The following is a 136,648-nucleotide window of genomic DNA, read 5'->3' on the forward strand; positions in this document are numbered from 1 at the left end:
GAGGCACAGAATTCAAAGCAGGCTCCAGGCTCTGAGCTGTCAGCACAGATCCTGACGTGGGGCTCGAACCCACAAACCGTGAGATCATGACCTGAGCCAAAGTTGGACGCTTAACCACCTGAGCCACCCAGGTGCCCTTATATTATAGAAATTATTAAAATCCATATTAAAACAAATTTGGTAAATCTGCATTGGGATTTAAAAACGAGTGTGATGGCTTTGCTGCGTGGGCGTTGGTGAGCTGAGGAGGTGGAACGCAGGCAGTGGTGGGGGACTCCTCCTTGGGCCCGGCTTACTGTCCCAGATCTGGTCGATGGCTGAGGTCCCATGGAAAGCTCAGATACTTTAGATGCTCCGTGTTCCTTCTTACCCTGTAACTCCTTAGATCCCTTAGAGACTGGGAAGAGTCCAGATTTCTCCATCCTCCAGTCTCTTCCCACCTTTGTTTCCAGCAGGAGGTGCTGATGGAGTTGGTAGGTCCGCGTGTGTGCGTCTGCAGGTAAGTCGGTCCCTGCCCTTCCAGAAGGAGTTGAGAGCACATTAAGTCATTTTAGAAACTGTTCTGTTTCTTTTGCTTGAAAGCACTGCCAGGCCCAGTGCTGTGTTCTTTAAACAATTAGGATGCGGTCCCGGGCTGTTCTGCTCCCCATCCTTGTCTCCCTAGTACCTGGGAATGGAAGTGTATTTCTAGGTGGGGCCTTTAAAGAGGTAATGATGGCAAAGGGAGGTCCGGTGAGCCCAAGTGTAGGAGGATTGGTGTCTTCACAAGAGATCTGAATGCAGACACACCCAGAGATAGCAGAGGAACGTGGCCATCAGCAGTCGCGGCGAGAAGCCTCCGAAGAAACCAGATCTTGTAGCCTGTTGACTCCAGAAACGGTGAGAAAGTAAGTTTCTGTTTAAGTCACTCAGTCTGGCGCTCTGTTACGGTGGCCCTCGAAGACAAAGCAATGCGAGAAGCGCATTAGCCCGATTCCTGCCGACAGCCATAAAGGAAAACTTGAACATGGGTCTGCCTGGCTCCTTAGCCTGTGCTTTTTGGACAAATGATTCTAGTAAGTTGCGTTAATATTTTTAAAAATTGCACGGACTGTGATCCAGCACAAGAACCAAGTGTTTAAATTTGAATTCTGTGTATTTGAAAGTTGATCTGTCTTGGCTTTGTCCAGCTAGTCCGTTTTAATGTGTAAGAACGTCTTTCTCGCGTTCGGTAAAAATATTGCATGAAGTGTAAGGAAGTGGTAACGTGATTCACATTTTATCTACCTGCTGAGTCCTGTCTGCCTAGATCAGGGTGAGTCGGTTTTAGTCGCTTCCTTTTTGCTCTCCTAACAATGATAATCATGACAGGTGTACCTGAACCAAGAGGCAAATGTCAGATGCTTTGTTAATTGCTTTATTTAATGCTTAAAACCCTAGGAGACTTGCAAACGGTGCAAATTTAGGCTCAGTGAAGTGTAGATTGTTGGAGGCCTGGGTGGCGGTCTACACATGGTCCGGATGAGCCTTGAACAGCACACATATGCTGTGTGAGACCAGTATATGCGGATTTTTTTTTTTTTTTTTTTTTTTTTTTAATGTTTGAGTGCACGCGAGTTGGGGAGGGGCAGAGAGAGAGGGACACACACAATCTGAAGCAGGCTCCAGGCTGTCAGCACAGAGCCTGATGCTGGGCTCTAACTCACGAACTAACTGTGAAATCATGACCTGAGCCGAAGTCTGATGCTTAAGCACGTGAGCCACCCAGGGGCCCCGATGCAGATTTTTAAAGTATGTCACTTGAGGGGTGCCTGGGAGGTTGTTGGTTGAGCGTCGGACTCTTGATTTCAGCTCAGGTCATGATCTCACAGTTCATGGACTCGAGCCCCACATGTCAGGATCTGTGCTGACAGCGTGGCTCCTGCTTGGGATTCTCTGTCTCCCTCAAGATAAATACACTTAAAAAAAAAAAATATATATATATATATATACACACACACATATATATATGTGTGTGTGTGTATAAGTATATATAAATATATATATGTAAGTATATATATAAAATATGTAAGTATATATATATATAGGACACTTTTTTTGAGATGTGTGACATCTGTTAGCCATCTGGATATCTTCTTTGGAAAAAGGTCTATTCATGTCTTCTGCCCGTTTGATTAGTTCTTTATAGAGTTTGGATACTATCCCTTTATTGGGTCTGTCTTTTGCAAACATCTTCTAACATTTAGTAGGTCGTCTTTTAGTTTTGTTGTTTCCTTCACTGGGCAGAAGGTCTTTGTCTTGATGAGGTCCCAATAGTTCATGTTTGCTTTTGTTTCCCTGCCTTTGGAGACTCGTCTAGTAAGCAGTTGCCACAGCCGATGTCAAAGAGGTTGCTGCCTGTGTTCTCTAGGATTTTGGTGGTTTCTTGTCTCATATTTAGGCCTTTCAACCATTTTGAATTTATTTTTGTATATGGTGTAAGGAAGTGGTACAGGGGGTGCCTGGGTGGCTCAGTTAAGTGTCCGCCTTTGGTTAATGTCATGTTCTCACAGCTCGTTGGTTCCAGCCTGGAGCCTGCTTCGAATTCTGTGTCTTCCTCTCTCTGCCCCTCCCCCACTCACGTGTTCTGTCTCTCTCAGAAACAAACATTAAAAAAAAAAAAGAGGCGGTACGGTTTCATTCTCCTGCATGTCAACGATCCAGTTTTCCCGTCACTTTTTGTTGAAGAGACTTTTTTCCATTGTGTATTCTTTTCTGCTTTGCCAAAGATGAGCTGACCATATAGGTGTGGGTCCATTTCTGGGTTTTGTAGTCTGTCAAGGTCATTGATTTTTGTCTACTGTTGGCTATCAAGGATTAAGTAGGATTAGAGTATGCTGAATTGGAGAACAGAGGTATTTTCCAGGCAGAGGGAGAAATAGGAAGAAAGACAAAAATGGATGAGGCATTTTTGGAAAAAGAACGTGAATAGTGAGACGAGAAACAAGGCTGGACAGGCAGGATGGGTACCAGGTTTAAGAGGACTACAGATTATGGGTTTTGCCAGCATTAATTCTGCCAATCCATGAACACAGGATACCTTTCTGTTTGTTTTCAGTGTCTTTCCCCGGTGTCTTGTCGTCTTCAGTGTAGAAATCTCTGTGTTTTTTTATTAAATTTAATCGCAGATACTTTGTTTTTGGTGTTATAAATATGGGATCATCTTTATTTTTCAGACGCTTTGTTGTTAGTATGTAGAAGTACTGCTTTTTGAGCACTGGTTTCTTATCTCGCAACTGTGTCCATTAGCTCTAACCGGTTTTGGTGGATCTTTAGGGTTTTCTTTCTGTTTATGAGAACACGTGTGCAAATAAAGACTATTGTACTTACTCTTTTCCAATTCTGATGCCTTTTCTTTCTTTTTAACTGCTCTGGCTCCAACTTCTCATCTTGTGTGCAAATAGTGATTACCCCGTCTTCTTTTTCTTTTTTGTTTACTTATTTTTGAGAGAGAGGGTGAGCAGGGAAAGGGCAGGGAGAGAGGGAGACACAGATTCCGAAACAGGCTCCAGGCTCTGAGCTGTCAGCACAGAGTCTGACACGGGGGCTCGACCTCATGAACTGCGAGATCATGACCCGAGCTGAAGTCTGACGCTTAACTGGCTAAGCCGCCCAGGTGCCCCACCCCCGTCTTCCTTGTGACCCTGATGATAGCCTGTACGCTGTCCACGTATGATAGCGGAAGGACATTCCTTCCAGATCTAATTTAAGGTTTCATCGTGAACAGATGTTGAATTTTGTCAGATGCTCTTGTCTAAGAAAACCAAACCTGTATGATCGCAGTCCGTCATTGTGGTGTATCACGTGTGTTACGTGCGTGTGTCAGAAAAGCCTTGCATCCCAGGGATAAATCACAGGTGTCCCGGCAAATGATCCTGTAAACGGGCCGAGTTCTCTTTGCTAGTTTTAAAGATTTTCGTGTCTGTATTCATCAGGGACTCTGCCTTTGGGATCAGGGTAATGTTGGCTTTTTAAAATGTGTCTGTGGGGGGCACCCGGCTTGCTCAGGCAGAACACGTGACTCTTGATCTCGGGGTTGTGAGTTCGCGCCCCATGTTGGGCATGGAGATTACTTTAAAAAATGAGTTTGTGGGGGCCTGGGTGGCTCAGTCGGTGAAGCATCCAACTTCGGCTCAGGTCATGATCTCACAGTTTGTGGGTTCGAGCCCCGCGTCGGGCTCTGTGCTGACAGATCAGAGCCTGGAGCCTGCTTGGGATTCTGTTTCCCTCTCTGCCCCTCGCCCTTGCATGCTTTCTCAAAAATAAAGGTAAAAAAAATTAAATAAAACGAGTTTGTGAGTGTTCCCTCCTCTATTTTTTTGGAAGAGTTTGGGAAGGATTAGCATTATTTCTTCTTTGGTAAAATTTACCAGTGAAGCCACCTGGTCCCAGCTGTTGTTCATGGGGAGATTTTCGCCTGGTGATTCAGTCTTTTTTTTTTTTTTAATTTTTTTTTTCAACGTTTATTTATTTTTGGGACAGAGAGAGACAGAGCATGAACGGGGGAGGGGCAGAGAGAGAGGGAGACACAGAATCGGAAACAGGCTCCAGGCTCTGAGCCATCAGCCCAGAGCCCGACGCGGGGCTCGAACTCACGGACCGCGAGATCGTGACCTGGCTGAAGTCGGACGCTTAACCGACTACACCACCCAGGCGCCCCTGGTGACTCAGTCTTGGTAGGATGTGTGTTTCTTATGTTTTTCTTGCTTTTAGAGCTCAGCTCCTCTGTCTGGGCAGGGACAGACCAGGCTTCCCGGACTGCTGACGGTCTTCTGTTGAGGATCCGAGTCGGGCAGAACTGCACCAGTCTGCTGCTTCTGCACGCGAGCAGGGATGCCTGTGAACTTGGGCATTGCAGGTAGGATGCCGTCCGACCTCTACAGACCGAAGCGCTACCCGCCACAAGACCTCCCTTCTTTTTTTCTTTAGTGTTTATTTTTGAGAGAGAATCCCAAGCAGGCTCTGCACCAAGAGCCCAACACGGGGCTCAATCTCACAAACCGTGAGATCGTGACCCAAACTGAAAATCGAGAGTCGGATGCTCAAGTGACTGAACCACGCAGGCCCCCCCCAAGCTCTCCTGTGACAGGTTCCAAGTGGTCGAGACCACAATGGGGGTCTCGTAGGTGCAGGGGAGACCCCTCAGTGTATTGCTGGACTGTATACTGGGGGCAGTCATTTTTTTATTTCTAACACAAATATACCTGTTTTTATAATTCTACCCAACTGCATAAAGCAGGGGCATGAAAGGAGAATCCGGAGCAGTCCTTCGCAGAGGTTGGTGGTCCTACGAATTCCCCAGGTGGGATCGTTAACACATTGAATCAGGATGTCTGGGTGTGGGTAAGAATTTGCGCTTGTAACAGCTTTCTCAGCCAAACACATATAAATAGTGTCTTTATTTGGGGCTTTCATTTCTCTTGAGTTTGTGGAAATGAAAGAAAACCACACACACAAACCTCTTAGATGAAGACAAAGTTTTATTCTAAAAATAGATCTCAGTAACAATGAAATACCAAAAGCTGGTCATTATAAGAAAAAGAAAAAGGTAAAAAATTTGCTTAAAATTTTCCTCCTCAAAAATACAAAATTCTCACTGTACTATATTGCGAACTCTCATTTATCTGTATGCAAATTAACTTTATCCAAAGACATTTAAAGTCACAGATTGGATTCTAATGTATCTTCAAGTAAATACATTCTCTGAGAATGCAATGAAATATTTAAACATAATTGGGATATAAATTTATACTTAGGGAAACAGTGGTTCATGTTTACCACTTCCCTCTATTTTTGCAGATAACCAAAAAAAGTGACTGCACCCCACTACTGATATTTGAAGGTAGCAGAGAGAAAACATTAACTACATTATTTCTATCTTTAAAGGCATATAATGACCTGTAGAACTTAAAAAAAGTGGTTTCACATCTTCAAAGTGCTAGAGAAGCAAGTATCAGGGAAGACAAGGTTCGACCTCAAGTACTGAAGAATGCAGAAGACAAAAGGACGAAAAGGTAAAAGGCCCCCATCACTGTATCCATCAAAGTGGTTTAAAGACCAGGTAGGCAAGTTACACAGTCAGCCCACCTCTCTGTCCTCACCACACTACCCATGGTCACCACCTCAGTTGGCTGCACAGTGACTAGGAAGGATTGTCCCGTATCAAAATTCTTGACATTCTCTGAAGGCCAAAAGCTGGTCCCAGAAGGGCCATCCTCTTCAGTGTAGACGCACTGTCATCAGGACAGCTTAGCTTGTTGGCAGAAAGTGGTGGTACTTTACTTTGCGTAGTCATTTAGTATGACTGAAACAGCCTTTTTTCTTGTCAAAACTTGACCGTGAGTTTTGACTGCTGTAACGTAAACTCGAAAACTGAACACCCAAACATAAGTTGACTGATACTGGTGTCCCGACAATACTGTGCTTTTTCTGTTAACCTAATGCAGCCTAAAGTGCCCCTCTACAGGAGAGGAGGGGCCTAAAGAATAAGAAAAGTTTCTGGTCTCAAAAATTGCTTAAGGATTTGTATTTGGAATAAAGGTTTTTTAGTATATCCCCAAATCAGATAAAATCAACAGTGCACAAAAATACAGCATCTTCCTGTAGGTCAGTAGCCTGAGGGGTGCCCTCCTATCCCTGGGTCGATCCACACAGCCTTCTAGAACTCTAGAGAAATCCCACAGGGGCTTATGTTAGTATGTTTACACTACATTAAACCATCCTACGACTCAGCCTACAGTTAACCGGTGCGTATGAAACAGCGCAGTTTCCAGCAGTGGCAACACTCACGGTAGGAAGGTAAGCGGACGAGATCGTGAACACGCTGCTACGACGTGCAGAAATGAGAGAGGGAAAAGACAGACTAAGTGCCACAGAAGCTGTAACGATGACACAAGCTCTGACAGGGCTCAGCCACACGTTCTCGTGCTGGGGGCGGGGTGGTGCATTTTGTTTCTCACCCAAGCATGAAGCTTTGAAACTAAAGTTATGTCGGAGACCTGATTTACTCGGAATTTCTGCGGTGTGGCTTTAGAGCAGAGCCGGCTCTGGGGAGCAGTGAAGGTCTGTGTCGTCGTGAGTACGTGCCGTCCCAGTGAGTTACTCCCCCGGCGTGACCAAGACCACAAGAAGGAGAACGGCACTGGTCTGTGTGTTTTTAGAAGTGACTGTAACCACTGCACATGCTCATTTAAAAACCGAAACCAAACTCTTCAGTAATCCTGAGGAATCTTTACATGCGTACAACGTACTATATAAACATGATCTGCGTATACTGTTTCCAAGGAGAGTCATCCAAATTCATCGATAGGGCTGTACTGATCTTCCCATTGGTGCCTGGAGTCCCTTAAATGATGGCATCGTGTTCATCGCTGTAATCAAAAGGTAAAATTGTTTTGTATTCGTGCCAAAGCGGTTTCGGTTTATATTTTTACATAACTTCAAAGCCGCAGAATGAAAATTGTCATTTACGTGAAATTTGTTCATGGGGCGTGAGGGTTCCCATAGTGACCCTCGAATGTCTGCTCTGCCCCTTGTGGCTTCTCGGCCGATAGCCACAGAAATCCAAAACAGGCACCCTCCTTCCTGGACCATCCCCTGTGTGTCGGGTGTCACATACCTCATTTTCATCCTCCCGGAAACCCTATTTACGTACTGACTTCCTTTATTCGTTTTTGCAGAGGACCTGAAGCCAAGCAAGCACGTGGGAAGGTGCCCAGAAGTGCCGCTCCTGCACCAAACCCCACCCCTGCACGCTTCTGTCACCGCGGGTAACCTTTTCATGCTCACCGCTACAACTGCTACGTGGGGAACGTCTCCAGTTTTGAGCGGGACAGACAAATCCAGCGTTCTGTAAGAACTCGAACTTCAGAGCAGCTCTCGGCTTCTAAATGTGCCGTCCCGTAGCACTAAGAAAAAGGCGCTGTGGTCCGTGGACGGTAAGGTGCACCCTAACTTCGGAGACGTGCCGTAGAGGGGGAACAAAACGAAAGCAGCGCGGACTTTCACTCGAGTCCGTGAGGTACTTTCTCTGGGGCTCTGTCAACAGACTCCAGGCACAGCCCCTCCCAGGCAGCGGAGCACGGCTGTGTATGTGAAGACTGGCTCCGACTAGCTACAGCACATGCTGTGTGCTTAAGGCAACTTAAAACGAAAACACGGTTTGCTTCACTACTTGTAGCCTCATTTACATCAATAAACACTGATGCCATAACAGAGTGAGTGGCATTTCATGTCCTATGATCAAGACGTACCTTCTGTTTAACTGGTGAAATTTATCAAGCACACGTGATAAATATTTCTAGAAACACAGAATCTGGCAAAACACCTCGATGCTCTGAAAGCAAGTTTGCTAAACCAGTTTGAACTGGTTAAATCAGCTCCCGACGTGAAAGTTGGTGTGGGACACACGTGTATGACGAGTTAAAAAATTGGGAAAAGTAGCCCTTCGGTGGTGTTTACAGTACATTAAGAATCAAAAGACCGAATTGGCTCTTGTATTCTATAAGAGCGAAAAAACCCCAAAAGGGACTTAAACCCTCCAAACAACGTAAGACCCACACAGTTATGGAAAGGGTGAACGTGGTAAGAGCTCTTAACTCACTTGATGCAATGACTTAGAAAATGAGACCGTGAAGAATTTCTTGAAAACCAGGTTTCTACCAAGGATGTTCCCTTAGTGCTACTGACGAGCACCAGCCACACCCTCCTGGTACGGTTACAGGGGTGAGTGAAGAGGGAGAACGTCAGGAAGCGGGACATTTGTACCGGCACGTGCATCCATTTTTTGTTCGCAAGTACAGTTCATAAATCTGTGGCCCCCTTTCGGTATTTTGTCACGATCGTGAAAGAAATACAGAAATCCTATCCAAACTCACATGGTTCTGTACCGAATGCCTCTTCGTGAATAGTACGTTTTGCATCCGAAGTACAGAATCGACAGAACTCCCAGGGTTAATACGATGCCACCGAGGAAGCTGCCGATATCAAATTTCGATCCTGGGTTTTCTTTAGAATTGATAGTTGCTGTGACTAGGAGAAAAGAAAAGTAGGCTTTAGTGGTTTTTAAAAAACATTACAAAAAGCTGCCACTCGAATCTCTATCCAAGGAAGCAGAGCCGGGGGAGGAGCTCCCCAGCGGGCCTCCTGCCTGGTGGCCCGGGGGCCCCTCCCCCACCTGAGGGTGTTTGTGCTGGGGGACCACAGCCTCGGGCAGCACCCTCTGGGACTGTTTCCTTATTCCCTTGTCCCGCGAAGAATCGGTGCCTTAACCAGGGTGTCTGGACCGCCCGTCCGAACGAGGGCGTCTAACGGAAGTTCTCCGTTCGATAAATAGACTGTTGTATCACATCGAGGGCCCTGGTGACATTACAGCGGATTTCAGAACACAAACTGCAGGACTAAGGCTTTAGGGTAGAAAATACAGAAATCTGCGGCAGACACGACGAAGCCTGCCGTTTGTGCTGGCCTTCAAGCGGACCTGAACTTGGAAAACCTTGAAGGGACGATGCCAGGGCTCTGAGCTCGTGGTTTCACGTTCCATCTTAAGTCCAAGCACGAAGCGTGCTGGCGGACACCATATGCGTGGCCGCGCCCGTGACACCCAGGAGCCAACACCACCGTGAGCACGCTGTGGGGGTGGAGGCCCCGCCCAGGCGCGCACGAGGGGCCCGGACAACCACGCGAAGGACCATCCGGGTAGGACTTCCTCCTCCAGTCACATGGCCTGGTTCAGGGGAAACCCGCTTCCTACGGGGACAAGGTTGGCGGCACCCGCACCGGTGATTTCTGTACACGACACGGTCGTCCGCACTCCCGCCGGAACGGAGCCACGCGAGTGCGGCATCTGACACCGGCTTTCAGCACGGAAGGGGCTCAGCTCCCATACGTACTTGTCACGGGTGAAGGCACAGAGGTGGCCGAACGGTTGTGGGCCGTGCTGGCGGTGGACAGCATCTGGGACGCGCTATGGGAGACGTGGGTGGCGGAGGTCGTGTTCGGGGAGGCCCCCCGTGTCGTGAATCCGGGTGCTGCTGTGGGCGTCGAGGTGCTGACAGCGTGTGTCCTGAGGACTTGGGACAGGGCGGGCGCGAGGGCTTTCGTCGTGTTGGGGGGCGCACCCGTGTGGCTGGAGGTCACCGTGGTGGCGTTGCCTGCGAGAATGAGACACATGAACATGACACAGGGCCCTCATCTCTGGGAAGGGAGTTGACGGGAGGACGGAGACGGCGCGGGTGGTGGGTGGCCGGGAGTGCGCACCCCGTGCGACGTGGCCGGCCGGTGAGCCTGTCAGGGGTGACGCCCCCCCCCCCGCCCCCCGGGGCGTGGCCGTCGGGACGACCTCCCACGGCTGGAGGCTCCAGACACACCTCAATCCCGGAGACCCCCGTTCGCGCCTGGGGCGGAGGCCTTCACGGGGACGATTCGGACCCGTGCGCACCGAGCACGTGCCCCGGGTCCCCGCCCCGGCGACGGCAGCGCCAGCTCACCCCAGGCGCACGCTGCCGGGGACAGAGACATTCCGTCCTCTCTCCGCCCCTTCGCACGGCCGTGCTGATCTCCGCCTGTTCCCTGTCCTCGGGCTCACCCGCGGCGCTGCCGTCCCACGGGGCCTGTCTCCACCTCTCAGCCGGCACTCGCACGCTCCTCCCCGGGGAGAGCGACTCAGGCCGGGGGTGTCGCGCTCCGTCACTGCCGGAGGGGACTGCCGCCGACAGAAACACCCTTGCCTCCAGTCCGCTGGACTTTTTCTTCCAAGACTTCCGGACACGCCAGGCTCGCGTGTCTACCGGCTTCCCGGTACCTCCCCCGGGCGCGGGTCCCTACGGTGCGCTCTCGTCCGCGCCGTGTGACCCCATTTTTTTAGCAAGGCCCAAGGAACACTGCTGTGCTATGGAGACCGGTGAACCAGTAAATTCTCATGATTCCGAGCGGAGGACACAAGTGGCAAGAACCTGAGCTACTGTGGGTGCTGTGCCCAGACGACACGCTTCAGGACGGACACGCTCCCTTTTGTTCTAAACCGGTGCGTGCTATCGCGGTGGATTCGACACGGGGAAGAGCTCGCGTTTCTATCGCATTTTCAGCCCAGCACGATCTGTGCGCAGTCCACCAGGAGGCGCGGCGCGACCCGCGCGCCTGCCCCGCCCCTGCCCCGAGACCTGGCCCCTCGCTGCGCCAGGTCACCCGAGCAAAGACGGAGCCGCGACGGCTTAGTCTTTCCAAGCGAGAAAATCCAACCGTGTTCAAGAAACGAGCAGCTGAACATTTCTACAAATGGACACGACAGGCCCCTAGGCTTTTTAACTGTCCCGATGCCCACGAGCGTCACCGAGATCCCAGGAGGCCGGCGAGGAGCTCCCGCCCAGTGACACTACGCCCTCGTGCGCCCATGTGCACTCGCGGGTCTTCCGGCCCCCGAGGGACAGAAGCTGTGCGGGTGCGGCTGGCACCCGGGGCAGGACAGGGGCTCGCAAGGCCCAGGGCTCCGGGCACGGAGCAAGTCCCGGGACGCAGCACACTGCGCGGAGCACGCACTCTTACTGCGTTTCCAAGTTGCCGAAAACAAATCTGCGAGGTCGTCATCACAAGGCAAAACCCCGTGACCGCGCTCGGTGCCCAAAGCTCGGACTTCCTGTGGGGACGGCTCTGCAAAAACGCACAGCTGTCGGCGCACAGCCGGGACCGGATCTCAATAAAAGTGCCGAAACGAGACGCCGTCGAGGCACAAACGGTCGTCACGGGAGGGTGCGTGTGTCCGTCCGCTCGTCCCTCTGCTCAGGACGGAGCAGACGAGAACGCCACCCCAGCTTCGGACCAAGCAGGAGAGCCTTCGGGGGAGCAGCCCCTGGACTTGTGGGGCACAGAGACCGAGTGACTCTGGCCTGACGAGGGCCCGGTCCCGGCGGTGAAGCTTAGAAAGCGGAGCTGGGTGTAGACTGTTCACACTGACAGCAAAGGCGGTATTTCCCACGACCCCGGTCTGGCCCCCACCCCTGCCCCATGCAGCCCCCAGGCCCTGCACAGTGTACACAGCTCGCTCCCCCCACCCCCCACCCGGCTGCACCTGCCCCACTGACTGCCTTGTGGCAACACTCCGCAGAGGGAGGAGGGTGACCGGCAGGGAGGACACAGGACCTGGGCCACGGGTGTGTGGAGTCCGGGTCGGGAGGAGTCGGGCCCCAGCCGGGGGAGGCCCAGGAGTCCACCTCGGCCCGAAGCAGGCGTCCCGGCCTCCCAGCCCACCAGCGTCCAGTCCTGCGATGCGAGGACGACCGGAGCACAGCAGCCGTCGATGTCCCCTCCCCACCGCCAGCCCCGATGCTGCCGTGGCCCAGCCTGGCAGAGGGGGTTAAGCCCTAGGTTCGGATGACCACGGCTTCATCATCTTAGGATTATTCTGGAAGGCAGAGGCACCCGAGGTCCAAGTCAGCGCTCAATGGATACAGCTGTGGGGGAAGGGCGTGTTCGACTCATGCCAGCTGCTGCTCCGTGGGGCGGGCCCAACTCAAAGGGACACCCTCACCCCAGGACCGCAGGATGTCCCACACACTGGCACACAGGATCCTTACGTGGGATCGAGTCACAATGAGGTCACTGGGAGGGATCTCATAAAAGGAGATTCACCCTCCTGCCTCTAGAAAACACGGTGCCACACAAGGGTCTACGAGAGGCAACAGAGATAATTTAGGTTGAGCAAGTAGCACAGTGCCTGTGACAGAGGGAACATCAGTGAGTCATTATTCCTTTTATTTTCATTTTGATAGAGAGAGAGCAGGGGAGGGAGGGGCAGAGGGAGAGGAAGACAGAGAATCCCAAGCAGGCTCCTCGCTGACAGCACAAAGTTCCACACGGGGCTTGAACTCACAACTAGATCATGACCTGAGCCGAAATCAAGAATCAGACGCTTGACTGAGCTCCCCCTCCCCCAGTTGCACCAATTTTTACCCTTTTTTGAGCATGAGCTTCATGAGCTGTACGTATTTCCTGCACCGAGCTGCACCGTCACATCCCCTGTCCCCAGGGTCACCACCAACGCCATCTGAACATCATCATATCAAAGAGGGTGCCGGGGTTCTTCAGTTCATCGAGACAATTACCCAGGACAATAATGTGAAACCAGGCCAGTGTCCAGGACCACTGACAACAGGGACACCGCGTCCACCGTCTGGATTTACTTGGCTGTCTCCTTACGGCTCTGCTCAAGCCACTTCCCTCACTCCTGCAGCCTTGGGTCCAAGGGTATAGCTAGGTGCCATGTTTTCCCTTTAACCTAACCATTTCAAGGTTGAGGGTGACCATGTGCTTTCATCAGGGCATCAAATACACACTTAAAGTGCAGTGGAAAATACACATGAAGACTTTACAATCACATTTAGTTTTAAATGGGACACTAGTGCCTTTTCACTTCGTGTCTCTGAGTGGAGATCACCCAAAGACAAGGACTGAAAGTGAAGGGACGGGAAAAGGTATTCCGTGCAAATGGCAACTAGAAGAAAGCTGGGGTAACCACACTTAAATCAGATAAAACAGACTTTATTATTTTTTTTAAATTTTAAGTAGCCTCCATATCCAATGTGGGGCTTGAACTTACAACTCTGAGATTAAGAGTCACATGCCCTACACACTAAGCCACTCGGGTGCCCCCAAAATGGACTTTAAAACAAACAATGTAACAAGACAAAAAAGGGCACTGAATAAAGATGTCAATTCAAGAAGAGAATAAGATATTTGTGTGTATTTAATGTACCCAACATAGAGGAGTGAAGTGTATAAAGCGGCCATTAATAGACCAAAAGGGAGTAAGAAAACCAGTAAGAGCAACCCTATAGTCAGATCAACTAGGCAGGGAAATAAGAAAAATATTGACCTTAAACAATGTTAGACCAGGTGGACTTCACAGACAGACACATTCTTCTCAAGTGCACGTGGGACATTCCCCAGAATAGATACTATGTTAGGTCACAAAACAAGTCTTATTAAAAAAACAAAAACAAACATACCACCTATCAGCCACAACAGTATGCGACTAGAAATCAATTAGGAGAAAACTTGAAAATTTACGACTATGTGAAGTTTAAGCGACATGCTACTCAACAACGCTTCAAAGAAGAAATCAAAAGGGAAATCAAAGTATACCTGAAGACAAATGAAAATGCAAGTACGACACACCAAAACGAATGGGATACAGCAACAACGGCTCTACGAGGAAAATTTACAGAGATGAACGTCTACTCAAGAGACAAAGTTCCAAAAGCAACAACCTACCATTACAGCTCAAGGAACCAGAGAAAGAACAAAGGCCAAGGTTAGGTGAAGAAAGGAAGCAACGAAGATCACAGCGGAAATAAAAGTGGGAGAGAATGAAAAGCCCAGCGAAACAAAGAACTGATTCTTTGAAAGGATGAACACGATTAACAAACTTTTAGCTACAATCACCTAGACAGAAAGGACTGAAATAAAATCAGAAATCAAAGAGATACACGGATACCACAAAATCAGCAAGAACGAACCGTAAGAGACTGCCAGGAGCAATTCTCTGCCAAAAAAATCGGTCAACCTACGATAAACGGGTAAGTTCCTAAAAACACACAACTTTCTAAGACGAAAGCATGAGAAGATAAGAGAATCTGAACAGACCCGACCAGACCTATCACTACTAAGGAGATCGAGTCAGTAAAGAAAACCTCCCAACAAACCACAGTCCAGGGCCAGACGGCTTCACAGGCTGAGTTCTGCTCAACATTCAAAGAAATAACAACACTCCTTCTCAAACACTTTCGGAAATATAAGAGAAGGGGATACTTCTCAACACGTTTTACCAGGCCGGCATTACCCAGATCCCCAGACCAGATCAGGATGCCACAAGCAAAGAAATGTAATACCTTTATCTCTGATGAAAATAAATGCAAAGATCTCCAACAAAGTATTAGCGACCCATATTCATCAATATATTAAAAGGATCCTACACCATGATCAAGTGGGATTTTTTCCAAGGATGCAAGGGATGCTTCAGCATCTCTGAATCAATTATACACATGAACAAAATAAAGGTTAGAAATCTCATGATCATCTCAACAAATGCAGAAAATGTACTTGATAAAATACAACATCTGTTAATGATAAAAACTCTCAAAAAAGTGGGTATAGAGGAAACGTAACACACAATAAAGGCCATATGTAACAAACCCAGAGCAAACTTCATACTCAATGAAAACTTCTATAAGCTCAGGAACAAGACAAGGATGCCCCTCTTGCCACTTTTATTCAACTAGCCAGAGCCATTAGGCAGAAAAATAAAAGGCAAATTGGCAAAGAAAAAGTAAAACTGTCGCCATCTACAGATGGCATATTACATACAGAAAACCCTAAAGACACCACCAAAACAAGTGTTGGAACTAACAAACAAATTCAGTTAAGTTGCAGGATACAGACATCACTATGCAAAATCGGCAGCATTTCTAAACACTGACCAAGAACCTGCAAAAAGGCAAGTTAAAAACACAACTGTAGTTTCAACTGCATCAAGAAAATAAAATACCCGGGAATAAATGTAACCGGGAAGGTGAATGACAGTAAACTGTAAAACACTGATAAAAGAAACTGAAGGTGACGCCAATAAATGGGAAACTATTCCATGCTCATGCATTGGAAGAATTACTATCGCTAAAAAACCCATTCTGCCCAAAGCTGTCTATAACCCAACGCAGTCCCAATCAAAATTCCAATGCCATGTTTCACACAAAGAGGAAATCCGTAAGTTTGTATGGAATCAACAAAAGACCTCAAGTAGCCCAAGGAATCTTGACAAAAAAGAACAAAGCTGGAGACATCAATTTCAAACTACTACAAATCTGTACTGATCCAGGCAGCGTGTATTGGCATAAAAACAGACATCTAGATCAAGAGAACAGAAGAGCCCCAATAAACCCATACACCTGTGGTCAATTTCTAACAAAAGATCAAAAAATATACCATGGGGAAAACAGCGTCTTCCCCAAATGACGCTGGGTGAGCGGAAACACCAGCTTACACCACACATACAAATTAACGTGAAATGGATTAAGGACTTAAATGTTAAGACTTAAGCCACAAACTCCTAGCAGAAAACACAGGCAGTACACTCCTTGACGTCAGCCATAGCTATTGTTTTTTTTTGATCGGATACCAAAAGCAAAGGCAACAAAAAAGCAAAAAATAAACAAATGGGGCACCGAACTAAAAAGGTTCTGCACAGCAAAGCAAACCGTCAACAAAATGAAAAGGCAACCTATGGAATGAGAGAAGATATTTGCAAATCATCGCATAAGGGGTTCATAGTCAAAATACATAAAGAAGTCATTCAACTCAACAGCAAAAGAAAAACAATCCAATTAAAAAAAAACAGATAGAGGATCTGAAGAGAAATTTTTCCACAGACATGAAGATGGCCACCAGACATGAAAAAAATGCTCAACGTCACTCATCGTCAGGGAAATACAAACCAAAACCAAAATGAGATACCCCCTCACCCCTGTCAGAATGGCTCACATTAACAACATAAGAAACAACAGGTGTTAGCAAGGATGTGGCTTAAGGGGAACCGTCTTAAACCATTCGTGGGAATGCAAACTGATGTAGTTGTTCTGGAAAACAATATGGAGGTTCCTCAAAATATCAAAAATAGAAATACCAGGGGCACCTGGGGGGCTCAGTCAGTTGAGCATCCGACTTTGGCTCAGGTCACGATCTCACGGTTCACGAGTTCGAGCCCCACATCAGGTTCTCTGGTGAGAGTGCAGAGCCCGCTTCGGATCCTCTCTCCCTCTCCCCCTCTCTCAAAAATCAACAAACATAAAAAAATAAAAATAGAAATACTATATGATCCAGAAATTCCATTTCTGATTACCCTAAGATAACAAAAACACTAATGTAAAAATGTATATACACTCCGGTATTTATTGCAGCATTACCTGCAATAGTCAGGATATGGAGGCAACCTAAGTGTCGGTTGACAAGTAAAAAGATAAATATGACGTGGTGTATGTACACGATGGAATACTATTCAGTGATAAAAAAAAAATCTTGCCATTTGGGACTATGTGGATGGAGCTTAAGGGTACTTTGCTATATGAAATAATTCAGAGAAAGACAAATACTGTATGATTTTCACTTATATGTGAAATTAAAAAAATTAAGCTCACAGACAGAGAGCCCACAGAGGTGGGCTGGGGTTGGGGAGGGAAGGGGAGCAAAGTGAATCTAGAGGGTCAAAGGTACAAACTTCCAGTTATAAAGTCAGTCAGTCAAGGAACGTGAAGCACAGCAGGGTGACCATACTTAATAAGACCAAATTGCATACTTGAAACATGCTAAGAGTACGTCTTAAGAAAGTTTCTTCTTATGATGCCAACTTCTAACTATGTATGGTGGCAAAGGTTAACCAGACTCACTGCGATCATTTCGCCATGCAAATATCGAGTCATCATATGTTGTACATCTGTAATTCTTCACCGATTATACTCAAAAAACAGTGCTGAAACTATAAATAATCATATGCAATAGCGTTTAAGACAAAAGTCATAACCAGAAACGTTTTAAGAAAGGACATTTCACAGGGCGCCCAGGTGGCTCAGCTGGTTAAGTGTTCGGTTCTCGACTTCGGCTCAGGTCATGGTCTCGTGCTTCGTGGGTTCGAGCTCATGCTGGGCTTTTTACTGAGTGTGGAGCCTGCCCGGGATTTTCTCTCTCTCTGCCCCTCCCCTGCTCACGCTGTCTCTCTCTCAAAACAAATAAACATTTAAAAGGAGAGAGAGAGGGGCGCCTTGGGTGGCTCAGTCAGTTGAGCATCCGACCTCGCCTCAGGTCATGATCTCACAGTCTGTGAGTTCGAGCCCCGCGTCGGGCTCTGTGCTGACAGGTCAGAGCCTGGAGCCTGCTTCCGATTCTGTGTCTCCCTCTCTCTGTGCCCCTCCCCTGCTCATGCTCTGTCTCCGTCTCAAAAAATAAAAACATTAAAAAAAAACTAAAAAAGAAAAAGAGAGAGAGAGAGAGAGGAATGTGCCGCTTAAATCCATCTACCAGAAAGGAATCTAGGTTCGCACAGACTTCTGACGTGGTCAGCCCGGCAAACACACACCACCCCTTCCTGGGACGCAGACAGAGGTTTCCCTGGGAGGAAAGGTAAGAACTCCTGAAGGCCAGAGTCCAAAATCTACTTTCTTTTTTTTTTTTTTAATTTTTTTTTAACGTTTATTTATTATTGAAAGAGTCAAAGCCTAAGCAGGGGAGGGGCAGAGAGAGAGGGAGACACAGAATCCGAAGCAGGCTCCAGGCTCTGAGCTGTCAGCACAGAGCCTGACGTGGGGCCCGAACTCACGGACCGTGAAATCAGGACCTGAGCCGAAGTTGGACACTTAACCGACTGAGCCACCCAGGCGCCCCAAACTCTACTTTCAGAGGCTCCCTTCAAGGGACAGCTCGTGCACACGGAGAACGAACCCAGGAGCACCCAGCTCGTCCCCAGCTCTGCTGAAACCGGCATCTCGAGGTGGCTCTTCCATGTACGGGTTCCATTCTAAGTTCGTGCGTTCTGGGACTTCTTCAGCGTTCACGCTCACCGTTCTTAAAAAAGTAGACAACTCACTAAAAAACCCACTGATCATCCATTCATTGCTACATGATTCGAACCACCCCCGGATTCACTCAACATCGAGCACCCTGTGTGCCAGGCTCTGAGATACGGTACCGAGTACACCTCCCAGCCCTCAAGTACCCGTCTAGCGGGAGGAAAGCGGCGACAGATCAGCCTTGCACGGCGAGCCCTAAACACGGATGAGCAAGGTGCTGGGTGAGGCCGAATTCACTTAAACCCACCAATTATTTGAGTCTACAAATCTGGCGTAACTTACCCTGGGGTAAACGCACACACGTGCTGCCCGTTTACAGACGACGCGCTGTTACCAATGATGCGAGGAGAAAGCACGCCAAGGGCACCCAAGCTGCTGTGGCGCAGGGGACGTGCACGGCCTAGAACTCAAGTGTGGCACGGGCGACTCATGCCACAGAGGGCGGACGCGGTGAGGACGGAAGGAGACTCAAGCGTGAAGGCAGGAGGAGCGTGGCGAGGAGGGGAGCCGCCGGGGCGACGCGGCACAGGGTCACCCGCGTGCGAGGCGGCGTGAGAAGACAGCGGGTGCGCGTGGACTCACGAGGACTCCCCGGCGGTAGCACACGTGCCTCCGCGACGAGCTCTTCCCGCGCCCCCCCCTTCCAGCTTGCGGGGGGACTGGGGGGGGGGGCGGTGGGACACACAGGCCAGGAGGAGCGGGAGGCCAGGACCCACCGCAGGGACCTGAGCTACGCGAGGCAGGGACGACGCCTGGAATGAGGGGCTGGGCGACGAGGGCTGGGGAGGAGTGGCTGCAGCCCCCTGGCCGCCAGCGCTCCCCGACGGGGCGCCCTGCCGCTCGCCGCGATTTGGACGACTTGAATTCCCCGGCAAAGACCCCAGGCGCGAGGATCGGCAAGGCCCGACTCGCGGGCCTTCGCGAGTCAGGTTCTTTGGAACGTGGCCACTTGTTTACCTGCGGTCCGCGCCGCTGCCATGTGGGGGCGGAGCGGGGCTGGGAGAGAGGCCACGTGGCTCTTCGTGGCAGAAACTCTGGCGGCCTGTCGGGTGTCAGTCTGTAAAGACTAACAGAGGAGTTCAGGGTCACCACGCCGTCCCTCCGGCACCAGGCGCACACGGCTTACGGGAGCGGAACCCCAGAACCGCCCGGGACGAGCTGCTCGCACGGTGTGCGTCTGGGCCCCTCGACGTGGGGACTTCGTGCGCGGCAGGGGCTGTGCGTCCGGCCCGGGAGACGCGGGCACGGCAGCTGGTACACGGGGCGCACGCAGAAGCGATGGCTCTGCTCTCGCGACGGCTCACAGGCAGCTGCGCACCGGGGCGGAGCCGCCGCGGAAGGACAAAAGGACAAAAGGACAAAAGGCCGCCGCCGCCTCCAAGCCGCCCTCACCTGCTTACCGTAACAGGAAGGGCGCCTCCAGTCCTCCCACGAGCCCAGATGAGGCAGAAACAAGTTAAACGGAGACCAGAGGCGGGGACGGGCAAGAGGCAGGCCTGTTCCCCTCAACGGCACGCTCTGCTGGGAGCCAGGAGACGGCCGCCGAGTGCGCCTCCCGCGTTAGTGCGGAGACACTACGCCAGCCCCTCGGGTGGTTCAGCCCGGAGCGTCCCTCCTCGCCAACGTCACGCGATGCGCCAGCGGTCCGCACGGTTCCCGCCACGGGTGATGACCACGGTCGAGGAGGAACAGTGGCCGAGGTCTGTCTCCTCGTGGGGGAAAGCCTTCGTGGGAAAGGCCTCTAAGAAATGGGCCCGCATTTTATCGCCATCTTTTTAAATGTCTGTTTATTTTGGGGCGGAGGGGCAGACAGAGAGACCCAGGCTTTGAATCAGGCTCCGGGCTGAGCCGTCAGCACAGAGTCCGACGTGGGGCTCGAACTCACAAACCGTGAGATCATGAGCTGAGCCGAAGGCGGATTCTTGACTGAGCCACGCAGGCGCCCCGACACGGGCACACACTTTAGATGGACTCTACTTCGCGAAAGTAAAGGTCTATAATTTAGAGAAGTGTTGCTCTTTTAAAAGCCGGGGTGCACAGTGATCCAAGACCAGCCACACTCACCAAGACAAGGCAGCCGTGCCCCCCCCCCCCCCCGCAGTTGTGAGCGGGACACACAGGCGTTCCCTACGAAGACGAGGTTTGACATCCAGCGCCTCATGAAAGAGCCTGGGACCCAGACACGACCGTCCTGCGCTGCCGGGTGAACACGTCCACGTGTTCAGAAGCGTCCACACCACCCTGGATTAGCCCCTGGCTGTGGATGTTCCAGCAAGTTCCAGCGGAAGGGCTCAGCCAGGTTTCCAAGCCTGTGGCTCCGAGCCCCCTCTCGCTCCAGGGGCCGCCCACGTTCCTGCAGCCCCTCTGTCTTCAAAGCCAGCATCAGCATGTCCGCCACGCGCCTGCCATCTCTCCACCCCCCTGCCGCCGGCCACAGAGACCTGGTGGCTTTAGCTCAGGCCCACCTGACCAGGGGCCGAAAGGTCAACGGATGGGTAACTCTAATCGCATCTGCAAGATCCTTCTTTCCACGGGAGTGCGGGCTCACCGTCCCCGAAGAGAAGGAATTACACGGTGTGAGCGGCCCTGGGGATCATCTACAACTGTGCCCACCACAGGGTTCCGAGAAAGGCGATCCCGCTTCGTCAGTCTGGCGGGACGACATCCCGGCTGTCGGAGGCGACACGGCATCCACAGACTCTCCCCGAACGCAGCGCACAGCGGTCAGGCCGACGGAGCCCCCGCCCACGCTGGGCACTAGGCGTCTTCCGGAAGGCCTGCAACGGAGGAAGAGCGTGCTCCCTCACGTCGCGAGCAACCGCTTACTGGCTGCCAGCAGCTTAGCGTGAAACCAGGAGACCCCGCCCCTCGTGCGCATGGGCGCGGGATTAATCCAAGGGTGTAAGCACGACAGCCCCCGCCGGAGGCTGGGGTGGGGCTGGGGCTGGACACGGACCAGTCACCCACCCACACGACCGGACAGTGCCATCCACCATCGCAGCCTCGACCCACCTCCCCCTCCCCCGAAGAGCGTTGTGTCCAGTCCCCAGAGAGTGGCCGCTCCCCTCCCCTTTCTGTCCATTCCATCCCCGCACGTCAGCAGAGGGGCTCGACGGGGCTCCATTAGTAGAGGAGGGGACAGATTCAGGAGTAGAGCCGTTCATCCAAAAACAGAATTCCACTTATTTACGAACAGAAGTTAGCGGCACAGAGCAGAAGCATTTGGTATAAAGACGGGGTCGCTTTGCTGGTACTCCCACTTTAGAAGTAGGGTTCTCACCTCCGCCATTGGCTCTGTCTGCTCCGCCCGGCCCGGAGCAGCTTTTCTGGATTAGCTAGAACATCAATGGTTTCTCCCTTGTTTTAAGTCCAGAAAGAGTGATGCTGGAAGTACATTTTAAGTGGCTTTGATCATTTCTATCTTTCCTCCCAATTAAATGCTGAAACTACACCGTTCTCTGTAGTAACTTAGAAAACGTATTGGAAGAGAATGGAAAAGGATAATTTGGGTGTAGAAATAGGCGCACGAATACGTATTCCACGTGCACCGTACGTGAATGTGCACAAAGACACTGGCTTAGCACCTGTGTGTCCCTGCAAACCCCTCCCCACCCTGTCCTGCCTGCTCTCTGCCCTGACAGGGACTCTTGGGAGCTGCACAGAGGCCCCTTGCTCCGTGGCTCCGGTCTGGTCCGAGGGAAGCAAGTACCATTTGCCAACAAGTGTTAGTCCTCCTTACCGTTATTAGCCTGTGCGACTCACACGACCGGAAGGACATGGCCTTTACTACCGGGGGATGGTCGGGATGGACCCGACCCGGAATGAGCTCAGTGGACAGGCTCTACAGAGATCTGTCCACCCCTCACACACATACTGGATAAGTAAACGGTATTCACTGCAAGCTAGACCCCGTTCAAAATATTCCATAACCACCCCTGGAGGCAGATCCTATGGTCATCCCCACTTTGCAGGTACAACTGAGGCAGGCAGGGGTTCAACGTGAGCTCTAACTAGTAAGAGAAGCCAGGGTTTGAACTTGGGCAGGCGACTCAAGACCCCGTTCTCAGGCACTGTGTTCGGCCGCCAGTCACGAAAAGTAGTACAAGCAAGTGGCGAAGCTTCGTTCAGGGACAGTGACTGCGTCGTCGCCTCACTGCTGCCTTCGACAAGCAGCTGGCTGAGAAGGTGCCAGTCACCAGATTCTAGACAGAGACAACAGCTCTCGGAACTGCTCTGCGTGTGTAATAAGCCCGAGCTGGGTGTGTACCAAACAGTCCTGCTCTCCCACACGTCCTACAAGCCTACACGCAGGACACACACCAGCGCGTCTCTGTTGAGAAACACACACACGACAGTCCCAAACGCTCACGCCCTTGTATTGTCTCGTTGTCCCAGCAGGGCTAAAATGTGTGAGGAAACACGTCCTGACTGTTCTGCAACACCCCAATTAGGTGTCCGATTAGGGCTGTTATTTGCAATGTCAAAAGCCTGTGCAGGTGGTGCTGTCGTTCAGTTACGAAGATTGTTGGTCTAAACACGGACAAGAAGCAAGTGTGAGGAGCAGCTACCACAGGAGACTTCGGTCATTAAAGAGCTCAGAGCGCCACCAAAGACGCTTGCTCGGAGCGTCACCACAGAGAGATGGTCGCTCAGCAAAAAAAACTATCTGCTCAAATGTCAGCAAAAAGAAATCTTCAGAGATGACAACCATATAGTCCAGTATCCGTTAGCAAACGGTATTTCACTGTATGAAGGCGTCAGAAGGTATTTGATACTGAGCGTTTTTTTTCTTGTAAGACTAAAGAAAAACATCAACTTTGCAGTTACGAAAGACCCGTATCCCTTTAAGTGCTGGGAGTGGTATCGGAACCAGGGGGGCAGGTGCCCGTGGGAGTCCACGCCAGTCGCTGTGCATAGGTGCCTCTCAAAGTCAGGGCTGTCCCCTGCCACCCACAGGCGAAAACACAGACCCCAACGCCAGAGAAATGCCCCACGTCACTGCAGGAGGCGGTGCGCAAATCTCACCGCGTCACCAGACTCCAAGCCTGGTGACCCTTTCACGTGTTTGCTTGCTGTCTCCCGATGAAGGTTCGCTGTATATACTTTAGTTGTTTTATCACTCACCACCTTCACTGCACTAAACCACTATCAATGAACAAATACTTGGGGGTGCCTGGGTGGCTCGGTCGGTTTAGCGTCCAACTTTGACTCAGGTCGTGATCTCAGAGTTTGTGGGTCAGAGCCTGTGTCAGGCTCGGTGCTGGCTGCTGGGAGCCTGGGGCCTGCTTTGGATTCTGTGTCTCCCTCTCTCTCTGCCCCTTTCCTGCTTGCACTGTCTCTGTCTCTCTCTCAAAAAAAACAAAACAAATATTGGTAGTTAACACCAAAAGTTGTAGCTAAAATAAGAGGATCGCTGGAGTGTCTGGGGGGCTTAGCTGGTTAAGTGGCCAACTCTTCACTTTGGCTCAGGTCATGATCTCAGGTTCGTGGGTTCGAGCCCCGTGTAGGGTTCTGTGCTAACAGCTCGGAGCCTGATTGGAATTCACTCTCTCCCCTTTCTCTTTGTCTCTCCCCCCTAGTTGTTCTATCTCAAAATAAATACATCTAAAAAAAAAAAAAGATCATAGATTTTTAAAAATTTAAATATTGAAACACTCTTAATTTTTTTAAGCCAAAAAAAAAAAAAGCTAAGTAACTAAAACTGAAAGATGTACAAAAAGGTACAAAGAATTATATGACCACTGTGTTCTCACTATCCTGATTAATAAAAATTTGCTGATTAAGAAACTCCTGGAAGCTGTGGTCCCCAGAGTAAGCACAATCCTGAATTTGCCCCAGATTTCTTTGTAATTTTACTTCTAAGTGATACAGTAGTATCACATGCTCAAATTTTATGCGAGTAACTCCGCACAGGAGGTGTTTTCCGTTCCTGTTTTCTGTATTTAACGTTACGTTCATCAATTTCGTCACGCTGCCATCTGCCCCTCCACCTCCCTTCTCACAACATTTAACTACGTTATCGTGAGAGCCGTTTCACGATGCTGCTTCCATGCCGTGATGACATGTAACGGCTCACTCCAAGGCTCACAGGTGAAATGTGTTCGTACGCGTTCCGGCCCTTGAGTGTTAGGAGATCCATCCTCCTGGGCCTTCGCGCTGAAGCCAGCACCGACCAACATCCCACGTCCAGGAAAGGCGCACGGGGGAAAGGGGTGTGTGTGCGCGGCACTTGTTACAAGACGATACGCACCGATGAGGGAAGGGCTAAGAAAATCACGGTGCGTCCGTTCCGTGAAACGTAACCAAGGAGGGGACGGAGCCACACACACTGATGTGATTAATGCACATCCGTGGGTTCTCTGATCCCTTTGCAAGGTGAACCCTACCCCATCCTCCCCCGATGGAGGCCTGACACTGACCTCCTTCTAAGCAAGCAGAGGGCAGAGTGAGCGGCGCTCTGTGACTTCTCGGGCTAGGTCTTAGGAAGGACAGCTCCTGCCTGGTGCTCCAGGATTTAGTGACCGCTGGGACTGCTCGCTTCAGGGGAAGCAGGCACCCCCTCTTGTGAGGGCGCTGGAGCTACACCAGGAGAAACGGAGGCCTGGAGGCCAGCGGAGGAGTCACCTGGGAAGTGGGCCCTTGAGCCCGGCCTCCTGAAGCGAACTCGTCGGCACCGGCTGTGCTAGTGCCCAGCTCTTGACCCACGGAGCCCGGAGACGAGCCTCCCATCACCGCGTTCCGGGGCTCGGTCACACAGCAGATGCAACACTGTGCCGACGCAGAAACATCAGTGTTTCCCAGCAAGCTGCAGAACAGCACGTATGTACCCATTTGGTGCATTCACACCAGTGATATTTCTAGGGAATTACTGGGAGGGGAAGATGGGTGGGGCAGATCCTCTTTTAGATGGTCTAAGTAAGCACACCCACACTAACTTGAACGGTTTTTTCAAAGCCCATAGTGACAAAAGAAAAATAAAAAAACTTGCATCAATTGAAATTCAAAAAACCTCTCAGTCCCTATAAAAGAAAAGAAAACCGCTTTAATTTTAGACCCTGCTAACAAGTTTCTGTTACGTGCTTTTCTGGCCGACCGCTGATTCAAAGCCACAGACCGAGAGGCGCGTGGGCCCCGGGAAGGCGGCCGACACCAAGGCAAGGCTGACGGTCGGGTCTCCGCACGAGGCAGAGGCTGAAACAGGCATGTGAACCACTCGAGGGCGCGAACAAAGACCCCGTGTATCTAGAAGCCCTGAGGGCGTGACTACGAAAACAGTGAGCGGTTTATTAAGTATTCCCTAATATTTGTTCCCGCCATGTCACAGACGGGGAGACACCAGGGAGTGGAGCCGGGACCCACAGCACCCTGAATCCCAGGCTAACGACGCTGACTGGGTCACCCGGGTCGCCCTCGAGGGCGAGGGGGCCGCTCGCGGGGCTCCCTCCTGACCGGGCAGCTCTGCTCCGACCCGCGTTCACCTTCACGGGCAGGCACGTCTCAGAACGGGCTTCCGGCAAACGCCGGAGGTGGCAGAGAACCTGCGTGTTGGAAACGCAGCAGTGGGAAGGACAATTGTGACGCGTCTGACCCTCTGTCCATCGAGCACTCGAGACGTTGCGGAGGCAGCCGAGCGTCACAGGCTCGTGCGCTTAACGCCTCCGGCGCTCAAACGGCCACACGCTTTCCAACCCGCGTGCCCCGCCTCTAAAGCAGGGCCACGCTCCTCATCTCACCCGGTTACCGTGCGGAATTCGGGGACAGGGGAGATACCTGTACCAAGCCCGGCCTGAGAGCCCAGCGGTTGCCATGGTCACGGCCTCCATCCCCACAGGGGACGCGCACACAGACACGGCCGCGGCACAGACCCGCTTCCTCCCGACCGCCGTGCTCACCTCTTCCCCCGGGAGGCGTCTCTGACGGGCACGTCCGCTCGCCAGTTCAGGGGCGACCTCCTTCCAGACCCTCTACCTGGAAGCCACCTCTCCTGTTCCGAGCGCGCCCTGTGGGGCCGCACTTCGCCCACTCACCTTTCGGTAGGGCGATTTCTTTCCCGCCTTTTCACTTACATTTCAAGCAGGGTAAGGGCACTGCCTGCATCAGGTCCCAGGCTCCCGCCGTATCTCGCACCCTGCCCGGCGCACGGAGGACGCGGCGAGGGAACGTCATGGGCCTATCGGGGGCCGCAGAACCGTCGGGTGGCTCGGATCCAAGACCAGCCGGGTTCCGGAGGCAGAGTCTGAGGGTCCGCAGTGACCTCTGAGAGCTCGGACCCGCCCCCCCACCCCCACCCCGGCCCCCGACCGCCGCGTGCGTGTCAGAACAAGAGCCAGCACTTACACGAACAGTCACCCACGTAATCCGCACTACAACCCCATTGAGTGGAGGGAAACTGAGGCACACAGACGCGTCAGGTCACGTCGTAATTCTTCTGCTTTGAACTAGGGTGAGAAAAAGCAAGGCCAATGGACCAGTCAACAGGAGCCAACAGTTCAAAAACGCTGTTGTGGGGGCGCCTGGGGGTGAAGCTCTGATTTTGGCTCAGGTCACGATCTCACAGTTGGCGAGTCTGGGCTCTGCATTGGGCTCTAATGACAGCACCGAGCCTGCCAGGGACCCTCTGTGCCCCTAGCTCTCTGCCCCTCCCCTGCTTGTGCTCTCTCTCTCAAAAAATGGTTAAACATTTAAAAAATTAAGTAAAAATGCACTCGTGAACTAAGAGTTTCCCAAGCATCGCTACACTCTTGACAGTTTGCCTCCGTCAATTTTCACAGAACCCCTGCAGGTTAAAATCAGATGCCTGTTTTATTTCCCATTCCCCCATTCTTATCTTAAGGGCTACTAACACTTATGCCCTCCCCCCACCAAGGCAGAAGTTTCTACCAGCTATAATCTATTCCCACCGATCTGCCGAGTTGGTTGGTTGCCCGCCTGCCGTCAGCTGCTCTGCAGGGAACCACATTAACAAAGGGCAAATAGTCAGATTTTTTACAAACAGGAAAACCTATCTAAGTAAAACCATCGTCTTGGGTGCAAGTTTCCCTAGGATCAAGTTCTTTCCACTTTTTCCCTGAAGGGGTGACTTCAGGAGTCTTAGCTGTCTCAGGAAGTTACCGAGATGGTCTTTAACTTCATAGAAATGGAAAAAAGCAGCAGGTTCACAACCGATAATGCACGCCACGATCTGGGATCCCTTCCGTCACTGCTGTGTAACAGCAAGGGCCAATTTCCTGCAGCGTGAGAAATGAGACCCAATGAGCTTGCGGCATCGTGTCAAAGGCCGTTTGATCCCCATGTCTCGATGGGCGTCCTTCACCCGTGAAGACGGACACGGGGAGAAAACTTCTATCGGTCTGGGGACACCCTGTCCATCACGCGGTGGCAGGTGGCTCCAGCCTGGGCCAGGACATCGGGTTGTCACCACGGGAGTAGCCAACTGTGGACCAGCAGGCGTGTGTCAGGGGCCGTGCATCTGCGGTCTGATGCCACACCGGCCCGTGCGCGGGGGGGGAGCCCCAGAAAAGGTTGTGTCGTGGTCCCCTTGAGGCCTCCAGGCTGCGGTGGGAACACAGGGGCATCCTTCCATCCTCTCCACCGATGACATGGCTCCCTGCTCTCCCTGTGCAGCTCGCTGCCCGCTCCCCCTCTTCCTCGGGGCAGGATGTGTGTTCCCACTTCTTCCCGGTGAACTTGGGGGCACACTTGTCCCTGGAGACCTTGGCGGCTCCCCGGGGCGCGCATGGCATGCGCCTCTGGGACCGTCCTGCGCTTGGGGACACCGATGACAGAGTAGGCATGTCCGCTCCCCCACTTTCTTGGTCACCGTGCCCGTGGGCGGCGCGGGGCAGGACAACGTCTGGTGTCCAGTGTGGCCGTGCTCGCTGCACACACTTCAGCTGTTGTTCCCTGGCCTCTGCCGATTAGGGCGAGCGTCAGGCGGGCCCAGGCCCCCATGGCCCGGGAGCGAGGGGACAGGGTGGCTGCCGCAGGGGAGGGGCAGGGAGGGCATCGGTTTTCAGGAAACATCCTGCCGAGAGGCCGGGAACAGGACGGGACGTCCTATCTGTGAAGACTGGAGAAGGCGCACAGCTGCACCTGCGAGAAGCCGCAGGAAGAGCTCACGGGGAAGCCTCTCCAGGGTAACTGACCCCCTGGAGATGCTCCTGCTGAGCAGGACCGACACCCCGCGGGTCACGGGCGTGACCACTCACCGACTCCAGGGGACACAGCGCATCTGCCGCAGCTCACGGGTGAGCACAGAGCCGAGGGAGGGTCCCGGAGGGACCGAGGGCCAGCACCATCCGCGACCATCCGCGACAGGGGCCACCGGCTCCCCCTGTGGGGCTGAGGGACGGCGGACGGACAAGGGACCAGACCAGCCTGTCCCTCTCCCCGGATGGAACACAATCCACACAGACACCCTGGTGGCAACACTGTAAGAGATCTTCTGTTCATTCCAGCCCTAAAGTAGTAATAACTCAGGCGAGGCCACTTCCTTCTTGGTTTTATTCTGGTTCTTCATAATAGTGTTTATGGTTTCTCCTTTTCAAAAATTGTCTTTCTACAAGAATGCACTTTTTTTAAATGTTGATTTTTGACAGAGAGTCTGAGGGGGGAGGGGGAGAGAGAGAGAGAGAAAGAGAGAGAGAGAAAAGAGAGAGAATCCCAAACAGGTTCTGAGCTGTCAGCACAGAGCCCCATGTGGGGCTCAAAGCCATGAACCATGAGATCATGACCTGAGCCGAAGCTGGACCCTTAACCGACCCGGGGCACCCCCAGAATGCTCTTTTCAGCTTGTGCCTGCGGGACAGTTATAGGAAGTGTTCTGTTACACGGTAAGTTCTGGAGAATCAAGTGGAAGCTTCTACGATTAGACTTTTCTCTTGGAGACGGTCTTCAGCACCCCTCTCTGAATCTTCCACTCCAGCCTTGAGAAAAACATCTCCTAAAACGAACAAACACAGAAACAGAAACTCCTGTCCTGTTTGCCACATGTCACCATACTTAAGCCAAGCCGACTGCCGCCATCAGAGCACTGCACTAAGCACAAGTTTTACATCTTACACACAGCACGCTTCGGTGGACGCGGCCAGACTCCCTGAATTCACAGGGATTTAGCACCTGAAGCACTTAGTCTAAGAAGTTGAACCTGGAGCCTCGATTAGGAGCAGCAACCCCGGGAGACCCAGCAGGAAGGGAGGCTACGCTCTTTGCAGAGACAGTGACACACGGACCGTACGTGTGGTGCCAAGTCTCACCAACGTGATGACGCTTACACAGTGTCCTGGGTACAGAATCACTCCAGACTGCTCGACCCCGAAACAGGAGCTCTGTGGACGGAAAGGACGAAGTCACGCCGAATTTGGACCACACAGCGACACTTCCAAGGCAAGCGAATGCCTAGAATCGTCCATTTGACTGCCAACGAGCCCCACTCAACACTGTCTCCTCGTTCAGTCTGAGGGTTCAGGCAAGAGCTGTAGGGTGCTCGTGAGCTTACACAGTGACAATCACACAGATGAGCATCAGGACAGGGCTTAACACACGGAAAGATAAATCCTACGAGTAAGGCAAAGTGACGTTTCCTGCCGACATCTTTTCCTAAATCTTGTGGTCTCCCCAGAACGATACCCCGAGGAGTCCCTTGCATTTTGCCTGTTAGGACACTTGACGGGCACTGTCCAGATTAAGTCTATACCATCTGTCTCTAAGTAGCAGGGTGTAAGTGTTTACTTTCCCGGGGGTTGAGGGTGCAGATTCCACAGTGTTCTTCAGTTTCCACCCCGCCCTGTGTCATCCGCTGGAGGGGCTGTTCCGGTCTGGCAAAGGTAGTGCCTTATTCCGGGGTCTCACTGACCCTGGAGACCACACATCACATGGCACTGGCCAGTCCTCCCTGAGTTTCTCATGACCACAGGGTATGACTGTGGAAAGGTCAAGGATCCCGTCTGGCAGCTGTATCACGAGCCCATCCGATTCCTCGGACACAGGAGTCGCGTGTTCTTTTACTCAGTGAAAAAGGAGATTCTCATCAATAAAAGGAGGTAGGTCAACAAGGTCCACATTTTAAACACATTAGAAATCCACACTTTTACTTAAAAAATACTTGTACGACTCCTTTTCCTAAACTACGTAGCAGTACATGTTGATGAGGAAAAATTCCAACAGCAGGGACTGCACGTCGGCATTTGGTAAGAAATCCTCGAGAGTGAGGGCGCCGGACGGCGACACAGGACGCTTCTGTGCCCCCCACCCCGAGAACCACCACGATTCACACGCTCAACAACTACTCACACCCGACACAGCGGCGACAGAGTCCCAGACCGTGAGGCAGAGGCCGAAGACAGAGCACATCAGGAGGTAGGAGGCGGCCACGGGTGATCGCAGTGCCCCTCCCCCAGGCCAGCGCTGCACCGGGCAGATGCCCCCGTACCTGTGGTCCCTCCAGGCGGGAGAGGACCCGGGACGCATATCCAGCTCCCCCATCCTGCAGGTGCCTCTTCGGGAGCCCCCACTCAGGTTGCGCCCAACGGGGATCTTAGCAAACAGACGTCCCCCTCGCAGGGCCCAGCCGGCCGGCCCAGCAGCAACCCCGCTCATCTGCAGCGCCCAGGCAGGGGTGAGCCGAGGGAGCGTGTGCCCCGCAGCCCTGCCTCCTGCGGGTCCTCAAATGAAGACACTTGCTGGCCCTGCAGCCCGGCCTGCCCCCGCCCAGGCCGGTCAACCGTGGGGTGCAGCCTCGGGCCCCTTCCTGCCCACACAGCCTGCCGGGAAGCTCGCCCCGGCCCTGTCCCGGTGGGAAAGCAGAGCCACAGCCCGGCCCCGCCCCACCCAGGGAGGCCCGCAAAACGCTCGGAGCCTGCAGAGCAGCGCACACGGGGGTCAGCCCGCAGGACAGAGCCGGTGGCCCGCTTCAGCCAGAGTCACCCCGAATCCAGACACGAGCCCTGTGGGCCCCGGAGCTCGTTCTGCTCACGCGCCCTCGCAACCCCTTCCAGCGCTGTTCCCCCTGCAGCCCGCTCAGCCGTGGAGACAAACCGCACACGGCACGCATCACGGGCCGTCCTCAGGGCTGCTCACGGCGCACGGCGGGTGGGTCAACGGACCTGCAGAAAAGCTGGCGGCCCCCCACGGCAGAGACACTGGCTCAGAGCCCAGCCCCCGGCTGCTCAGGAGCTGGTGCGGCTGGCCCCGACAGTGTAGACGGTGCAGACAGCGTGGATGGCCCAGACAGTGTGGACAGCCCGGACGGCCAGCCCCACCCAAGTCCAGGCAGCCACAGCGCCCACCATGCTGCCTCGCCCAGGCAGGGAACCCAGCCACCAGTCCCGCCCATCTCTCTGCGGCCGACCGCACAGACCCCAAGAGCAAGCCCACCTGCCCGCGTCCACAAACCCAAACGGACACATCAGGTGAAGACCTGACCCTCTAGAAGAAGACAACGGCTTGCTTACACACGCAGACTCATGAACAACTGAGTGAGCGTCACACCAAAGGAACAAATTACTAGCTTCCAACTTCCCAAACCCCAGGAGACAGACAGACATCCAGGTTCGTGAGGCCACAAGGAGCCCCGAAAGGTCAAACACGAATAGGGCTGTGCCAAGACACCCTATGACTAAGTTGTCAAAGTCTAAGACAAAGAACGATTTTTCTTTTTTTTTTCTTAAAAAACAAAACAAAACAAAACAAAAAACAAAACGATGCCATTAAAGCAGTAAGAGAAAAGAAAATCAGACATGAGGGAATGCCCATGGGGTTACAGGCAGGCTTCTCAACAAGGGTATTCCAGGCAGGGAAGGAAGGGGAGGATACACTCAAATACCGATGGGGAAAAAAGCTGTCGGGGCACCTGGGTGGCTCAGCCGGTTGAGCATCTGACGGGCTCAGGTCATGACCTCGTGGTTCGGGAGTTCAAGCCCCACGGTACGTTCTGCTGTCATGCAGAACCTGCTTTGGATCCCCCGTCTCCCTCTTTCTCTGCCCCTCCCCTGCTCATCCTCTCTTTCTCTCTCAAAAATAAACGTTTTAAAAAAATAAAAACAAAAGTTATCACAAAAGCATACAAAGGTAGTGTAAAACTCACTGATACTGTTGTGGTAATGGTGGTACAGAATTCATTTAGAACTCTACAAGTTCGATAAGAAAATACCCATACGTTCAAAGATGTGTTACAAGTTACACGACATAAAAAAACCATAAACTACCATGAATTATCTAAAGTATAAGGGGGACCAGAGGCAGAAGTGTCAACCTTAGGAATTCTATTGAAGTTGTTATCAGCTTAAAACAGGGTGTTAAATTTTAAAATATTTTATGTAAGCTTCATAATAACCACGAGATAAAATCTACAGTTAATTACACAAAAGAACATGATTTAGAAGTCAAAGCATTCAAACACCAAAAAACATCAAACACAGAAAAGCAGGATATGAAAAAAGTAACAACGGATCTACAAAACAGCCAAAAATCAACAAAAACGCAAAAGTAAATCCTTACGTACGAACAATTACTTTTGATATAAATGCATTAAACTCTCCAATCAGAAGACATAGAATGGCCGAATAGATTAAAAACAAACACAAAAAAACAAGATCTAGGACATGCCGCCTACAAGAGACTCACTATAGCCCTGAAGACACACACCGACTGAAAGTGAACGAATGGGAGAGATTCCAAGCCAATGGTAAACAGAAGAATTCGTAGTAGCTACACTTAGTGGACACAAAAATACACTTTGAACTGAAAGTGCCAAGAATACACAGACAAGGCCATGATGTAATCATAAAGGAGCCAATCCCTCAAAACGATGTCACAACCGTTGGGGTGCCTGGGTGGCTCAGTCGGTTCAGTGTCTGACTCTTGATTTCGGCTCAGGCCATGGGATCGAGCCCCAAGTCGAGCTACTTGCTGAGAGCATGGAGCCTGCGTGGGATTCTCTCTCTCTCCTTCTGTGCCTCTCCTCTGCTCTTGCTCTCTCAAAAGCAGTAACGATTATAATTATTTATGTACCCAAACGCTGCAGAATATGTAAAGCAAAAACTAAGGGGCAAAAGGAGAAACAGTAATTACTAAGGTAGCAGCAGGTTTGAATGTCCACAGCAGATGGACCCAAGAGACATACGCAAATCAGTCTGACAACAAAATACACGTTCTTCTCAAGAGCACGGGGAACGTGTTCTAGCATAGACCATATGTTCCACAGGCCGCAAGACAAGTTGTACCAAGGCCAAGCACGGGCATCTTCGTGGGAGTTTCTCTGGGAACAGAAGGGCCAGCAGAGGACCTTTTCTCGCTCTCCTTCTGCCTAGCTGACCCAACACCAGTTGCTGACACTTCCGACACTCCCCACCCACCGTGTGAGCGTCACTCCTGTAACCCCAGTGTTCCCGCAGAGCCCCCTTGCCCAAACTGCCCACCTTGGCAGGCACCCACACCACACCCGGGGTGCAGCTTCAGCTGGGACCGGGGCCCCTCCGAAGCACCTCCCTGCCATACTCAGTGGGCCGCCTCAGACAGGACCAGCCCCCGCCCCCCTCCAAAGCAGCTCCGGCTGGGGGATGGGGAAGTCCCGCCCCACCAGTTCACCAGCAGCAGTCATGACTCAGCCACAAGAGGGTCAGTGCATGAGGCCCACAGGGGACATCCCTGGAGTGCCCAGTTGTGGTGGCCCGGGGAGACTGTGCCTCAGAGCCCTGCAGGATGCCTTCTGTAGAAGGCCACTCCCTCGAGATCAGGAGACATACCTGATCTACCTAAGAGAAGAGATAAATGCAAAGGCAAAATTAGGACACACAGGAATACATTCTAAGCAAAAGAATGAGACAAACCCTCAAGAAAAATAACTAAATGAAACAGATGAACAATTTGAGAAAGGGTTCAAAGTGAGAGTCAAAAGGTAATCCCCCAAATTAGGAGAATGGATGAACATATGGAGAACTTCAAAGAATTAGAAACTATAAGAACCAATCAGAACTAAAAACTACGATAACTGAAATGAGAAATACACTAGAGGAATCAACAGCAAAGCAGAGGAGGAAGAAAAATGATCCGAGATCTGGAAAACTGGGTGGTGGGAATCACCCAAGCTCAGCAGCAGAAAGGAATTTTATCTAATTTGTAGCAAAAAGGAATTAAAATTTTTTTCAATGTTTATTATTTATTTTTGAGAGGGAGAAAGAGAAAGAGAGAATAAGCAGGGGAGGGGCAGAGAGAGAGGGAAACACAATTGAAAGCAGGCTCCAGGCGCTGAGCTGTCAGCACAGAGCCTGACGCGGGGCTCAAACCCATGAGCCGTGAGATCATGACCTGAGCTGAAGGCGGACGCTTAGGACGCTTAACCGACTGAGCCCCCAGGTGCCCCGACAAAAAGGAATTTTTAAAATACAGAAAGTTGACGTGGTATCTGGAATGACACGAAGCACACTAACATTCACATTACAGGGGAACCAGGAGGAGAAGAGAGGAAGGGCTGAAAAGGTACGTGAAGGGATAATGTTTTCTATCCTGGGGAAGGACAGAGATGTCCAGGCCCAGGAAGCACAGAGAGTCCCAAACAAGAAAAACCCAAAGAGGTCCACAAAGACAGACAGAGCTGCAAAGTAGCACCAGTAAAGCAACCAGCCACATAAAACCGAAGCCTTCAAAGACCACCAGCTGATTTTTCAGCACCACCTTTTCAGGTCACAAGGGAGAGGCATCTATTCAAAGTGCCCTCAGAAAAAAAACCTACAGGAGCACCCGGGTGGCTGAGTAGTTTAGTGTCTGACTTCGGCTCAGGCCATGATCTTGCAGTTCGCGAGGTCGAGCCCCGCACAGGGCTCTCCACTCTCAGTGCAGAGCCTGCTCTGGATCTCTATCTCCCTCTCTCTCCGCCCCTCCCCTGCTTGTGCACTCTTTCTCTCTTTCTCTGTCAAAAACAAGTAGCTTAAAAAAAAGGCTAATATAAAAAAAAAAAGTAAAAAGAACAAAACCTACAACCAAGAACACTCTACCCAGCAATATTATCGCTTAGCACTGAGGGAAAGATCAGGAGTTTCCCATACAAGGAAAACTTCAAGGAGTTAAAGGTCCCTCTGTTAAAGGGACCTTTTAAAGGAGAAATGAACAGGCCATAACTAGAGGAACATTAAGAAAAAACACCTCACTGGCAAAAGCACACATATAATAAAGGCAGCGAATGACCCACTTCTAAAGCTGGCATGAGGGGCGCCTGGGTGGCTCAGTCGATTAAGCGTCCCACTTCGGCTCAGGTCATGGTCTCACGGTCCGTGGGTTCGAGCCCCGCGTCAGGCTCCATGCTGACAGCTCGGAGCCTGGAGCCTGCTTCGGAGTCTGTGTCCCCCCTCTCTGCCCCTCTCCCACTCACGCTCTGTCTCTAAAAAATAAATAAATATTAAAAAAAAAATAAAGCTGGCATGAAAGTTAAAAAACAAAAGGGGTAAAAATAAACTGTAATAGTCAGAAGGCATACGAAATAAAAAGACATACAATATGATGTCAAATATATAAAACGTGGAGGGGAGAGTAAAAACGTAGTGCTTTTAGGATGTGTTCTAACCTCAGGGACCACCAACTGAAGAGACTGTTAAGATACACGGTGTTCTATACGAACTCCCAAAACCTGTAAGGGAGGCAGGCTGACCTCTTCTCGTGCTTCCCTTTATTGTACCTTACAACCGCTTTATTATTTTTTTTTTTAAAACAAATTCAAGGTTCATGGCAATCCTGCATCGAACGAGCACCGTTTCCCCCACACCATCTGCTCACTTCGTGTCTGCGCCACATTTTGGTGACTGTGGCAACGTGTCCTGCTTTTACGTGATTACACTTGTTATGGCGACCAGTCATCCTTGGTGTTCCCGTTCTAATTCTTTTGGGGCGCCACAAACCGCACCCGCGTGTGTGTTCTGACTGCCGCCCTGACCCGCCGTTCTGGTCTCTCCCTCTTCCCGGAGGCACAACGGTATGGGAAGCAGACCGACAGCCTTGCAGGGGCCCAGGGCAGGCTGCACCACGGGGGGCCCCTTCGGCATGAAGACCATTTTGAGCTAAAAGCCATCAGGAAGCAGCAGGTTCAGCAGAGGCTCCTCCACCCCCGCCAGCCCTCAACTACCTCAAACCACCTCCGTGAGGGGCCGGGCCTGCCCCAGGAAGCCAGCGGTCGCCACAGAGAGCCGCCAGTACGCACGGGGGACGGAGGACAGGGAGGAGCCTAGCAAGGCCCATCGTGTGAGTGGCCCGGCAAACGCCTCCTTCTTCCCGAGGACTCACTCCTTCAAGACTCAGACCCCCACCCCCTTGGTTCAGGATGACGGACACACCTCACCGTGTGTGTTGCTGGAGGCCGTATGTTTGTGTGGCTTCCTCATACATACGTTATTAAATGTGATCTTCTGCTCACGTCTCATGTCCACTTGACTCTCAGTCCGGCTGGAACGACCTCAAGGGGACAGGATATTCTTGCTCGTGACAGCCGCTAAGCGCTCAAGTGCAAAGAAGGGTCTCAGGCGTCCACTCGCCTCGAACGCTACAAGTGACTGGGCCTAGTGAGGAAAGCCTCACTTGCGGCCTAACGGCGAGCTGTGAGCAGAGAAGTTCCACAGAGACGTGGGAGGCGCGGCTCCGGTGAGCACACGAGTAAGAGAGCGAGTGAGGCGGCCTTACTGCCAGTGTGGACGACGATCGAAAGGTCCCAATACAGGATCAGACCAGCCACGACGCTCCCTTACGCCAAAGTGTCACCCAGGGCACTTGTGAGGAAGCCGCGGAGCTCGAGACTGGCCAGGTGGGTGCGTGAGGCCGTCTCCACGACGCCCCAGCGCAGCCACCCGGTGGAGGCCGCCGAACCACTTGGATGGCCCACCTGAGGGAGCTACACTAAACGACAGATTTTCAGCGTGGACAAGACGGCCCCCGCTGAAGGGCCCGCCCAGGATGTCCTAGCCGGAGACGGGTCAGCGCCCGGCTTCCCAGGACAGGCTGACCCTCCCGCTAGGGCCAGGGCGGCGACGACCGCGCGGGGGCCGGGGCCCAGGGGCCACTCTGCAGGTGCCGCCCCGGCTACCCCACCCGGGCCCCGGTTGGAACAACAAAGCCCGATGACGGCACTGTTATTTACGGCAGCGCTCGAGCCTTTCATTTTTAATATCTTAACAGTCCAGAGGGTTTTGGTTTTTTCACACCGCCCGCGCGGGGACTCCCAGGGCCCGGGCCCCAGCAGCTCAGGCCCTCCCACGGGGTCCCCGGCCAGGCCGGCGCCCCCGCTGAGCCCCAGCACCTCGCTGCGTGGCTTCCTTCCTTCCCAGTCACGTTCCTTCCCGCGCTTCGGGAAGCCGGCGGCTCGCCACGTGCCCTAGTTCTCGGCCGACTCCTGCCCTTCACCGGCCTGCTCGCCACCGTACCAAGAGCATGCTGGGAGTCTCTGCAGACACTTCCGGTGTGGCCACGGCGGCACCTGCAGGGGGCGCTCCTTTCACCGGAGCCCGTTCCCTCCGCGTCCACAGCGTCCCCTGGGTTCAAAGGTATGTGGCTACAGGGACACGGCCACGTTTTCCAGGAGGCCAGAGAACACGCAGTGGGCGCCTCTCCTCTTTCCCTCTGTGTTGGTCATTTTGGTGAATTACTGGCCCAAAGGCCACGCTGTATTATTTTAAGCCCGAGGTTGAGAGCTTGTGCTCAGAAGAATAGTTTCCTTTAAAAATATCAGTGCTAGGGCACCTGACTGGCTCATTGCGTAGGGCGTGTGACTCTTGAACTTGGGGTTGTGAGTTCAAGCCCCACGCTGGGTATAAAGACTACTTAAAAGTGGAATCTTAAAAAAAATAAAAACATCAGGGCTCACTGACAAGATATCTGGTCATCCGAGAGCTGTGATGCACATGTCCAAGGAGGTCAATGTTCTCATGTCTGCCAACACTATACCCACCCTGCAACCCACACACCAAGGAGTAATTTCTACGTTCAAGTGTTGTTATTTAAGCAATACCTTTCATTACGTCAAGGGGATCAAGAGTACGCTCATGTTGCGCACTGAGTCATATATGGACGTGCTGAATCACTATGTTGTACACCTGAAACTAATATAACACCGTGCAGTAACTACAGTGGAATTAAAAAAGGAAAGAAATATATTTCCTAAGGCTGTAGCTGCCACAGACAGTGATTCCTCTGATGGATGGGAGCAGAGTCAATGAAGAACCTTGTGGAAAGGATTCCCCATTTGAGATGCCAGAGAGAACATGAGCGATTCACGGGAAGTGGTCAAAACATCAACATTAAAAAAAGGGTTTCACGGTGGGGCTGGGGGCGCCAGAGTGACTCAGTCAGTTAAGCACCTGACCTCGGCTCAGGTCATGATCTCGTGGTTCCTGAGTTCGAGCCTCGCGTCCAACTCTGTGCTGACAGCTACAAGCCTGGAGCCTGCTTCCGATCCTTCGTCTCCCCCTCTCTCTGCCCCTGCCCTGCTCATGCTCTGTCTCTTTCTCTCAAATATAAATAAATGTTAAAAAAAAGGGGGGGAGGCAGGGCTTCACAACAGTTGATTCCAGCCCTCAGGGAGGACTGTGGGGGGTTCAAGAGCAAAGTGGAGGAAGTTGCTGCGGATGTGGAGGAAACAGCCAGAGGGCTCAAGTCAGAAGCGGAGCCTGAAGACAGACCGGATCCATCTACAATCTCGTGATCAAACGTACACGGATGAAGAGCTGGTTGTTACGGACGAGCAAAGGAAGTGGTTTCTTGAGATGGAATCTACTCCTGGTGCAGACGCTGTGAAGACTGTTGAGATGACAACACAGGATTCAGAACAGGACACGAACTTAGTTCATAAAGCAGCAGAGGGTTTCAGACGATGGACTCCAGTTTTGAAAGAAGTTCTACTCTGGGTAAAATGTTATCTAATGGCATCGCGTGACACAGAAGGAATCGTTCACGGGAAAAAAAGGTCACACAATGTGGCAAGATTGGTCTTCTTATTTTAATAAATCCACAGCCTTCAGCAACCACACCCTGATCAGTCAGCAGCCAACAACAGAGGCAAGACCTTCCACCAGGAGAAATATTAGGACTCACTTCAAGCTGAGGTGACGATGAGCATTTTGTAAGCAATAAACTTTTTAAAATTAAGATATGTACTTTTTTAGATAGAATGCTATTGCACATTTAATAGGCTATAGTGTGAACCTAAGTTTTAAATGCACTGGGAAACCAAAAAATTCATTTAACTCTCTTTACTGTGGTGGTCTGGAACTGAAACCACTGTATCTTCAAGGTGTGCCTGTGCACAAAAACTAAAGAAAAAGAAATCCAAACACTGAAGAAATTTTTATCACATCACAAGTGAAGAACGAGAAGAAACAAAGAACTATAAAACCAGGAATCAACACAATGGCAATAAGTGCAAATGTATTAATAATTATGTTAAATGTAAATGCTCTAATTCCAAGACAGGGATTAAAGGGTTAATATTAAAAGAGACCCAGAGGCACCTGGGTGGCTCAGTCAGTTGAGCGCCCGACTTCGGCGCAGGTCATGATCTCACAGTTCGTGAGTTCGAGCCCCGCATCAGGCTCTGTGCTGATAGCTCGGATTCTGCGTCTCCCTCTCTCTCTGCCCCTTCCTCGCTCATGCTCTGTCTCTGTCTCTCAAAAATGAATAAACATTAAAAAAAAAATTTAAAAGAGACCCATCCACAGGCTGCATTTAAGAGCCTCATTCACGTTTAAAGACACACACAGAGTGAAAGCAAGGAGACGGAAACAGACATTCCCTGCATTGGAAATCAAGTCAAGAGAAACCTGGGGAAGCAATACTCACACCAGACAAAATAGACTGTGCGAGATAAATGTAACAAGAGAAAGGTGTTATATAATGATAAAGGCAGCTATTCATCAAGGGGACACCACAAGTCTAATGGCTACGTACTTGACACAGGAGCACCCAAATATAGGAGAAAATGGCAGTAACAGTCAGGGACTTTTTTTTTTTTTTTTTAATTTAAATTCTAGTTAACACACAGTACACTCTTGGTTCCTAGGCTGCCTTTTAGGTTTGTTGACTGTTTCCTTCTCTGTGCAGAAACTTCTTATCTTGATGAGGTCCCAATAGTTCATTTTTGCTTTTGTTTCCCTTGCCTCTGGCAATGTCTCTGGTAAGAAGTTGCTCTGGCCAAGATCCAAGAGGTTACTGCCTGTGTTCTCCTCTAGGATTTTGATGGTTTCGTGTCTCCCACTTAGGTCTTTCATCCATTTTGAATTTATTTTTGTGTATGGTGTAAGAAAGTTGAAAGCATCTATGCTTCAACAGGGGACGTTCAAACCTCATTTATATTAATCATCCAGACAGATCACCGTAAGGAAATAGTGGCTTTAAACGACACATTAGACCAGATGGACCCAAGAGATATATATACAACATTCCATCCAAAACCAGGATACACATTCTCTATTGGGTGTACACAGAACACTGTGCAGAAAAGAGGACATGATGGGCCATAAAACGAGTCTAAAAAATTTAAGCCTGAAATCATATCAAGCATCTTTTCCAACCACAAGTATTAAACCAAAAGTCAATTACAAGAAACAAACTGGAACAGACACACGTGGATGTTCAGCAATATGTTACTACAACCAGCGGGTCAAGGAAGACAACCAAGAGGCAATGAAAAAATGCTTTGGGCGCCTGGATGGATCAGTCTGTTAAATGTCCCACTTCGGCTGAGGTCATGATCTCACGGTTCCTGAGTTCCCCCCATCTGTGGCACAGCAAAAACCATTCTAAGAGGGAAGCTTATAGTGATACAGGCCTACCTCAAGAAACAAGAAAATTGCCCATCAACACTGATACCTAAAGAAACTGAAAAATGAAACAGACTAATAAAAACAAATCAATAAAACCAAGAGCTGATTCTTTAAAGACATAAAATTGATAAACCCTTAGCCAGATTCATCAAGGAAAAGGGAGAAGTCGGAATCAGAAACTCAGGACAAATTACAACCGACAGACAGCACAAAAACACAAGGGGTAAGAGTAACTGCTATGCATAATTACACCAACAATCTGGACAACCTGGAAGAAATGAATTCCTAGAAACATACGACCTTCCAAAAGTGAATCAGGAAAAAATGAAAAATGTGAACAGACCAATTACTAGAAAAGAAGTTGAATTGGTAATGAAAACACTCCTAACAAAAGTCCAGGACCAGATGGATTCACAAATTCCCCCAAACGTTTGAAAAAGAGTTAATACCTATCCTAGTCAAACTATTCCAAAAACTGAAGAGGAAGGAATGTTTGTAAATTCATTCCATGAGGCCAGCATTACCCTGAAACCAAAACCAGACAGAGACACTAAAAAGAAAATTATAGACCGATATCTCTGATGAACAAGGATGCAACAATCCTCAACAAAATATTAGCAAACTGCATTCAACACTACATTAAAAGGTTCATTCACCACAACAAAATGGGATATATTCCAGGGATACAAGAATGTTTTCCTATCTACAAATCAACGTGCTACACAATGTTAACAAAATGATGAATAAAAATATCATCTCCATAGACGCAGGAAAAGCAATGGACAAAAATCAACATCCATTCACGATAAAAACTCTAACAAAGTGCCACGTGGGAACATACCTCAACATAATATTGGCCATATATGACAAATCCACAGTTAACATCATACTCAATGGTAGAAAGCTGAAGATCTGGAAAAAGATAAAGACATCCACTCTCACCACATTTATTCAACACAGTACAGTCAACACAAGTTGGTCCTATAGCCAACTGTATATACAAAATCCTCAACAATCTACCCAAGAACTAGTAGAATAAATGAATTCAACAAAGTTTCAGGACACAAAATTTATATTCATCAACTGGTTGCATTTCCATCCACGAGTAACAAACACAAAAGCAAATAAAACAATCCTATTTATAAAAAAGGATAAAACATCACTTTAACCAAGTCACTATACTCTGAAAACAGTAAGGCAATGATGAAAGAAACTGAAGATGACACAAATACATGGAAAGAGACGCCATGTTCATGGAATTTATACAGGCTGACCTTGTTTTGTTGTACTTTGCTTTACTGTGCCTCACAGATAATGAGGTGTTTGTTTTGTGTGTGTGTGTGTGTGTGTGTTTGTTTTTTTTTTTTACAGAGTCAAGGTTGTAGCAGTACTACATCAAGCAATTTCACTGGTGCCATTTTTCCAACAGCATTTGCTCACCTCGTGTCTGTCACATTTTGGTTATTCTCAAGGTAGTTAAAATACTCTCATTTTATTTGTTACGGTGAGCTGCAATCAGTGATTACAACTCCTGAAAGCTCAGATAATGGTTAGCATTTTTTTGTAATAAAGTATTTTTAAGTTCAGGTATATACATTTTTAGTGACATAATCCTATTGCACACTTAGCAGACTATAGTATAAACATAACTGCACATGCACTGGGAACCCATGAGAGTCATTTGACTCACTTTATTGCAGTGGTCTGGAACCAAGCCTGTTATTTTTTTTGATGTGTGCCTGCATTGTTAGGGCATCCGTACTACCTGGAGCAGATTCAATGCAATCCCTATCAAATGCCAGTAGCATTTTCCACAGAACTAGAACAATCCGACAACTCATAGGGAACCACAAAAGACACAGAAAAGTGAAAGCAATCCTAAGAAGAGCAAATCTAGAGGTAGCACATTCAGGTGTCGATCTATACTACAAAGCTATAGTAATCAAAATAGTATGGCCCTATACAAAAGTAGACATATACATAGATCAGTGGAACCCAACACAGAGCCCAGAAAAAAAACCCATGTTCAAATGGTCAATTAATCTAAGATAAAGCAGGGAAAAGTATACAATGGAGAAAAGACATCTCTTCAGTAAATGGTCCTGGGGAAACTGGACAGCTCCATGCAGAAAAATCAAACTGGACCACGTTCTTAAACACACAAAAATAAACTCAAACTGGATGAAAGACCTAAACGTAAGACCTGAGATCATAAAACTCCCAAGAGAAAACAGAGGCGTAAACTTGTGGATAGCAGTCATAGCAGTTTTATCCTCAGGCAAAGACAAAACAAGCAAAAATAAACAAATGCGACTACCTCACACTAAAAAGCTTTTGCACAGCAAAGAAAATCATCAACAAAACAAAAAGAAACCTACAGAATGGGAGAAGACATTTGCAAATGATGTATCTCATAAGGGGTTCATGTCCAACATATACAAAGAACATATACAACTCAACACAAAAAACAATCTGATTAAAAAATGGGCAGAAGACCTGAGTACACTTTTTTCCCCAAGGAGGACATACAAATGGCCAACACACACATGAAAAGATGCTCAACATCACTAATCACCACGGAAATGCAAATCAAAACCACGATGAGCTATCGCCTCACACTTGTCAGGATGGCTATCATCAAAAAGAAATAAAAGTGTGTGGGAATGTAAATGGATGCGGCCACTATGGAAAACAGTACAGAGGTTTCTCAAAACACTAAAAATAAAACTACCATACGGGGCACCTGGGTGGCTCACTCCGTTCAGTGCCCAACTTCGCTCCAGTCACAATCTTACCATTCTGGAGTTCCGGCCCCACGTCAGGCTCTGTGCTGACAGCTCAGAGCCTGGAGCCTGTTTCAGATTCTGTGTCTCCCTCTCTTTCTCAAAAATAAATAAACATTTAAAAAAACATTAAAATTAAAATTAAACTACCAAATGATCCGGCAATTCCACTCACAGGTACTTAACTGAAGAAAATGCAAACACTAATTAAAAAACAAACAAACACACACATCTCTATTTTATCACAGTTTTACAACAGCCAAGATATGGAAGGAACCCTAGTGCCCATGAATAGATCAATGGATAAAGAACACATAGTGTGTGTGCATCGTACAACGGAATATGACTTCACCGTAAAGAATGAGATCTTGCCATTTGCAACATCACAGATGGACTTGGTGGTATTATGCTAAATGAAACGCAAGGAAAGAGAAATGAAGTACCACATGATCTCACTCACACGTGAAATCTAAAGAAAACAAATGACCAAACACAAAGAGACTCAAATACAAGAACAAACTCGTGGCTGTGAGCAGGGCGGAGGATGGGAAGATGGGTAAAACAGGAAAAGGGGATTAAAGACACCAATTTCCAGCTAGAAGCGAGTCACAGGGATTTAAAGTACAACATGGGGAGTATAGTCCGTTCTGTAATACCTCTGATGACGGACGGTAACTAGACTTACTGTGCTGAGCAATTTGTAATGTACACACACGTTGAATCACAACGTTGTAGAGCCGAAACTAAACCTGTATGTCCACTACAGTTCCAAAAAGACAACGAAAAGGACTCCTTCAACTCCACGGCAACACACCACTAATCCAATTAATATGGGCAAAGGACCTCAACAGACATTTTTCCAGAGAAGATATACAAGTGGTCAACGAGTACATTAAAAGATGCTCATTATCGCTCGGTACCAGTAAAATGCAAACCAAAGCTGTGCTGACGCATCATCTCATGCTTGTTAGCACGGGTAAGATCAAGACCACTGATAAATGCTGGCGAGGATGTGGATGAAAGGGAAACCTCGAGGGCCGTTGGTAGAACTGTCAAGTGGCACAGCCACTGGAGACACCAGCATGGAGGTCCCTCCGAAAATCAACAGCAATACCCTATGATCCAACAATTCTACTTCTGGGCATTTGCCCAAAGGAAACAAGAACACTGTGTCGAAGAGATCCCTGCACCCCCACGTTAACAGCAGCTTATCTACAACAGCCAGACAAGCATGGAAACCTATGGGTCCATGAGGGGACGGGTGGGTTAGGAAGTTCTGATACGTGATACATACACAACGGATATTATTCAACTACAAAAAAGGATGAAATCCCACCACTTTCAACACCATGAGTGACCCCCGAGGGCATCGCGTTAAGCAAAGTAAATCAGACACAGGCAAATCCTCCATGATCTCACTTACCTCCGGGATTTAAAATAAAGAGACAAACCAAGCTCACAGGAAAAGAAATCAGAGGTGTGGTCACCGGAGGCAGGGGTTGGGGAGGGGAAGCAAATGAAGGTGGTCAAAAGGAACAAGTTTCCAGCTGTAGGATAAGTACTAGGGCTGTGATGTGTAACAGGACCACAGTTAACACTGCAGTATGATATACAGGAAAACTAGGAGTAAATCCTCAAAGGCCACATACATCACAAGAACCAAAAAACCCTTTTTTCGTTTGTTTTGTTTTCTGGGTTTTTCTACCTATGAGATGATGGATGTTAACTTACTATGGTCTTCACAATCTAAATCAAATCATTACAGTTATACCTTAAACTTATACAATGCTGTATGTCAACTATCCTCATCGAAACCGTAAAAAATGTTAAGTCTAACGGTGGCATTACGATGGTTTAAAAAAAGAGTGTCCTCTTGTTTATAGGTGAAACAAGCCATCTCAATACACACACCTTCATGATAAATGCCAAACTACTCCTTAGGGGGTTTTCAAGCCAGTTTCCTGTGGAGAAAATCACAAATGATTCATGTTTTCATTATCTGTAAAGTTAACTGCTGTTTGCTCCTTCTGTTTTCTCATCACACTAAACAGACTTGATGGGATTAAGTAACTCAGGTGGACAGTTTGCTTTAACACCTTCGGGAATTTTCACCAGGCACGATTGTGAAGAACAGGTGTGTTAAGGGTGACAAACAAAAAAGTCTTATGAATGGGCTGCAACTATTCTGTGCAGCTTTTCAGGTAAATAAGTCTTTCGGTTATGAGACTTCTCTCAAGGCATTTGTCCCTACCCTTCCTTGATAACTACTGGGCTCCTATCCAATCAAAACAATGGGAATAAAAATAACGAAATCAGGGGAGCCTGGGTGGCTCAGTCAGTTGAACGTCCGACTCTTGGGTTCAGCTCAGGTCACGACCTCACAGTCGTGGGTTCAAGCCCTGCATCGGGCTCTGCGCAGACGGTGAGGAGCCTGCTTGGGATTCTCTCTGCACCTCCCCCGCGCTCTCTTGCTCTCTCAAAGTAAGTAAACTGGACAAAAAAATAACAATATCACGGTAGTACTAAGAGCACCCCGTGTACCCCTCCCCGACCTCATGGGGGTGAGCCCAAGAGGAGGACCCCTGGATTGCCTGCCTTTCTCCCCTCGTAAGATCTTATCGTTCTTTCCCAAGGCAGTCAGTTTTTTTTTTTTTTCCCAACGTTTATTTATTTTTGGGACAGAGAGAGACAGAGCATGAACGGGGGAGGGGCAGAGAGAGAGGGAGACACAGAATCGGAAACAGGCTCCAGGCTCTGAGCTGTCAGCCCAGAGCCCGACGCGGGGCTCGAACTCACGGACCGCGAGATCGTGACCTGGCTGAAGTCGGACGCTTAATCGACTGCGCCACCCAGGCGCCCCAAGGCAGTCAGTTTTAAAAGGGCACCCCCGTGGCAAACAATGCCGACTCAGCAGGGGCTCCCTGGAAAGGCTGGCGCCCACCTGCCCACGTCCCGTCGTGACCGTCACCCTCACTCCGCGCCGCAGCCCTGGCCACGTGCTCCGCTCCCCACTCAGGTCTCACGGCTCGCGGGTGCCCCCAGACCAGTATTTGTAACGTTCCAGGCAATTCTAACGTGCTGACACGCGAGGAGCCTTGCTCTAAGGCGTGCAGGTTTTCGACATGCCGATGGGATAACATAACGACAGAGGACGTCTCTGAGGTTTACCCCGCAAGAAACCGCTTCAATCTGAGGTCACCCACCCAGTTCACACTGCATACTTCCCACACCGGCCCCCCGTCTTTCTCCAAGACCAGGGGCCGCTTCACCCCCCACAGCATCTCCGGGCAGCGCCTGGTCCTGACCCCTTCCCGGCCCTCCTGGGACCCGCCCCTCCGCCCGCCAGCCCGCAGCTGTTCTCAGCCGTGACCCGTGACAACCCCCGAGATCGGCGGGCCCAGCTGTGGGGACCGGACCGGGCCAATAAGCCCCCTGAGCTCACACCCTGAGCCCGCGGCTGGCCGTCCCCTCGCCACGATCCAGCACCACCTGTCTCCAGCTCCACCGCGGCCATCCAGGCAGGGTATCCGTTTGGGCTGATTTGTTTAAAATCCCGCATGCCTCCCACCTCATGGCCGGCAAATCCGAACTCCCTGAGGGGCTTCGGCGACCCCGCCCCTCTCCTCCCAGCCCCGCCTTCACCCGCAGGAAGCTCCTTCAGATCAGGGCAGAGCTCAGAGGTTCCTGCCTGGCCACAAGGTCACTGGCCTGACTGCTGGGGGGGGGGGGCACCTGACTCAGCAGGAAGACGGCCTGGGGCACAACCCTGGTGAGCCGGGCCACGTCCCCACTGACCTCCTGGATCCTCGCATCCCCGCCCTCCTTGGAGACTTCACCTGAACGTAAGGACACACACAGCGCTGCCCCGGGACCGCCAACCCTCCCGCTAACATTTAATAACATTTAAGGCCGCTCTTCACAACCGTAAAGTGAAAGGCCCTGTATCCAGTTCAAGGAATGCCGGGCAGGGAAGGGTTCGCGTTGACAAAGGAGCTCCCAGCTCATCTCACAAGTAAGACTGGGGTAGCAAGCATTAAAGCCGGCTTCTCCTGTTTCAAGGGAAACGTACACGAGGTGTTGTGCTGAGCACTGAGGAGGAGGTGGTGAGTGACAGCACGGACTTGTGGGCTGGGGAGGCCGACTTAAACCCTCAACCAGATGCAGTCGGTCAGAGACTGTCCCCTGAGGAAGGGAAGTTTCAGCTGAGATTGGAAAGCTGAATGGGTGTTAACCAGGCAAAGGCAGGAGGGAAGAGTTCTTCAGGGAGTGAGAACAGTACATGCAAAGGCACGGTGGCAGAGAAGGCGAACACAGGAGGGACCAAAAAAGGGTCACTGTGGCCAAACAGCAAGCAGGAACACATTTAGTTTTTCATCTGTGCCAGGTGCCATTTTATTTTAATTTTATTTATTTAAAAAAAGTTTTTTTTAACGTTTATTTATTTTTAAGACAGGGAGAGACAGCATGAACGGGGGAGGGTCAGAGAGAGAGGGAAACACAGAATTTGAAACAGGCTCCAGGCTCTGAGCTGTCAGCAAAGAGCCCGACGCGGGGCTCGAACTCACAGACCGCGAGATCGTGACCTGAGCCGAAGTCGGACGCTTAACCGACTGCGCCACCCAGGCGCTCCCCAGGTGCCATTTTAAAGGCAGCTGATTCACATGTTACCTCACCTAACCCATGATTGCACCTGAACTTGACAGAAAGCACTGAGGCACCAGGACAGTACCTAACTAACCCAAGCTCACTTCAAAGCAAAGCAATTATTTCTTCTTTTTTATCTTCCCTGAAACAAGGGCATGCATACTGGCTGGGGGAGGGGGGAGACATGAAAAACTCGTGAATCAAATTCACTGTGGAGTGAAAGTAGTCAAGCCAGTTCTCACTACAGTCAGTTGAGAGACTAAAACCATCACTTTCCAACTAGGTGTTTTCATGTTGTAAGACTGTAACCACAGTGAAATGTTTTGCAGGAGACGATTAATTCCCTTTTTAAGAATCGGTGCCCATGTAGTTAAGTTCAAGTTGAAAAGAACTAAAAATACTTAGTGGAAGTCATTTGAATAATGGTTAAAAAAAAAAAAACTTTTCCCCAATTCCCACAGGAATCATATACTATTTTTATAGGTAGAAAAAAAAATAAGGCAGAGACAAGCTAATACAATGACAACCTAATCAACAAACGGGCAAAGGACTTGAGACATTTCTCCAACATGAACCAATGGCCAATAAACACAGAACAGATTCGTGCCTTCGTGAGTCAACGAAGAAATGAGACACTGTCTCATGCTAGACTGGGGCTCCCTAACCCCATTTCAATGTGAGAGGGATTCCCCCCACCCCCCTGGACCACCACGCAGTTCTTGGGACCCTAGCAGGGTATCCGGAAACTGAGTTCTGACTTACCCACCCGGACACAGCGTGGGATCCTGCAGGTGAGGGCTGCGTCCCACAAGACCACCCCCAGGCCGCTGGCTGTGCTTCTAACCACCCGCTACGGTCTGGAGGTTCCAAGGACCCCTTAGGGTCTTTAAATTTGCCAGAGCGGCTCACAGAACCCGGGGAATAAAGGACACAAGGCAGCGTCCAGACGCACAGAGACAGGGGACGAGGTCTGGCAAGAGGCACGGAGCTCTGATGCCCTTGCCAGGTGACACTCTCCCAGTATCTCTCCCTGTTCACCACCAGGAAGCTCTACAAACGCCCTCTTCTGGGTTTCCCAGGAGGCTTCATACTTGGTCACGCCTACGTCACTGGCCTAGGCCAACTGAGCCTCCTGCTCCCAACCTCCCCTCCCAGAGTTGGAGACTGAAAGCTCTAACCAACCAACCAACCACAGGGTAGGGCCGGCCCCTCCTCTGGGTGGGGTCTCAGAGTCACCTCTTTACGGTAACAAAAGACACCTTTGGCACTCGTAACACTTGGGAAATTCCTCGAGTTTAGCTGTGAGCCCGAACCATGGAGGAAGACGGAAAGCACATGAGGAATATACTTGGGTAATCCGAATGACCCGTATGTATTTCTTACAAATCTCAGGACCGCACGTACCCCTGGGGACAGGTAGAATCCGAACGTGACAGCATCCTCACGTACCGCCCGTCGGAATGTAAAGGGTGCAGATGATGTGGGAAGCAGGCTGGCAGGTCACTGAGCACGGCGTTTCCACAGGACCCAGCGATTCTCCTCGGTAGCACAGCCAAGCACACACATCCACACAAAAATGTGTAAGCGAATGTTCACAGCCGTGTGATTCCCAACAGCCAAAAGGTAGAAACGGCCTAAGCGTCCATCAACAAATGGACGCAGGAGCAGACTGTCGTCTATGCATCCAGTGGAACAGTACTCAGCCATAAAAGGGAACGAACCGCTGGCCACACCACCACTTGCGTGAACCTAGAAAACACTGCTAACGCCAAGACGCCAGTCTCCAAAGAGCACGTACTTCACGACTCCACTCCTATCAAAGTCTGGAAGGACATCCACAGAGACAAAGTGCACCGGTGCCTGCCTGGGGCTGGGGGCAGGTGGGCAGGATGGACACAGTGGGTAACAGCTCAAAGGCAAAGTGTTTTTTTTCTGAGATGATGAAAATGGTCTAAAACGGACCGCGGGGATGGTTGTACGTATCCGTGAGTACACGGAGAACCACTCCACTGTATGGCATGCGAAATTTACGTCGAGAGGGGTTTTTAAAAAAGAATCATAAATCGGGGCGCCTGGGTGGCTCAGTCGGTTAAGCGTCCGACTTCAGCTCAGGTCACGATCTCTACATCCGTGAGTTCGAGCCCCGCATCAGGCTCTGGACTGACAGCTCAGAGCCTGGAGCCTGTTTCAGATTCTGTGTCTCCCTCTCTCTGACCCTCCCCTGTTCATGCTCTGTCTCTGTCTCAAAAATAAATAAACGTTAAAAAAAAATAAATTAAAAAAAATAAAGATAAAAAAGAACCATAAAAAGCCCCCAAAACCAGTATGAAAATACTCCCCACTCAGTTGAAGGAATTTAGCTCCTAACAGACTTTATGAATCACATCTCAGATTAGCAAACAGTGGAATGTCTGTTACCTGGAGTCTGTAGGAAACAGGCCCCTTTTACTGCCAGTGGGAGGAAACAAATGTGACCTTCTTGGAAGAAAATTTAGCAAAAGTCACCAATTAAAGTAATGCACCATTTGCCTCAGCGGCTCCGCCGGCAGGAAAGAGCCCACGGGTGCCCTCGCACGGGTGTGCACCAAGATAGGCCAGGAGAGGTGCTCGCCACAGCACTGCTTAAAACCGAAGTGCAGATGACCTACGTGTGCATCACCAGGGGGTGCGTGAGTGAGTTAGGCTGCGTCTGTCCTGTGGGCCAGCACGTGCCCGTGAGGAAGGACGAGGTTTAAGTGAGACCAGCTGGGCAGCCAACAGTGTGCCTGGCGTCACCCACTCATGTTAATGGCAAACGTGTACACCATAGACAGATCACACGTACGTGATTTTTCCAAGGATACCTGCGGAAACGTAGACCTTTCCGGCTCCAGACCCTACATGAATGGCTATTCCCTAACGGGGATACACCAGGAGAAGATGTCTGGGTGGGCAAGGAGTCTAGCTCTGAGCTGGTACAGTCCATTTGGGAAAGGACGTGGCGGGGCTCGGTGCAGGAAGGAAGACCGGAGCCACGTTCGGCATATTTCCAAGCACTGCTGAAATTTCTTATCGTGCACGTGCCTCGTGTTTTGAAATTAGTTGTAAATAAGTTACACAGTAAGAAAAAAGAGATACAGAGGACCCCAACCCTGAGCACCTGAAGCCCATCAGTGCGCAACTCTGGCCACTGTAGCATGCACTGCTGCACACTGGGGTGGGTCATGAGTCCGGAGCAAGCCCGCCAGCTTTCTATGGAAAAGGAGTATTTACCAAAAAACAGATAAAGCAAGAAGTGCTGTGGATTTGGTCCCAGCTGAGTCCCAGCTCCGACTCCTCGCACTGGCCTTCAGACTCGGGGGCGGGGGCGCTCCGGCACCCCGCGTGTGCCGGACCCCAGCCCTTGGCATGCATCGCCCAACCCCACCCGAGGTCTGGGTGCTGGCTCTTCTGCCCCGGGTCTTCCCTTGGTGCCCAATTTCACCCCCACCGTGTTTGGTTCTGCCTGCCTCTGAAAGGCAAGAGTGTGTAACAACTCCCCCACTTGGACTTTTCTCATTTCCTTTTCTTGTCAGCACTGCTGGATTCCTGCACGCGGTTTCTCCCGCCGAGCCCCCCGCCCGGCCCCCGGAACCGCAGCCGACAGGCACTGCTCCCGGGTTCTCCCCCACCTTGCGGACTGGTGGGTCCCCCAGCCCTGCAGCCGCGAGCCTGGAAACGGTGGCAGAGGCCTGAGGCTGCGGCCACCTCCCTGTGGCTCACAGGACAACGTCTGTGGCAGCAGCTCGCTCCGTGAACTGGGGCCCTGACTGCAGCCCGATGCACGCTTCCAGCAGGCGCTTCGGGAAACAGAACACCAGCCAGTTCCACCGTGACGCCTGCCATCGCAGGGCCCACAGCAGCTCAGAAACGCCGCAGCTCGAAACCCCTGGACGGCTGGCTTCCCCCGCCCAGGAAAGGCCCAGAGAAGTTAGCACAGTTGCCTCAATCCACATTTCTGGTCTCTTCTTCTTACAAGCCTGCTCTACTGTATTTTTGAGGTCTCCAAGTAAAATCTCATTTCTTTTCTTTGTTAAATTTTTTTTAACGTTTATTTATTTTTGAGACAGAAAGAGACAGAGCATGAACGGGGGAGGGTCAGAGAGAGAGGGAGACACAGAATCTGAAACAGGCTCCAGGCTCTGAGCTGTCAGCACAGAGCCTGATGCAGGGCTCGAACTCACAGACCGTGAGATCATGACCTGAGCCGAAGTCCGACGCTTAACCGACCGAGCCGCCCAGGCGCCCCTAAAACCTCACTTCTTAAATACTATTTCCATGCCCTGATCTCCTACATGCGGCAATGTGACTGCAGCGTCGTCACCTCACCGTGCCAGCCAGGACCCGCCTGTGCCCCTGCCACATAAGAGGCTCAGTCCCATTCCAGGCCCCTGTGCCAACAAGTCCCTCTGGCCAGAGCGCCCCTCCCCCGGACTTACGGGGCTGTCCCCCACTGACAGGCAGGTCTCCCAGACCACACCACCTCTGGGAAGTCCTCCCTGACCGCCTAATCTGAAGCAGCCCTTCCGGGGCTCCCCCACCTCATTTCCTGGTTCACTTCTGTGTATGTTCATTCCATCCTGTTTACTCTTTAAATCACCACCCGAAAACACCTTCCTCAGCCTTTTATCTCCATGGCGTCTACACCCGCTGTGAGATCCTTCGTGCGGGCAGGGCTGTCCTGTTGACAACCCCACGCCGGAGCCGGCCACGGGCGGCTGGCACACGAGACGAACACCTGTTCACTGAGCACGAGTGGACACAGTACGCGTGACGTTCCCGCCCTACATTCCCGAAGACAGCATCTGACGATGTTAAAAATCACCATCACGGGGCGCCTGGGTGGCGCAGTCGGTTAAGCGTCCGACTTCAGCCAGGTCACGATCTCACGGTCCGTGAGTTCGAGCCCCGCGTCAGGCTCTGGGCTGATGGCTCGGAGCCTGGAGCCTGTTTCTGATTCTGTGTCTCCCTCTCTCTCTGCCCCTCCCCCGTTCATGCTCTGTCTCTCTCTGTCCCAAAAATAAATAAACGTTGAAAAAAAAAAAAAATTAAAAAAAAAAAAATCACCATCAGTTTTGAAATGCAATCTTGAAAACAGGAGTTGAACACGACAAAAAGTCTCAGAAACGGACGCGGTTCTGTAAGAGCAAGCGAGCTCCTCGGGGCAGTTTGGGAAACTCTGCCGCCCTCGTGTCCAGAAATCGGAGCCCGAGCCAGGTCCGTGTGCTCGGAATCGCTCTGGTCCTGCCACATCTGTGGACAAAACCACGCCAACTACAGACGTGGGAAGGGCCGGACCCGGGATGTGTCACCAGGCCCCAGGCAAGTCTGTGTGCACCGCACGTGAAGGGAGACGAACTCGGAGCAAATGAGGCCCAAGGAAAGAGCTTCAGCCTGGATGGTAATCCCCTGTCCTGGGGAAGCATCAGTGATAAGAGGTCACCGGTGAGAAACGCTGTCCCTTCTGAACCAAGTCCAGCTCCCTTGTATCTCTGCCCAAACCTGTTGCTAACAGGTAACCTGGGCATGTGGCATCCTTGCACCGTCAACAATAAATTCATCCAGACTCTAAAATAGAAGCCCTCTGACCGTATGTAAAATGAGAAGAACGGTTTTCTCTACAGGCTGAAAACGTGTCCCAAGATCTGATAAAATACATTTTTTTAAAAAGCGCTCTCATAATTGCCCAACAATCATTATTACATTTTAGGTAATGTATCTTTCCCCCTCCAATTAAAAATTTCTGTAGAATCACTAAAACGAAGTAAGACCCTCTAGAAAAGAGTGTCAAAAATATAGCTAGTACTCATCAGATGACGATGGGGGCGTATGAAAATACAACCCTTACATATAATTGAGTGGCACAACCCCAAAGGGACCTCAACTTCTGATTCTCTGACCTCAGGCATGGACATTATTCTACGAACAACAACAAAGCAGCTATAATAATAGAGAACACTGGAGCACGGACCAGTCACGTCTGCAAAACACATACAGTGGTTCTTTGATGAGGTCAGTCAGCAGTGACAAAACACATATTTGGTTCCACAGTTCAGTTCAACCCAGGTGTTACCTCCTATGCACCGGGCACAGAGCTGGGATGATTAAGTCATAGACACCACTCTCAACGAACTTAGATGGAGACTAAAAACAAAGCAAACAGAGAAAAAAGATTTGCCGAATCTAATGTGTGGAGTCCTCAAAAACGGACAGGCACCAATGTCTCCGGGAGTGTTGCTGGCACTGTGCACTTTTTCCAAGAACGCCATCCTGCAGTTCACAAAAGACAGCAGTGTGCTAAAGAAAAGTGTTCTTTTCCTTTTGGAATCGATGCCAAACAAACCATGCTGGACAAACAGCATCAAGTAAATTGGTGATGTTTAAAAACAACGTTTCCAATATAGAAGGGTTTGCGTTACTACAAGAAGACAAAATAGTGAGCATCATGTCCTATAAAAACACACAACCGCAACACGTCATGTGTTTCAAGACCCAAAAAGAGGCTGTAATAAGAACAAGTTAACAGTTACGGAAAGGGTTACACACTGAACAACCAAAAAATTTTTATAGCAGCTGCATTATCCGATGTCTTAAGAAAAACCTTTTGAGGCCATGCCTCTTTTTCACTCCACAAATTTCCTGGTGCCAGAGGAGAGGGCGTGTGAAATCATCCCACTGACTAGAGGCATTGATCTTTAACAACTTGTCCACAAGTGTCAGCACTGGTATTTCTTCACTGAACAGGGTTATTTTTTTTTAATATATATATATATATATTTTTTTTTTCAACGTTTATTTATTTTTGGGACAGAGAGAGACAGAGCATGAACAGGGGAGGGGCAGAGAGAGAGGGAGACACAGAATCGGAAACAGGCTCCAGGCTCCGAGCCATCAGCCCAGAGCCTGACGCGGGGCTTGAACTCACGGACCGCGAGATCGTGACCTGGCTGAAGTCGGACGCTTAACCGACTGCGCCACCCAGGCGCCCCTGAACAGGGTTTTTAAAGGTAAGACCACACCACGGTTTCAGGAAATGCCGCAAGGGCGCCCAGGTTTTGAATCCCAGGAAGTGAGTTTCAAATCTGGGCTGTGCCATGAGACCTCGGGCAAGCTTCTAAACCACCCTGGGCCTCAGTTTCCTCCTGTGTGACAGAGAACCACACCCCCCGTCTGCACTTAGATCAGCAAACGTGTGACAAGTTTCTTAGGCATTGCAGGCATTCTGTAAATGCTGGCAATTAATACGGTTGTTACTGCTACCTTTCCTCTACCTTCTGGGTTTGTGCAAAGTTGATGCTCAGCGGCACTCCATTAGATTCAGTAAAGGCCAACAGGAAAAGTCACCTAATAACCTAGTTAAGATATTTTTTAAAAAACCCTCATATAACTGTCCGGCAATAATCGTTATGACATCTGGGGGTAATCTATCTAGTCTTTTTCCCCAGACGAAGAATTGCCTACAGAATTACTAAAGCTAACATAGAAGAGTGCTCTCTATTCAGCCAGAGGCCAGTCGGGGAGGAGACACGATGAGAAGCACAGAGGTAACTGAGAACACGACATACGCAGAGCACGGAGACGCTGACGGCAGTCGGCACTCCACAAAGCCACGCAACAATGCGAACGTACGTAAAGCTGCTCAACCGTTCACTTAGAAATGGCTGACATTCCGGGTTTCACATGATGTGTATTTTTCCACAATGAGATAAAATAAAACAACCACAAGAACTCCAAGAAGTCAGGGCTTGGACAACCTTGTGTCCTGGGCACCCAGAACGCCTCCGCACATTCCAGACCCTCTGTAAATACTCGGTGGATGAAAAGTGGAGACCACGGGTCTGGTGAGGGGACCTTCGTACCTGTTCTGGTTTCGACCTCAGTGCAAGCAATGTGCCGTGACGGTTTACTGCTGACGCCCAGGACATCAGCGTGGTTCCCAGATACCTCCACGCGGGTGGGCTCTCAGTTCCAACCAAGACACCCGTGTGTCAACGGGAAGCAAGTCGGGGGGCTGCGACCTGACCCGCGTTGGAAACGTAAGCAGGGTCTCCCTGGAGTCACCCACGGCGGACGGGCCTGGAGCGGCTCGTCGCACCGGCGACACGGGCAGACTCAAGTACTCAGGTTTCCCGTCCACAGCACGGTGCCAGACCTTCACGTCTAAAAATGGGCTTCGAAGCTCATTACGAAATTCCAGTAAGACACAAAGTGTCAGCATTCATTCAGGTCCTTGCCGGCCCGAGAAAGAATATGACCTGGCGGGCTATCCGTTATTGCTGCCCACTAAGCGCAGCCCTGGAAGGAGGGTGCGGGGACCTATGAATCAGGGACTCGTGGCCCAAACAGGTCACCGTCCCAGCTCCTCGTGCTCCCCTGCCGATCTCACTTTCCGTCCCCGAGACAGATGAAAACCAATGCTTTCCAACCTGTCTAAACTCACCTGTTGAGTCAGCACTGTCGTTTCCTGGAGACACCAACTTCCTTGCGTCTGGAGGCCCTGTAAAAATAAAAACATGTCCTGTGATGAAAAACCATCTGATATTTATCTGAGGCCCCTGGCATCGGGTGGTGGTGCTGCGGGGGTAAGGCGGATGTCCACAGCAGGGTCCACTTTTGCCACTGTTGCTCTGAAACGTACCTTTCAAGTAAGTGTCAGTAAATGCGGGGCTGTGTGACTGGAGTCCTTCAAGACAGAAAACACGCAGCTTACGTAACCAACACTCACACGGTACTTGCTATGCGCCAGTACCGAGAAGTCCGTCCACCTGCCCGCGGACACGGCGAGGCGCGAGACAGAAACCAATCTTTGCTACTGACCCCTCTGCTCGGCTGAGCGCCGTGGACCGCCCGGGAGGTCCTGCACCACCAAGACCCCCGACTTTGGACAGCAGAGAGCAGACGACCTGGGCAGGATTTTCCTTTTTTCCCCCCATCTCACCTCTGGCAAACAGCAGTCTCTTCTCTCTGTTTTAGACTCTGTCGTTTTTTGCTTTGTTCATTTGTTTCTTAAACTCCACATGTGAGGGGCGCCTGGGTGGCTCAGTCGGTTAAGCGTCCGACTTCGGCTCAGGTCACGATCTCACGGTCTGTGAGTTCGAGCCCCGCGTCGGGCTCTGTGCTGACCGCTCAGAGCCTGGAGCCCATTTCAGATTCTGTGTCTCCCTCTCTCTCTGCCCCTCCCCTGTTCATGCTCTGTCTCTCTCTGTCTCAAAAATGAATAAACGTTAAAAAAAAAAAAATTAAAAAAAAAAAAAACTCCACATGTGAGTGAAATCATGTACTTTTCTGACTTACTTCACTTAACGTCATACTCTCTAGCCCCATCTACGTGGTTGCCAAGGGCAATATTTCGCTCTTTTTTACAGCTGAGGAACATTTCATCACACACGCGTGCGCACATCTTCTCTGTCACCTGCCGAGGGACACTTGGGCTGCTTCCGTATTTGGGCTACTACAAATAATGCTGCAGTAAACATAGGGGTGCATGCACCTTTTCAAGTAAGTGTCATTTTCTTCTGATAGACATTCAGAAGTGGAATTGCTGGCCATGGGGTAGTTCTATTTTTAACTTTTTGAGGAACCGCCATACTGTTTTCCACAGTGGCTGTACCAATTTGCATTCCCATCAACAGTGCATGAGGGTTCCTTTCTCTCCACATCCTCACCAGCACCTGTCTTTTTTGCCTTTTTCTAGCCATGCTGACAGGTGTGATGTGGTTTTTCCTTGTGGTTTTGATTTGCATCTCAGGAGTGACGTTGAGCATCTTTTCGTGTGTCTGCTGGCCATCTGGATGTCTTCTTTGGGGAAATATATATTCAGGTCCTCTGCCCATTTTTTAATTGTATTGTTTTGGTGTTGAGTTAACTTAAGGTCTTCATCTATTTTGGATATTAGCCCCTTAGGATTTTCATTTTTAATTGCAAGCCTTCTCACAGAAGTATGATTCTTTTAATTTCTAACTAGTACTCTAAGATTTGGAAAAAGTTTAATTCTATGCCCCAGTTAAGCAACTTTTCAGAGGGGTTTATTCAACCCGGCTCTTGGTATCATGGAGTATAAAATATGTACATCACGTAGGAAGAGAGCAAGTATATTACCCACGAAGATAGCCCTCCCCGACCCAAACACCCCTCACAGCACAAGGTACGCAGTAATGAGTCTGAAGGATCCATTGTCACTGTGTGCGCACATTTCTTTCTCTTAATGAACTATTCCATTTGGTGTGAAGGTCAATCGGATGATCAAGGCCTGCAGACCGTCCTTCTCCCGGTCTGCTAAGAGCAGCCTTGAGGGGGGCGCTAGCATTCACGGACGAGTGACTCCTGGTGAAAACGAGGCAGTGTCCCAGCGGCGTGTGTTCGCCTCACTGTACCCTCCTCACGTATCCGGCAGCTGGTATCGAATGCTGGCCGATATTGGGAAGAACCTTCTGCACGCCAGGACCGCGGGGGAGCACGTGACTGGCACTGGCTCACCCAGCCCTGCCGACAGGTCCTAGACAGGAATACCGTCGTCAGGGCCAGGAAGGGAGGTCCAGAGAAGGCCACCCCGCTAGAAAGGGGCAGAGCGTGGACGGGGACCAGGCTGCTGGACCGCAAAGCCCCTGCGTGGGAGCGCCGAAAACCAACGGCTGATTTTCTGCTATAAACCTGCTTCCTTCCCAGGCTTCTCGGCTGTTGTGTTTCCAGTTGTTCAAACCCAGACCAAGAGGTCACGCCTGGACGACTCCTCTTCCCCACTCCCTCACCCAGTCCTCTGTTAGCAAGGCGTTTCAGTTCCACCCCCAAACAGATAAGCAACACACGCACTGTCTACACTCCCAACACGCCACTGTCTTTCTCCTAGGCTACTGTTTCTGTGTCCCTGCCATTGTCACTCTTACGAGGCATCACTTCCTGGCAACCTTTTTTGCTTGAAAAAGAGACAAAAGCAGATGATCTTTGCAGCTCGAGGACCTTCCTCCTTTTTGCAGTCAATTACTTATGAAGCAGGTGCCGTGGGTAGGCAGGTTTTGTATCCTAGGAGACAAAGATACCGAGCACCTAACTACAAAGAGGCTGATGCTTTCTGTGACGGAAACCAAACATTAACATACAATAATGTGCTGAATGGTAGAAAGTTACATTCATCAAGTGGTTCAGACTCACTGGGGATTAATTTAATCCCCTAACTGGCTGCCCAGTAGGGTGGTGTTTGGTGCCTGGGGCTCACTTTAGAAAGTCCCAGTTACTAGGAGTCCCTCCCTGAGACTCGCCCGGGCTGAGAACATGTGAACTATGGCTTTCCTGAGAGTGGACACATGTCATCAAGAGAGCCGCAAGTGGCCATCTCCGGGCAACCTGTTTGAACTCTTGACTCCCGCATTTCTGGAGCCACCTGTGTTCTTGGACTTTTCTGTCCAAGACTCAACAAAGGCCCTTCTTTGCACTAAAGCTGTTCAAAATGGGTTTCTGTGACCTACCACCAAGGGTCCTGATGGACGCCGCCCCCATCTATCCTGCTTGCCGCTTCACTAACATGTTCACAGCCTTCCCCACACCTCCAACTGAAGATATTTATGAAACTACACGGCAGACTGAAGGAGATTTTAAACAAGAATTTCAATGTTTTGATCTTCTCCTGCAATATTCCAGGTAATAGCACATTGGAGACTGAAGCATTATTTACCAGCACAGCCAACACCACCTAAAGTGACCTAATGGCAAAATGGTTAATTAAGAGTTTGGATTTTAATCTCTGAAATCAAACATGTTTGAGCTGTTTTACTTTGAATATATTAAGGTCTAAGCCTCTGTTTTTTTCATCTATAAAATGGGAAGAATACTGTGAAGATTCATCAGGACGAGGATTATCCTATTAGCATAATAGGACATACACAGGAAACTGCCAACTGAAAACACTGTAAAAGCCCTAGTATGATTGTTTTTTGTTTTTTTAAGTTTATTTATTTTTGACAGAGACAGAGCGCAAGCATGAGCTGGGGGAGGGCAAAGAGAGAGGGAGACAGAATCCGAAGCAGGCTCCAGGCTCCGAGCTGTCAGCACAGAGCTCGACGTGGGGCTTGAACTCTCGAACTGTGTGACCCGGGCCAAAGTCAGACACCTAACTGACTAAGCCACCCAGGCGCCCCGTGCCCTAGTATGATTGTTAAAAATTACCGTACTTCACAAGGATACTTCATACACATTACACACTCCACAGGAAGGCCAGGAAACATTTCCTTGTTTTGAGAAGTTCTCTACAGAACCGTCTTTTAGTCTAATTTCACAGTGACATTAGCCTTGTAGACGTGGATTCCAGCTCCTGTTTGCTGTAGTGGTTCATGAAATGAAGGCTCTCCTGCAGCAGAGATTCATTCCCAGATTTCCAAACAGCGCTCACCTCTAGTGAGACGTTAAGTAATAAACAGAACAGTCCAACAGTGAGTATTAAAACAAGGCAATCTGGGGCGCCTGGGTGGCTCAGTCGGTTAAGCGTCCGACTTCAGCCAGGTCACGATCTCGCGGTCCGTGAGTTCGAGCTCCGCGTCGGGCTCTGGGCTGATGGCTCAGAGCCTGGAGCCTGCTTCCAGTTCTGTGTCTCCCTCTCTCTCTGCCCCTCCCCCGTTCATGCTCTATCTCTCTCTGTCTCAAAAAGAAATAAACGTTAAAAAAAAAAATTAAAAAAAATAATAAAACAAGGCAATCTGTTATTAAGGCAAAAAAAAAAAAAAAAGAAAGCAAGGACACTCTAACCAGTTTCTCTGACCAGAAATTCACCGCAGAAACAATAAAGTTTACTTTCACAAAATAACAAATAAAAAAAAATGGAGATCTGCCCTTATTGATATTGGTATAAAATTAGCACCAAAACAGACTGTTTCATTCCAGATTGTTCACCTTACAGTGAAACATCTCATTAATATGGAAAATAGGATGGACGTGATTCACTGATCATCAAACTCAGGGCTGCAAAGCCGGCTCGGGACATGCACAATTCAGCACAGCAAACCAACAAAACAACCAGCCAAACAAACAGAAAGTATTATTGTCTTAACTTCACCCAGATAATTCTAGCCAAAGCAGGTGTTGCGCCTGAACTGCAGCCTTCATCCCTCGCTAAACACACAGCAGGTGGACGGAATTTAAAACTACGGAGGACTTGGGTCACTGAAAAGAACTTACCCTAGCTTCCCGACCACTGCCCGGTGACCGGACCGCGACAGTGGCTGACAAAGGGAACGCGGAAAGCACGCGGCGAACCCCAGCTTCCCGGCCCTTCCCCAAAAGGACCCCCTCACCACCCCCACCCCGAGAACGACGAGGGCCCTGCGCCGGGGGCGCGCACAGCTGGCGGTGGCACGAGGGCTGCGCGGCAGGTGCGCGCCGGGACAGGTACCCACCGCGCGGGGCGGGGCGCATCCGCGGGGGCGCCCGGGGGGCAGCGCGCCCCCCCCGCGACGTCCCCCCTCGCGTCTGGGGGCCTCAGTCCGCGGCCGCGCGGCCCGGCGCTAAAGGACTCCCCACACCCGCCGGGCACGTGTGCGCAGGAACCCGACCCAGCTTCCAGAAGGGGGGGGCCGGGGGCACTTACCCCCACCCCCCCGGGACACACCAACTTCGGGGCGCGGGAGGGGGCCAGGAAACCGCGAGCCCGCGCCTGGGTCACTCAACAGGTTACGCGCCCCTCCGGGCCTGCTACGGCGGCCGGCCCGAGCCTCAGTTTCCCCGGCCACGTCCGGGGGGGCCCCCCGCGCGCACAACCTTCCCGGGGAGCCCGCGCCGCCACCTACCGTCCAGGCCCGCGCTGTCCACCGCGGCCTTCAGCAGCGCCAGCACCAGCAGCGCGCACAGGACCAGCGCGGCCCAGCCGCCGCGCGCGCCCGCTCCCATTGTTCCGAGGGCGGGACGCGCCGGCCCCGCGGCTCCCGACCGAGCGTCCGCCGCGCCGCACAGCCGCCCCGCTGCGCACGGGCGCCGGCCCCCCAGATGCCCAAATAGGGCGCGGGAGCCGGCTGGGGGCGGGACGGGCGCGCAGGGGCGGGGCTTGGCGGAGGGAGGGGCAGGGCCTGGTGGGGAGGCGGGGCGGGGGTCGGCGAGGGCGGGGTTTGGAGGAGGGGCGGGGCGGGGCCGGCGCGCGGGAGAGGGGCTGGGGCTCGAGGTGGGGCGGGGTCGGGTGGGGAGGCGGGAAGGGGCAGGCGCGCGGGGGCGGGGCTTGGCTCGGGCAGCGGGCCCAGCAGGACGCGCAGGGACGGGGCGGGGCGGGGCGGGGTCGAGGGCGGGGCCTGCGAGGCAAAGCAGAGCGCGGGGGCGGGACCTGGCGGAGGCGGAGGAGCGGGCCCAGGCCGAGTAGGAGGTGGAGTTCTGCCGGGGCGGGGCTTGTCGGGGGCGCGGCCCGGACACCCGGACGCTGAGGCGCCGCGCCCCCCTGCCTCGCGGGCGAGCCCCAGAAGCTTCAGCGGTTTCCTTTCTTCTCGGAAGTGGCGGTGTTGTTGTCGGGGAGCGGAGCGGGCGCTGGGCCTCCCGGGCCCGGAAGGAGTTGTCGGGTGGTGGTCGGTGGGGCCCGGGCCACGTGGCCCAGCGGCACCGGGGAAGCTGCAGACTGGCTGAGCTGCGCGCCCCGGGGGAGGCCTCTTGTTGGGGTCGTGACCCGCTGGACTTTCTCTTCGGGGGACCCAGTCTCAGCTGTGGTGGGGGCTCTACAAATTCCTAGTTTAAATCCACACATAAAACAGCCACGATCTCTGGACAGGTGCACCCCCCTTTACACCACTGGGCTTTCGGGAAGGATCTGCATCAGTACCCGTTGTGACAAATCCCAGGAGGAGCTTGCTTTTAGGACAGAAGCCATTATGTTCTGGGCCGCTCTTCCCCGACACCATTTCGGCATTTCGGTCTCGTAGGAACGATGCACTTTCCATGGGGGTCCTGTATCCCACGCTGTACCTCATCCTTGGCCGCCCGTGCCCTCCAGCTCTGTGCCTGCAGAGCCCAGTGGAGAGGGGAACGAAGCCAAAGCCGGGGAGTGGAGCCACCCAGGCCCTGCTCCTCCCTTCTTTCCCTCGGGGCTGCTGCCCAGTTCTCATGGAATAACCTGTTCGGAATAGTTTGGGGCCAAGTCCCTCTTAAGCCAACGGAGCCGATTCCACTCACTTGTCTTGACTTGCAGTGACTCTAAAGTCAGCTTTTTGTTCCTGCTAAGAGCCCTGAAGGGACCTGTAGGCACTGGTAGCTGATGCAGGACAACGACAAAGATTGAGTGGGACCCCTCAGCTGAGATGGAAAACAGCAGGATCCAGGACACTTAAAATGCCTATGAATCCCCAAGCTACCGCTCTCTACACGCTGCAGATCTTTGATATCTGACCCAGATTTCATGTCATAAAGGCCACATCGTTGCCTTGAAATGTGAAGTTCCCAAAAGTATGTTAGGAGGGATATACTTACTGATCTCACAAAGTCCATCGATATGGACTTGACTGATCATGGAGACTGAAGAGGGCAATCTGTCCCAGCAAGCACTCCCTGGCCTCCACCCTGCAGCCAGCTCCACTGGGGAGTCTGGGTTAGGGATAAATTGTTCTGGCAACTGCTTAGCCCACTGACCAAGCATCTCACAGCCCAGGTTCAACGTGCCTCTCCAGCCTCGGTTTGGCCACCCATGGACACGGGAGGTGTCCAGTTCCTTGGCATTGGGACACATTGTTTTCTCCTTCTGAAATGCCCCCCTCTGTTCTCTCGACCATCCTACACGTGAGTCTTCCTTTCAGGCTCGGTGTACATGTACCTGGGAATCTGGGGTAGAATGGAAGATGCCCCCAGAAGAGAAATGAGAAAGTCTGGAAGACAGAATGTGAACATGACAGTTTCTTCTGGAACTGACCTTGACCTGAATGACCTCCATCCTGTTGTCTGATTTCCGCGCCACCAGCTTTGCTTTGGTAGTCACGGCACAGAACTGTGGGTGGACCCACAGTTTCCTCCAGTGTGAGGGGGCTGGGGAAGGAAGGGACCATGTCCTTCCTGTCCTCCTGCGAAGTCCTAGGGGAGGTCTGCCCTCCCCGGGGAGATCTGCTTCTGCTCCCGCCACTGCACCATTAGACCCTGCCGATGTGAAAAGTTCAAAGGGCGCAGGAGCCCTTGGCGATCTAGCTGTCCCCCACCTCCCAGCCTCATGTCTGGATCCCTCTCCGCAACCTCATGGGACTCCTCGAAGTTCTCCAGATGTTCCGGGGCCTTCTGTGCCCTGCGTGTTTGCTCTTGCTCTTCCTTTTGCCAGGATGCCTTCTGACGTCCTCTCCTGGTCAGTTTTCAGTCACCTTTCGAGACTCCCTTCCTACCTCTTCTTCTCCCCAGTCACCCAGGCAGGTTTTGGTGCTCACATCTCCCCGCTCATACTTTGACCAGCTTGGTCACCCTGCTTCTACCCTCTTCCCACAGCAGCCAGAGTGATCCTTCTAGAATATGAGTCAGAGGATGCTATTCCCCTGCCTGCCACTTTCCAGAGTCCAAAATCATGGCCCTGCGCAACGTGGTCCTTGGCTGCTCTTCGAGCCCCATTGCCTGCCCTCTCCCCCTTCACCTACTCAGCCCCAGCCTCCTTTTAGTTGTTTAGAAATGCCACATCGGTTCCCACCCCAGAGCCTTTCTGCTTACCACCCCCTCATGTCATCTAGCTCTCTGCTCATCTCAGAAAAGCTTTTCTTGGAGACTGCACCTCAGTTTTATGTGTCTTGGTGGCACCTACCACTTTCCATCGTTACGCTCACGTGTATGCTCAGTGTTTGTCTCTCCTCCAGGGATGCAGGTCCCATGAGAACCGAAGAGTGTCTCTGGATGCAGGTTTCTGGTTCGGCTCCTATCCCGTATTGCTGCAACACAGTGGACGCTGGTCGTACTTATGGCCACTCATCATCTTTTGAATAGCTTGTCTGCTTTTCTATCTCAAATCCTCGGCCTCCTTTGCAGCCGGGCTCCAGAATGTGTCAGCGGCTGTGCCAATCCGACTCGTGCACGTGAAGCTTCAGTCCCGGTCTGAGCAGGCAGAGGCACCAGGCCGGCCTGGAGCGCCCAGCTCTGCGGATTCCAACAGCAGCAGACGCAGGGGGCTGTGAGGCCCGCACTCACAGCAACATCCCTTCCCCGGGGGACGGGGCCATAAGACCCAGTGTCTGATGCAGATGTGGTACTGGTGGGGAGCTGCAGGGGAAAGTTTCTCACGGGACCAGTTCTGCAGGGTTTGGGGCATTATTCCTGGAGGCTTAGCCTCCGCCATGATTCTCTACACCATCCACCAATCCTGAGAGCCACCCAGCATCTTCAATGTCCTCCTTTCCTGCCAGGTCAGCAAGGGGCAGCTTTCCTTCTCCCGTCTAAGAACGCTGGCTCTATCCAGTTGTACACGCCTTTCCCCCCACCCCCAGGTGGCTATAATCTCCATTAGATGCTTTGTCAATGCTGCGTGCTTACAGTATGATGGACAGTGTCCTGATGGACTTGGCAGTCTCGTGGGAGGACAGACGCACGGGCAGAGTCTAGTCACTGACACAGAGGGTGGTGGATGCCACGATGTGATACTGGACCAGCACGCACTGGAATGAGGGTCTGTGTCTTGGCATTTGTACCTGGGAGTGTAACACGCTTTCCGTCATAGACAAGGCATTCAGTGTGTGTGTATTTGTGCAACGAACGTGGGCTGGACATAAAGAAAGCAAACTACGGTACTTTTCTCCCTCAGTCATGTTTTCCCCCACCCATTCTGTATTTCCCATACATCTGTGTCTTAGACTTAAGGTCACCTGAGGATGAAGTAGAGACTGGGACCATCATTCGTTCATTCATTCATTCAATCAGTCAATATGCAAAAATTTACTGAACTCATGTCCTATACCAAGCACGGTGCTGGGTGCTGGGAAACAGCAGCAAATAGCACAGATCTACCTGCCTCCTAAAATGACAGACCCCAGTGAGTGGTTGGAAAGGGCAATGGTCTCCAGATAGGAATGACAGAAGCTGCTTGTTAAGTCTGCACAAAAGACACGGAGATTTCATTTTCCATCACGGCAATTCCTTACATCCCACGGTCAATTTTTATTCATTCAAAGAAAAAGAGGTAATAAGGGAAGAGGCTCGTCCGGTCAGGTGTGCACAGGTAATTACCTTCTAACTGCATATAAGCCAATCTGTTGATAAATCAGTATTTGCATGAGGAACGAGCCCGAGTTTTCCAGACTTTGAGACCGTGAGGGAGCAGCTAATAAGACAAGGCAGTGGGAGGACTGAACAAAAGAGTGTGGGTTGGTCTGTGGCCATCTCCCTGCCGCTGCCAATTTCCTGTCAACTTCCACGTTAGCAGATCGACAGCACGTGAGCACCCACTGCGATTAAGTCTTCACAGGGCGCGCGGATTCTCTGGGCCTCCTCCCTCTCCTGTACTCTGCTGCCTTCCCCTGTGTTCTGGAGCCCCTGCTCTACTCACACCTTCTTCCTCCCTCTGCTTTTCGTTCTTCCTTCATGCTTCTTCCCCCAGAGTACAATTAATTCAAAAGGATCTACTGGGTGTCTATTTTGTATTCAGTGCTCTGCAGGATTCGTGCATTAAGACAAGAGCAAAAGAAAGAACACAAGAAGCAAAAACCAAGTAAAGGTGAAGATCCAATGGCAGAGACCATACACTCCTACACAACTGGGTTTTGTCTCCAAACCAGGAGGTCAGAGAAGAAAGTTCCGGGCAGACGACAGTTTAGAAGGAATGACTTCTCCAAAAGGGAGGGGGGAGCTGTGTCTGAAACCACAGCACTTGTCTGGGGGAGAGGAGGGGGTGGGGAGTTTTCGGTGTGCGATCCGGGCAGGATCACGTCGTGAGGATGGGAGGAAGAGGAGATCCGAGATCAGGGGTTTCTGGCGGTGGACGCGGGGAAGCCCCCTGAGCTCTTTCACGGTTAGTCCCTGCTTGTTTGTCAGACCTTCTCTGGAGGAGGCCACAGGGACTCGGCTCACTTTCCTTTCCTCGTTCAAGTCACAGATGACCACCCCGGCTCTTCGGTGCCCTTCCTTCCTCGAGCCTGCATACGGACATGGTCGCGAGTCCCCAGGCCACCGCTGCCAGCTGCACGGATCATAAGCACTTTCTATGGCCAGAGTTTCAGGGCTAATCATGATGAAGAAATTGACAAAAGATAAAATAGCTATGATGAGGAAGTTAAAAAAAATCTGAAATAAAGTTATTACAGTTTTTTATTTAATGTTTATTTATTTTGAGAGAGAGAGGGAGGGAGAGAGGGAGGGAGCGAGAGAGAGGGAGACGGGGAGAGAGAGAATCCCAAGCGGACTCCGAGCTGTCAGCACAGGGCACAATGTGGGGCCAGAGCCCACAACCATGAGATCATGACCTGAGCCAAAATCCGGAGTCAGATGCCTCACCGACTGAGCCACCGTGCACCCCACAAAGTTCTGACAGTCTTGACCCCTGCCCAGTAGTTCCTGTCTCCCACCGGGGAGATGGAGGAATAGGCCTTAGCTTTCATCCACTCCACAAAAGTTTGAGACTGAAGGCACACACATACACACAAGGACCCGCCAGAAGTAAGCGCTGTGCTGAGGAAACAGCAGTGTGATGGATGGAACTGGGTGGTTACTTCAGGACAGGTACTCAGGGGAGTTTTCTCTAAGAAGGTAACTGTCAAGCTGAGTCCTTAAAAGGAGGCCTGTGAAAGAACCAGGGGAAGTACATTTCAACCAAGCCTGGGGTGTTGGGAGAGCAGAGAGGAAGCCACTGTGGCCGGAGCTTGGTGAGTAAGGGCAGAGAGGCACAAGTGAGGGTTGGGGTTATTCAGGCGAGAAGTGTGGATTTTAATTTACATATGATGGAGAGCCATTCGAGAATTGGCAAAGTGATATGTTATGATTTATATTTTTAAAACAGACTATGCCAGGGGCTCCCGGGTGGCTCAGTGGTGGCCACTTCAGCACAGGTCACGATCTCACCGGCGAGGAGTTCGAGTACCGTGTCAGGCTCTGGGCTGACAGCTGAGGGCCTGGAGCCTGCTTCAGATTCTGTGTCTCCCTCTCTCTCTGCCCCTCCCTGGCTCTCTTTCTTGCAAAAATAAATAAACATGTTTAAAAATTTAAAAAATACAAAAATAAAAAAGACTACACCAGCTCTCTAAAGCAACAAGAGTAGAAACGGGGAATCTTGTCCGAGGCCTACTGCGTGGTGTCTCCAACCACCATAGAAGTGGCGACAATGGAAGCCGCAGATGGGTTTGGGATGTGGACTGGGTGTGGAGTCGGTTGCACGTGGCGGGTGACAGAAAGAGAGATTAAGGCTGACCCCTCGGTTTGTGGCTTGAGCACCTGGCTGGACGATAGTTCCACATCCCATTCCTTGGAACGGGCCACTCTCAGAACTTGGCCTCAATGTCCCTCTGTCATCTCTGAGTCCTGCAAGACAGCCTCTCTCCAGAACGCGGGCAGAGCGAGCCACGGTAGAACCAAGTTTCAATGATCGTGTGTTGGTGTCTCCGTGGTCAGCGGTGCTCTGTCTGGGCAGCGCTGGGCGTTACCAAAGTCCACTGTCACCCAGGAGAGGTGCACGTGGGGTATCACCTGCAGCGACAGCAGATGGGAAGTAAGAACTATAGCTGAAGAGACGAAACTGGTTGTTGGAGGATCATTGCAATGCTGGGGAAATAGAACAGAAAGATTCCAACAAAAGCCCCCTCTGTAACAACATAGAAGAGAAAGAGAACATGATTTCAATGCTGGGTAAGCATGATCAGCGATAGCATGGGTGTAAGCTACAAGTGACTACAGAGTCTGGAGAGATTTTCACGTAAATTTATACAGAAAGTGGGGGAGAGGCAGGAGAGACGAGAGGATAGACCCTGTGATGGTCTCATCATACCAGAGGGAGACTGTGAGCTGACTCAGTAAGTGTTTACACTTTCAGGGGTCAGGAGGCCCAAGACTTTGGTTTGTGAGAACACAAGCTCAGGCCACTTTTACCAGGTCTGCTGTGTTCTCAAGGTGACATCCTGAAGAAGGGACGGTAGGGAGGCAGTGGCCTCCATCGTCAACGAAAACTCATCACTGTACCTTTTCTTTTCTTTTTTCTTTTTTTTTTTTAATGTTTATTTATTTTTGAGACAGAGAGAGACACAGCATGAGCAGGGAAGGGGCAGAGAGAGAGGGAGACACAGAATGTGAAGCAGGCTCCAGGCTCTGAGCCATCAGCCCAGAGCCCGACGCGGGGCTCGAACTCACGAACTGTGAGATCGTGACCTGAGCCGAAGTCGGACGCTTAACCGACTGAGCCACCCAGGCGCCCCATCACTGTACCTTTCCAAGTGGCCACGTAATTTTTCCCAAGACCTTTCATGTAGCCCACCCCAAATAAATAATACATGATATATGAGAATTTCATCATGTAATAAAAGCAAGGTAATACATTATAGGCATTTGTGATTTCTCCCAGGCCTTCCCCCCAGTCCTAACTCCTAAGTCCCCTTCCAGGAGAGGGGGGAGTGTGCCAGCCCCATCCTGAACCTTCGTTAGGCAGAATCAGTGGCCCAGGAGAGAGGGGCTGAGCCAAAGAAGCAAGAACGGATGCCAAGATGATGCAAAGGGCTATAATTTATTGGTCGGAAGAAGCAAAAGAAATCCAAGGAAGAGGAAAGAAAAGCAAAACGAAGAAACACAGGGATGACATTTAGAGGGAGTTTTTGGTGATGCTTTTGAGACTGGGGCTTTGAGTCACCTGTGGGCCGAAGACTCCCAGAGAGATGGATGGGGCCAAGCGGACGAAGCGCTATTACGTTACATGTGGAATTACACTCAGTATTCTTCAAGTTAGGCAAAGATTCGGATGACGTTTAAACGGCCTGTGATTACTGAACTAATTTCTTACACAGAACGGGAAGCCCTTCAGGGACTGGGTTGGGTCACCCCTTATCCGAGACTCAGGGGAGTATTAACCTCGAAGGTGATGTGAAGTCAGTAGAAATCATCCACAGGTTCTTTGAGGGGCACCTACTGTAATGACATCATGGAGGAAGGAACAGAATGGTATAAGCTGTGGCCAAACTCTTGAGGCTCTTATATTTGGATAAATGAAAGTTTTCCATAGGACACATAAGTAATAACATACCACCAAAAGGGATGTCATAAGACTATGAGGGCTGCTGAGTTGGTAGGAGGGTTTGCCTGTGGTTTGCTGGGTATGAATAGCTATTTTTCCTGTTCTATTTTTTAAGTTTGCCTCTCCCAAACTGTAATAATTTTTTTAAACTTGAAGATTCTACAATTCCACCATATATACCAAACAAAAAACACCATTCTTAGAAAAAAAAAAAAAAAGCATGGGGAAAAAGCACTCAGGGGTGATAGTTCTCCAGGTAATCTTTTTTTTTTCTCCTTTCCACTTTTGTTAATTTTCCCATTTTTCTAAAGTTAAAATTTTTACATATAACGTAATACTTTTAAGCCTTAATTTTAGAACTGTAAGTGTAATAATGATAAAAAATGTGTTGGGCACCTGGTTGGGCACTAGATGAAAGATAAGCATGATTTAATCTTCTCTTGAGTTTAGACCCGAGGAAGAAAAGACTAAAACAAAATTCTATGATGGAGAGCAAAACCCAGAACTTATTCAAATTCTTTCCCCCAGATATATTAAGGAGACTCTTTCCAACGGTCCAGTCTTTGTGCAGACATCGCTGCCATTTGCCTGATCATATGACTCGTATCTTGGTGAGGTTAACCTCGGAAAGAAGATTGTCCTGGGACCTCAGTATTTGTTTCTGATCTCAGCCCTGCAGCTGACTTACCGTGTATGAGGTCAAGCTTTCTAACCAGTTTTACTCTTGACTTCTTCATCGTAAAAATAAGGGATTTACATGCGTTGTTGGTGGTAATGTAAAATGCTGCAGATGGCGTGGAAAACAGATTGGCAGTTCCCCAGAGTCCAATACAGAATCATCCTATTACCCAACAATTTTACTCCCAGGTATATACTCAAAGGAATGAAAAATGGACTCGGATATTGTAAATCCAGTATTTACAGCATTTTTCACAATATTGACAAAGGGAAACGAGCGTCCATCAGCAAAGGAACAGATAAACCGAATGTGGTAAACGCATGGAAAATGTTCGACACTCAGTTCCCTACACCAACAAGCAATGCTCAGGCACCAGCTGTATGCGCTACAGTTTAATTCACCTCTGACACTACCTACCTGGAGAGAGCTTCAGATGGCACAGGTGAGGGGTTCAATTCTCCCACCCCCAATACACACACACTTCGGTGGCCAGCTGCCAGTCACCCCGGTTGTTAGTCGTGCTTCTGACCTACTGGCTATAAATCAGAGGTTCCAAGGGCCTGTCCTTGGGTTTGATTTACTGGAGTGGCTCACTGAACTCAGGAAACCCCTTTAGTCACTGGAATACTGGCTTACTATAAAAGGACAGAACTCAGGAACCACCAGACAGGCTTACTATAAAAGGACAGAGCAAGGAATGGGGATAGGGCACGGGGCTTCACCTGCTCCAGGGAGCCACTGGCCCCCAGATCTCCACAGTGTTTACCAACCGGGATGCTCTCTGAACCCTGTCCTTTCTGGGTATTAATGGAGGCTTCATTACATAGGTACGGTGATGTAATCATCACCTGTGGGCCGCGTTTTTACCTACAGCCCCTCTCCCCTCTCTGGAGGTCAGGGGCTGGGACTGCAGTCTCCCGTTCTGTGAGTCACCTGGCTGGTCCCCCTGGCAATGAGTTATCTTGCTCTAGTGACTGAGGGACTTTCCAAAAACCACCTCATTAACATAACAAAAGACACCTTGAATTTTCTCAGACTTTGGAAATTCCATGAGTTTTATTTAGATGCTGTCCTGCTGGGAAGGGAAATGAGGACCAGTATGCATTTCTTATAAAAGACGGGGCGCCTGGCTGGCTCAGTCCGTAGAGCATGCGCTCTTGATTTTGGGTTGGGCGTGGAGCCTACTCCAAAAAACAATCCCACTATACACCATACCATGGAATATTCTTCAGCCGCAAAAGGGAACAAAGTTCTGAAACATGGACGGGCTCTGGAAACATGCTAAGTGAAATATGCCAGATGTAGAAGACAAATATTATGTGATTCCAGTTAGTGATTTAGAAATATCTAAACTATCTTTGAACTCATGTTCTAGAACACCATGGCCGAAGGGCTCATGAAAGAAGAGCAAGCCTATGTGGGCCATGAAGGATGTGTTGTAACTAGTCCCCTAGACTCCGCAAGGACAGTGGAGCCCAAGTATGGCAAGTGGGAGACTGCGGGCCAAGTCCAGTGGGGAGAGGTGTTTTGTTTGGCTTTTGCAGTTTACCAACATAGCACTTAAGATTTTAAATAATTTGTTGCTAAAATGTAAAACCCAGGGGTATCGCGATAAAAAATTCTCACGTCTAATTCCTCTTGAAATATTGGAAGATGCAGTCCCAACTAGCTAGAGACAGTGCTTGCCCCAAACATCCCTCCCTCTTTACTTACTCCCAGCTGGCCTCACTGATGTTGCTACGTGACTTGCCTGTCCTGTGGCATTTGAATTTGGGGCCCCTCGCATCAACCAATGATCGGGTGAATTGTTTCTGAGAGCCCTACACTTGGGTTGTCAATGCTTTAAAAGCAAAGTGTCAGAGAAATTTCTTTTTCTTAATTTAGTTCCTTTCACCTCATCTACCACACGGAAGGGACTGTTCTGGGCTACCACACAGGGTTTCAGTTTTCTGTAACTGACACAAATATATGTGAATAATTTTGTGAGCACAGAGTTCTAAAGAATGCTTAAAATAAAGAGATTTTTCATGCATGAAGTCTCTGAAGTTTGATCACTGCTTCCTTGAATATTCAAACATTTTATAACAACGTTTAAAAGCCTCTACTTTTACTAGGTTTATTTTCTATTTCAAAAGGAGTCATAAGTATCACATGAAAGTAGAAAGACAATTTAAACAATACACAGAAGTCTGTAAGAAAAAAAGTCCTTCCTGTTTGACCTCCCTAGGGGTAACCACAGGTGTTAGATTTTTTCTCTCCAGACCTCTGTTTTTGTTTGTATATGTGTTTTTGCACATACAGTTATGCAGAGATTTGTACATGCAATTATATGAACATGGAAACATACAACAGGTCTTTTTTTTCCACAAAAAAGAATTACACTGTAGTTATTGTTTCACAACTTGTTTTAATTGGACAATATATTGTGATCATGTTTCCATAGCTACACAAAGAGATATGCTTCCTCCTTTGCGATAACAGCATGGCATCAGTGCATGGGTATAGTTTATTTAAAATTAATTATTTTGACAGATATTTAGGTTATCTCTGATTTCTCCTAATTTATTTACGGCACTGCACGCATCCCTCAGCCAATATCCTGGCGACACGGAAAAAGTGATTTTGAGGAGTGTATTCTTAGCAAGGAGATTATTCAGTCAGAGCATGTGTGTTTTAAAAATTCTGATCAGCATTGTGAAATGTACTTTCAAATTTATATTCCCACTCTTGCTGACACTGAACATTACCTCTTTGTCTTTTGCCAACGTGATAGGCAAGTGATGGAGTCTCATTTTGTTCAATTTGCATTTCTGTTTTTATTAACTGAGACAGCACACCTTTGGTTATTTTATTAGGCATTTGCATTTCCTCTTCTGGGAACGACGTGTTTACATCCTTAGTTGCTTAACTCTTATTTATGTACATGAAAATATATCTACAGATCTATAAACTAAGAGATGTTGCAAAACCCAGCTCCTGGCTCGGTGAGAATGTTTGCTCTTGTTCCCGGCCAGTGTATCAGCTTCCTCTTGTCGTGGCTTGTAGATGTCTGAATCAACGGTAAGATAAGTAACTTCTGTTCTTCTCCCAGAACAACTAGCTTGGTGTGGTGTGTAATTTAAAAAGAAAGAAATGACAAAGGTCTCTCACTGGCCTTTAGAAGATCGTAATCGAATGCTATGAAATGCACATGGGAGCAAGTACAACAAAAATAATAAAAATCACTTGCCTTTGATCAGTGCTTTGCAGTTTGTGTTCTTTTGATAAATAAGGTGTAAATAAATAATGAAAAAATTAGGTAAAAAAGATAAGCACCGTAACGTAACAGGGCTTTAGGGGAAAGAGAAATAAATTGGTGCTGTGGGGAGTGGTATTGTGGAACAGGAGAGAATTCTGAGGACAATGGAGAGATGGAAGATAGGATGAGAAGGATTTTTGTGGGTAGAAGAGACAGAACAAGAGGGTGAGGGTCTATCTGGGAAAGAAAGATCATTGCCCTCTGAATTGAGCATCGCATTTGGAATGTGTGGGAAGTGGCCACAGCAGTGAAGAATCCTCTACCAACTTTTCTTCCTTTGAGCACCATGCTACCGTTAACTCAATCTTGAGGTTATACTATACTTTTTTTAAAAAATTGGGTTAGCAATACTTATGTTGGTCAAAATAGACCTTAAAACAAAGACCGTAACAAGAAACAAAGAAAGTCACTACATGATGATAAAGGGAACAATCCAACAAGAGGATGTAGCAATAGTAAATACGTATGCACCCAACAAGAAAGCATCTAAATACATAAAGCAAATATTAACAGACATAAAGGAAGAAATTGACAGTAATACAGTAATAGTAGGATCCTTTCATGCCCCACTTACATCAATAGATACATCATCCAGACAGAAAATCAGTGTGGAAATAGTGGCTTTGAATGACACACTGGGCCAGATGGACCTAACAGATATATCCAGAACATGCCCATCCCCAAACAACAGAATATACATTTTTTTCAAGTGCACATGGGACATTCTCCAGAAGAGATTGCATTTTAGGCTACAAAAGAAGTCTCAGTAATTCAAAAAGACCTTTTCTGCACCTTTTCTGACCACAACGCTATGAAATTTGAAGTCAACCACAAGAAAAACTCTGGAAATAACAAATACAGGCAGAGCAAACAGCATGCTACTAAGAATGAATGGGTCAACCAAGAAATCAAAAAAGAAATTAAAAAATACATGTAAACAAATGAAAATAAAAATACAACAGTCCAAAATCTCTGAAATGCAGCAAGAGTGGTTCCAGGAGGGAAGTTTATAGTAACATAGGCCTGCTCAAGAAATAAGAAAAGTCTCAAATAAACACCATAACCTTACACCTAAAGGAGCTAGAAAGAGAGGACCAAACAAAACTCCAAGCCAGTGGAAGAAAAGAAGACAGAACAACGGGGAGAGTGTCTATCTGGGAAAGAAAGATCACTCCCCTTTGAATTGAGCATGGCATTTGGAACATTTGGAAGTGACTGTAGAGGGAAGAATGCCCTATTAACTTTCTCCCTTTTGAGCACCATACTCCAGTTAACTCAATTGCAAGTTATTTCATAATTTTTTATCAGCCACATCTCATATGACTGGTTTATATTGAGTTTGAGGTGAACAGAAATCTTCTGGTGTTTGCACATGGACCTTGTCTGTGACCACAGGAGGAAGATACCACGTCTGAACCATGCTGTCCCTGACACAGTCACACGGTCACAGCAACATCCGTGAACTCACTGATTTCTTCGATCATTTGTTACAACATTCCAAAAACTGGTATCCCCGCCCACTCTGCATTAGGACTCTGTGCCCGGTCCTGGGGACACGAAGATGAGAACGTCAAGTTCCCTTCCTTGTGGAACACGAGGACCCCCACAGGCTGGGGGAAGGGAAGGCTTAGCTGCTCAGCTAGCTGCGACACTCCAGTCTCTAGGTGTCAGAGATAACACGTCAGAATCTGAGTGGCTTGAGGGCCTCCGGGTCTTGTGCACTCTTGTTACCAAGCGCTGGCCTCGCTGGGTGCCTGGAGCTCAGGGACTGGTGACGTGAGCTCCTGAGGAGGTGGTGACCCACGGTCTCATTCAGGGTGGCCTTGGTCTTAATTTATACTGTATTTTGTATTCTATCTGTTCACAGGTGAGTAGGCTTCAGTGGAAGAAGGAAGTTGTACTGAAGCTTAAAATATTATTTCTTATTAACCAGATGGTTTAGGTGACCCTCTAGCATATTAGAAAGGTGCTATGGCTGTAAGGACAGTGGCATTATAATCTAACATAGTTAGACACCGGTTACTTCTTTGAAGGTACTTATGTTCAGATTGTCTGGTTTTGAATTATCTTGTTGCTTGTTGTAAACCATAAGTTTAACAATAATAAAGTATCTAATTTTCAACTCCCTGGGTTTCTGTATTAACAAAACAATTGTATTTTCCCCATGTCAAATAAATCAGATACTGTATTTATAAAACACCAATGAAAAAAGCCTGACTTCAGGGTTAAGACAGGCATAGTGAATGACACTGCCGTTAAGTGTTAGAAGACCGGACTTCTGGCCTCATTTCTGCCACTTCTAATTGTGGAGCCCAAGCCACAGACGTATAGCTCTAGTTTCCTCTTCGGTGAAATGAGAATGAGGAGTACTGATAACACCTACACACACACACACACACACACACACACACACACACACACACACACACGTTTTGGAAACAGCTTATTTTTTTTAAGTTTAGTTATTTATTTTGAGAGAATGAGGAGGGGAAGGGCAGACAGGGAGGGAGAGAGAGAATACCAAGCAGGCTCTGCACTGTCAGCGCGAGGTCTGACGTGGGGCTCAAACTCACGAACTATGAGATCATCACCTGAGCCAAAATGAAGAGTCGGACACTTAATCGACTGAGCCGTGCAGGCGCCCCAGGAGGACTTATTTGGCAAAGGAGTGTCTTATGTCCCATCCAACAACAACGTGGAACTGTACCCATGAATTCAGGGGACACGAGCATGTGCTGACTCCAGAGATGTGAGGCTGGGCATCTGCCCCGCTAAACATACTCACTGTGGCATCCAAAGCCCGATTCTCCATCCGTCCTTGCCTCATCTGCAAGCATCAGGGAAGCCCCTTAGTTCCTCAGAACTTCCATTTCTTCAGCTGGGATATGAGAATAATAAGAGCACCTCTGTCAAAGTGATGTTAGAAAGAAGACATGAGACAATTCATAGAAAACCCCTACTGTTGCATCTGGCTCAGCATGTGGTCAGTGTTACTTCTGTCTTCGTCTAAAATACTTAGGTCTAGCTTTCCTATGCTTCCTAGGAGCATGGTTTCATATGGTTTCTCCAGCCAGTAAGGCTCAAGCCTCTAGGATTATGCAAAAATGTTACTGATTTATAAATATTGTCATTGACAGGTGCTGGATAGCAGTAATAATTTTAATAATTTGGTCAGAATTATAATTTGAATGAAATCAACACAATATAGCTCTTATGAGCGGCAGGCCATGTTCTAAGAACGTTACATATATTAACTAACTCAGTCCCCAACAAGGAGGGGTACTATTATTATCATGCCCTTTTTATACACGAGGAAGTCCAAGGGACAGGCCACACAGCTAAGTGGCAAAGGGTATTTAAAGCCAGGACGTTTGCGTCCAGAACTCATGCTCTTAACTACTTTGTTTGACTGATTATTTTATTTTTAAAATTATTATTAGTTTTTTTAATGTTTATTTATTTTTGAGAGAAAGAGAAAGAGTGCACACGTGAATCGGGGAGAGGCAGAGAGAGAGGGAGGACAGAAGATCTGAAGTGGGCTCTGTGCTGACAGCAGTGAGCCTGACATGAGGCTCAAATTCACTAACCGTGACTTGGTGACCTGAGCTGAAGTTGGATGCTCGACTGACTGAGCCACGCAGGCGCCCCTACTTTGCTGACTGTTTTATAAAAACCGTATACACTCCTGAGCACGTATTTGCTTTAAACATCAGAAAGTTTTAAGAAGTCTGGGAAACCCTAGAATTAATGATGAAATATGAGAGGAAAGACCAGGTAGACTAAAACATTGATTTTCTGTGATAATAAAGAGAGAAAACACTAAATAAAGGGAACCTTTTTGAAATGAAATCAGTGAAACTCTGTGAGAATGGTCAAGTAGAATTACCAGTGTCACTGGCAATACAACATCCTAGACACCTCAGTTGACTTTCACAGTGAAAACGCATACAAATGCTGGATAAAGGATAAAGGGACATTTAGAAAACTAGACTTCAACAAATTGATGAAGTTAGGAATCTTCAAAGGCTAAACGGGAAGTGAGAAAAGCAAAAATACAAACAGGCCGAAGAGCTGGCTTTCTCCATGAGGACCTTTGCTAAACCAACCTCTGGTTTTCAAGTGACGGGGTTCAGGACACACTACCCTGAAAGGTGAGGGACAGCGTTAGAAGAGGGCAGAAGCGGGCGGTCTCTCTGGCCTCCCCTGACCCTTCTCCCCAATGCAGGTCATGAGACCCTCCAGTGAGAGGGGTCCTCCCTATACGAGGAGAGAAGGAGCAGCCTCACCTCCGGGGTGAGGGAGAAGAATCCCAACAGGCAGGCCTGGCTAGGCCTCCTCCAGCTCACCCCCTCATCCCCTTTGTCCTATCCCACTTGTCCATCCTGTCCCCTCACCATCAAACCTGGTGTAAAAACGCTGGTCATTTCCCTATGAAAGTTCTCAGGTCACGTAAAACTTCTATTAAACGAATTTGTACTGTTTGCTCCTATTAATCTGCCCTTGTCGGTTTACTTTCCGGATCCAACCAGGGACCCTGAGAGGGATGGAAAACTTTTTCCTCCCCTGCAGGAGCCCTTGAGGGACACAGGGGCCAGGGCCTGGGAGAGCAAAGAGCAAAGGCCTGGAGATTCCAGTGTCCTCTTAGTTTTCTTCCTCTCTTTCCTTCTGGAAGCTGGTCACATACCAGTCATCATTCCTGGCCCTCCTCCTTCAGCCAGGCCTCTTCCTCAGTGGGTAGGAAGTGTAGTCGCAGGAGTCTCCTGGCGGCCTGGGACCTCCCTCCCTCTAGCTGCCTCTGCAGCCTCGACTCTCCCAGCTGCCCTTTCCCAGGCACTGAGCCTGGGGGGAAATGGTGAGTCAGAAGTTTCTACTAGGGACGAGTGACAAGCAGATCCGAGTAGAGACAGATTCTTTTCTGTCTTCCCACGGAAGAGAAAGGTGAGTCTCCCATGCGCTCGCCATCCTTTGTAGGAGCGTTAGCGCTCTGGCATTTACCTCCCAATTTAAGCTTTCATTTGTTGTTTCATTCGATAAATATTTATGAAGGGCCCAGTCTGTGACAATTGGTTAAGTGCTGGGGACATAAGAAGGGAGGTGAGACGTATTCCCTGCCCTTCCAGAGCTTCAGTGGAACTCTCAGGAGTGGGCTGTTTCTAACCCCAGCTTGCAAACAAAGTGTGTGAAGCTCGGAGAGGCCAAGGGAAGAGTGGTCACAGGATTAAGGCTGCACCTGTCCCTTCTCTGGCCCTCGCTCCTTCTACCACATCCGCCGCTCACTGAGGATCTGTGCTAGCGAAGGCTTTTGGGTGGAAAATGACAGAAAAGGAAATTGAACTACCTTAAACTAAAACAGGAATTTGGGAATTAGGAATGAAACCAAGCCCTAGGAAGGGGAAGGGAGGGTGCGGGCACCAGGGGAGACCCGGCCTCAGGGAATCCTATGGACAGTGTTGAGAGTCTCTCCCTTGCTCTTGTATCTTTTGCATCCCCATAGTTTGGACTGACCTGTTATCTACTATGTCAGACAGATTCTCTCCAGGCACGGGGAGGTGGGGGGGGGTGCAGCTTACCGGCAGTCTGTCCCGCATCCTAATGACTCACGACAAAGGAAAAAAGGCTACTTCCCTGCTACCTACAGTTAGAACAATTCTGGGGAAAGTGGATTTATTCTACGTGTACCATAAGCACACCTCTGGAGCCGCCCTTGACACCAGAGGGGTGAGGAGTTCTGATCGCCTCTACCTGTGTCCCCCTACTTCTGTAGCCAAGGATGACAATGCTTATAATGGAAAGAAGGGGTGGTGGCCCCAATGCGGCCGCTGCATGCTGAGAACAGTGCCAACACTCAGTAGGTACCTGATGACATCAGCCAAAAAAGAAGCAGCAATCCCAATAAGGGTCTGGCACAGCACTTTTATGTCAATACTAATGGTACCATCTTCTAATATTCAAATGCTGTATTGATGAGCTTTGTTCTACTAGATAGGCTCTAAAAAATTAATTAGGAAGCCTGTCCTGCTTTATTCTTGTCTAAATAACATTCGATATATATGTTCCTTGATGTTTAAAAAAAAATTCACCCATAAAAACATTGGGAACTAGGTTTTGGAAAAGGATGCTGATACTTATTTAAAATTCTTTCCTGGGGGCGCCTGGGTGGCGCAGTCGGTTAAGCGTCCGACTTCAGCCAGGTCACGATCTCGCGGTCCCGGAGTTCGAGCCCCGTGTCAGGCTCTGGGCTGATGGCTCAGAGCCTGGAGCCTGTTTCCGATTCTGTGTCTCCCTCTCTCTCTGCCCCTCCCCCGTTCATGCTCTGTCTCTCTCTGTCCCAAAAATAAATAAACGTTGAAAAAAAAAAATTAAAAAAAAAAAAAATAAATAAAATTCTTTCCTGGCCGGGGGGGCGCCTGGCTGGCTCAATCGGTGAAGCATGCGACTCTTAATCTTGGGGTTGTGACTTCAAGCCCCACGTTGGGTGTAGAGATTACTTAAAAATAAATAAAAATTAAAAACAATAGAATAAAATAAAAATTCTTTCCTGGGTATTGAGTGTATTTAAATTTGTATAATTAGTAACATATGATAGATATTCAAACTACGTTAGTTTCCTCTCCAACTGGAAAACAGAGGAGATTGTAATGCTAAAGATGACTGAGAAAGGGTATAACTTTAAGGTGACTTAAGAATTTTAAGAAGATTGGGGCGCCTGGGTGGCGCAGTCGGTTAAGCGTCCGACTTCAGCCAGGTCACGATCTCGCGGTCCGGGAGTTCGAGCCCCGCGTCAGGCTCTGGGCTGATGGCTCAGAGCCTGGAGCCTGTTTCCGATTCTGTGTCTCCCTCTCTCTCTGCCCCTCCCCCGTTCATGCTCTGTCTCTCTCTGTCCCAAAAATAAATAAACGTTGAAAAAAAAATTAAAAAAAAAAAAGAATTTTAAGAAGATTAATATGAGAGCAGTGCTGAAAAAGAAAAGTATCAGAGAACGTTTTGGGACCGTGCTTCTCAAACAACTGGTGATGAAGAACCAACTGCTTTTCTCTTTTAAAAACTGAATGCTGATCACTTGTAAGACACTATTATGAGGAGCAGGAAAATAAAATTTGAGTAACTGGTATACAAAACGCAGCCCGATGCCCTACTTTTAGATTCAATAAAATCACTCTCTCACATTACTGTAAATGCTTCTAAAGAATATCTCCGTTTCTTCCTTGCCTTGGATTGGACTGGGAATCACCTTTTCAGGGAGGGGAACTAGCAGCAAGGTTGTGCAATAACGCCCGTGTCGGCACCGTCAAAGACCACCAGGCACGCACCTGCTCCTGAGCAAGCAGGGTTGTTGCTCAGTGTATCCAGGGAGACAGCGCACCCTGCAACACGTTAGCAAGAAGTGACTGAAAAGGACTTTTGGGGGAGGATTTCGGCTTCTGTTAGGTCATACTGAGACATGGTTGGATGCTGTCCTCAAGCAGGGGCAATTCTATGAGTGGGTACAGGACGAGGACAGGGATAAACAGAATCCAAAGCTTTCACTGGCCCAGAGACAACGGCAGTCATTTCCGCTAGGATGGAAAACATTTTGGTTATTTTTGTGGCTTGGACGTGTTCCTGTTTTTGTCTGTGTTCAGACAAGCTCACGGAGCCGCCCGGTCTCAGGATGTTCTGCGAAACTGTTTGTGCACTCACCAGTGGTGAGGGCCGGGCCAGAGGCAGGGTGTGGTGAGGGCCAGGCCCAGAGGCAGGGTGACTTTCTCTTTCCCACGGCTGTGAGGGGACACATGGGACACACTGTAAAAGGTTAAAAACATTTGAAGGTAAAGGAACTGGATGTGGGGAGTCACTCACATGCAGGGTTTGTGCCCCCGCAGGCCTGGGCTGGAACTCAAGAGTCTGCATTTCTAACCAGTCACCAGGCCCAGGCGTTGCTGATGATGCCAGGGCCAGGCCATACTTGGAAAACTGGTGAGGTTGGTGAAGGTTATCAAAGGTGGGGATGTTTACAGGAAGGAAAGACCTACTGTAGTTAGCTGTGTTCCGAGGATAAAGTCTAGAGCTTTCTGGAAATACTCTGGTGTGGTTCTGACCCTGGGCTGCACTGTGCCTGTTCCTGGTTTAAATTACCACTCTCTGAGGGGCATGTTCACAAAGGAAGATTCTGTCCAAAGTAATGGGTGCAGATGGTTGACAAATAAGCTTGTCATTAACGTGAAAATAAGTTATGTATTTATGGTCCACATTCCAGGAAGTTCCCAGTTACAAAGAAGCAGATCCATTTTAGGAAAATGGGTTTGAAAACGAGCAATTCAACTGGATTATCTGCAAACTGACTTATTCACAAGTAGATGGTGAACAAAATGCAAAGTAACTCTCACAATCCCCTTTTTACCTATTTTTTTCTGTGGCCTTAAGACACAATTCCTTTTGTAAGGAAGATGTAATTGCTTATCCTTTTGAAACATATACATGTCTGTACCCAAAAAATTGAGTTTCTGCCTGACTTTTATTCTTTCCTGAGACATCTGGTGAAGAGAGGAAGTGGTAAATACGGTGGAAACGGCGGGATCTCTAATTGTTCTGAATAAAGGTTTTGACTTTCCTCTACATTTGGCTGCAGAGGGGATAAAAGAAACCAAGTGTGACCTATTATGTGCTGGCTACTTTATTACGTTGACTGGGTTACAGAAGAACTTTGACCAAGTCCTTGTCCTCAAGGAGGCTCCAGTCCATTGGAGGGACACAGCCACAATCAGCTAGAGAGAGTAAAGTGTCACGGGTGTTGTGCCAGACATTTGGATAAGGACGTTGAGACTGGCAACCACAGATACTAAGCGAGGAGGGAACACGGCAGATGACCGGGGAGAGCGGAGGCAAAGTTCACAGCGGAGCTGACCTTGGGGTTGAGCCTTGAAGTGGAGGAAGGACTGAAGGAGGGCGAATCCCGGAGGGAGGCGGCGCGGTCAGCCTGTCCAGAGGGCGGGGGCGGGGAATACCAGACCTGTCCCCAGCGAGCCGGCGCTAACCCTCGCGGGGCCGGGGCAGCGGCACAGGTACCGCGGCCTGGCTGGTGGCCCTGCTGTGACCCCGAGGTCCTCGCACACGCGTGAGCAATGCCGTCCGTGTCCCACCGGCACCCCTGGAGAGTAAGACGGAAGAGGGGACTCCCTTCCGTCCCGCACGGGTCTCCTTCCCGAGATAAAGCGCATCAAGACGAGATGGGCGAGAAGGCACCTCCCGGCCGGGCCCGGTCACCGGTGAGCGGTGCGGGGTCGCGGCCCGCGGCAGGTGGAAGGGCGGGGAAAACCGGCGCGGAAGGGCCACCGAGAGACCCGCAGATACAAGCCTGAGCCCGGAGCCGGGATCCGCTGCAGGTTTGCAGCTAAGACCGGAAACCAGGGGACGCGAGAATCATGACCTCTCTTCGTGGCCCTCACCCGTGGGGCAGCGTCACGTGGCCTCCAAGCAGCCGGCACCTCGGGCCGAAGAGGGCCAGCGCCCGCCGCCCCAGCAGCTCGCACCCCCTCCAGTCACGCCCTGGGGCCGCTCGGGCCCACGTGGCCTCACCTGCCTGTGGTCCTCGTCGGCACCGTGCTGTCGGCTCCGCCGCTTCTGGCGGTTTCCCTGACACATTTAGGACGCTGGAATATTGGCCCAAGCTCTGAAACCCCGGCGCTGAAGGAGGTGCTCCCGGGGGAACCCCTCGCGTTGCGTCGGGAGGCCTGCAGCGTCCTGGGTCCCGCCGGCCCGTGCGCATGCGCACCTCTCCCCGCCCGCCTGCCGCCCTCAGCTCCCCGCCGGTGCGCATGCCCACACGCGTTTCTGACACCGGTTCTCCCCAACGTCCAGCTGCGTGTCCCACGTTTTCGCTCAGCCCCACGCTGTGTCCCTGAGGAGGCCTCAGATCCCACCCGGTCAGGGCTCAGTCCCGGGACTCTGTTCCTCAACCCCCATTTCAGTTGTGGGTCATGAGGGGTGGGTCCCCAGGGTCCTCGCGACTTCTGTCCACCTTGGCTGGACATCTCGCGGTCGCACGCTCGCCCTCGTCAGAGTAAAGCATTTGCTAGGGCAGCTCTCAGAACTCAGGGAAACACGTTTACCCGCTTATTAAAGGACACGACAAAGGTGCAGATGAAGAGCCAGACGAAGAGTCGCGTGGGGTGAGTTCTGGGAGGCCCCAGAACAGGAGCCTCTGGAGTTGGGGTGTCACCCTCCCTGAATGTGGGTGTGTTCACCGACATGGGAGCCCTCTGAGCCCCTTGCTTTAGGCATGATCAGTCCATTTTCAGCCCCTCTCCCTTCCCGAGAGAATGGAGGGTGAGGGTGCTGAAATTTCAAGCTCCTAATCCTGGCTTGGTCTTTGTGGTGAAAGGACACCCCCTGGGGTCACCTCATGCAAGTAAAAGACACTCCGATCAGCTAGGACATTACCAGGGTATCAGGAGGCCTGTGCCAGGAATTGGGGGGAGGAGACCAACACGTATCTTTTCTGTCACTTCGTGGTGGTGTGGCCTCACACGGGGTCCCCTGCCTCTGGTCAAGATGGCTTTGGGATTCTTCTCTTGGGTCTGGGGGCTGGGATCCTGGCTCCACTTGGTGGATCGCAGGGATGGCAGTCACTGGTGCTGGAGTCAACTTACTTTTGTGTAGATGTTAAGAGTTTACTTGCTTTATTTAGGGTGCACTTCCAGCTTCCCAGTGAGGTGAATGTTACGATTTCTACACTGCCAGTGAGAAGCCTACAACCCAGACAGACCAGGTAAGTTTACCCTGTGATTCGGCTCATGCACAGCATCAAACCCACGTCCGTCGTGGCGGGTTCACCCCGTGGGTAAGGTATTGTGGGTGGCAGGGGCTGCTGTTACTAACTACCAGGAGAGCGGGTGTCACGTGGAGCCCTCCGGGGCAGACTGGGGAGTGTGGGCAACTGGTTATCTGTCTCTTTTTAAAAGAACAAATTATAATTTGGGTAATCGTTTTTACTTTCGAAAATTCTCCATCTTACTGATTTGTAACCTTAGTTTTATTATTTCTTTTCTTTAGGAAGGATAAGATTGCCATTTCCTTTCATGAAGCCAATTTAACTCTCATATGAAAACTTGATAAAAAACAGTACACTAAAAGTAGATTACAGCCCAGTCTCACTGGTGAATACCGATGCAAAGATCCTAATGTGTACTAGCTCACTGAATTCAATGATTAAAAGAATATACTATATTGTGATAAATTATGGTTAACGTTTAGGAATGTAAGGAGAAAAACTACATTAGAAAAAAACTATTAATGTAATTTCATATACTAACAAGCTAAAGAAGGAAATACTTAGGAACATTTCAACAGATACACAAAAAGCATCTTATTTACTATGTAAGTTAGTAGAAAACTAGAAACAAAAGGAAACTTCCTCAATGGGATAGAAAAGTATTTATCTTTTTACCTGGAAACACTTGAAAAGCATTCCCTTTAAGATCTGGAACAATGCAAGACACATGCTATCGTAATGTTCTACATAACACTGGAGGTTCAGGCCAATGTAATAAGACAGGAAAGAATACTAAGAAATACAAGGATTGGATGGAAAGAGATGAGATCATCACAATCGTAAGTATTGTGATCATTTACACGAAGACTAAAAACCAACAGACTTTTGGAAATAATAAGAAAGGTCAATATTATAAGGCCAATGCCCCAAAATCAGTAGCACCCCTCAATATCAGCCATAATAAAGTCCAGAAGATAGTAGACAATAAAATACCAAAACAACAACAACCAAACCGCAAAATATCAAGGACTTAAGAGACAAAAATTCACAGGATCATTACAGAAGAAAATTTAAAACTCCAGCAAAGGGCATAAAGAAAGAGTTGAATTAATAGTGAGATGAATCGTCTTCCATATTTAAAGGTAACAATTTTTCCCTAATTTAATGCAGTTTCAAGCAAAGTCACGGTCACCTTTGGGGAGATCCTGCCCTGCTCATATTTGGAATGAGTCCTCCACTGAGTGAGTCTTGGTAGAAGGCAGGAACCCCTCTGTGGAAGTGGAAGAAGGGCCAGACACCCCTTCTTGCTCTTTGGAAACTAGCATATGAGTACGTGATCCGAGCTCAGACATGAAATTCTCTTTCTCAGGGTTCTGAATCCTGAGTGGTGCAGTGATGCGGGGAGGGCTCAGAGGACTTTTCACTGTGGCAGCCTCCATGTTGGCATCCCAGCAGGTGCTCCCTTCTGTCTGTCTGTCCTGCTGCCACCTGCTCTTCCTTGGTTCACGCCCAGATTTTGAGCCTGTTTCTCTGGGCTTTTTCCCAAGATCTCCGGTGAACTCCGATGTCTTCTGCAGTAAATTAATTTCTACATTACATCAGATAGAACCAGCTTCTGTTGCTTGTAATCAAGAACCTGGAGCTGGGAACCTTGCCAAAATATTTCTGATCTTCATGTGGAAGAATTCAAGTCTGTGAATAACTAAGACCAGGAGTCGGCAAACTTTTTCTGTAACAAATACTAACCATTTCAAGCTTTGGTGGCTGGATGCAACTACTCAACTCTACTGTCACGGGGCTCAAAAGGAGCCATTGGCAGTATGTAAGCAAATGGGCATGGTTGTGTTCCAATAAAACTTTAATGACAAATAGTTGGTGGGCAGAGTTTGGCCCAGGGGCTGTAGTTCCCTGATATCTGATTAAGACAGTCATAAAGAGGTACCTGGGTGGCTCAGTTGGTTAAGCATCCAACTTCAACTCAGGTCATGATCTCGCGGTTCATGGGTTCAAACCCCACGTTGGGCTCTGTGCTGACAGGTCAGAGCCTGGAGCCTGCTTTGGATTCCGTGTCTCCTTCTCTCTCTGCCCTCTCCCACTTGTGCTCTGTCTCTCAAAAATGAATAAATTGTTAAAAAATTTTTTTAAATAAAAATAAATTAAAAAAATAAAAAAGTCCTGAAAAAGAAAAGAGGAGACAGACTCACCCTACTAACCAGTCAGACACATCACCCAACCATAGGAAAAATAATGCGGTAACAGTATGGAAACATACAAACAGCTCACGGAACAGAACAGAACCCAGAAACAGGCCTATGAGAGTTTGGGTTACTTAAACATTTTGTAGGAAAAATTGGTTCACTATATGGAAAAAGATAAATTAGGTCCCTACTTCAGGAAAAATATAAAAATAAGCTCAAAATGTAGGTACAAAGTGGGGCGCCTGGGTGGCTCAGTCGGTTGTGTCTGAGTCTTGATTTTAGCTCCGGTCATGATCTCACAGTTTGTGGGACCGAACCCTGTGTCAGCCTCAGCACTGACAGCACAGAGCCTGCTTGGGGTTCTTTCTCCCTCTTTGCCCCTCTCCGTTTCATGCTCCCTCTCTCTCAAAATAAAATAAAATAAAATAAATAAGTACGTACATACATACATACACATGTACATAAATAAAAATAAGCTAAATACAGTAGAATAAAATTGCTAGAAGAAAATATGAAATATCTTCAGGACTTCGGGGTACAGGAGGATTATGATTGCTAGGCCACTATTAAACTATTTTGCGTTCTCAGCGGACACATCAGCAGAGAAAGTGGTTGTTTTATTAGGGCAAGCTGAAATCCGTGGGGTTAACTCAGGTGAGCACAGCCTTATTCAAAGACCAGAACACAGGAGGTAAACCATTCACTGGGCTGTGGAAAGAAAGGAAGGCCAGGCTGCATAAGGAATGGGTGCTTTTTGTGTGGACAACAATGATGGCCAACCCTGAAGGGACAGTATTTGGAACCAAAAGCAATCCAAGGCTCCGATAATTCTATAAATAATATGGCTTTCAGGCCCAAGAAAGGGACAAGCAAGACAGAAAGTAGATCCTTACCGTTATCTTACTGGAGAGGCAATAACAAAGACTGGAAACACACAGCCATGGCTTCAACCCCAAGTGTCATCACAGAGAAGCTGTGAGGGTTCCCTCTTCTATGAAATGGGTGAAATACTACCCTCATTTCAGGGTTGCCGTGATTCCTGGAACCTAAGCAGGTAAGGTGGACAGAGACGGCTACACAGTCTTTGTCATGCCCTCCTGTTCAGAAGTGGACTTTGTTTTGCCTCACATTGAATCCGGGCTGCCTGGCATGATGCGACAGGGCAGAAGTGATGCTTCTGCATCCTGCTTCTTGGAATCCGTAGGTTTGGGCATCGGCCACGGTGCAAAGAGGCCATTTGGAGAGAGACAGAGGTACCATCCCTCCAGCCATCTGTGCCAAGGCACCAGACCTGTGAATGAAGCAATCTCGGACATTCGAGCCCAGCCACTTCCTGAAGAGACCCTGATCAAGGCCCCCAGGACCATCGAGTCCACCCACAGATTTATGAGTGAGAATAAATGGTTGTAGTAGTTTCAAGACATTAGGTTTGGGGTTTATTTGCTAGATAGCCATGGACAACCAAGAGGAAAATTAAGCAACTATTAAGCACCAGAGTGCTTGGAATATGGAATATCCCAAATCATTATTCCAAGCTTTCACATGGTGGCAATTTTGCCAGTGAGCCCAGGAAAAGGGGTATCATTCAGGAAAAAGTCTATTTCTATTCAATGCTTTTCCGGACCACTCATTTATGTATCAGTTAATTAATTTCTTCTTTCGACAAATGTTAAATGGGTGCCTACTCTATGTCATATGCTCTTTTAGATACTGAACAAAACAGATAAATTCCCTGTCTGAAAGTAATTAACACGATACCCTTTAGTCTTTGTTGGCGATGTGACAGTTATTTAGATAATCAGAATAATAGGGTTTAGCTAAAAAGGCTATATTTGTCTGATCTGGATATGTAAGAAATGGCGTTCAAAGGAAATTTATCCTAGTAAATTATAATGAATATCTTTCTAAGTATTAATACTTAAGCTGAATGGAAACCATTTAGCTATTTCAAATTTAAAGTACTCTGTATTCTGCCTATCATTCTCAATTTATATCATCATCTCCTGAAAGATATCTAAAATGAAAATTTTAATTGAGCAAGTTAACTCAAATTAACATTCATTAATGCATTCAACCATTCGACAAATATTTATTAGATGACTTCTATGCCAGTGATAATGCTAATCACTAAGTTTCTAATTCTGAACAGTTCAGACATAGACACTGTCTTTTCTGCCCAGAACTCCACCATTCCTACCAATGTCACGGAATCTTAAAGAAGTATTAGATTGAGCATGGTGTCTGTACTAGAATGATTCCATAGGTTAAGAAGTTGTGGTCTAGGTACTTTGAGATGGATTCTTCCCTGTGTGTGATCTAGTTACAGGTAAACTGAGGAAGTAGAGTAAGTGTTAAGTTCAAACAGAACTTCAACCCATTATGTAAGGTTCTCAACTTTTCTATAGAGTTGCTTGTTTTTATTCGGGGCTAGGCAAGTTTGCTAATCTGAGAGGCAAGAGAAAGAAGCCTGTCAAATGCATCTGAATAAGCTGAGGTTGTTCTCAAGGTCTCTTCCAGGCGAATGTGTAACCCATACACCTGCATACAGAACAAACTCAACAGTCATCATCATCCAAGTCAGAGACAGCAAGTCCACCATTACTTTGTAATCAGGGACAGTCTCTGGTCCTGGGTTCCAAAGTCTAGAATCCTCAGGAAAATGCCTCAGCAAAAGACAGCAGGGATAAAACCCTGTGCTGTTCCCTCAACTTGGACCTATCACCCTTTGGTAATCATGACACCGTGTTTCTCCTCACCCACTGACATTGCCACAGATCACAGCTGTCCCTTAGCTGGAGCTCGGGCCAAAGTGCGGTTCACCGTCCTCTTCCCGCGTGCTGGTATTCAGAGTTACTCTTTCACACACGTAGAAAGATCAGTGAATAAGTGTCCAGGGTCATGTTGCACGACAGCCTTCCATACCTGAAGAAAATATAACATCTGTCCCCAAAGACACAGCCATGGTCACCACAGTCTATAGATTCATCTGTCTCCAGAACAGTAAAGCACCAACACTGAAAGAAACGTGTTTGTTGGTTGGGGCATTGATGACTGGGCTGTGGTGGCAAAAAGGGTACAAACTAGGACTTACCTTTGCCGATCCTTACAACATTTAATTGCAGCAAGCGCACTTGTGTTAGAATGAAGAAATCTCCAGTGTGAGTGGTAGATGGTTTCATAAGAGGAAGGATGACCCCATGTGGCAGTTTTAAAGCATAACCTCAATTTTTTTTGGCGCTTGGTGTATCAAGGTGGCATGCGTGTCCCCTGTCTTTACCCTGGGCGGGTTTGTGGTTGCTTTGACCAGCGGACTCCAGCACCCGTGACTTCCGAGGCTATCCAGCTCCTTGCTTGTGGGAACACCTGCCCTTCGAGCCCTGAACCACAGTGTGTGAAGTCCTATCACCTTCCCATCTCATGGTGGAGAGACCACGTGTATGCAATAGGGCTGACCATCTCTGCTGAGCCCTGACCTCCAGCCACCTGCAACAAGGTGGCAGACGTGTGAGTGAAGCCATCTCGGACCCTCACAAACAGCCCATCTGCCCCATGAAACCAAAGAATTACCCTGTGGAGACTCACCCAAATTCCTGATCCACAAGATCATGAAATGTAATAAAGTGACTGTTTAGGGTAGTGTTTTAGTGCAGTGATAGGTTACTGAGACACCCCTTGTGTTAGTTGAGGTCCTCCAAAGAGCAGATGCCAGGACGACATTAGATATGCAAGATTTATTGCTGGGTATCCTTCCTGCATCTAGGAGGGATAAAGGGGACACAGCAGAGTGGTGAGGGTGGAGGAGGTGGGAAGCCTTCAGACCAGGATGTGGGTCTGGAGTCTGTGAAGTCTTGGGTACATCATCGTTGTGAGACAGTCTTGACCGGGCTGGTGGGGACTCCCAAGCCTGTTAGAGATGTCCTACTTGTCCAGACTGTTTTACAGTCACACTGGAGTTTTGGACTTGCATGTGAGTTGTGGTACGCTAGAGTTTGTAGATGTAGCTCAGAAACACATTACACATCACACAGCCCTTTATGATGGCAATTAACATGGTATGTTATAATAATTTCCTGAATGTCTGCTGTGTTCACCAGACGTGGAGATTCTGGACGGTATGTGTGTGTGTCTTTCAGCTTTGTAGGCTTCTTCACCCCTAAGTTCCTGACTCAGTGAATGTTTGTTGAATGGCTAACTGAGACTACTGATCAAAGTATGTTTTCGGTGTAGTCACAGAAAGGATTATGTAGTCATAATCCTTTGACTATGTATGTGAGGGCTCATTCTGGACTCTCTCTTCTATTCCACTAGTCTCTATGTCTCTCCTTATGCCAGTAGCATCCAGTTTTGATTACTGTAGCTTTGTAGTGATTTTGAAATCAGGAAGTGTGAGTTTTCCAGCTCTGTTCTTCTTTCTCAGGATTGTTTTGGCTATTCAGGGTCCCTTGAAATTCCATATGAATTTTAGCATAAGCTTTCCTCTTTCTGCATTAAATCTGTAGATCACTTTGGGTGGACAATCTTAAGTCCTCCAGTCCATGAACATGGGATCTCCCCACTAATTTGTCTTCTTTGACGTCTTTCAGAAATGTTTTACGGTTTTTATCGTACAAGTCTTTCGCCTCCTTTGTTAATTCCCAAGTATGTTTTTCTTTTTGATCGAATTGTTAACGGAATTGTTGTCTTAATTTCCTTTTCAGGTTGCTTATTGTTCATGTGCAGAAGTGCAACCGACTTTTGCTTGTTGACTTTGTATCCTGCTACCTTGCTGGATTTATTAGTTCATTATTATTAATTATCGAGTGTGTGTGTGTGTGCACGTGCACACGTGTAATCTTTAGGGTTTTTTTATGTGTAAGATCTTATCATCTGTGAACAGAGATAGTTTTACTTCTTTCTTTTCATTCTGGATGTCTTCTATTTCTTTCTGTTGTCTACCTGCTGTGCTTAGGCCTCCCGGGGCAATGTTGGGTAGCAGCAGCAAAAGAAGGCATCCCTGTCATGTTCCTGATCTTAGGAGGAAAGACTTAAGTCTTTCACCGCCAAGTATGATGTTTATTGTGGGTTTTTCATATTTTTATCATGTTGTAGGCGCTTCCTTCGATTCCTAGTGTGTTGAGTGTTTTTAAGATAAAAGGGTTTGAGTTTTGTCAAATGCCTGTCCACATCAATTGAGACGATTATGGGCTTTTCCCCCTTGTTCTGTTAATGTGGTGTATGACAGTGATAGATTTGCATATCACTGTATCATGTTTGCATCCCAGGAAAAAGTCCTACCTGCTTGGCGTATAATCTTTTTCCCATGCTGCCGAATTTGGTTTGCTAATTTGGTTGAATTTGGTTGAGAATTTCTGCATCCATTTCATAAGGACTATTGGTCTGTAGTTTTCTTGTCCTGTTTTTGTCTAGCTTTGATACAAGGGTAATGTTGGCTTTATAGAATGAGTAAAGGAGTGTTCCTTTCTCTTTAAACTTTTGGAAAAGTTTGAGAAGAGGTGACTTCAGTTCTCCTTTAAATGTTTGTTGGATTCACTGGTGAAGCCTTCAGTCCTGGGCTTTCCTTTGTCAGGAGACTTTTGATTACTGATTTAATCTCCTTACTAATTATAGGTCTATTTAGGTTTTCTATTTCTTCATGATTTAATCTTGGTAGGTTTTGTGTTTCTAAGAATTTGTCCATTTAGTCTACGTTATCCAATTTCTCGGCATCTAATTGTTTCCAGTGTTCTCTTATTTTTAAATTTTATTTCTGTAAAGCAGTAGCAATGTCCCCACGTGCATAGCCGATGTTTAGTAATTTGAGCCTTCTCTCTTTTTTTCCTCAGTCTATCCAGGTAAAAGTTTGTGAATTTTGTTGATTTAAAAAAAATCCAGATTGTAATTTAATTTTTAATCTATAAGGTTGTTTTTCTAAACTGAAGACTTTATTTTTTAGGACAGTTTTAAGTTCACACCAAAATCAAGTGGAAGGTATGGCCATTTTCCACAGACCACCCCCCTTCTCTCACATGCAGAGAGCAACCCCGTTATCAGCAACCCCATCGTGGGGACTCGATGGTGCCCCATGGGTATGTTAAGCTACTCTCACTTTTCTTTGACCCTTTTTCCTTTTCTTCCTCAGATTTGATCATTTCCATTGCCCTATTACCAAGTTTACTGATCCTTTCTTCTCGGAGAGTGCTTCTCCCACAGAAACACATTTCTGCGTGAGACTGTTTGGCGGTCTCTGTGCTGCAGAGTGAGCTGTGTGGACATTGGGAAAATAAGTTTCTGGGAGAAGTCAGAAGGAATGGGGTATAGACCTGAGGATAAGAAGTTGGGGTCTGGGGAGGTGGGCGGCCGGTGAGAAGCTACTGATGCTGGGGCAGGTGAAGGATTGAGGGAGGGGGATCATGTCCAATTTTGGGTGTGTTTGATGTCGCTGTCCTGGTGGGGAGTGAACCCCACTGTTGATGCATCTTCAGCATCTCTGGAGACTCACGGAGGTGCTGCTGGGAGTCAGGTTAAGAGAAGAGGATGGGACTGATGTCGGGTGGGCCCTGAGGAGCAGTTGTATCAGGAGAGATGCAGGGAAATTGGGTTGGGGGTAGGAACTCAGCCACAAGTGACTATGGGAGTGGAAATCCTTGGGAATTCACACGTTTTGCGGGAAGACCTGGGCTCACCAGAAGACTCAGAGTGAGAGTAGGCCAAGACAATAAGGGAAACTCAGTGCGCCTTCGGGGCCACACGAGCGAATGAGAGGGGCTGGACCTCCCTCCTTGCCCACACAGTGATGGGGTGAGTGCAGCTGAAGACCCAGAATGATGTGGTGGGATTCCTGTTGGTCTGTTTGCTTGTTTCAGTCTTTGATCTCGCTGTACAGAGTACTTCCTGGGAGAAATCTTTTACCATGGAATACAAACTTTATTTATCTGTGTATTTAACATTTATTAATATCTACCAAGTGCAAGTTGCTCGAGGAAATTCATCAATGAATGAGACACTCAGGCCACAAGGGGGCTTATCCCCAGAAGGAGAGAGAGGGAGAGAGAGAGACACGTGAAAACCAACCACGATACAGGCAAGAGCCAAGTCAGTGCTCAGAGACATTCAAGGACTGTGTGCATTAGTTCTGGTTGGAGAAGAGCTACAAGGAATCCCATGAATGAACGTGTGCTCTCCCCGAAGTTCCTACTTCTTTCTTGATTTACTTCTCTTTCCTGTTCAGAGAGAAAATAGGAACATCTCACCTGGTATAAAACACATAAAACCCATCCTAGGACCCTAAGAACAGAAGACGCGTTGCAGAAAGTACAGCGTATCGTTCATGTGGCTGGTTTTCTGTGTCTGCAACAAAGGTTCTGAAGAACAATCTCAGAAGGCTAAGAAGGTGGTGCTGGGCTGAGGGGCAGGCCTTAGGGGCCGATGTGTCCCCTCCCTGTCTCTGCTGGTGTCACCACCGTGTGGTCTTGGATAAGATTCCACTTAATCTCTCTCAGTGCTAGATCAAGTGCACGAGGAGGACCCCAGCCGCTCATCGGATTGTTGCCTCAAATGAACTAATGCTCGTGAAATGCTGGGTATGCTAAATGCTAGATTTATTTTTATTATTCTGAAAAGAACATCGAGAATTTCACATCCATGAGGTTAATCATATTCTTTTGAATGTATATTTTCTGTGCGTATGACTTCTTGGATTAATGAACTCACTCCATTTAAAACCTGTATAATTAAGTCTTGCTTTCATTTGTCCAAAAGTGACCTCTTTCCAATTTTGACTCGGGGGCACCTCAGTGTCTAACATGTAAGAATTTAATGCCTTGGTCTGTCTTCTTCTGAAATCTAATCTGTCCCTTTTTTGTTCCCTTTCTACTTTTCTTAAGGTTCTAACACAATAACCCATGCCATTGAGCGCTCCATGAATCTCACAGGTGTATAAGGGGAGGCACCATTTTCTGTTTTGTTGGTGATAACTTTATCGACAGTTGTCAGTGGTTTATGAATTTTTCTGACGGCAGCAGCAATGTGAGCCAGAACTTTAAGGTACAGTTACATGGTATTTTCCAAAATGTGCTCTCTGCAGCACTGTTCTGTGAGGGCTCACTCGAGCATTGCGTTAAAAGGATTCTCCCTTAGGAAGTGCTGAGTTTAACAAGCACGGGAGGGACTCCTGAATATCCTGTGCACCTGAAATACAGTAGGTTGTGTTTCCTGAACTGGTTTTTCCATAGGGAATTGTCTTGTAGGACTACTCAGTGTTCTGGGAACACAGTTTAGGAAATGCCGATTGATAGTACGTTGTAGGTGCCACTGAGAGCTTAAATGCACTTTATTCTAGGGGTAATTTTCTCCTGAGGACATCACCCCATCTGATGGAAGCATTTTTATGGCTTCTCTGAACTTTCAGACCCTTAGGCAGCTAGGGAGGAAGATGCTCTATTCCTCAGGGCGTCCCCTCAGGGGGACACTCTATGAAAGTATCTGAACTGAGCTAGAAAGAACAGCGAGTGGCAGCTTGGGGGGGAAAAACACCTTAGTAGTGTCGTTTTCAGGATTTTACTAAACGATACCATGTTACTGAAAACTTGAAATCAATGATCTCATCGTATGAAATAGCCTGGTTACCCTCGGAGTGTCTAAGTTCTCCAATTTCTTTCCTCAGTAGGCTTGAGATGTGAGGTGCAGGGTGTTTTTCCATTTCCCGGGGTTTCCTGTTCAAGTCCTCCCCGAGCAGACAATGTGAAAGCCCCCTTATGGGAGATCATAAATATTACCATACAATTCCTGGATTTCTCTGATATCGCCCGGCGAGAGCTTGAAATTCTCAGAGTCCCTGGCTCCGTAGGTGGGGTACATGACAGAGTCGGGATCAGACGAATGTCTCAGGCCCAGAGAATGGCCAAGTTCATGGGTTGCAACAGCCAGGAAGTTAATTCCTACGACAGAAGAGCGGCACATGGTAATGACAGAAGCAGCCATGTATATAGAGACATAAAAGATTTGTAACAGAAAACAGAAAACACCATCTGGGGAGGACTGGCAGGCGGGGATGGCCGAGAAGGACAGTCACAGGAGCTTCAGTGTCACCCCCTTGCTGCCATTGGAGAAATGACAGTTGTTCTGTCCCTGTGGCCCCCCCACCCTAGGTCACTTGGCAGTTTTCTGGAGGGAACGCAGAGGCATGTGGATGCGGGCTTGAGCCCCCCGGAGACGCGGACAGATGGACAGACATGTCAGTTCCTCCCCTGCTGCTCAGAGGCAATTGCTTCTGCTGTGTGGGGCTGTCACGGGTGTGAACCCCCCGGTACCTGGGGACAGCGGCTAGTCGCTCACAGACGGGGGTGCGGAGTGTCGGGAGAGGGAGGCTGCTAGGAGGACGCCCACACGAAGGGCAGCATATCCAGGCGGCCTCAGCTGTGTGCCATTGACTTCCTTGTCCTCCCGTCTGTCCTTCCCTCCTCACATTCGCAGAGGGGCGGCCGCGGGTCGTTCGCCAAGGGGACGCAGCGGCCAGTGTCCCCGCATCAGGCACCTCCATGCTGTGACCTCCCTTCGCACAGGCCCGACCTCCCTCTCCAGGACGCTTGGCAGCCGTGTGATTTCGTGTAACATATTTACTTATGGAACCATCTCCACTTCATATTATTTACCCCAGAGATTTTCTCCACTAGTGTCCTGGGGGGTCTGTGGTCTCCCATGACTGGCTGGGCCATGGCGTGGGCTCCCCTTGGACGGTGAATGATCTTCGAATGGTCTACCACTCCCAAGTATCACAGTGAACAGTGAACGATCTCAGAATGGTCTACAACTCCCAAGTATCATAGTCTCTGCTTCCCTTTCTCCTCCAGGAAAACAAACTCACGGCAGTGCCTGGGAGGCTCAGGCAGCTGAGGGTGTATCTCTTGATTTTAGCTCAGGTCATGGGTTCATGGTTCGTGGGATCAAGCCCCACGTAGGGCTTTGTGCTGACAGCACGGAGCCTGCTACAGATCCTCTCTCTCTCCTTCTCTTTCTCTCAGAATAAATAAATAAAACTGAAAAAAAGAGAGAGAGACTCAGAGTCCTTTTAAATGCTTTCTTTTCGTGGGGCGCCTGGGTGACTCAAGTCAGTTAAGTGTCAGACTCTTGACTTCGGCTCAGGTCATGATCTCATGGTTCATGAGTTTGAGCCTCTGCATCAGGCTCTGCACTGACTGCACAGAACCTGCTTCGGATTCTCTGTCTCTGTCTCTCTCTCTGCCCCTCCCCACTCTGTCTCTCTCTCTGTCTCTCAAAATAAATAAATAAAAAAACCCCTGAAAAACACCTTACTTTTGGGAAATATAAAGAACTCTAATTTATCAAATTATTAAGGTATCCCAAACACTATGCTAAGCGCTGTATAAACATTATCTCATTTAATTTAAACAACAATCCCATGAGGTGGGAATTATTTATAGGTGGAAACTGAGAGTCAGAGAAGTCAAATAACTTGGCTAGAGACACACAGGGAGTGGCTGGTAGAGGCCCAGCAGGGTGAACCAGGTGTGGTTTGCACTCCCTTCCAGCTCCCATCCACACAGCATTATAAGCACGTGAAATGAAATAATGCATTTAGAGCACAGGGTACAGTCATCGGCAGCTAACGATGGGTCAATACTTATTACTGCTTAGAGCAGTGATCAAGTTCAGACGTTTGCAAGTACGTGCAGGGGAAGAGTGATGAGGTGCTGACCTAGACCCCTGCCGTCGGCCCAGCGCTCGTCCTCATCGAAGTGGGCGTCTCCTCCCAGGCCCGGCCCAGGTTCGTAGGCATGGGCCAGTGTGCCTCCTGGTCCGTCAAATGGGTAGAAGTCCCCGTGAGCTGAAACAAAGAGGGCGGTTGCCTTTAGTGACTGTGGTTGATACAGTGACAGCAGCTATGAAGCTCGGCCCCGTCCACAAAGTCCACGTGGGGTTACCAGCAGGGCGGTGTGCGTGTTTATGGGTCTCAGGAACATTCTGTTTCAGAAAACCACTGCTCAGCCCCGATAACCATCCGAGACTGAAAGCTTGGCATGTGGGTGTCACATTTGGTCCTGGGCAGGATGGAGAATGGGTGGCGTATTACGTTTGGGAACTTACGTGTGTACCATTTAGTACCTTCTCCTTGAAAGCCTAGCTAGTTCTCTGTGGGCAGAACAGATGGTCTCTAGGAGAACCGTGCACCAAGTGTCAAAATGAATTTTGCCAGCGCTTTTATTTGTGATGTAGGGATGTTTGTTTTTGAATTGGTATAAGGCTGTATCCAGTTTATCCGTTTCCTGAAAGCCCGGGAACACCATGAGCAATGATTTCTTTCTGCAGTGTTCTCTTTGACGTTGTCAGTACTGTGCCGGAATTCAAATCTCAGCTACAGTCACAGCTCCCGGGCAGTTCAACATTAGGACAGACTGGAAAGAACAGTATTTTTCTCTAAATTGGCATCATAAAACAGTAGCCATTAACAGCCGTTTGTGTATATTTTTGAGAGAGAGAGAGAGAGAGAGAGCTTGCAAGTGGGGACGGGCAGAGAGAGAGGGAGACACAGAATCTGAAGCAGGCTCCAGGCTCTGAGCTGTCTGCACAGAGCCCTATGTGGGGCTTGAACCTGTGAACTGTGAGATCATGACCTGAGCAAGCCAGATGCTTAACCACCTGAGCCACCCAGGTGCCCTGACCGTCACTGTGTTCTAATAAATATTTATTTATAAAATCCTGGAACTGCCCAACAGAGAAAAAAGGATAAAAATGTATTTACAAAAATGGATGGCAGGCCAGGTTCAGCTCATGGGCATGATTTGGCACCCCTCTGGTGGCTCTAGAGGCATCTGGGTGGTTTAATCTGTTAAGCGTCCAACTGGTGATTTCATCTCAGGTCATGATCTCAGGGTTCATGGGATTGAGCTCTGTGTGGGGCTCTGTGCTGACAGTTCCGAGCCTGCTTGGGATTCTCTCCCCTTCTCTCTCTGTCCCCCCCTCCCCCACTCATTCTCTCTCTCAAAATAAACTTATTAAACTTATTAAAAAATAGTGGCTCTACATTAACAAACTAGAAAAAGTATAGTGACATATATACATCATTATATATGTCTATATAGAGATCATTATCTATTATATATGTCATATGTATATCATATTGAGAGATCGTACGTATATAAAAGATCTTAAATCCTGAAAAGAGGAAGGTGCTGCTATAAATAACAAGCAAACAGCGCCCAGGACTAGCCTGCGGGAAGCCTCCTTACCTCCTCTTGCAAAGCCAATCACGATATCGGGAATTCCCAGCACAACTCTCCTGAAGGAGAGTGGGATCTCTTTGCTCCACATATTCAAGGCCTTTGCCACTAAATGATCCACTGTGACACGTGGTAAGTCTCGAGTGTATGATATGATCCTGGTAGCAAAAAAGAAGACAACGTTTGACCTCCTAGGAAGAGGGTTTTACTGGTCTCTGCCCGAATGAACCGGAGGAAAACTGACCTGTAGGTGACCACTTTGGAAATCCACTTTGGCCTGTTTCTGGATGGCAAGTCTTCTCCGGTGTCCGGAAGTCCGCATCTGGGCTGTTGCATTACCACTATCACGCGGGAGTCCAGCATTCCCGTCACGGGCAGGCGGAAGAACTTCTGCATTTCCTTGAGCCGGGCTCCGAAGCCGTCGGCATCCCTCGATTTGGCGTCGGATGGGTAAAATCTCTTGAGATACTCCTGTCGGAAAGAAGAAATTGTCCTCTCATCGTGTTTACTGTCTTTTTCTTAGGTCTCCGAGGTCTATCCATCATTTTTGCCTCTGGCTCCTGTGGACTCCAACAGTGGTTTGAAGACAGAGTCCTTACACGGTCGTTAAGTGAAATAAATGTGCATTAATGAGATAAAAATTTAATATCGATAATGACACATAGTCATTCCATTTCGTGAGCAAAAGAGTCCGTCCGTTTTCCTTTTGCCCCATTAGATGTTTTGAGGGGAGACCCACCGTAGCCTTTAGAAACCACAGGCTGGCTTGTACTGGCCCATCAAGAAGAGCACCCCGTGTGTCCCCGCGGGGCACAGCAGAGACGCTGTGGGGCGGTCCGAAGTCAGCAGCCACGCCTGAGATTCTCGAGAGGTCTGGCCCTCGCGGAGGTTAAAGGGTCTTTAAGTGTTAGTCCTGGGAAGGATATTGTGAAAGTATTTTGTCGAACGTGCATATTCTCTGGGGGAAGATAACAAGGCTCCTAGCAGCTGAATGATGTGCTCGGGGTCACCTATCACGTCAGTACCGGAACTGGCCCTGTCCCCTCACTGCCCGTGCTGGGTTCTTTTCATTGCTAAAGCTCCAGCAGAGCCCACACCTCGAGGCCGCAGGACAGGGCAGGTCTGCCAGGTGTATTCCACGCACAGTTGGGGCCTTGGCACTTTCTTAAGGGACCCGAGTGTCTGGATGGGAGCATGGCAGTCCGGCAGCCTGAGTAGGAAAAAGTAAACAGTGAATGCAATAGTGCCAGCGGCTTCATGAGAGCTTGTACTGAGCACCTGTCACTGGCAGGGACAAGACCAGGGTCCTCACATACATTTAAACTCGAGCCACCCCGGGAAGTAGGGACGGCTTTGTCGTGATGAGTCATGGCTCAGAGAAGGAAATCAGCACAGGGTCACCCCACGAGGAACCAAAGGAGGCACATTTTGTTTTCTTTTTTCTTTTTCTTTTTTTTTTTTTTCTTTTTAATTTTTTTTTTCAACGTTTATTTATTTTTGGGACAGAGAGAGACAGAGCATGAACGGGGGAGGGGCAGAGAGAGAGGGAGACACAGAACCGGAAACAGGCTCCAGGCTCCGAGCCATCAGCCCAGGGCCCGACGCGGGGCTCGAACTCACGGACCGCGAGATCGTGACCTGGCTGAAGTCGGACGCTTAACCGACTGCGCCACCCAGGCGCCCCATAAAGTATATTTATTTATTTTGATGGGGAGAGAGAGAGAGAGAGTGAGCAGGGGAGGGGCGGGGGACACAGGATCTGAAGCGGGCTCCGTGCTGACAGCAGACAGCCCGACATGGGGGCTCGAACCCATGAACCCTGAGATCATAACCTGAGCCGAAGTCGGACACTTAACTGACTAAGCCCCCAGGTGCTCCGCAAAGAAGTCCTTTTATCCCTCCCTGAACTACAGGCCTTACAAAGACACTCTTTCGGAAGAAATCTTTTTGCATCCTTGATATGAATTTTCCTGCTTTCTCTGGTTTATTGGCAACCGGCGCACAAGTACAGGGGCTCAGTGTTCTTGCAAATGTACTGCTTCGGGGGAACCGGTAATATTAACCTTGTGAAATCGCTGCTTTGCAGGTAAAAAACAGTCAAATGTTAGGATTTTCGCACGGTACGGGGAGTTTCTCAAAGTCAGAGTTAACATGAGACACAAGTAGACTTTTCTTATGCTTAAGGCTTAAGTTTATGAACAGTACTCGGGAGGAAACAATACCGAAAATTAACTACTTATACTTATTAGTTTGCTTGTGAAGTAGTATACTGGAAAGACCATGGTTTTTGAACCAGCAAGACTTGCCCTTGACTCCTGTCGCTACCATGACCAAGTACGGGAATCCGCGTGACTTTCCGTCCGTGTCCTGGGGTAGAGCTGCAGGTTCCTTGACACACAGCACAGTGCAGCCCATATGATCAGAAACGGCCTGCACAGTAGTTGGCATTGTTATCACTCACTTCTTCACTACAACAATCCCATGAGCCGAGTATCTGTGTCCCCCTTGGGCGAAGTCACCAGTGCGTGCCCACCCGCCGTCCCCGTGGGCTTGTAAGCAGACAGCTGCCAACTCTACCCTTGTTTTCTGATTTCAAGCCACCACCAGGAGTCCTTAAGAGTGACACTCAGCTCTCTATGGAAAGAATCTCCAGCCACAAGAAGTAATATCAACAACTTCAATTTGTTGAGGGGGCACCCCCGTGGGTCGACTGCACCGCTGTCCCCGGTTTGCACGGGGAATACCAGAGCTCACAGAAGGGCACTAACCTTCTCATGTCGTCTGTGTGGTGAGGGAGGAGGGGCGGGAGCGGGAGCCCAGTTTGGGCAGCGCTCCCTGATCGAAACCCATATTTTGTACATAATCAGAAAAACTACCCCAACTGAAAAACGCGCTTCCGAGCGGCAGGGACATACCTGAGCCTGCTTCCACTGTGACTCACTGTGGCCGCCCGCCTCCCGGGGGAGCGGCAGGGCTGGGCTTTGGGGCAGCAGACACAGGACACACAGCACCGCCAGCCGCATGGTCGCTCCGCATTCTCTGCCGGCCGCCGCAGAGATTTATATAGTTGTCAGCCCTGCATGTGGAAACCGGTGACTCATTTGAGTGTTTTCTTTCTTTTCGGTGTCTACAGAACTTTGGAAGCGTGTGTGAGTTTTCATTAATGGCCACAAGGAAGTTTTATGTCCTTATTGGCAGGAAGCCCACAATGTATTTGCCTTTTTTCAAAGGATCCCCCCCCCCCCCCCGGCCTTTGGTGTATAAATTTAACCATGAGAAAACATACTTTATCTGCCAAAATGAAATTGCTACTTAGACTCGTCTTTTCAACTTAAAATGTTGGGGAGCATCATTTAGGACTTACCGTAGCAGGATGCATCTTAAAAGAATTTTTTAAGAGTGTGAAATGCAAGGAAAATTACCAAAAAACATACAACTAATCAACTAATTATTAAGCAAACGTTCTTTAATAAACACCAAAGTCAAGGTTGGAGTCCAACTTCTTTATTTTTATCAAAGATGAAATGGAAACCAAAATGACAGATTAACTCACTTCCCCAAGGTCACAGGGTTACTTGCTAGTGGTCCTGACGGCCAGCCCAGAGCTGTTTCTATCACACCACCCATCGGCTCATTTTGTCATTATAGTCGACATTTCTTGGGAGAGCCCCATGGCTTTTGACTAGAATACATCATGGAAAACCCCTCAGATATGCTGGAGCTGAAAAATTTTAATTCTTCAAACATCCCCCAAATCATCTGGAGGTTGGGTGTGGTGAGTCAGCAAAAGGAAACTTTCCAGATGAATAAATTAAGTTTTCAGGGCACCTGGGTGGCTCAGTTGGCTAAGGGTCTGACTCTCAATCTCAGCTCAGGTCTTGATCTCAGGGTCGTGAGTTCAAGCCCCATGCTGGGCTCTGCACCGGGCATGAAGGCTACTTAAAAAAAAAAAATAAATTAAATACGCTCTCTTTATGTAGATGCGTTAATTCTGTGTCATCACAGTTCAACTATACTTGAGAACCTGGTGTCTTTAGTCAGTGTGTGGCATGTAATGGGTGCATAATATGTGGTTATAAAGATAAATATTTGCGTGTGGATTTGGATCAGCTAGTATGGGGATATGAGGTTTTCTGTGATCTTTGCTTGGAATTAAAGTTCAAAGCATTCCCTATATATTATATTTTCTATTTCTGTTTATTTTTAGTAATTCAAAGAGCATTTGAGGTTACAAATATTTTAAACAAATTTTAGTAACTCCCTTGAATACTCACTTTTGGGTTGCAAGAAAGATGTCTTTTCTTCTCTTGTTCCTTTGAATTATAATTTGTGAAAAAATGAACAAGTGGGATCAAGTCCCAGTCCCTGCCCAGAGTTTATGCTCTAGGGTAGGGGTGCAGGGAGGGAAGTACTCTTAAAACAGTGGGACAAACGCTTGCAGTAGGCAACGCTACCAGCCAGAGGGAGCAGCTAATCCTTCCCATGGGGACTGAGGATCAATCCATGCATTTGAGCTGGATTTGGGAGGGTAGCCATTATAGGAAGAGCACATCGAAGGAAGAAGACAGCACGAAGGGCAAGCCGTCAGTGTTGCTGGAAGGTGAGTGGCTGAGAAGGGAGGGGGGTCCAGTTGTGAAGGGCCAGTCTTGCGTGCTAGGGGCTTCTGACTTTTTCCTAAATGGTGTCAAGGAACATTTCAGAGGGAGAAAGTGGCATTCTCAGATTTGTGATGTTGCAAGCAAATGTTGGTGGTTGTTCTGAGGATGGGCCGGGGACGACAGACGATTCTCCGTAGAGGGATATTAGAGAGGTGGAAAGGTCAAGAAAAAGTTATCCAATAATCCAGGTGAGAGAGGAAAGAAGAAGTCCTGAACCAGGACTGACTGCTGGGAGGAGAAGGAGGAAGGCGGTTCCAGATCCATCTGGAAGGTGGGACCGATGAAGAGAAAGCCAATCAAAAGCCGAGTTGCTGACTGGTGGCAGGAGTGAGGAAGAGAGAATTAAAGACTGATGGATTTAGTGGAGGGCAGTGCTGTCATTACAGGACAAGGCTTTTGGGAGAAAGAACAAGAAGTAAATTTTTCAAGGGAAGCAGGGACTTGGTTGTGGTTAAGCAATGACATCAATTTTGGATATTGAGTTTGGGTGTCTTCAGTGGGAACATCACATCTGGAGCTCATGGGGGTGATCTGGTCTGCAGATATAGGTTGTGAGTGACTTATTTCAAAAGAAGGAAAACCATGCACTTTTTAGTGTAGTAAAATTTGCGTAATATAAAATTTGCCATCTTAACCGTTTTCAAAAATTTTATTCTTTATTTTTTAAAATTCACATCTAAATTAGTTAGCATATAGTGCAGCAATGATTTCAGGAGTAGATTCCTTAATGCCCCTTCCCCATTTAGCCCATCCCCTTCCCACAACCCCTCCAGTAACCCCCTGTTTGTTCTCCATATTTATGAGTCTCTTCTGTATTGCCCCCCTCCCTGTTTTTTATATCCTTTTTGCTTCCCTTCCCTTATGTTCATCTGTTTTGTCTCTTAAAGTCCTCATATGAGTGAAGTCCTATGATATTTGTCTTTTTCTGACTAATTTCGCTTGCATTAATACTCTCCAGTTCCATCCATGTAGTTGCAAATGGCAAGATTTCATTCTTTTTGATTGCCGGGTAATACTCCATTGTTTATATACCACATCTTCTTTATCCATTCATCCATCGATGGACATTTGGGCTTTTTCTATACTTTGGCTATTGTCGATAGTGCTGCTATAAACATGGGGGTGCATGTGTCCCTTCGAAACAGCACACCTGTATCCCGTGGATAAATGCCTACTAGTGCAATTGCTGGGTCGTAGGGTAATTCTATTTTTCGTTTTTTGAGACACCTCCATACTGTTTTCCAGAGTGGCTGCAGCAGCTTGCATTCCCAACAACAATGCAAAAGAGTTCCTCTTTCTCCGCATCCTCGCCAACGTCTGTTGTTGCCTGAGTTGTTAATGTCAGCCATTCTGACAGGTGTGAGGTAGAATCTCATTGTGGTTTTGATTTGTATTGCCCTGATGAAGAGTGAAGTTGAACATTTTTTCATGTGTCGGTTGGCCACCTGGATGTCTTCTTTGGAGAAGTGTCTATTCATGTCTTTGGCCCATTTCTTCACTGGATTATTTGTTTTTTGGGTGTTGACTTTGATAAGTTCTTTATAGATTTTGGATACTTACCCTTTATCTGATATGGCACTTGCAAACCTCTTCTCCCATTCTGTCGGTTGCCTTTCAGTTTTGCCGATTGGCCATCTTAACCATTTTAAGGGTGCAGTTCACTGCACTAAGTCCATTCACTATATTTTACGATCATCACCAATATCTACTTCCAGAATCCCTTCGTCATCCCAAGCAGAAATTCTATACCATTCATATGATAAGTCTCTGCTTCCCCATCTTCCTAGCCCCAGGTGATCTCTGAATATGACTATTCCAGGCAACTCGTACAAGTGTGTTCATCTCATGGCGGTCCTATTTTTTAAATTTATTTTTTATTTTATATATATGTAGAAAGAGAGCATGAACGAGAGAGAGATGGGCAGAGAGAGAGGGAGAAAGAGAGAGGGAGAATCCCAAGCAGGCTCCATGCTCAGCGTGGAGCCCAACACGGGGCTCGATCCCATGACCCCGGGATCATGGCCTGAGCCAAAATCGAGAGTCAGATGCTCTGCCTGCTGAGTCGCGGTTGTCCACTCACATTTGCATTATTTCCTTCAGCACAATGTCTTCTAGGTTCATCCACGTTGTAGCTGGTGTCAGAACTTCCTTTTTATGGCTGAATAACATCCCATCCTATGAAGGTATCACATTTTATTTATCAATGTATCTGTCAACATCTTGGGTTGCTTCCTGCTTGGCTGTTATAAACAATTGTGCAGTGATCTTCAGCATACACGTATCTGTTTGAATCCCTGCTTTCAATCAGTTCAGGCACGTCCCTGTGAGAGGGACCGCGGAGCCAACACCGAACTGTTTTCTACAGAGACGGCACATTTTGCATTCCAAGCTCTCCACATCCTCACCAGCATTTGTTATTTTCTGGGTTTACAAACTTGTCTTTTTGAAAGCCACAAACTGGTATCTCGTTATGGTTTTGATTTGTATTTCTAATGACTGATGAATGATGTGGAGCATCTTTTTATGTGCTTGCGGTCCATTTGTAAGTCTTCCTTAGATGGTTATCTATTCAAGCTTTTTGACCAGATTTTTAATTGGGTTGTTTGTCTTTTTGTTGTTCAGCTGTAGGAGTTCTTTATATATTGTGGATGTTACGCCATTATTAGATGTGTGATTTGCAAATATTTTCCTCCTCTCTGTAGGTTGTCTTTTCACATTCTTGATATTGTCCTTTGATGCCCTTGTATCCAAAAATCCACCACCACATCCAAGGTTGTGAAGATTCCTGCCTATGTTTTACGAGTTTTATGGTTTTAACTCTAATATGTAGGTCATTGATCCACATGCTTTACAATTTTTTTCTTTTCTTAAAGTTTTTATTTTAGGGGTGCCTGGGTGGCTCAGTTGGTTAAGGGTCCGACTTCGGCTCAGGTCACGATCTTGCGGTTTGTGAGTTCGAGCCCCACATCAGGCTCTGTGCTGACGGCTCGGAGCCTGGAGCCTGCTTCGGATTCTGTGTCTCTCCCTCTCTCTGCCCCTCCCCTGCTCATGGTCTGTTTCTCTGTCAATAATAAATGAATTAAAAAAAAATTTTTTTTAAGTTTTTATTTTAATTTTAGTTAGTTAACATGCATATAATTACCATATTTGTTTCTGGTGTACAATGTAGGGATTCAACCCTTCCACACATCACCCCGTGTTCCCCACAGGGAGTACTCCCTTAATCCCCATCATCTGTTTCACCCATCTCCCCACCCACCAGTCTGGTGACCATCAGTGTGTTCTCTGTAGTTCAGAGTCTATTTAAGAGGCACCTGGTTGGCTCAGTCGGTTAGGCGTTGGACTCCTGATCTCAGCTCGGGTCTTGATTTCAGGTTTGTGAGTTCAAGCCCCGCATTAGGCTCCAGGAAGGGGGTGGAGCCTACTTAAAAAAAGTCTGTTTCTTGGTTTGTCTCTTTCTTTTCCCCCCACTATGTTCATCTGTTTTGTTCCTTAAGTTCTACCTATGAGTGAAAGCCTATGGTATTTGTCTTTCTCTGACTGACTCATTTCACTTACTTTCTAGCTTATCTAGCTTCATCTAAGTTGTTGCAAATGCCAAGATCTCATTCTTTGGGTGGCTGAGTAATACTCCATTGTGTATATATCCCACATCTTCTTTATCTGTTTATCTATTGATGGACATTTGGGTGGCTTCCAGACCTTGGATTGTGGATCCGGATTTATCCTGGACAAATAGAGGGGTGCAGGTGCCCCTTTGAATCAGTATTTTTGTATCCTTTGGGTAAATACCTAGTAGTGCAATTGCTGGGTCGTAGGGTAGTTCTATTTTTAATTTTTTGAGGAACCTCCATCCGGTTTTCCAGAGTGGCTGCACCAGTTTGCATTCCCACCAGCAGTGCATGAGGGTTCCCCTTTCTCTGCATCCTTGCCAACATCCATTGTTTTCTGAGTGGTTGATTTTAGCCGTTCTGACCCTGACCGGTGTGCATGGGCTTTCCTTTTCACACCCCTGCTGTCCTCCTGCTGTGGTGTGATTTTCTGCTTTGATGCTCCGACCAGACTGACTTCTCGGATTACAGGTGGTCATTCAGTCCTGGTCAGTTTCCTCGTGTCTGTGACAATGGAGTAATCCGTCTGTGCCTCAGACTTGTTACCTAAAAAGCAGGGATGGTGGCTTCCTCATGTGGTTGTAGTGGGGACAGAGTGAGGGGATTAAGTGTATGAGCGTGGGAAGAGCTTTATAATTGCTAGGTAGGATCATTGTCACCGTCCTTACCTACGGGGAGTTTTTATGTCCTGTTACACCCTTTTTCCTCCACCTCTATGAACTCAGCAGGCTCATCAGAAAATTAGGTTTAAAAAAGAAATAGAAGGTTTAAGTGGTTTTGTTAAAAAATTTGATGCTGAAAACGCCAATGTTTTCTGAGACACAAGAAAGTATTTTAACTATTACAGTGTGGCGAGTTATAATAACCAACTAATGAAATTGTCTTGGGGCGCCGGGGTGGCTCAGTAGGTTAAGCGTCTAATTTCAGCTCAGGTCATGATCTCACGGTCCGTGAGTTCGAGCCCCGCGTCGGGCTCTGTGCTGACAGCTCGGAGCCTGGAGCCTGCTTCAGATTCTGTGTCTCCCTCTCTGTCTGCCCTTACCCTGCTTTTGCTCTGTCTCTCTCTCTCTCTCTCTCTCTCTCTCTCTCAGAAATAAACATTAAAAACAAAAGACATTGTCTTATCATAGATGGTATTGACTTTAAATAAGGAAAGCATTTGTGTTATTTGTCAATGAAATCTCTAGGTGCACGGTCTGAACAACGAAACATCCAGAAGAAACAGTCACAGAGATAGAGAGTAAATCAGATGCCAGGACAAGGGACACAAGTTTAATTTCAGATTCAGGAAACACTCGTGTGCAGGGCGTGGTGGGGTTCTGCAGAGCAGGAAGGCCCTGTGGCACCTCAGTGGGTGCAGCTGCGGACGCGGGGCTCCCGCTGTGCCTGGGTGACAAGTGACCGCACAAGGGGACATGCAAGCCTGTTCTGAGTGCCCTGTGTGCCGCTGCGGGAGCACCACCTCTCTGTGAGGTCGCCGGGCCCGGAGGCCCACGCATCGGCTGACAGAAAGTTCTAGAACTGGGAAACAGGAGAGGCAGGAGGTGCTGAGTGACTGCAGCCCCTGCCCTTCCTCTCTACCCCTTCCTTTCATCTCAGACCGGAGCCCGCGGAGACGGGGACCTGGCCTAACCAAGCCCAGCTCCCTGCTTGTGCAAGGCGGTCCCCCTCAGGGCCCATCTTCACAAGTGACACTCGTCCTCATCCAGCCCAGCTCTGCGGGAGGACGGAGCCACGCACCTGACCTCCTCGAGGGCCCCGGGTCTGCACAGCGATGGGAGGACGGGCAGCGCCCGGCGTGGCCCTGCAGGTCACGCAGAACTCAGCGCTGACCTTCTCGTTCTTACAGAAACCCTCACCAGCCACGCCTTCTGCCTCCTGTCCTGCTGCTGAGTCTCCTGGCTTCCGACCCGCCACTGGGGTTTTACCTTATTCTGTGTTCCAAATTACGCACCTTCTAGTAACATCCACGCTGTCTTCTGTCCACCAAGGGCTTGGGGCCTCTCTCCCCTCAGGGACTCGCTCGTCACGTTGTTTCTCTGGGCACACTTACTCGTGTCCAGCTGCCCCCCCCCCCCGGCCTCAGCAGGTGACGGGAGCCACCTGAGAGTGTCTGTGTGTCCGTGGGGAGACCCTGCCTGCACTGCTGTTGCTTCTGTGACTTTCAGAAATAGTAGCAAGTGACTTACCCCAGGTTGTGCCTAGAATGGCCCTGGATGTCGTGGGCGGGGGGCGGGGGGTTCCTTCTGGCTTCAGTCGGTTCCTCTGGGAGTATATGCCCTCCTCCGTCCCTCTTCTGCATGTTCGGGTCGACCTGGAAAATCCATTAGATGGAGTTCTAGAGCCCGAACGGCAACTGGGACTTCCTCCTGGGTCGTTTCACGTCTGGACCTTGACGTGTCTGTACAACTAACACTAGCACTAGTTTCCGAAGAAGCCGAGTGTCCCGGCCGGGGCTGTGCCCTCTGACCTGCCTGTGTCGGGGGGCCGGCCCCAGGGTAGCTCCTGGCTGGGCCGCACCTGCTGGGCTGTGCCCCTGCCTGAGGGGACACTGAGCCTGGGTTCGCCAGGGGCGTCTACACTCGGCCTCTTCTGTGGTTGCGGCTGAGGGAACTGGCTGGTTTAAATCCAGATTGGAGGGGCGCCTGGGTGGCGCAGTCGGTTAAGCGTCCGACTTCAGCCAGGTCACGATCTCGCGGCCCGTGAGTTCGAGCCCCGCGTCGGGCTCTGGGCTGATGGCTCAGAGCCTGGAGCCTGTTTCCGATTCTGTGTCTCCCTCTCTCTGCCCCTCCCTCGTTCATGCTCTGTCTCTCTCTGTCCCAAAAATAAATAAACGTTGAAAAAAAAATAAATAAATAAAAATAAAAAAATAAAAAACAGGGGCATCTGAGTGGCTCACTTGGTTGAGCGTCCAACTTCGGCTCAGGTCATGACTCGTGGTCTTCTGAGTTTGAGCCCCCTCTTCGGGCTCTGTGCTGACAGCTCAGAGCCTGGAGCCTGTTTCCGATTCTGTGTCTCCCTCTCTCTCTGCCCCTCCCCCGTTCATGCTCTGTCTCTCTCTGTCCCAAAAATAAATAAACGTTGAAAAAAAAAATTAAAAAAAAAAATAAATAAATCCAGAGTGGAGCCGCTTCCACGACGGGCCACGGCCATGGCTCTCCCTTCCCTGCAGCCGACTGTTCCTGCCTTTGGGTCTCCCCGTCTCTGCTGCCCCTCCCTCGTTCACTAGCTCTCAGGGGGTTCCCGGGGCCATCAGTGCCATTTTCACCTCCATTCATGGCCTCAGGTTACTTGCATTTTCTTTTCATTCTTTTTTAAGTTTTTATTTATTTATTTTGGGAGAGGGAAAGAGAGCAGGGGAGGGACAGAGGGAGAGAGAGAGAGAGAGAGAGAGAGAGAGAGAGAGAGAGAATCCCAAGCAGGCTCCACACTGTCAGCACAGAGCCCGACATGGGGCTTGAACTCATGAACGGCGACATCGTGACCTGAACCGAAATCAAGAGCTGACGCTAAAACGACTGAGCCCCCCGGGTGCCCCGGGTTACTTGCATTTCAGTCCTGGTCTCTCACTGAGGAGGGTCATTCCCTTTTGGAGAAACCACGGACGTGAGTGGATAGCGAGGGGCCCTGCCCGCCGGTCCTGCCTCCTTCACTCGTGCCTCCTTGCTTCTGGGCCTCGTCACCTGAGAAGAGGTTTGTAACTAGCTCCTTACTGCCTCCACCTGTGCTTCCCAAACCTCTCTGTTCAAGTTCCCCCGGGGGGCTCTCAGGGGGCGGTCTGAAGTGGCCCACAGGAAGGGCCGCTTCTCTGAAGCTTTACGTTTCCTTTCATACCCGATGGTTTGGTTACACGCTCCCCGAGCCTCCATAGTCTACGCAGACGTAGGAACTGTATTTAGCGGTTTTTGCAAGAACAGAAAAGTGCAGGACTCGCACTGATGTGACCAGGAAAACAGTGTGGCAAAGGCACTCTGGGAAAGAAGACATCGGCGTTTTGCTTACTGGAGGGTTCCCTGGCGACTCCAACATGCAAATCTATATCTGCATCTGTGATTTTAGATTCCTTTTTTGTATTTCCCCAACGTATCTGACCGAGGATTTCCTTGTAATTAATTGGGCATGTCTGAGCCGTGAGGTTCTGTGGAAGACGGGAAGGGTGCAAGTGTCCCGCTGACCACCGCTATTTCTCTTCTAGACGTTCACAAGATGAACGCCTCCCCCCCGCCGCCGTGGGAGTGGGGTCACGCGCCCCCTTTTCCGGCTCAGCAGGTTTCCTTCATTTTTTCTTTCTTCTGAAGTCATTAAGTTCTCCTCAAACATGTCCTCGGTGTTTTGCTATTTGCTTCCTTAATTTGGATGCGGTTTCAGTCGAACTATCGTTTTGCTGCTCCCACGATGTGGTGACTTGGCAGGGATGCAGAACCGCGCCCAGAATTACAGCATGGTCCGGAGTTGCCGGGTCACTGCGCCTGGTCTAGACCATCGCTTTGCCAACGGAATGCACCTGCTCTCGTTGACCTGGGCCACGGCTTCCGTGATTTGCTTTCAAAAGGAGTGTCGCGGGGCGCCTGGGTGGCGCAGTCGGTTAAGCGTCCGACTTCAGCCAGGTCACGATCTCGCGGTCCGTGAGTTCGAGCCCCGCGTCGGGCTCTGGGCTGATGGCCCAGAGCCTGGAGCCTGTTTCCGATTCTGTGTCTCCCTCTCTCTCTGCCCCTCCCCCGTTCATGCTCTGTCTCTCTCTGTCCCAAAAATAAATAAACGTTGAAAAAAAAAAATAAATAAATCTGGTAACATTGTCATCCTTCCAATAAATAGGTCAGAACGATACCTGCTATCTCAAAAACATAAAGATTGTTGTTCTTACGTCTTAGTATCGGGGGCAGAAGACTCAGCAGCTTGTCCATCACCCGAGAGGGTATTTTGTGTGGCCCAGGACACCGCACCCCACCTACGGTGAACAGAACCATAAGGTAGAAAAGATAATCTGTTGTACTAACACCTTTAATTAAGTAACTCCCCTCTCCCACTGAATCAGACCATCGTCTTTACCCTAAATTACATCATCTTTATGCCCTGTCATGTAAATGTCTCCAAATATGCAAGTTAAAAGCAAGTGGCTGAACCGTATGGTTGATATTTACAGACGTTCCATTTACACAAATAAATACACGTTCAAACATAAAATACGTGTGTCATGGTGGTTTCTTTCAGGGAGGGGAGGGCAGTGGGATACAGATAAAGGGAGATTTTCACCCTTTGCCTCATAATAATTAATAAGAGCTCACACTGATTGCCTGTTTCAGGCCCTGTTCTAAAGCTTTGAGATTCCAGAGTCAAACCATGTACCTCAGCTGACAAACGGGCCAGCTGTGTGACCGTCACTGTAAAACTCGTTACTTAAATCCTCTGTGCCTCAGTTTCCTCATCTGCGAAATGTAAATAAAAGCGGTCCCTAAGTAGTGGGGTTTTTGCAAGAGTTAAATGAGATACACAGTAGTCCCCTTAACTGTGGCTAAGCTCTCCGTGGCTTGTCATGTGTGGTCAACCGCAGTCCAGAAGTGGGTGACCTTCCCCCGCCATGTGGGCAGAGAGTCAACAGTGGCCTCAGTCAGTGTGTTATCGTCGCCCTATTTTGTTATTACTTATTGTTGTTAATCTCCTGTGCCTAACTTACAGAGTAAATGTTATTGAGGGCAAGTACGCACAGAGAAACTCGGTACACGTAGGGTTCAGTACCGTCTATGGTCTCAGGCAGGCACTGGGGGTCTCAGAACGCCTCCCCTGCGGACAAGGGACAACGCCTCCCCTGCCCTCACATGGCTCATTAGAACGGCCCTTGACCCTGATGAAACCGCTCTTATTGTTAGGGTCCTCACCATTCCATTTTACAGATGAGGAAAGTGAGGCCCAAAGGTTGTATGTGACTCGTGAGTAAGTGATAGGGCCAAGTTTTAGACCCAGCCTGACACCAGAGCTGTGTCTTCTCACTTCTCCTGCATTATTGAGGGTTTTGCGAGCCTGCTTCCGAATGAACACGTCACTCACAAGTCTTGGAGAAACTTAAAACTGTCATAAGAAATGTGAATGGAAAGTAAGTTATTTTCTACATGATGGAGAAATTTTAACTATCATCTGTGTGATTTTTAAGAAAGCCTTGTAGATGGAGTGTTGTTGTTTTTTAAACAGCTTTATTGAGCTATAATTTACATACCATAAAATGTACCTGTCAATGGTGGTCTTTTTTTTTTTTTTTAATTTTTTTAATGTTTATTTGGTTTTGAGACAGAGAGAGACAGAGCACGAACAGGGGAGGGGCAGAGAGAGAGGGAGACACAGAAGCCGAAGCAGGCTCCAGGCTCTGAGCTGTCAGCACAGAGCCTGACGTAGGGCTCAAACTCACAAACCGTGAGATCACGACCTGAGCTGAAGTTGGACACTTAACCGACTGAACCACCCAGGCATCCCCCCCTTTTTTTTTTTTAAAGAAGAGTTTTAGAGAGTTTTGTTTTACCTCATGGTAGAATTCTCAGATTCACTCTTAGTGTCCAATAATTTGATTCAATGCAACCCACTCACAGTTGTTAAGCACCTACAGACGAGAAAGCCTTGGGCAATACAGCAAGGCGTGTGAAAGTCCCCAATCTTCCCTCAAGGTGAAAAGCTGGTGTTTTTTGATAATTTGCATTTCATTATTTTTGGCCATGTACATCTTGATTAAATCATACACCATAGCACTACGTGTGTGTGTGTGTGTGTGGCATTTGGTAATATGTTCACTGTTTTTGTTGTCAGGATTTTCTTCTGGCTCTGTGTTTGTTTTGAAGATGTTGCATTCATTTGTGGTGAAGGAAAGACTTGTCTGATGTTTACCATCTCCCTTGGAAGTACTTCTAACATCGTGCCTTATGCTGGTCGTTCCAGTCTGAGAATCTCCCAAACCAGAAAGATTCCCTCGGTTACTGGGTAACCCGACCGTGGGCTTCAAATTCAGATTCACGGGGCCCTCTCGCTCTGCATTTCCCACATCCCACGTGTGGTCACAGACCGGCCCGAGTTGACATCATGTCTCCACATGTTACGAGCAGGGTTACTGGATACAAGGGGAAATCATCCCTTCCCCTAGGGACCTGAGTTTGGCGTATGCTGTGAGCCAGACAGAGACTATCAACTGGGAAACAGAATGGAAGTTCCTGGAAAGTCATAAACACTGGGGGTGCGTAACGCAATGCTGGAAGGGTTGGTAAAGCACTCACCACAGAATGGTTACGGTTCTGAGTCCACTGAGGCAGAGGCCACGTCTGATCCTGGGCTCATTTGGGTGGACAGAGCTGTTCTGTAAAAGGAACATGGACTTTGGAGTCAGATGCTCATTGATTCAAATCTCAGTTTTATCCTCTTAGACAGGTTACTCAACTTCTCTGGGCCTGTTTTCTCATCTCTAAAATGGGTTAATATAAAAGTTTTAAAACTTTCTTGTTTCTGGTTTCCTGGATCTTAGCGATTTTTTTTTTTTTGAAGTGCCTTTAGGCCAAAAGAAATGTCCAAGAGTCCTGTTTATGAAGTAGGTCCAAATCAACTTAAAAATTATTTTTGGGGGCGCCTGGGTGGCTCAGTCGGTTGAGCGTCCCACTTCGGCTCAGGTCACGATCTCACGGTTCGTGAGTTCGAGCCCCACGTCGGGCTCTGGGCTGATGGCTCAGAGCCTGGAGCCTGCTTCCGATTCTGTGTCTCCCTCTCTCTGCCCCTCCCCCATTCATGCTCTGTCTCTCTGTGTCTCAAAAATAAATAAACATTAAAAAATTAGTTTTGTACTAAAAACTTAGAAACTATTCGAACAAAGAATATACGTAAATGAAAGAAAAATTATTTTTATTTCATTCTCAACCACAATTTCTTACTAATGGGATCTGATTCTTGGAATAAGATCAACCTACATTGGTTTTCGTACAGTATTTGCTTTTCATTATAGCAACAGTGGAAAATCCAGTTTTGTAGTTTGACGACATTTAAAGGAATCTGGTATTGAAAACATGGACAACCTTGAGCTGCCGACTTGTGCGGTGTCCAACAAGTGTCTAGAATTGTACTTCCGTCTCGTGAGTTCGCTTGCGCGCCTTGAGGTGTGTCGGCGTGAAGTTTGGGAACCATGGGGTTGAGACAGTTTGAGTGCAGAGATCTGGGGGGATGAATAATAGTGAGCGGGCAGTGCCTGGTAAATCACAGGTGCTCAGTGAGTGCAGCTACAGACGTAAAGCGTGGCTGAGGAAAGGAGACGGGGCATATGGCCCAGAATGTGATCAGGAGAAGCACACGGATGCCCTTGTTCCATAACCGGGGGGTCACTTAGTGTCTCTGATCCTCAAGTGAAGAGGCAGCACATATTGCAGATTATACTGGTTGAGGGCACTTTCAACACGCAGGTCATTGCAAACCATCGCCAATTTGCAGCCACAGCCCAGCCTCAGGGCCAGGGCGGTGACAGGAAGAACTGGCAGCCGCGGCGGAGAGTCACAGGCCAGCCCGTGTTCTGGGCAGCCGTCGCCAACGGTTCCCAGATTTTCAGGTTTTCCCAGAGATCCCAGAAATGTTTACTTAACACTACACTGAAAGTCCTGATTTTTAAAGTCTCAGCTAACTTGAATGAATGAATGAATGAATGAATGAACGGCGATGTCATGTGGCCCAGCACCACGCAGTTCAGACAGAACACCTCCTGGGGTCTGATTTCAGCCCCGGAACCCCCGTTTCCAGCTCAGAAACCAGCCCGGCCCTCACCTCTAGTGGCCGGTGATAGGAGCCAGCCTTGCGTGTTCGGTCCACCGAGTGATTCATGTTTTAACACCGTCTTTCTCGATATGACCAAGTCATTTTCAGTCCCAATCAGGAAATGAAACGAGTAAGAATACTGACTGGAAGAGAAAGGCAGAAAGTGAAAGTTTCAGTTCCTGAACAGTTTATATATAACCATGCCAGGAAAACAAATACAAAAATAAAACACGGGAGTGCCTGTCCGGCAGTCAGTAGAGCCTGTCATGGGTTTGGGTCCCACGTTGGGTGTAGAGATTACTTAAAAACAATAAAATCTTTATAAAATATTTGGGGATTTTCTAGATATCTTAAAAAAAACACAAAAATTCAAGTTCGAAAGGGAAAATTATATTAATGTTGAAAAAAGGAAAAAAAAACCCTGTAATAACCTATCAGTAATGAATAATGTTACAGGTTTTGTTTTTGACCCGTGTGAACATCTGTCAACCTGTCTCCACTCAGTTAACTGAAGAACACTTTTTGCCAATTTTAATGTCGAGAAATTTCTTTCACACGGAACAAGCAATATACACGTGCTTAGGAAAAGTCTTGAGCTTACGAATACATCTGTCAGAGCCGTAAAAAAATCCCAATTTCACAACAATTCCAGAAATTATCTATGTCTGTTTCTTTGGGATCAATTGCAGCATCTTTCCTACACGTCTACAGTTGAAAAACGTTTATGTACAAATCAAACCTCCGCGTGGTCACAGGGCATGACCCTAACGACGGAGCTCAGGTCCTGTTTTCCTGTCTTTAGAATCCCATCTTCCAACTACTTACTCTGAATCTTGCGTTCAAACGCAGGCAGGGGTAGGACCACGGACATGGGAGAAACGAGTTTTGCCCATGTGCGCACGAGGCAGGAGTTTCGACGGCAGCTGAGCCCTCGTCCAGGGCTCACTGTTCAGCTAGAACATTTCCAAATTCACTCTGATGCGGGACACCGTATTCGTTAAAGGTAGGTAATGACAACCTGCTAACTGGAAGCCTGCAGGTACATTATTCAACTGCAACCTAGGCGTCTGTTTAGAACACACGGAAACAAAGTATTTAGGACTGATATTTGGGGAAGTAAAGTCCACAGGAGGCAGGACCCCAACATCTCTTGTGTAAACATCATGCATCGTGAAGTTAGAAATGTGTGAGATCTGGAATATTCTTTTGTGTTTAACTCGGTGTGTTTGCTGCCTGTTGTGTTGACCCCATCATCAACCAGGGGTGTCTTTTTTTTCCTGGGGGGAAGAAGGGAGAGGAACCTTCTGCATTCTCTGCTACGTCCAGTCCTTAAACCCAGCTCTTGCCTGATGCAGGAGACATGATTCCTGTCCAGGACACGGCATCTGTGAGGAGTATGTTGACCCGTGAAAGAGGATGAACCCCCCCCCCCCCCGCCCCCCGCAGCTCTTACAGGTGACCGGGTGAGTGGGGACCAGATTGCGCCCTCAGGCCCGCAGACGCCTTCTAGACTCCCCCGGAACTAGTAAAACCTGAACGGGAGACTTAGGAGATCAGAGCTACTGCTGAGGACAGATGCCTGGTGTGGATGGTTTTCCTGGGAGAATATCATGTGTGACATTTTGATGGTGCAAGTCAAGGTCCAGGAAACGGGAAGAGAGGGAAAGGAGGCTAAACTGCTCTGTGTGATGAAGTGATCCGAGATTCCTGGTTTTCCCGGGGGTTCCCCAAACGTGTTCAAGGGCCTGTGGACTTGGGGAAGTGGACAAAGGGGCAGGAGAGGTCACGGCAGCCAGGAGGCTGGGGCCCAGGAAGAGAGGCAGCAGGAGAGGATGCTGGCATGGGAGGGGGTAGAGGGGCTTGGTGAAGCCAAGCTCCTATCCTCCCTCTAACCTTGCCATACGGGCCTGTGCCCCTCACACCAGCCCTGCGGCCGTGATTCCCCAGAGCTGCGTCCCTGCTGGACAGGACGGCGGCCTGGAGGGTGACAGGGCAGGCACACCCCTGGGGAGCTGGAGAAGGAGTGTGGAGGAGAGATACCGGGACAAATAGGAGAGGGCCCCGAGTGGTGGCACGTTTGGGCAGGTGTGGGGGGACGGGGATGCAGAACGGGGCTGGCATTTTTGTATTCGGAGTTAGAAATCAGTGTTACCTCACGGTTGGGAGTTTGGAGACACCTGAGCTAGGTCACAGCTCGGGGATCGCCCACACGGAGAGCGGGGCCGGGCAGGGTCTCCAGGAGGCAGGCCGCGTCCCAGGCTGTGCCCCTCCGGGGACGCAGGAGCCGCGGGAGGGACTGGATGACGTCCGCAGACACCTCCACCTGCAGGCTGGGGGAGGCTCGGGGCGCCCTGCCCGGGTTCACGCCGCAGGCTGGGCAGCAGAGAGCGAGCCCCACCCGGCGGCGAGGGGATGAGGAAGAAACCACAGATGGAGCCACGGAGCCACGGAGCCACGGGCGGAGTCCAGTCGTCTCCCCAGGGAAAGGCCGGGCCGTGTGGATCTGCGCCTGCACTCGCGGCCCCGGGGCCACGGCACCCCGGGCAGGGCGCCAGGACCCCAGCCACCTCGCCCCCGCCAAATCCCAGCTCCGGCCCTCACGGGCGAGCCGCCCACCTGCCCCGCCGTGCCATCCTCCCCTCCTTGCAAACCCCCGCGCGGCCCCCCACGCTCCTCGGGGCCCAGCGGCCGTCGGGGTCCGGCGTGTGGTGGGTCCGAGCCGGATGCGTGCGCGGTCACTGGCCCCACAGCTGTACTCGTGGGGGCACAGCACCCCAGGCGCTGCTACTTGGTGAGGTCCCCACCGTGGGAAGTAGGTTCTGAGTTCGGAAGGGCCAGCTGACAAAGCTTGGCAACGCACCCCGCTTGTAACTTGGGGCTGTCGGTACCACACTTTAAGAATTCTGTGGTCTGGTGCTCACATTCTAGAGCTTTGCTGCTGTATGGTCCTTGCCACAGTGCGGTCAGCTTGGTCACGCAGTCCTGTTTTGAAATTGGGGGCTGTGCCATTAGAAGGGTAATTAAATCTTGGGGGGAGTTGGCTGAGATCCCCGAGTGGCCGAGGGCGGGTCCCATGACACCAGCCACCAGGCACGGTTTCTGGGTACGACAGGGACGACTCTAAAATTCTTTACCACTTTGCATCGTCAAGGACATTCTTCACGTCACCTGTGTCACAATTAACCCGCTCTTTGGTGAAATTGAACTCAACGGTCTTTTATTCTCCCCTTGGTAGACTTTTTACTGGTGATTTCAGTGTTTAAGGAGTAAGGCCTTGTTGAAATAGTTTTTGGTGTAATTACGAAGTTGTCGGCCAGTGTCACTTCTTCCTCCCCTTCTTTCTTCATATCGCCCCTGTTTTTAGATATGTCATGTGCGTGTAAGATGATCTTGTCCATCATCTGTTTTTAGACACTGTATATGAGTATATAACATATGAAGGTAAACAAGATAGGTGCATACATGCACATAAATGTATGTGGGATGAATGCACCGATGTGAGTATAATATACACACGTTACAGTGTATCTATTATATATCAGTCACTCAATCTTTAGTTCGGAAACCTGGCGAATGATTCTGTTCACAGGTAACAGGTTTGAACCCGAGGCACATCGTGCGCATGAACGGCTGTGTCCCGTGGGCCAGGGCTACCCAAACTCTGGTCCAACGGAGCACCAGCTGGACCCTGCGGGCTCCTCGGCCGTGTTGGCGCCGGTTACAGAACTCGAGGGTGGGCGTTTACACTCTTTCAGAAGCAACTTCTCAGAGTAAGTTTGCCGGGTTGAATCTGCAACAATGTCTTCTGAAGAGAAGCAAGGGATTTGCCATGTTTCCTCCCCCCTCCCCCTCCCCCCTCCTCCTCCCTCTCCTCCTTCTCCTCCTCCTCCCCCCTCCTTCTCCCTCTTCTTCTCTTCTCTTCTCCTCCTCCTCCCCGTCCTCCTCCCCCATCCTTCTCCCCCATCCTTCTGCTCCTTCTCCCCCTCCTCCTCCCCTCCTCCCCCTCTCCCTCCTCCTCTAGATGCAGAAGCCAGCTGTTTCCACACCAGAAGCTGGCATTATTGTTGCTCTCTGTTAAGGCAATGGTAACATAGTTTAAACCATTGTGGGAAGGGTCATGGGGAGGACGTGACCCCCAGCGACCCCCAGGCTCCTCCCCGGCACTCTGAGGCTCCTCACCCCTGCCCCACCCGGAGGGGTCCATCCCGCCATCCCCCCTGCTGAGCCATGTGCAAGCCCAGAGCCTTGAGCGCGTGGAGCTGACACCACCTGTATAGGACACAGGACTGAGCCCGAGATCCTGCCAGCAGGCGCGCACAGGCCGGCCGCGCAGCACACAGGACAAGCCTGCCAGGGAGTGTCCTTGTGAACCGCAGCCTGCGGGTCTGGGGCGGCTGCCTCTGCCTGGGGTCCGTCCCTGCCCCCGTGGCCTCCGTGGTCTATCCTTGCCTCCGTGTTCCCTGTGATCCACCCTTGCCCCTGTGTCCCCTGTGGTCTGTCCCTGCCCCATGTCCCCTGTGGTCCATGGCTGTCCCCGTGTCCCCTGTGGTCTGTCCCTGCCCCATGTCCCCTGTGGTCCATCGCTGTCCCCGTGTCCCCTGTGGTCTGTCCCCGCCCCCATGTCCCCTGTGGTTTGTCCCTGTCCCCGTGTCCCTATGGTCTGTCCCTGTCCCCATGTCCTCTGTGGTCCCTCCCTGTCCCTGTGTCTCCTGTGGTCCATCCCTGTCCCTGTGTCCCCAGTGGTCCGTCCCTGTCCCTGTGTCCTCTGTGGTCTATCCCGGCCTCCATGTTCCCTGTAGTCCATCTTTGTCCCCATGTCCTGTGTGGCCTGTCGCTGTCCCCGTGTCCTCCATGGTCTGTCCCTGCTTCTGTGTTCCCTGTGGTCCATCCCTGCCCCTGTGTTCCCTGTGGTCCATCCCTGTCCCTGTGTCCCCGGTGGTCCATCCCTGTCCCTGTGTCCTCTGTGGTCTATCCCGGCCTCCATGTTCCCTGTAGTCCATCTTTGTCCCCATGTCCTGTGTGGCCTGTTGCTGTCCCCGTGTCCTCCATGGTCTGTCCCTGCTTCTGTGTTCCCTGTGGTCCATCCCTGCCCCTGTGTTCCCTGTGGTCCATCCCTGTCCCTGTGTCCCCGGTGGTCCATCCCTGTCCCTGTGTCCCCAGTGGTCCGTCCCTGTCCCTGTGTCCTCTGTGGTCTATCCCGGCCTCCATGTTCCCTGTAGTCCATCTTTGTCCCCATGTCCTGTGTGGCCTGTCGCTGTCCCCGTGTCCTCCATGGTCTGTCCCTGCTTCTGTGTTCCCTGTGGTCCATCCCTGCCCCTGTGTTCCCTGTGGTCCATCCCTGTCCCTGTGTCCCCGGTGGTCCATCCCTGTCCCTGTGTCCTCTGTGGTCTATCCCGGCCTCCATGTTCCCTGTAGTCCATCTTTGTCCCCATGTCCTGTGTGGCCTGTCGCTGTCCCCGTGTCCTCCATGGTCTGTCCCTGCTTCTGTGTTCCCTGTGGTCCATCCCTGCCCCTGTGTTCCCTGTGGTCCATCCCTGTCCCTGTGTCCCCGGTGGTCCATCCCTGTCCCTGTGTCCCCAGTGGTCCGTCCCTGTCCCTGTGTCCTCTGTGGTCTATCCCGGCCTCCATGTTCCCTGTAGTCCATCTTTGTCCCCATGTCCTGTGTGGCCTGTCGCTGTCCCCGTGTCCTCCATGGTCTGTCCCTGCTTCTGTGTTCCCTGTGGTCCATCCCTGCCCCTGTGTTCCCTGTGGTCCATCCCTGTCCCTGTGTCCCCGGTGGTCCATCCCTGTCCCTGTGTCCTCTGTGGTCTATCCCGGCCTCCATGTTCCCTGTAGTCCATCTTTGTCCCCATGTCCTGTGTGGCCTGTCGCTGTCCCCGTGTCCTCCATGGTCTGTCCCTGCTTCTGTGTTCCCTGTGGTCCATCCCTGCCCCTGTGTTCCCTGTGGTCTATCCCTGTCCCTGTGTCCCCGGTGGTCCATCCCTGTCCCTGTGTCCCCAGTGGTCCGTCCCTGTCCCTGTGTCCTCTGTGGTCTATCCCGGCCTCCATGTTCCCTGTAGTCCATCTTTGTCCCCATGTCCTGTGTGGCCTGTCGCTGTCCCCGTGTCCTCCATGGTCTGTCCCTGCTTCTGTGTTCCCTGTGGTCCATCCCTGTCCCTGTGTCCCCGGTGGTCCATCCCTGTCCCTGTGTCCCCGGTGGTCCATCCCTGTCCCCATGTCCTGTGTGGTCTGTCGCTGTTCCCGTGTCCTCCATGGTCCATCCCTGCTTCTGTGTTCCCTGTGGTCCATCCCTGTCCCCATGTCCCCTGTGGTCTGTCCCTTTCCCTGTGTCCTCTGTGGTCCGTCCCTGCCCCCGTGTCCCCTGTGGTCCATCCCTGTACCCGTCTCCCCTGTGGTCTGTCCCTGCCCCCATGTCCCCTGTGGTCCATCCCTGTCCCCGTGTCCCCAGTGGTCCGTCCCTGCCCCAATGTCCCCTGTGGCTTGTCCCTGTCCCCATGTCCCCTGTGGTTTGTCCCTGTCCCCATGTCCCCTATGGTCTGTCCCTGCCCCCATATCCCCTGTGGCCTGTCCCTGTCCCCGTGTCCCCTGTGGTCCATCCCTGTCCCCGTGTCCCCGGTGGTCTGTCCCTGCCCCCATGTCCCCTCTGGCTTGTCCCTGTCCCCGTGTCCCCTGTGGTCCATCCCTGTCCCCGTGTCCCCAGTGGTCCGTCCCTGCCCCAATGTCCCCTGTGGCTTGTCCCTGTCCCCATGTCCCCTGTGGTTTGTCCCTGTCCCCATGTCCCCTATGGTCTGTCCCTGCCCCCATATCCCCTGTGGCCTGTCCCTGTCCCCGTGTCCCCTGTGGTCCATCCCTGTCCCCGTGTCCCCGGTGGTCTGTCCCTGCCCCCATGTCCCCTCTGGCTTGTCCCTGTCCCCGTGTCCCCTGTGGTCCATCCCTGTCCCCGTGTCCCCAGTGGTCCGTCCCTGCCCCCATGTCCCCTGTGGCTTGTCCCTGTCCCCATGTCCCCAGTGGTCTGTCCCTGCCCCCATGTCCCCTCTGGCTTGTCCCTGTCCCCATGTCCCCTGTGGTCCATCCCTGTCCCCGTGTCCCCAGTGGTCCGTCCCTGCCCCCATGTCCCCTGTGGCTTGTCCCTGTCCCCATGTCCCCTGTGGTTTGTCCCTGTCCCCATGTCCCCTATGGTTTGTCCCTGTCCCCATGTCCCCGGTGGTCTGTCCCTGCCCCCATATCCCCTGTGGCCTGTGCCTGTCCCCGTGTCCCCTGTGGTCCATCCCTGTCCCCATGTCCCCGGTGGTCTGTCCCTGCCCCCATGTCCCCTCTGGCTTGTCCCTGTCCCCGTGTCCCCTGTGGTCCATCCCTGTCCCCGTGTCCCCAGTGGTCTGTCCCTGCCCCCATGTCCCCTCTGGCTTGTCCCTGTCCCCATGTCCCCTGTGGTCCATCCCTGTCCCCGTGTCCCCAGTGGTCCGTCCCTGCCCCCATGTCCCCTGTGGCTTGTCCCTGTCCCCATGTCCCCTGTGGTTTGTCCCTGTCCCCATGTCCCCTATGGTTTGTCCCTGTCCCCGTGTCCCCAGTGGTCTGTCCCTGCCCCCATATCCCCTGTGGCCTGTCCCTGTCCCCATGTCCCCTGTGGTCCATCCCTGTCCCCGTGTCCCCGGTGGTCTGTCCCTGCCCCCATGTCCCCTCTGGCTTGTCCCTGTCCCCGTGTCCCCTGTGGTCCATCCCTGTCCCCATGTCCCCGGTGGTCTGTCCCTGCCCCCATGTCCCCTCTGGCTTGTCCCTGTCCCCGTGTCCCCTGTGGTCCATCCCTGTCCCCGTGTCCCCAGTGGTCCGTCCCTGCCCCCATGTCCCCTGTGGCTTGTCCCTGTCCCCATGTCCCCTGTGGTTTGTCCCTGTCCCCATGTCCCCTATGGTTTGTCCCTGTCCCCGTGTCCCCAGTGGTCCGTCCCTGCCCCCATGTCCCCTGTGGCCTGTCCCTGTCCCCGTGTTCCTGGTAGTCCATCCCTGTCCCCATGTCCCCGGTGGTCTGTCCCTGCCCCCATGTCCCCTCTGGCTTGTCCCTGTCCCCGTGTCCCCTGTGGTCCATCCCTGTCCCCGTGTTCCTGGTAGTCCATCTCTGTCCCCATGTCCCCTGCACAACTGCTGTCGGCAGAGTCGGAAGATTTGGGTGCAAATGTCGCTTTACTTCTGGAGTCTCACTGTGCCTTGTCTGTGAAATGGGATGATAGTGACCTTTTCCTCACAAAGGCTTGTTTTTCTTCAAAGATTGTGTGGCATAATGGGGCAAAAACGCCCGGCATGACGTATAACACGCTCAGTGTTAGTCTGCTGTTTTCTCCTATGAAAACTTTTGCTTTTTATTCAATCCGGTCCGGCCACCGAAGGGATGTTCCTTGCCACGTTCCACGTTGTGCACATTCTGCCCGAGTCCTTTTCTTTCCTTCCTTGTCTACACTAGTTCTGGTATTACTTTTCTTCCTTTTTTTGGCAACATAATGGTAACGTAGTTTAAACCATTGTGGGCTTTCCCGTCGGCCCGATCCTGTATTTCTTTCAGGATGGGATTCAAACGACCCCTCTTCCGTAATTATTCATGGGCCCTTAGCTTTTCCTCCTGCTCCAGGCTATGGTGTCTCTGCTGTTGTCGGTCATCTGATTTGTGCGAGCTCTCTCTCTAACGAAAATGAATATTCTTTGACGGCAAGGGAGATTTCCTCCGTGATGTTTGTGTTTTCTGCTGCCGGCAGCAAGGGGCACGTGGTAGGTGGTTTGAGTAGCGGTGACGGGTGTTGGCCAGCCGTGCTGCAGTGCAGGTGTCCGGGGGCCAGCAGGACCCGCGGCCCATGGGTTCCTTTGCACCCACCACCCCTGGGAGGCAAGTGCTTTAACAAAATGGCAACCCCGAGTCCTGGGACATTCTGTGCTTGCAAAGAACTGAAACCTTGAGGGTGAAAACCTCAAATGCGGGGGTGGGGGGGTGGGGAGGTGGGGGCGCGGTGGGGCTTCTTATCCTTTTGACAAAACTGGCCGTACCTAAAAACACTTGATGGAAAAGTTTTCACTTACCCTGTTATTTGGTACCGAGCTGCCTCAGTGCAGACTTCTCTCCAGTCACCTGTCAGGTGTGGGGTTGAAAGCTGGGTCAATGCTGGTCCTTCCCTGAAGGCTGTGGGCCTGTTGCGTTTCCCCGGGTCAGGTGTTCAGATGGCCCTCGTGACCTCGTCCGCCGTCCCCTGTGACCCCGGGGCAGACAGGGTCCTACCTTCCAGCAGCTTGCCCTCCGATCAACCCTCCGAAGAACTGTGCCTGGAACAATGGGAGAAGAAACTGCTGTTTAACTAATTTTCACTTTAAATATGTTGGTTTTACTTGGAAAAATAACTTCAGAAAGAAATAAAAATGGGGCGCCTGGATGGTTCAGCTGGTTGAGAGTCCGACTTCAGCTCAGATCGTGATCTTGCGGTTCCTGGGTTCAAGCCCCACGTCGGGCTCTGTGCTGACGGCTCAGAGCCTGCAGCCGGCTTCAGATTCTGTCTCTCCCTCTCTCTCTGCCCCTCCCCTGCCCATGCTCTCGCTCTCTCAAGAATAAACATTTAAGAAACTAAAAGAAAAAGAAATAAAAATAAAATACAAAGGTCCACCGTGATATTAAGAATGAATATTAGAATTAACTTTGCTTGTAACAGACTAGTGCTGATTTTTCTCAGCCCAGATGGGCCTAGGGAAGCAGACCGCTGGCCCAAGATCCTGCCGGACAAAGAACTAATTGCATAGGACTGAGTAAACTAATGTGGGAAATCTCATTTTTGTTATTTATTGTACGTTTTAGGAACCGTTATCAGACTTTGAAGTGGGTGAAAAAGAGAGAGCACTGAGAGCTCTTCCAGCGAAGTTGTCCTGAGTGTGGTCTCGCTGATTCTCTAGGACGATTCGGTTCTGTTTCATTATTTCACTGTCTCCGACCAACCAGGCTGCTTTACAGCTCAGCAGGGATGAACACTCACTTGCAGAACGCTAGTAACCATGCAAGCTTTTCCTGTTCACGGTAACACAAACAATCTTTTTTTGAACACTTACCTTTTGGGGCGCCTGGGTGGCGCAGTCGGTTAAGCGTCCGACTTCAGCCAGGTCACGATCTCGCGGTCCGTGAGTTCGAGCCCCGCGTCGGGCTCTGGGCTGATGGCTCGGAGCCTGGAGCCTGTTTCCGATTCTGTGTCTCCCTCTCTCTCTGCCCCTCCCCCGTTCGTGCTCTGTCTCTGTCCCCAAAATAAATAAAAAACGTTGAAAAAAAATTAAAAAAAAAAACAAAAACACTTACCTTTTGAGAAAAATTTTTAATGCTTATTTTTGAGAGAGAGAGACAGAGAGTGAATAAGCAGGGGCAGGGCAGAGACAGAGGGAGACACAGAATCTGAAGCAGGCTGCAGGTTCTGAGCTGTCAGCACAGAGCCCAACGTGGGGCTTGAACCCATAGACCGCGAGATCATGACCTGAGCCGAAGTCGGACGCTTAACTGACTGAGCCACAAGGCACCCCAGTAACACAAACAGTCCTGTCCACAGGAAGGCAGAGGCATATTGTACCACAGAGATAAAGCGCTAAGATGCAACATTCGTATTTTACTGAGCTATAGGATATTAACCAGTTTTGTGTTTATTAGCACAATCCCATCAGCACTAATTGCGTATATACACACATTCTCCCAAATCTCCAAATTCTTTGACACATCTTCATTTTATGTCTGTTTGAGAGCCATGGTTTTTAACCTAATTTCAGGAAATCCTACTTTAGCAATATTGGCGGCTCCACCGAGAAGGGCGAGGACGCCGTCCTGAGTCCTTGGGTCCCGGTGGCTGAACTGGCCACGCCCTGTCTGGCTTCGGCGAGAGTTCCGAGTGACGATGGAGCTCTTAGCTTTGCTGACTCTCTTATTCTCTGGTTTTTTCCTCTCTCTCCCTCCCTCCTGGTCTTGTGTTTTGTTTTTCTTTCTGAGCTGCCCCAGGTCAAGAATTTATTTTCAGTTGGTTGCACCGGTGACCGGGAATTTGGGTTATAGCATAACCATGTGGTGAACGAGACGGTGGAGGCGAATTCTCTGTTGGGTGAGAAACAACATAGACTCCGGTGGACGAGTCTTTTTCGGCTGTCTGTTCATCAGCTTGTGAGCTCGAATCAGTTCAGAATGTTGTGCCCGCGGGGAAGGAGCAGAGCCCGAGATCTAAACCAGTGCGTTTTTGTGTCTCTGTGTTCCTTCTTGACCCCTGGCTGAAGTGGGAGAGGGAAGCCACGAGCCCTGTGTGTTCTGATCTGTGCGTGTTCGTGTCTGAGCTAAAAGGGGCTGCACCTTCAGTTGTGCGAGTGGGAAGTTCTGCACAACTTCTGGAAGCTGTTAACACTGGAGGGCATTAAGGAGACGGATTATAATGTCTTTTAAATTAAAGAGGCCCTGTTTGGATTTTTTTCTTTTTTGTAGCGGTAAATACGTCCTTATGTAATTGTCAGATTCCTGTAATTCACAGAAAATAAGAAAAGTGAAGTTTTAATGTGGTAAATGCACTAATTTGTAAAAAACCCTTTTTTAACAGAGGCTGTTTACTCAGAAACATCTTAAGAATTTATGTTCACGTCATAACTGTAAGTCTTGGACCAATCAGAATGGCTTAATCATGTTGGTTTTAAGAAAAAAGCTGTTTTTTCTCTGATTTTTCACCGTTCAGTATAATATACTTTATGCATTTTTTAAATAAGACATTCGTTTGTTTTCTCACGAAAATACTAGTTAATTTGTACCTTCTCAGGGGGGCTCTCCTGCTTCCCAGACTCAAAATTGCAAACTATGCCCCCAGCCCACAGTCACAATCGACTGACCCCGCTCCTCAATTATTTTTCCCATCACCTTCTAACTACCGTGTAGTTTAACCACTCGTTATGTCTACTGGGCACCTGTGTTCCTCGGGTCCGGGGGAGGCTCCCGAACGACAGCGGTTTTCGTTTGGTTTGCGGACATAATCCTGCGTCACGTAGATACTCGACAAATGTCGTTGATGCTGGATGGCGGGAGAGATGAGAAGTCACTGACAGGATGTATGGTCGGCCTGACCAGCTCCTGACAAATCTCCTCTGTCCCTCCACTCTGGAACGGACCCTATGCACAGTAAGGCAGATCAGCAGACCCGAGAGATCCGCAGAGCCTGAGGCTGGATTTCTGAGATGACGCTCAGGGACCCTGGGCTGACGAGGATGAGACACGAGCGTAGTTGAGCCCAGACTCCCATCACGGAGCACCTGCCCCGAGGTGCCTCAATTCCTTCCCAGGTTCTAAACCCAGCAAGGAGCCCAAAACCCAGATGGGGGCCTTCCCCCTTCCCCTAGCCAGGGAAGCTGATAATCCCACGGAAATGCGAGCTCACAGAGGAAGCGAGTGACACATCTGAGGAGAGCAGGGTGTCCGAGAACAGTTCACACCCTGAAAACCTGTATCTGAGCACACGGGGAGCGTTTACGCACATTTGACCACATATGAAGTCAGACGGCGGCTTGTTTGGACAGTTTCTTTGAAACACGTACTTTCTAAAATGGACACAGGGAAACTGGAAAATTTGAATAGCCTTAGATATATTAAAGAAATTGAATTTGTAATTAAAACCCTCCCACAAAGAAAACTCCAGGCCTTGGCAGCTTCACCAATAAATTCTAGTAAACATTGAAGAAAAAAAAATACTTACCACAGACAAACTCTTTCGTGTAACAGTGGAGAAGATATACTTGCCAACTCATTTCGTGAGACGGCGTAAACCAAATATCAAAACCAAACAAACACAAGAGAAGAAAATCCGAGGCTGATATCCTTCACGTCCGCAGATGCAAGGATTTTAAACAAGTGTCAGCAAATCGAATCCCGGAGTATAGAAAGAGGATAACACGTCATGACTAAGGGGGGCTTATTCCAGAAATAGAGCAAGGTCAGTTGAAGATTTGAAAAATCACTTTACTTACGATAAAAAACAAAAACCAAAGAAACCTATTTCGCCATTTCAATATGTGGACAGTCATTCAACAAAATTCCACACTTGCTCCTGATGATGGAAGACAAGTCCCCAACCTGCTCTCAATGGGTGAAACTTCCATTCCTTAGTACGCACATAACCTACGTGGGTTTTAAGCTCTCGAAACAAATCTGAGCTGGTGGAAACTTACCCAGATATTTCTGTGACTAACTGGCGATTAACGAAGAAAGAAAAAGGAGGAGAGAGACAGAGAGATGGAGAGAGCTTGATAATGTAGCTGTAGCTCTTCTGAAAAGGTCAAAGTCCTGTCAGCAAAGCCTAACCACTAGAGTATTGTTTTGAAAACAACAGAATCGACCTTCCAGTTCCTTTGGAGGGAGGAAAAGCCAAGCCATCTTTTCTCTTTCCTTCCCTCTTGCCACTTTTAATTTATTACGGTTCCTGTAGTGCGTTTGGTCCGTGCCACTCACTCAGCAGTTGGCCTGGATTTTCCTCTCTGTACGTGCTCACGGCCATTTCTAGTCTTACCTGTGTGACCATGAAGTCACAACTTGTCAGGGTTACTGTGGGTCTCAAAGCAGATTAGGTGTGCAGAGATGCTCGAAAAACTATAGTGTCGAGAGTAATTCTGGCGCCGGCCAAGGGGTGAAAGGGATTCGAGTCTGGGATTTGCCCTGGACCTCAGTGCACTGGCCCATTGGCAAGCCAGACTGGCCCTTTCCATACACGCCCCCCCCCCCCCCCCGGATGGCTGGACCAAAGTTCCGGGGAAAAATGGAACCAAACAGTGATTTCGGGACTGGGAAATGTGGCAAAGACACAGAGACTGTGGTTTTCAGGCAAACACGGGAGCATGTGGTGGAGACCTTGCCCGTCCCCTTCTAAGGCTTGGTGAGATTGCACAGGTGTTTTCACTGTAAGAACAAGATGGATTAAAAAAAAAAAATCTTGAACGTTCTTTTACTCTGTTCAGTTCAGGTTCTTAGGCGACCAACAGCTTTCTCCTGGGAGAGCAATCCTCAAGATTTTGTGTTTTCTTTTTGTGATTTGTGCTTGGATATTTGTACCAGGAAACATAAAAACGAAGAAAAAAGAAAACCCAAGCCTCTGGTTGAGAATTAAACCATGTTCCTGAAGAAGGGAGGGAGCGTGGCTTAGTAGACTGGGCACTGGATGTGATTAAAAAACACTCGAGACTATTTTCACCTGCCTTCCTACTCCTGTAGAAGGCACTTCTGCCCCAAGTTCCGTGGTGGTCGGTGGGTGTGGGGGCTCTCACCTCCTTCTTGACTCTGGCGTCTACATCTGCCTACCCAGCTGGGCCTCGACCCTGGCACGTCCAGGGGGCAGACAAACCCGACTAATTTACTATCACAGCTGCGGTTCAACCCCGGATCTTCCCGATTTCCCACCGTTCTCTGGCTCGCGTCGCCCCAAACCTGGACTCATTCTCTGCTCTCCTCCTTTTCTTAATCCCAGCACACACACGGTAGGAGCAATTCCCGTCGGCTTTTGCTGGAGAATTTCCCTGCATCGGACCAACCTTCGCGCCTTCACTGCCGCTTCCCTGGTTGGCGTGTCACTGTCTCTACCCTGGAAGAAACCCACCATCTGGTGTCCCCACCTCCCCTTGCTCTTACACACGTCTGCCACCCAGCAGCCACAGTGCTTCTCCAGAACATAACTGAGAACACCTCATGCACCTGCTCAGAACCTTGTCGACTCGTCAGTGCCAAGCTGCCCTTCCTTGGTGGCCAGCAAGGCTCCCGCAGTTAGGGGATCCTTCCTTTCCCATCTCAGTCTTTCTCCTCGTCTCTCCCTCCCTGCCTCCGGCCACCCTGATCTTCCCGCCTCAAGGCCTCGCACTTACTGCTTCCTTGGCCCTCCCTTTACTCACATCTCTGCATAAACGGCCCCACCTCAGAAAGTCCTCTCCCCCAACGTGCTTTTGTAAAACGGCACGGCACACGCATTAGCCGCTCCCCCACCTTACTGACCGTCTTCAAAGCATGTTCAGTGTCTCTCACTACATCTGCATCTGTTTGTTCATTTGAGTGTGGAATGTCTCTCCCATCAGAATGTGTGTGCCTCGGGCGCAACAGTTTCACTGCAAAGCCGCTGAGCCTAGGTCATGTCAACGTACGGTCCGTGCTTCGTGAATATGTGTGTGTGGACTCCATGAACACGGAGGGTGGGCGATGGCAGGGTAGCTGGGTCCCTCGAACAGGCCGAAGTGAGTATTTGTGGGGATGACACAATAGTGTAGCGAAGAGATGAAATGTTTCAAAAGCAACTGCTGATAAAATTACCAACTTCCAGAAACTTCCAGCACATCATGGATGTAAGTCTGGAGTTTGGAGAAGGGGCACCCTGCAAGCACTGGGCACCTGGGGTTCTGGAGGCCGGGCCCTAGCAGGACTTCTGTTCCATCCTCTGCAGAGGCAGCTGTAAACATGTCTACGACCCAACCTCTAAAGCTCTCATTATTTTTCATTGCTTTACAGGCTGGCGTTTTCTGGCTACTCACGTAGACATGCTTTTTTCCTTTTCCTTCCCACTGCAGATGATCTAAAATGAATTTCTACGGCTCATTTCTCAACTCGTCTTTGCAAATGTTTTCTCATTGGGTCCGTCCCTCCTTCTCTCTTCTGGTGTCCCCTCACACTCTCGTCAGGACAGCAGGCTGCATTGTACAACGAAAGTTTGATTCTGTCCCCCGCCATTTAAAATGCTACACCGAATTAAAGGAAAGTATGATGGATTAAGGTTAATGGAGGAGAGAGTCAGGACGTGTGCCTTACAAGAATTCTCTTCTGGAACCCAGAGTCATTCACGAACTTCCTGCTACAGCATATTTACCAGCAGATCCCAGTTCTGCTCTTATTGGGATTACGGGACCCCTGGTGGTGGGAGTGGGGCAGGGATTGGGGCATTTGGGGTACAACAGGATGTGCTTTAGTCTGGTCACGTTGTGCGCCCCTTGGGGGTGGTGGCACCAAGGACAGCTCCACAGATGGCACGATCAGAGGATATTCCTTCTCCCTTCTACTGGCGCCTACAGGGGACAAATACAGGAAACCTGTGGCTTTGACTTTCCTATGCTCCATGACGGAGTCAAAACCTCCACGCCATTGACCAGCTGTATGCATTTCTTCTCAAATGGCGCTTCACTGGGTAATTTTAGCGATGAATATTCACAAAAAACCCTGCAATATCATAGAAGGAAATGACTAGAAGCAGGATTAAGTAGAGTACACGTGGATAATTCATAAACGAGAGCACTTGAAGGTGATGGTTTAAAAATATGTCAAACAGAACCCCAGAAAAAGAAACCGCATAGTTCGGCATCTACGTAAAAGGGAGGTCTGAGGCATTTCTGAATGACCATCTGGAAAAGAACAGAGGACCCGACGATCGAGCTGGGTCTCCATTTCTCTCCAGGCTACGTGGTCCTCTCTGCGGGAAAGTCAGTGCAGAGCTGGTAGGGGAGCTCCCCACCGGGGTGGATCCACTTGTCCTTCAGCAGCCCCTCTGGTGCTTTCCAAGAGCTTCTGGGCCACCTGTCAAGTGACGATCACTGAGGTCAGCAGGACAATGCACACGGGTCGTCAGAAAGAAAACTGTTCCGCTTACTCCTTCCTTTCTCAGAGGAACGGTCGAGCCACACTGGGCTCAAAACTATTTCACAAAACACTGTCACGCTCACTCTGGAGCCGAGTGACGAATACATGTTATAAATTATTTCTGCACAAAGTCTTGTCTCAGGGGAGCCGATAAATATGCCGATGGAGTTTTGACACAAACACGGTTACTGTTTTTTTGTGCTTGAGAGACACTGTTGTGTCTTTCCAAAATATGTCCAACTCTATCTAGGAGACAGAAGTTCTCTTACTCAACAAAGGAGTAATAATTTGTAAGATTTATTTCAGGGGGATGGGCGTTAACAACAGTCAGCATATTACTTGCGTACTGATTTCATTTGCAGTTTGGAAAAGGAAAATCTCAGGTCACTGGTTATCAACCCTCAGGGTGCTGGAGAGCTGTCATATCCTCAGCTATCCCAGAGGAGGCAGACACGTTCTCTGAGATGTCTCACAACGACAATTATAGACCGTCTAAGAGCCTTGTGTATTGTGACTTGTATATTTAAGCCTCTAAGTATCTCTGGGAGGTAAGAACTCTCCCTATTCTGATATTTAAAGGAAGAAATCGAGACTGAGCTTAAGGAACCGACCAACATCGTACAGCTAAAAATAACAGATCTGGGGCTTTAAGCCCGTCAGACCTCAGAGCACAAGCTGTTTTGCTTCCAGTGAAGGGTCTATAATGCGCACACCCCTAGGCTAGCAGCGGGCGCCCGGGGGGACATCTGGCTGGTCGTGCTCAGCTCCAGATGTCTTCAGGCCACAGCTTCATTGCCATGGGCTCCGTGTCCGAGCTGGCCAGACCGCTCGGCCCGCAGAGATCGTCACACCACCTTGATCTCCTGGTTTATTGTCATTTTTGAAGATGACAGATTTATTGAGATGTAATTCACACACCATACAATTTATCCACTTAAGACGTACAATCCAGTGGCTTGTAGTATATTCGCAGAGCTGTGCAACCCTCACCGTCATCACTTGGCAACATTTCCATCGCCCCACAAAGAAAGCCCCCACCCCTTAGCCATCACCTTCCAGTGCCCCTCCACAACGCCTGGCAGGTGCACATCAGCCTTCCGCCTCTGGATTTTCTTATTTGAACATTTCACATAAACAGAATCCTAGAACATGTGGCCTCTTGTATCTGGTCTCTCAGTGTACCGTTTCCAAGCTCCATCTGTGCTGTTGCACGTGGTGGCTCTTTTTTTTTTTTTTTTTATTGCCCCATAATATTCCATTGTAAGGATTTACCACAATAAACAAACTCCATTTGTCATTTTACGAGCACATTTGCACTTTTTGGCTATTCTGAATAACGCTGCCATGAAGGTTTTTGGGCACGTTTTGTGCACATTTTTGTGTGGACGTGTCTTCCTGGCTCGCAGGCAGACATTGGAAAGTGGTGGGACGGTTACATGGAAACCCTGGTTTTAGCCACTCGAGGACCCGCCAGACCGCTTTTCCTCATTGCTCATTGCAATTAAGTAGTTCTCCTCAGCTAGCTGCTTCTGCAAAAGTGACTTTTCTTCTGGAAAGCACGCATACTCGAATGTGTCTTCAACCGTCAAAGATTCGACATCTGGTTGGCCATCAATAGCCACTTTCAGTAACAGAAGCCAAGGGGAGGGTTGAGTCAACCCTCCAGTGAGGGCCCCGCCCTTCTTTTTTTCCTTAAGTTTATTTACTTTGAGAGAGTGAGTGAGAACAAGGTGGGGAGGGGCAGAGAGAGAGAGAGAGAGAGAGAGAGAGGGAGAGAGAATCCCAAGAAGGCTCCACACTGTCAGCGCAGAGCCCGACTTGGGGCTCAAACTCACGAACTGTGAGATCGTGACCTGAGACGAAATCGAGAGTCAGATGCTCAACCTACTGAGCCACCCAGGCACCCGGCCCTGTCCCTTCTCAACACTAGGAAGGAATTCAGTAAAGGACACAACAGTAACGGCTGACAGGGTGACACTGTGGCCATCCCGGGCAGCCTGGGAAGTCTACTAAATGTATTTATCATCTAACGTTAGGATCACTTCATCTTTTGACTCCTTACATTCTAGAGGGTCAGATTTAAAAAAAAAATCACAAGAATGACAAACCCCTGTCTTTTTTCTGTACTGATGAGCAGGTAAGAAAGAGAAAAGGTTTAACTTGAAGTAAGAAAAACTAAACAGACCAACTCCCCTACATGGAAAACTACTCTGAAGAGACTCACATGCGTGGTTAGAGACAGTGTCACTGTAGGTGTTTTATTGTCAGGAGGCAGGAAATGGACTGAACATCTGCCATTTCTCCTGTGTCTGCGTATGAACTATCTCCAGTTTTGAGTTTTCTCTAGGTTCGTGGAGTCTGTTGCCAAAGAATGTGTCATAGAAGCTAGTAGATACTGACTGAGGAGAGAAATGAGCGACGGTTCTCATACAGCATTTTTATTGGCTGTTGTTAAAAGTTTTCCTGTTGCAAAGTTTCCCTCTCTTGCCTAGTCCGAAATTTCATTTGAGTGGGCTTGCCCACCGCGACCTGCTTCAAAGACAGTGAGCACAGTTAAACAAAACTTATATGGTATTTTGTTTGTGAGATGTTCAAAGCACAGAGGGACAAATTTATACTCGTCACAACACATGTAAAGGCAGCAAAAGCCACTACTGTGAAGAGTAGTTAAAATTTGCACGGCAATGACATGTCCTTTTAAAAGAATTATAATACATGTCAGGGAATCCACAAATAGACTTCTTCTCAGAAATAAAAACCCAGATTTCTCAATTTGCTTCAGTATGTTGGGTAAGAAACAACAGCAGTGGGTGTCTCACAGAGGAGAGCATTGTGTTGATTCCGATTTTATGTGAAGTTGACCATCTATAG

The 136,648-nt window shown here is 49.5% G+C and overlaps 2 protein-coding genes and 1 long non-coding RNA gene across 3 annotated transcripts; all 3 read right to left on the reverse strand.

Annotated features, from left to right (window-relative positions):
• Positions 1-5,480: 5,480 nt before the first annotated feature.
• On the reverse strand, positions 5,481-62,780 carry TMEM123 (transmembrane protein 123). The gene is made up of 5 exons (XM_047072364.1): positions 62,634-62,780; positions 57,302-57,358; positions 9,909-10,169; positions 8,895-9,048; positions 5,481-7,388 (listed from the first exon to the last, which is right to left on the reverse strand). The coding sequence occupies exons 1-5, from the start codon at positions 62,731-62,733 to the stop codon at positions 7,364-7,366; spliced, it is 597 nt and encodes a 198-aa protein (XP_046928320.1). The 5' UTR covers positions 62,734-62,780; the 3' UTR covers positions 5,481-7,363.
• A 6,153-nt stretch (positions 62,781-68,933) lies between these two features.
• LOC124505646 (uncharacterized) lies at positions 68,934-84,610 on the reverse strand. The gene is made up of 3 exons (XR_006960698.1): positions 84,511-84,610; positions 77,741-77,833; positions 68,934-69,447 (listed from the first exon to the last, which is right to left on the reverse strand). It is a non-coding gene; the product is annotated as an uncharacterized LOC124505646 (long non-coding RNA).
• Positions 84,611-94,863: 10,253 nt separating this feature from the next.
• MMP7 (matrix metallopeptidase 7) lies at positions 94,864-103,141 on the reverse strand. The gene is made up of 6 exons (XM_047072557.1): positions 103,034-103,141; positions 100,363-100,589; positions 100,128-100,276; positions 98,597-98,725; positions 96,657-96,818; positions 94,864-95,102 (listed from the first exon to the last, which is right to left on the reverse strand). Exons 1-6 carry the CDS (start codon positions 103,139-103,141, stop codon positions 95,074-95,076), a joined length of 804 nt encoding a protein of 267 aa, XP_046928513.1. The 3' UTR covers positions 94,864-95,073.
• Between the last annotated feature and the right edge of the window lie 33,507 nt (positions 103,142-136,648).

This window comes from Lynx rufus, unplaced genomic scaffold (assembly GCF_022079265.1).
Source record: "Lynx rufus isolate CCGP_SWC_20201006 ecotype Redwood Valley unplaced genomic scaffold, mLynRuf1.p SCAF_9, whole genome shotgun sequence".
NCBI lineage: Eukaryota > Metazoa > Chordata > Mammalia > Carnivora > Felidae > Lynx > Lynx rufus.

Bases quoted from the DNA above. Each gene is read 5' to 3' on its own strand.
- MMP7 (XM_047072557.1), bottom strand. From the start codon at position 103,141: ATGCGGCTGGCGGTGCTGTGTGTCCTGTGTCTGCTGCCCCAAAGCCCA. The intron at 98,726-100,127 runs GTAAGGAGGCTT...TCTTTGTTTCAG, and splicing joins GATTGGCTTTGCAAGAGGAG to CTCACGGGGACTTCTACCCA. The intron at 96,819-98,596 runs GTCAGCACCTCA...CTTCTGTCGTAG, and splicing joins GGCCGACGGCAGGGGTCTAG to GAATTAACTTCCTGGCTGTT.
- TMEM123 (XM_047072364.1), bottom strand. From the start codon at position 62,733: ATGGGAGCGGGCGCGCGCGGCGGCTGGGCCGCGCTGGTCCTGTGCGCG. The intron at 57,359-62,633 runs GTAGGTGGCGGC...TTATTTTTACAG, and splicing joins GGACAGCGCGGGCCTGGACG to GGCCTCCAGACGCAAGGAAG. The intron at 9,049-9,908 runs GTACGTATGGGA...CTTTTCTCCTAG, and splicing joins TGTGCCTTCACCCGTGACAA to TCACAGCAACTATCAATTCT.